This window comes from Globicephala melas, chromosome 2 (assembly GCF_963455315.2).
Source record: "Globicephala melas chromosome 2, mGloMel1.2, whole genome shotgun sequence".
NCBI lineage: Eukaryota > Metazoa > Chordata > Mammalia > Artiodactyla > Delphinidae > Globicephala > Globicephala melas.
Genome location: NC_083315.2, coordinates 129,939,753 through 130,083,931, shown reverse-complemented (window position 1 = coordinate 130,083,931; position 144,179 = coordinate 129,939,753). Strand labels below are relative to the sequence as shown.

The window sequence follows — 144,179 nt, the reverse complement described above, 5'->3', positions numbered from 1 at the left end:
ATCCCCTCCCATCTTCCTCTTCACTTAACTCCTGGTAGTCTTTTAGAACTCAGCTCACCTCTCTCCTGCTGGGGCAATCCTGACACCTACACCCACACCTCTCCCCATCCACACACGTGCATGTCTTCCTAGGCTGGAGGACACGCCTCTCATGCTGTCTCACACCACTTTACTTTCCTGCCCCCTGACTCCTGGATCATGATTCTTTTAAGGACTAGAGTTGACTGTTATTAATGTCTATATGCCCATAGTAGGTACTTCATGTTTGTTGAATGCATGTCTCCAATGGTTTTAGGCTTTTGTTAAAAACTTGCATGCGCACTGGACTTCCTGTAGGGGACCTGGATAAAGCTAGGACCAAGATAGAGGCATGTTCCTCTTCTCTCCCCATTCATCTGCTACAAGAGCTGGAGACTTGGGAGAAAAGTCTGTTTCTCTTCCAGCATCTCTGCACTTCCCTCCTCCCCATGGAATGAAGACAAAACTCACCACCCCTGCCTTTAACATGTTCAACTCACCGCAGATTCCCTGAGTAGGACCTGAGTTACTCAAGTTTTGCTGTTACACACTTTTTTAATTTAACTTTCTGAATAGGTAATACGTCCTCATGAGTCAAAACCAAAACGTATAAAAAGTTATATAGTGTAATGTCTCCCCTCATCCAACCAATGTTTCCATTAACCCCATTCCTACCCTCCATATGTAACCACTCTTCTTAATTTCTTACATATACTTAGTTCCAGAATTGTTTAGTGCAAATACAAGCAAATTTCAAATATACATTCTTATATTTCTCACTTCTTTACCAAAGCATGCCATACTTTTTTGAACTGTGTTTTGTTTTGTTTTTTACTTAACAGGTTTTGGAAACCTTTCCTTACCTGTTCATAACTTGTTTCCTCATTCTTTTGTACAACTGAACAATATTCCAGTATGTGAATGCATCATAATTTACTTAACTAAACCTTTATTGATAGACGTTTGAGTTGCTTCTGGTCTTTTTTTGTAACACCTATAATGATGCACATTACAAATTTTTTTAATTTATTTTTTTGTATTGAAGTATAGTTGATTTACAATCCTGTATTTGTTTCAGGTGTACAGCAAAGTGATTTGGTTATACATATATCTATATCTATATCTATACTCTTTTTCATTTTTTTCCATTATAGTTTATTATAAGATAATGAATATAGTTCCCTGTGCTATACGGTAAATCCTTGTTTATCTATTTTATTTATAGTAGTATGCACCTGTTAATCCCATACTCTCAATTTATCCCTCCCCTGCTTTCCCTTTGGTAAACATGAGTTTGTTTTCTACGATAATGATGCACATCTAATCTAGACATGATGCTATACTATTCAATGTATAATTCTTTTAACATTTTGACTTTATACTTTATTTCAAGAAACTTTTCATCTGTGGGCCCATCAATACATGACATTTGCTAAAGAATACATTAAGGTTAAACCACAAATCAATGACCTGAAAAAGTTATTTAACTTTATGAGTTCATTTCTGGGCATTTATCCATAAGAATGTTGGACAACATAGCAGAGTATGAGTTCATTTTAATGGAGCAGGCAGCACATGTGTAAGCTTTGCAGTTTCTGCCAAGGTCATTTGGACAAAGGAGCATTCTGGGATTCCCCTTGGGAAAAATCTTAATCATTCTTGTACTTTTGATGATCAGTAATATTTTAATATTACTTGGGATGCTACTGTGTTGTATTCAGCAGAAGTTACAAAAAGAGGAAGGACTCAGTGTGTCCGTCCAGAGCACCATAAGTCTTTGTAGGAAGGCATAATGCATGAGTGTCAAACCATGCTCATTCCAAAGGCTGAGGTCAGTTGTGGGTTCCCTGTCTACTGCCCAGTACAGAATAGACATGTGTGGGATTCTGTATGTTTATCCTGTACATACCTGCTCCTGTACAGACTGGTGTCCCACTTGGCCACAGGGCATTCCATCCAGTGGCTCCCTCCTATGTGGCTGGTTGGCAGGGTTGATTAATGAGGCGAGCCCTCAGGCATGGCACATGCTACATCTGCTGGAGGGCAGTGATGGGCTGGAAAGGGCCAATTGAGTATTACTAGAACTTACCAAAGGCTTGTAGGAGCTCGTTTCCTCAAAGAGAAGGACCGTGGGTCTTATGAAGCTACTCAGCCTAAACAATGTCTGAGCTTTAGACCCAACCTCAATACGAGACGCATCTCCCTTCAAGAAGGCTGGACCTCCAGGCCCTCTGAGACAGAACCAACTGAGGACACTCAGTGGGGCCACACCACCCTCTGCCAAATCTTGCTTTGGGGCCTAGAGACCTAAACTCATCTAAAGCAGTGCTCCACCTCCTTTATCTCTGTACGTGTATATTTTATACTTTCCAAAGGGAAGGTCTTTTTCTGATTTAAGAAAATGAAACAAAAGAAAATGATGAAAGTAAAATCAGAGGTCTAAATTAGAGAGAACGACTGCTGAAAAATATAGCTTTAAAGCCTTTTTATGAATAGTTTTCACAAACCTTGGCTTTATTTTGACTGTGAGCCTTCCTAACTCTTTTGAGCCTCTGGTAAATGGTATTATATCTCTTTTATAGGTTTCTGGAACTCTCTCCCAGTAACTCATTCCGCCTATTCCCATCTCACCAGTCATCAGGTTGGAAACCCTAAATTGGATGAACTAGTCTATTCCATTTCTGATATTTATTAGGTAAGAATTTTTAATTATATTATGGTTTCCATGTGTGTTTATTTCCTGCCACAAGTCCTCAGTGAGCACTTATGAGTTCCCCTTCCAGTCACCTGGGGATGCATCAGTGAGCAAAACCAGTGAAATCATGTCTCTACCAATTTCTCCACGGAAGGGTGGGGTGGTAGATAAATGGTTTTTTATGATCAATAGTTGAATGCAAGTCAGTTTAATAAACTGGTTTCCAGTGCTTCTCAAGTTAAAATATGGTCCTGAAAGGTGAGCCCTTCTGTTAACTGCTTTCCCTTTTCTTCTTCCTCCTCCTTCAATTTTCCTAGACATCTCCTTGACCTTCCCCCAACACACACACACACACACACACACACAAATACACACACACACCTGTCTTTGTAAACTTCCTGACTGAACCCTCATGCAATTGATTAATTAAAATTTTGTATTGTGACAATATTTGTATGTTTCAGTTATCTATTACTGTGTAACAAACAGCCCCATGATGAAGAGGCTTAACATAACAGCCATTTTATTTGCTCAGGAATCTGTGGATCAGGAATTGGACTGGATTCAGCTGGTGGTCCTGCTTCATATAACTTTGGCTGGGCTCACTCATGGGACTGTGTTCAGCTGGGAGTTTGGTTGGTGCTGGAGTGTTCAAGGTGTCTTCAGGCCTCTCTCCACTGGTCTCCAGCAGAGCAAGGAAACTTCTTACATGGCAGCTGACTTCCAAGATGGAAGACCAGCCTTGGGAATTACATATCACTTCTGTCACATTTCATTGGTCAAAATAGCTCACAGAGCCAGCACAGATTCAAAGACAGAGGAAACATACACCACTTCTTATTGGGGGAATGGCAAGGTCACGATGCAGAAGAGCATGTGGGAGGGGTGATATCATTGCAGCAATCTTTGGAACCATGAACTACTGTACAGACCTGTTTTATGTTAGCTCTTAATCCACTATAAACCATAGTTGTGGGCAGTAGTAACGAATCTAGTATTAGTTTATTTGTTTTCTCTCTGTGTCTGTCTGCTTTTTACTAATCAGTACCTCAGCTCTAAAGGAGGTTTTGAACTATAATCCTGAGTTTCATGAGTGTCCATCAGTATTTTCAGTTCCAAGGCACAGGAAGTGATTCTGGCTAGCTTTAGCAGAAGGGAATTTTTGTTGGTTTACCAGTTAGTTCATAGAAGATAGGAAGGTTGGAGAACTAGACTCAGAACATGGACAGAACCTAAGGAAGACTGGGTGGAAGGCATATCCACAGTGACTCCATCATGACATTCTGGGCGGGGCACCACTGCTGGCACTGCACACACTGCACAGTGGACACGGCTGCCATGGGGCTCTTACTGCCACCATGCCTGTGCCAAAGGCTTTGATTCTTTCTCTTATGGCTCCAAGTCCTAAGAACAATCAATTGCCCAGTCTATTTGCTCCCTCATTGACCAGGAAGTGGGGAGAGGGTCCTTTACACTTCAGAGGTTGGGGCTGAGGGTCAATAAATTGTCCTGATCTGACCTCAACCCCTATTCACTCTGCTGTAGCCTCAATGCAAAACACCAAGCATCCTACTGCCTCAGGGCATTTGTACATGCTATTTTCACATCTAAAGTGCTCTTTCCCAAATGTCTGCATGACTCTCTCTCACCTTATTCAAATCTTTATACAAACATCATTTTCTCATAAGGCCTTCCAATAGCTATTCTATCTAAAATTGTAAGGCTTTACCCCACACTTCCTATCCCTTATCCCTGCTTTTTTTTTTACTTTTTAGGTCTTAACTTTATCTAACATAGTGTCTGTATATATTTTCTTTCCCCCTAGGATATAAGCTCCACGGGGGCAAGAATTTTAGTCTGCTTTGTTCAATATTGTGTCCCCAGCATCTAGAACAGAGGCTGGAAAGTAGTAAGTGTTCAATAAATATGTCTTCCTTAAAATGAATGTAGAGCCAGTATCTACTCGATCCCTTTGAAATCCCTTTGGAACACATTTGTTGTAAGGTTGACAATGATTCTTCTTCGAGTTTAATCCGCTTACCAGTATATCTGCCTAGAAAAATTTTCTCATTTTACTTTGTTATACAAGACAAAATGAAATTTTTTGATAGGTTAAAAATTGTTTAATTTATTGTTTCTTTTCCTTCATCCAGGCTTATCCCTCTGCCTAGAAGGAAATTAAACAAGTCAGACAAGGATCATTTATTATAAAACCATACCTTCTGCTTTGTTCTCTTCTCAGCATTTCTAAATTGATATTTGGCTGATTTATTGCACTACTTTTCAGGGTATTGCCGCAAGCTTAATAGTTGTCAAGGTCATCCCTTTCATCCCTCATTCAGAAAGACATGAAGTTGGCCTTTTTCCAGTTTTCAGGAATGTATTAGTCCTCAGGAGCCGCTGCAAGCAAAGCAGCACCACTGTGACCTTAACTAATTCATGATGCGTCCCAGGAGGCAAACCATCAGGCCCTTCCCAGAGACTCAAATACATTGATAGTGTCCATAGTCATCAGTGAGTCAAAAGCGTGTACTGAGTATCTACTGAGTGCAAAGCTGTGCTAGCTCTTCATCAGTGGAGGAGTTCATCAAGCCCTGCCTTCTGCACGCTCGGCAAACAGGAAGCAGAAGGGAGAGGATCCAGCCAGCTTTAACAAGCGCTTCATGACATTTCACATTTGTGTCACTGGCAGGGGGCCCAATTTCAGTGGCCCTGTATCCAATGAGAGGGTATTTCCCTCTTTGTATAATAATTGATGAACTCTCGTTCATTCATTCATTCACCGAACACATTCAAATAAATGACATATTTCAGTAAGTAGGATGGTCTCTAGATCCACAAGAAGAAATCACTTTAAACAGATGAGTTTTGGTGTTAGAAATGTTAATTTTTAAAAACTACAGAAAATTACAACCGCTACAACAAAACCCATATTCCTACCACCCAGAATTAGTAACCATTACTATTTTGTCTTATTTTGTTTCCAGCCTTAAAAAAAAAAAAGTCATACAGTGCATGACAGAAATTAGAATAATATCAAAGGGCTTACAGTAAAAAGTAAGTCACCTGCCCCCAGACCTCTGACCTTCACTTCCGAGGCAACCTCTATTACAGGTTTCTTGTATTCCCTTACAAAGATATTCTATGCACGTATAAGCCTATATGTAAATGTATTCTCCCTTTTTCGTATTCTCTCTTTTGTTTACAAATGGAAGCTCATAACAGTTAACAACACTCTGTATCTTAATTTTTTTCAATTAATATATCTTGGAGACTGTTGAAACAGGAGAGTTTTAAGTCTAACATGAGAAAGTACTTTTTAGCTGCCATGATGATAAAATTCTGGAATGAGTCACTAAAACTGATAATATTAGTTTCAGCTCTCTCAAGCCACTTCCGGCACCACTCTGGTTGACGTTCCTGAGAAGCTGACTCTGAAACAGAGATTAATGTGCAGGAATTTCACTGGGAAGTGCTCTTGGAATCAACACCTATGGAAGAGAAAGGAAGAGGGAAAAAAGCAGAAATGAACAGAGAGAAAGTTTGGGCTGCAATGCAGTCTCAGCTAAGGCCTCATGTCCCCTTGGGGGGCTGAAGCTGGAATGACCTTTCCAAGTTGTCCTCATTCAGGAAGGAGTCCAGGCCTTTATAACTCACATCAATCATTCATGGAATTCAGATGGCCCTGGGGAGGGTGTGGCCATGGTTTACATGGTCTCCCCAGCTAAGACAATTTCCAGGGACGGTGGACAGCTAAGGGCTATCTGCCAGTGGCACTCCCAAATTAGGGAGGAATAATTTCTTCATCCCTGAAAGGGCATCTGGGGAAAGCATCATAATATCTACTATTAAAAAAAAAGAAGTTCTTCTTTCTTTCTTTTTTTTTTAAATTAATTAATTTATTTATTTTTGGCTGTGTTGGGTCTTTGTTTCTGTGCAAGGGCTTTCTCTAGTTGCGGCAAGCGGGGGCCACTCTTCATCGCGGTGCGTGGGTCTCTCACTATCGCGGCCTCTCTTGTTGGGAGCACAGGCTCCAGACGCGCAGGCTCAGTAGTTGTGGCTCACGGGCCCAGTTGCTCCGCGGCATGTGGGATCTTCCCAGACCAGGGCTCGAACCTGAGTGCCCCGCATTGGCAGGCAGACTCTCAACTACTGCGCCACCAGGGAAGCCCAGAAGTTCTTATTTCTAAGACTATATGCCACAGTATTTAGGAGTGAAATTTCATAATATGTATAGTTAACTTTCAAATGGTTCCAGAAAATATATCTGTGGGAGTGTGAGAAAGAGAAAGAGATAAAGCAAACTTACAAGGTGCTAACAATTAGTGAATCTAAGCAAAAGATATATGCGTATTCATAGTACTGTTCTTGCAATTTTTCTATGGCATAGGGGACATAGTATAAGAGCTTGTACCTGGAACCCAAATGCTAGAACTAGGTGACATGACTTGTTAAAGGCAGATTTTATAACTATCTAAGGTAATTATGCTAGAGTTTCATGGTGACATGACTGGGGAGTACAAAAAACTTGGTGAGCGCCCCCTCAGGTCTTCTCCCAACTTTCAGACCTCATTCTGGTTAGGAAGAATTTTCCACCAACACAGACATGCCTTTAGTAAAAGGATAGTGGGGAAATTTGAGAAGACTGGCTCTCTGCACGTCATTGTAAAGAAAAATACCCGAAACTTAACAAGTAAAGCAGAAAGTACTGTGCGCCCTTTCAGTATTCTACTAGAGCGTTATCTCTAATGAGACTGCCTAACAAGGCTGATTGTGTAGGAAATGTAATTTTGTTTGGTTGACCATTTACTGTTGATCAGAGCCTAGGCTCTGTAAAGTTAAATATTAACATAGAAAATTGATAATGATTTTTGCCCAGTCAATAAGATAACCTCAAAGATGATGGTTTTACTGCCCTTAGGACATCTACCAGTTTTGTATCTAATTTTGCCATCTTATTCCAGCATTCTTTTTTTCACCAATCCTATATATCAGCTTCCTAGATCCCCTCTGGATCAATTTCACCATTGTACTGTTTCCTTCATTAATAAGTTAAATAAATTTTTGACATAGGCTTATTATACATTTATATAAAATTCATGTTTTTGAAGATTATACTGTGACTTCCCACAGACTGCCATCTCCTAGTATCCTTTGTAAAAAATGCATTCCTTTTGCTTATCGCCATAAATTCTCTTATTAGAATTTATAGATCAGAATGCTCTTTTACACCAAGGCTTCAACCCTGTCCTCCATGGGATGACTCTGAGGGAGTTTTCTGTGCCTTACCACTGACAGCGTTCTCCTTGAGACATGTAGTTTAGTCCTCTCCCCCAAGTACTTTAGGGGACCTAAAACTCCACTAGGCCTGCCAAAAAAAAAAAAAAAAATCTAGGCAGTCAATAAAATCAGCTGCACAACTATATTACATGAAAAGAAAATATCTAAAACTACAATACAAACAGCAACATTAGCATGAGTTATATGAGAGAAAAAGTTGCCGTGCAGGTGTAGGAACTGGCCAGGCTGTGCTGTTCTTTACATCCGTCATCCACTCTGCCTGAGCTGAGCTTTGTTCTCATTGCCCAGTGCCCCTGCCATGCCAGTTGTTAAATATTTTGAATGTCACCCTTGAATTAATACAGCTGTAATAAGGTTATTGTTATTTTTGTCATCACTTAAAAGCATAGTTGTTAGAGTTTAGAGGTGTTACTTCCTTTAAAAAATAAGAATGAACTTCTATGAAGTGCCTACAATAGTCAAATTCATAGAGACAGAAAGCAAAACAGTTACTAGGGACTGGGGTTGGGGGGATGGCAAGTTAATGCTTAATAGTACAGAGTTTCACCTTGGGAAAATGAAAAAGTTCTGGAGACAGATGTGGTGATAGTTGCACAACAATGTGTATGTACTTAATGCTACTAAACTGTATGCTGGAAATTGGCTAAAATGGTAAATTTTATCTTATGTATATTTTACTACCAAGAAGTCACTACTAAAAAGAGTTAATTTTGGGCTTCCCTGGTGGCGCAGTGGTTGAGAGTCCACCTGCCGATGCAGGGGACACGGGTTCGTGCCCCGGTCCGGGAAGATCCCACATGCCGTGGAGCGGCTGGGCCCGTGAGCCATGGCCGCTAAGCCTGCACGTCCGGAGCCTGTGCTCCGCAACGGGAGAGGCCACAACAGTGAGAGGCCCACGTACCGCAAAAAAACAAGAGAGTTAATTTTAAAAAAGAATGAGACTACAAGTAGAAAATAAGTTCATATAGATAAGGATAGAAAAAAATGATAGTTGTTCATAAAACAAATGGTTAGAGGTATTAATTTCATTGAAGAGACTGAAGGAATAGCTTGCCTACTGGGAAATTGTTGGTATACTTATACCATATTTGAAAATTTTATCTTCTCACAGAGAGGAAATAATCTCCATGAGAACAAGATGAAATTTAAAAATTTGGGTTGATTACTGGAAACACTCCCTGTCTAGGAGATAAATATTGAATTATGAAATGGTCTCCTCAGGGAAATTGTGAAAGTCATCATCCAAAATATTAAAAATTAAATCAGATAAAACATTAGATAGGCCTAATGTAGGAAATGATCCTCTTCTGGTTTTGGGGAGACAGACTGGAAGACTTGTTGGGGCTTTTCTATTATTTATTTGAAAGGTTCTGCCAAGAAGCAAACCCCACGTGCTCAGTTTCAGGCATAAGCTCTGAAATTGCTATTCAGAGTTCCTGAAAAAAACAAGTATTTTCATAGAGATTGGAGGTAGGGTTTGAGTCCTTTTTTGAGTGTATTAGTCTAGAGACCTAGGCGTGCCCAGATCCTGCACTGCCAAGCATCCTTCATGCTCAGTTGGTTCGACCACATGAAAACAAAGAGCAAAGTGAAGTTCTCCTTCATTAATATCTGAGCAAGCACTTCATACTCCCACAGAGAGGGAGGGAGTCTCTGGCTGGATTGGAGAATGTAGCTTCTGCTTAAGGTCTAGGTGAGGTCTCATTTCTTTCTCCCAAATAGGAGGAACCTGAGTCTCTGGAAGCCATATAGAATGGAAGAGAGGAGACACGGAGCCTGCCCCGGGAGGAGGATACCTACCATGCAAAAGATGCTGGATATAGGTTCCAACTTTAACATACAGTAAACTTGCCTGTTAACAAAACTGCCCCAACTCATAATCTAAACAGAGGTGGGCAAAGACCTAAAGCTGTGGGGAGAAGGGGGATGTGTCCTTTCCCATTTTCTCGCACACAAAGGTAAATTATTTATGAAGGCTGATTCTCAGGAATGCAAAATTATTTAATATGTATTCATATGTTCACCTCCTGTAGAAGTGTGAAAACCAATGGAAGCCTTCAATGAAAAGCCTTTATAGGCTTTGAGGATGGATGCCTGGCAATATTGTGATTTGAAATTTAAAGTCTTATTACAGAAGGAGTCGTTTCTATAGTTAGAATAGGAGGACAAATGTTTTGGTTGGAAAGGAAATACTTTAAAAGATAAACTTGGACCAAACTAAGGGAGAGTCATAGTATTATGTGGAGAATGTCATTGTCCTAAATATGAAATGAAAAATATTGAATTTTATGAAAGGAGAGAGAAGGAGACTAGAAAGAATGTAAAAGAAAAATATGTTGAAATGTAGGTGACAGAAAACCTGAGAATTTCTCAGCTAGCCCTTCAGCAAGTTATGAATGAAAGGGTACTATCCATTCATTGTCATTCATTCGACAGACATTTACTGGGTGTCTATTTTTGTGCCCGGTACTGGCAGGTGTTGAGGATAAAACAGGGTGGGATAGACACTGTTCCTTCAAGGTGGGGATGCATACGTTAACCAAAGAATCACACAAATATCTAAGTATAAACTGTGGAAAGTGCTATGATGCAAAAGAAGAGGGCTTAAAAAGAGCATGTGGCAGAGTGAACTGATTTAGTTTGGGAGTAAAGGAAAGCTTCCCTCACATGGGGTATCTGCACTGTGTATCCTAGTTTGCATTTCCCCAAAAGCAGACCCTAAGACAAAGATTTGGGCACAGGTAACTTATTTAAGAATTGATTCTGGAAAGCTCTGTGAATGAGTAAGGAAAGGAAGGAAAACCATTAATGAGCAAGTTGCCACTATGAGTAACCAGGGTTCAGTTCTCCAGGGGACCCTCTGCGAGACTTTGTGGAACATCCTTAAGAACGTCTCATGAAGGGGTATGAGACTGGGATAGTTATCCACCCACTCCCGTTCCTCATTCGTTAAGGGTCACTCCAGGGGTGTTCAATTCTCAGCGCTCGCAGCCACCCCCTTAAGCAGAGGGACGTAGGAAGCTTATACAGACACTACAAGCCAGTGGTTCTCAAATCATCCGAATCACCTCGAGGACTGAATAAAACACAAATTGCAGGGCCGCACCGCAGAGCTTCTGATTCAGTAGGTGTGGGGTGGGGCTGGAGAATGTGCATTTCTGACAGATTCCCAGGCGATGCTGACGCTGCTTGTTCAGGGATGACACGTTGAGAACCACTGCTCCAGACCAGCTATGGGGCAGAACATCAGGAGTATCCGCCACATACTAAGAACTAAGGGATCCTAGGCGCTAAGCAGACAAAGGGTGAGAGGGAAGCTAGGGTTGTTCAGGTAGAGAAACCCCTCTACAAAGACCCTGAGGCTGGAGGGAGTCGGTGTGGCTAGACCACTGGAAGGTAGTGCCAAAAGGGAGAGAGCAGAACAAGATGAGGCTGGCAAAGTGTGCGGGGGTCAGATGAGTCAGGGCCTGGGGCGTGGGAAGGATTTTGTTCTTCTTCCTAAGAGAAAGTCAAAGGCTTCGAGTGGTTTTAAACAGGGGAGTGAGCCCATCAGATTTGCATTCTGGCTACAGCGCTGAGAACATGAGAAGGAGCAAAGGCGGGTGTGAGGACCCCTGTAAGCTCCTATTGCAAATCCAGATGGGACACGATGGTGGCTTGGATTAATGCGGTGGCAGTGAAGATGGAGAGAGGTAGATGCATCTAATAAATACGTAGGAGAAAAAAGTCCACAGAACTTGGTGATGGATTAAGAAGAGGAAAGAGAAAAGGAATGAAACGGTCACTTGTAGAGACGTGGATGGACCTAGAGACTGTCGTACAGAGTGAAGTAAGTCAGAAAGAGAAAAACAAATATTGTCTATTAATGCATATATGTGGAATCTAGAAAGATGGTACAGATGAAGTTATTTGCAAAGCAGAAATAGAGACACAGGCTTAGAGAACAAACGTATGGACCCCAAGGGGGGAGGTCGGGGGTGGGATGAATTGGGATACTGGGTTGACATATATACACTACTGATACTATGTATAAAATAGATAACTAATGAGAACCTACTGTATAGCTCAGGGAACTCTACTCAATGCTCTGGGGTGACCTAAATGGGAAGGAAATCCAAAAAAAGAGGGGATATACATATACGTATAGCTGATTCACTTTGCTGTGCAGTAGAAACTAACACAACACTGTAAAGCAACTATACTCCAATAAAAATTAATTTTAAAAATTAAAAAAAAAGAAGAGGAAAGAGGTGAAGAAGGCATAAAAGATGTCTCCAAAGTGTCTGGTCTATACAGTTGAATTGATGAATCTCACTGGCAAGAGAAGACCCAGGTTTCACTTGTGTGCATGTTCAGTTTGAGGTCCATGTGGCACATCCAAGTAGAGATCTGGAATGAGCAATTAGGTATAGAACACTGGTGCTCAGAGAGCACTCTGGGCTGGTGATTTAATTTGGGAGTTATTAACATGGAGCTGGTGTTTGAAGCCGTGGGCCAGGGTGAGACCCCAGAAAGAGATCCTTGCATGAGAAGAGAAAGGGGTTCAGAAAGAACCTCAAGGGCTCCAACAAATCATGAACACGATGAGGAACATAAGCCGGCCAAGGGGTCTGAGAAGAAGCAAGGAAGGGCCAGGAAAACATGGTGTGACAGGAGGCAAGGGAAGTGTTGCAGGCAGAGGTGATTGCCAGTGTTAAGAGTGGCCAGGAGGGCTTCCCTGGTGGCACGGTGGTTAAGAATCCGCCTGCCAATGCAGGGGACATGGGTTTGAGCCCTGGTCCAGGAAGATCCCACATGCTGTGGAGCAACTAACCCGTGCGCCACAACCACTGAGCCTGAGCTCTAGAGCCAGCGAGCCACAACTACTGAGCCTGCGTGCCACAACTACTGAAGCCCACGCGCCTAGAGCCTGTGCTCCACAAGAGAAGCCACTGCAATGAGAAGCCTGCGCACTGCAACGAAGACCCAATGCAGCCAAAATAAATAAATAAATAAGATAAAATAAATAAATTTATTAAAAAGAAAAAAAAGAGTGGCCAAGAAATCAAGTAAGATGAGGGTTAAAAATGCCTTTGAGGGCTTCCCTGGTGGTGCAGTGGTTGGGAGTCTACCTGCCAGTGCATGGGACACGGGTTCGAGCCCTGGTCTGGGAGGATCCCACATGCCGCAGAGCAACTGGGCCCGTGAGCCACAACTGCTGAGCCTGCACGTCTGGAACCTGTGCTCCGCAACAAGAGAGGCCGCAATAGTGAGAGGCCCGCGCACCGCGATGAAGAGTGGCCCCCACTCGCCGCAACTAGAGAAAGCCCTTGCACAGAAACGAAGACCCAACACAGCCATAAATAAATAAATAAATAAACAAATAAATTAATTAATTTTTAAAAACTGCCTTTGAGTTTAATGACCTGGAGATAATTGTGCCCCCAACATGAGCCACTTCAGTGGAGGTAGAAACTAGGATGAAATGGGTTCCATAGTAAGAGAGTAGTAAGGAAAGGGAGACAGTGAGTATATAGACAATGTTCAACATGCTTTTGAGAAGTTTTGCTCTCTATGAAGGGGAGGAGAGCAACTAGGGAGACTGTGAGGTCCAGGAAGGCTTCCTGACCTGTTCTCCACCGGCCTTTCAAATGTTGGGAAAGACTTGAGTGTATTAAAATGCTGATGAGAAGTCTCCGGTTTAAGGAGAGAGTTTGAAGACCCTGGAGAGGCATAATTGAGAATTGATGAATTAAGAATAGGAGGAAGTGGGATGCGGGACACAGGTGGATTAGCTTTTGATAAGAACATGGATGTCTCTTCTGCCTAATGGCAACAAAAGAGGAGAGGGCACCTTGTGCTGCTGCAGGCAGGATGGAAGATTTGTAATGTAAGTCAAGGCAGTTCTACCCTGATGGCTTCAACATTCACTCTGAGATAGGAGATGAAGACGTGGGAGAGTGAGGAGGGAGGCTGGGACGGAAGGGGCCAGTGCTGACTATTCAAGGACAGTGGAGAAGATTGGAGAATGACTTTTTTTAAACACTGGAGAAAAGAATTATTGCTTGAATTCAAACTGATTTTCTCAAGTGGACTCTCCTTGTGTGAGGATGAGGACAGCATCTATCTACATTGATTCACTTGTTTATAGCTCAAAGACCAGAGGCACCATGCTACTGAATATGCATGTGTCTCCAAGAAACCCATCAGTATTTACATGTGATGTTTACACTTTTGGTTCTAATGGTCTTCTAGAGTGTACGTTTCTTGGAGGCTTGGATCTGAGATGTACATCTGGGATCGTCTGGTTCACTACATTTCACTCTTTCATTGGTTCCACAACCTTTTATTGAGCACTTGCCATGTGCCAGGCACTGTGCTAGGTGCTGGGGGGCTATGGCTGTGCACAAGGCCGAGGAGGGCAGGTGGCCACAGGGACCTCCATTCCCACGGACTACAACACGAATGGTGCCCACGTGCATTGCGATGCAGTTGGAAGTTTCCTCCCTTCAAGGAGGTTACATTCTAATGGCAGAGGGGAAGGCTGGGTGGGAAGGAGACAAATAAGCAAACAAACAAGATAATTTCAAATTTTTGATAAATTTTACTGAAGAGAAAAAGCAGATGAGGAATTAGAAAGTAACTGGGCAGTAGAGGGCGGGGGCAAAGGCTACTTTAATTGTGTGGCCAGGGAAAGCTTTTCTGAGTTGATGACATTGAGGCTGAGAAAGACAGAGTCATGGAAAGAGCCAGGGAAAAGCCTGGGGGCAGGGGAGTGGCAAACACTAAGACAGGAGAGCCAGGAGGCCTGACTGACTGGAAACAGTGAGTGGGAGGTCAGCAAGGTAGGTTGGTCTTGGTCTGGTGAAGCCTTTTAAGACACCGTAAGGAGTTTCGATTTTATTCTAAGCACAATGGAAAGTTGTTGATATTTCTAAGAGAAGAGTAGGGGCTTCCCTGGTGGCACAGTGGTTAAGAACCCGCCTGCCAATGCAGGGCACGCGAGTTCGAGCCCTGGTCCAGGAAGATCCCACGTGCCGCAGAGCAACTAAGCCCATGCGCCACAACTACTGAGCCTGCGCTCCAGAGCCTGCGAGCCACAACTACTGAAGCCTGGGTGCCTAGAGCCGGTGCTCCGCAACAAGAGAAGGCACCACAATGAGAAGCCCGCGCACTGCAAAGAAGAGTAGCCCCCACTCGCCACAACTAGAGAAAGCCCGCGCACAGCAATAAAGACCCAATGCAGCCAAAAATAAATAAATTAAATTTAAAGAAAAAAGAGTAAATGTTGTGATTTACATATATAAAGGATCACTGTAGGTACTGTGTAGGAAATGGACTGGAGAGGGGAAGAGCAGAGAGACAATTTATGCCGCTATTGAATAAATAATCCAAGTGAGAAGACAGTGGCCAGGACCAGACGGGTGATGGTGGAGATGTAAAGAAGTGGGTGAATTGGGGATATACTGTAGAGACAGACTTAGCATGAACTGAGTCACTGGAGGAGGGGTGGTGAAGGAATGTGGGAAAACAAGGCTGACTTCCAGATTTTTAGGCTGAGCCAGTGGATGCATGATGGTGTCATTTACTGAGATGGAAAACACTGGAGTGGGAATAGATATTGTAGGAAAGTCAGACTCATGTTGCACAGGTTAGTTTGAAATATCTATTACACGTGGATCTCCAGGTCTGGAGCTCCAAGGACAGGTCTGGGCTAGAGACTTGGAATCATCAGCATAGAGACAGTATTTAAAGTCTCGAGGCAGAGGGAGGTAGGCTAGAGAGAGAATGCATATAGAGAAGAAAAGAGGTCCCAAGCTGGGTCCCCTACCTACCATGCTGAATTTAGAGATTGGCTAGGGGCAAAGGATCCAGCAAGGGAGACGGAAAAAAGAAGACAGAGAGGTAGAAGAAAGAGTCCAAGAGGAGCGAGCATTTAGAAAGAGCAGACAGCATCAAATGCTGCTGAGATGGGCTTCCCTGGTGGCGCAGTGGTTGAGAGTCTGCCTGCCGATGCAGGGGACACGGGTTCGTGCCCCGATCCGGGAAGATCCCACATGCCGCGGAGCGGCTGGGCCCGTGAGCCATGGCCGCTGAGCCTGCGCATCTGGAGCCTGTGCTCCGCAATGGGAGAGGCCACAACAGTGAGAGGCCCGCGTACCACAAAAAAAAAAAAAAAAAAAAAAAAAAATGCTGCTGAGAGGTCGAGTGAGAAGAGCATGGAAAAAGCACTGTGAGTTTTGCAACAGAGAGGCCATTAGTTTCAGTGGAGTGGTGGAAACAGAGACCAATTTGGGGGTGAGTTAAAAAGTAATTTAGACTTGAAGAAGTAGAGATGTTGCATATAGGTATTTCATTTGAGTGGTTTTAAGTTCAAAGAGACCATAGCAGTAACGGGTAGTGCAGGGACGTATGTCATCAAGAAAGACATTTTTCTTTCTTTCTTTAAATGGGAGATGGTAGAGTCTGTTTATATGGTGATGGCAATGATCTAGAAAGCAAGGGGAAAATTATATGAAGCGGGAAAAACTGCTGATGCAGGAATAGGTGGATATCTCCAAGAGCGCTGTCCTAAAGAAAGGATGGGATCCCAAAATGAAGAGTTTATCTTTTAATAGATGCATTTTTTCCATTTGCTCATTAAGTTCACATTGAAATTTATGTTGAATTTGGTTCAAGGGAGAGAAAAGATTTGCAGTGACACCTCCCAGGCCAAGGGAGAGAAAAGATTTGCAGTGACACCTCCCGGGCACCAGGTGGTGATGTTCAGCTGAGGTCAATCCTCTGTCACCTGAGTACCTGCCTAGGAGCAAGCTGATAAAAGGCACTTTTGTCCTTCCAGGTGGAACTGAGTTGGCCTTAGGGCAACTGGAATTGTAGGTGACTTTCTGGTTTGGCTCTTTTAGTGGAATTGCAACTACTGGTTTGGGAAGAATACAGGGTTTATGCATTTGAAGAGGACATTGTGATACAAAGCACAAAGGATAGGGAGCCTTTCTCAGAATGAGGGCTGGGAGTAAGCAGTTTACCAGCCAGGAAAAACAGGGAGGAACTTGCTAGACTGTAAATAACACTGAAAATCTGGGAGGAGTCTAGTGTGTTCATTAACAAGGAAACACTAATCTAGTGGGAGTTTCTGCTGTGTTGCAGGAATTGACTGCATGAAGGCAGCTCTGGGGGTTGGCCTCGTTGGCCTGTGGCCTTCCAGTGATTTACAAGGGATGGCTGTACTGTCTCCAGGCCAGCTGATCCCCAGCAGCACCTATGGGCCAGGCAAGTTGGCATCTGTTCTGTTAACATTGGTTTTCCCTTGTGAGCCTCTGAATCTCTGTCCTCGTTGTACTGAAATAATCTCTTAATCACATCCTTCCTTTCTTACATCCTGGCCCTAATCTGACCTCCTGGGAGGGTGTCCATCCGAGCAGCACAATAACTCAGCCAGCCCCACCCTCTTATTGCCTAATATAAACATTATTTATTTAAATATGTTTATGCGCTGATTTGTTGTATCCTGTGGTGTGTTTCCACACTTATAAGATGGTTCCAGCCTTCCAATAACCCAATTCTATCCTTGCAACCTGGGGTGTATTTCTTCTGTCCTGGCAAGGGCTGCTCCTATTCCCCCTGAATCTTTGGCATGATCCCAGATAATCCTGGAGGGAATCCCGGTTTCAGTGTTAAGCAACAATTTCCCCCTTATATCTTCCATAGTCTTTACGAATGCTTAGGTCTCCTTTGTTTCAAAAAAGCGTCTTTGCTCCTGTGGCACCTCCAAATCACCATCCTATTTCTTGCTTTCCTTTCATTGATAAACTTCCCTTTTCTTTAGCTCTTTGAACTCTGTCTTTTGTCGGTCAGCTATAAAGTGCTCTCTGCAAGGTGAACAATGATTTTCACCAGCCTCGTGTTCTTAAGCACTTCTATTCTCCTGGACTTCTCGGCATCGTTTGATACTACTGACCACCTTTCCTTCTTGAAATGGTTTCTTTCTTTGTTTTGGCTTGTCTGACACTGTACTTACCTGATTGTTTTCCCACCTCTGATCCTTTCTTTTCTGTTGCCTTAGATGCCTCTTCTTCCAGCTTCTGCCTTTGGGGAGCAGTTCCCCAAGGGTCAGTCTCATTTGGGGGGTTGAGCCATCCATGAAGGCTCACCTCTTTGTTAATGATTTTTCTCTGTGTGATCTGATCCTCTCACAAGATTGCCAGGCTTATTTATCTAAATGTTTCCACTGCGATATACAGCTTTCACCCCAAGTTCAATATTTCTTTTTTTAAAAGCCTCATCTTTCCCTTGGTCCCTGAAATCAGCTCCTCCCAATTTCCCTTTCCCAGTTCAGTAACTCCACTGTTTTTCCTGGTCACCCAAACGTGAAAACTTTGAAGGATTTATGACCTTCTGTTTTCAGACCTCGGTTTTAATTCCACTTCTTCCACGTACCAACTGTGTGGTTTAGAACAAGTTATACAACCAGATAATCACTCTGCCTATCAGTTAACTCACATTAAATAAAGATAATAATAAAAACTCAAGGTTGTTGTGAGGAACAAGTAAAGTGCCCTGCATAGTACTTAGAACGTCAAAAATGCACAAAAGCTTTTGATAATAGTAATTTTTTTGAAATTTCCTCCATCTCCCACCCCCTATTACTTACCTCATCAGCCAAAGGCTTTTTCTTACATCTAAGTTATGAACACATTCCAAGCCTACCTTCTGAATTCTAGTCCCTTGCTCTTCCAATCCATCATGCATATTTTCTTGGATTAATCTTATTTGAACATTGCTTTCGTGATGCTATTACTATATGCCAACTTTTTAATGGCTCCCCATTTTCTATCTCAGACTCTAAATTTCTGTCCTCCCTCGTCAGCCTCACTCCATGCTCACTCTTCCTCAGAGCATCTCCTTGACGTTTCTTCCTTTCTTCTCCCTGGCTGGTGATCATGCCATGCTCACTTCTGCCTCCTGATTTCACATATCACTCCCCTGGAAAGGCCAAACTCCATCTACTTCATATCTGCTTAGATTTATCTTCTTCATAAAACGTTCCATGACTGCACTGATGACTTTCTTTCAGAGGCTAGGTTATCACAGTCTTCAAAGTGGGTCTGTACTTCACAATTTAGTCCTTAGAGTAACAGAGTTTTTCTCCCTTCTGATTTTTTAATGAATCGCTAAAAAAATACCTCTATATGAATATTAATAATAGTCAAAAGATGGAAATAACCCAAATGTCTTTCATTCATCTCTTGAAATACACTTGGGTGTTTCCACCTTTTGGCTATTATTAATATTTGCATATAAGTATTTGTGTGGACATATGTTTCCAATTCTCCTGGGTGTATACCGAGGAGTAGGATTGCTAGGTTACATGGTAACTCTATGTTTAGTGTTCTAAGGAGCTGCCAAATTGTTTCTTGAAGACAGCTGACCATTTTGCATTCCCATCAGCAATGTATGAGGGTTGTAATTTCTCTACATCCCAGCCAATATTTGTTACTGTCATCTTTTTTTTTTATCATATCATTTTAGTGGGTGTGAAGTGTTAGTTCATTGCAGTTTTGATTTGCATTTCCCTGACGCCTAATGACGTTGAGCATCTTATTATGTGCTTATTGGCCTCTTGCACATCTTCTTTGGAGAACTGCCTATTCAGATCATTTGCCCATTTTTAATCAGCTTGTTTTTCTTCTTGTTGTTGAGTTGTAATAGCTCTTTATATAGTCTAGATATAAGTCCCTTAAAAGATAAATGAATTGCAAATATTTTTTCCTATTCTGTGGGTCTTTTCACAATTTTTTTTTTTTCCACACTACTTGACTTATGGGATCTTAGTTCCCCGACCAGGGAATCAAACCTGGGGCCCCCTGAAGTGGAAGTGTGGAGTCCTAATCACTGGACTGCTAGGGAATTCCCTCCTTCTTTTCACATTTTTGATGCTGTCCTTTGAAATACAGGCATTTTTGACTTTGATAAAATCCAACTTAGTTTTTCTTTCATCATTTTGGCTTTGATGTCCTATCTAAGAAGCCATTGTTTAATCCAAGGTCACAAAGATTTACTTCTATGTTTTCTTCTAAGAATTTTATAGTTTAGATCTTACATTTAGGTCTACAATCCGTTTTGAGTTGATTTTTGTATATGGTGTAAGGCAGCGGTGTAATTTAACTCTTTTTGCATATGGACATCGTTTCTGGTGTTTTAAATATGTCTCCTGTATTAGATAGATGTTCCTTAAGCACTTGTGGCGTGTGCTATATACATCGACACGTGTGTCTCAGTGCCCTGCACTGTGCTACACACACAGTGAGCTGCCTTGTTTGTGTGAATCGTTCATATTTTTGTCAGAGGCAGAACATTTCACAAGATGACGTGGTGCTCAAAAATTGTTTTCTAAGTATCACCCAGCATGGTTTTCTATGAAAAGCTTTCTATAATCTAGACCAGTAAATGCAAGCAGTGCGTTTCTTTCCCCTTGAAGCAGAGATTTCATTGTTATCTGAGAGGCTTTCTTTAGATCTGTGTCAAAACAGCCCCACTCCGAAGCAAGTCTTCCTTGCTGCTCAGTTTGCCAGGCCTTTTCTTGTTGTTTACCGTGAGTATCCACTTCTATCAGAAAAGTGGCTCCTGCAACCTTCCTTCCCATTCTTAGTTCACACTCCATGCTCCTTGATTTCTACCCCCTTAGTAGCCTTACCAGTGGGCTCCATTTTTGGTAATCCCTGAGACAAACAGGAATCCTGCTCACCTGGTATTTGACAGGAATAATTCATTACATTTCATCTTGCTGGCCTCATATGGCATTTTTACGTGCATTTTAAACTACCCTTACACATTCACACTCACACAAACCTTCCCTTATGTTCTCCTCTCCCCCAACCTCTCTTTCTTTCAAACTCAGTGGTTATATTTTGTATTAACCTTTTAAGAATATAAAGCACAGTTTAAGTAGGCTCAGAGAAAAAGCTGAAGTCAACCTGTGGATAACCAAGCCGGAGGGAGGGCTGCATTAGACGGCCGATCTGTGAGGTATCATTTGGTCTAAACCTAAGCCCAGTGCTTGGTACCTTATTTGGATATTGCTGCTTTCAATGCTTGAGCTGTTCTTCCAAACACTGGAGTTCTCGGCTACTTTTCAGTATGATGTAAGTACCAGAAGTATTGCATTGTCTTAGAGGTTCTAGTGGGGGATTTCAGATAAGATTCCACATCTGAACATACTGGGAAATGTTAGGTGGAAGTAAACATCTAAGAAATGCACTTGAAGGTCTCACTCGATAATCTAGAAAAAAATCCCCAGTTTCAGAGATTCATGTCTGACTCTTCTTTAATCTTCAAAGCAATCAACAGCTTGAAATACTCAAAAAAGAAGGCCTAAAGGGACCAGCTGCACCCATCTCAGCCTAACTATTCCTCCAGTGGTTCCTTCAGAGGGTCACTGCCTTCCTGTGCTTTATACTGCTCAAACACAAACTGCTGACTTTCTAAAGCTAGTAAAGTCTCTTATAAAGATATAATCAAGCTGTTTCCAATGCTAAGAAATGGGGCTGGTAATTTGCAATATTAACATCTCCCCTTCCAGCTCCCCGTCCCTTATATAGGGATCATTCACAGAAGTGGGCAGCAGTCAGAGTAGTGGGCACTGTGGTGGGAGGTTGTTCAGAAAGTAACTCACTGGAGAGTGAGAAAACAAGAACTAGAATGTGGGTTTCTGAGACACGACAGTTGGCTTCCACAAAAGGGAATATTCAGACAGGACATGGATATTTTTGGTTCTATAAAGGCATGTTTGAGAAGCCATAGTCATTCAGAGCTTACTGGAGTACTTGCGAAGGTTGTTAAGGTACAGTTCTTAGCTCATTCCTGGCTCTATTTGAAATTTCTAACCCTCCACTTCCCACCTGTTTTCCTGTTGTTTGGTGCCTTTTATAATGTATGCTATCTCACAGTTTATGCATCTTATACGTTGCCATAAGTCTTTAGAGGATAAGGTGTGGAAATAAACCACATAGATTTAAAAGCCAGGATTTCCCCCAAAATGAAATCTCTCCCTGGGGCAGACCTAGTGTTTCCTTGACATTTGTGTTGATTTGGTACCAGCACGTTTTCCGTTTTCTTTGTGCCAAGCTATTTGTGAATCTGTGGGCAACGCAAAGAATTTGAAGTCCCTGCTCTCAAAGTACTCGTTTTATTTGGGAATATTAAAAAACACAAAAGGAAGCCTCTGAAAGTCCTGTCCAGGTGTCCAGCAGCTGCTCTATCAGTTGTGTCTATCATTGTGAAGGTAATGGCATGCCCAGAGAAATCGAGATGCTGGATGCAATTAAAGCCGGCAACAGACAAGTCCTGAATGCAAAGCTTTGGAGCTTTCGGAAAATAAAGAATAGAGGGGAAAAAAAAAAAAAATCTCCTGATCTCAACACCCAGAGAGCTTCTTAACATTTTGGTGTATTTCCTTTCAGTATTTTTTCTCTAAATATTTAGGACTAGATACGCTTGTTATTTTACAGCTGCATGTACAGTTCTGTACAGTTTTTTTTTTTTTTTACCATAACAAGCTATTCTCTATTTTATTAAAAACATTTTCCTATATATTTCCAACACCATAATTTACAAAATCATTCCCTCCTCTCAGGAAGTTCATACTGCTTCCAAGTGCACTATTTAGACCCTTCATGAGTAGAAATGATTGGAGAGTGGAGAGACTGCAGACTCGAGGCATCAATTTCTCCATGATGACTAGCTGAAAATACTGTAGTGGTTTTCCCTATTTTTGGTGCCAAACCTCTGGCATCTGACTAAATTTCGCTGCATTTCTTTCACTCCTTTATGGGTCCCACCCCTTACTTGAGGCCTCTAACCTCGTTTCCCAATTGTGTTGCTGAACACAGGGTTATTTGCGGGGTGGGGGGTGGGGGTGGTGAGGTCCGTCTTTTTGACACAGTTCAAGACGACTTTGAGACTTTTAAAACTGGGGTCTTTTGTGGGATCTGGGATATCTTATCTGCATCTTCCTGACCTAAATTCGTCGAGCCATGCATTTGCCAGCGAGGCAATTTCCCCGGCTAGCTGTTTCTGACCGGAGCCCTCTCCACAGAGTACGCCAGTAAAAGGGGGAAGTGGAAGTAAAGTGGGAAGCTGGAGGACCGTTCTCCATCACTGGTCAGTCTCCACAGGTAACATTCTTTAGTTCTTCCCGTACCTGCTGGCACCGGTCCAGAGCTATTAAAATTCCTTCAAGGTGTGGCTCAGGGTGCGGTTGAGGATGTATATCCATCTAAATGCCTTAGTAGGCTGTTAGTGCTAAATTGCACATAAAAATACACAAATACGTACAAAGAGTTGAAAAGGCTGGAAAAAACAGTTTCCGAGTAAAACTCACTGCCCTGATTTTTTTTCCCTCTAACAAGCGCATCGTAAGACCTAAATGACTCACTTCTGGTTGGAGCTTCCGAATGGGTTAAGAGCGCAAGCAAACTCTTGGGAGTCCAGTAGGAGTTGCTGATTGTGCCGGACATTGCTTGCAAAGCAATTTTTGTGGTTCACCTCCCTCCGGGTTTTCTCATTCTTTTGTTGGAGGTTCACGGAGCTGGCCTGGGCATTTACTTTTTAAAGTTTTTACGTTCCCAACCTTCTGTCTCCAGCTCCCAGAGTGCGGCCCCTCTCACCGCCCTGAGACTTTTGGGCTCACTCCAGGCACGGGAAGGGGGCGGGGGACTTTGTTCCCTGCAAACGACATTGCCCTGGGAATTTCCTGTGGCCGTTTCTCACGGACGAGCCCCCTCCGCCGGCTGGAGGCGCCGACACCCACCGTCGCGGGCCCTCGCTGAGCCAGAGAAGCGAGCGCGGAACGCAGCGCCCGGCGCCCAGCAGCGCCCCGGTGCGAGGCAGCTGCGCTCCCGTGGCTCCCCCTCCTCAGGTCCCGCCGCCGAGAGCCCGGATGTTGGATTCAATCCCTACGCCGGGTCCTTCATTTCCATAAAAGGGCAGCGGCACGGCGGGGCAGAGATTACTGCCGCCGAGGGCGCCCCCGCCTCCCCCGCACTGCTCGCTCCCCCGCCGCGCGCCGCCCCGCCCCCAGCCCGGGAGTCCGCGCGGCCTCGGCCCCGAGTGCGGCCGCAGGGGACGCGGGGGGAGGGGCGAGGCGGCTAGACCCGCTGCGTGCGCCTTAGCGGGGCGAGGGGGAGGGAGCCGGACTCGGACTGAGGGGGCGGGGAGAGAGGGGTGGAGCGCGGAGGGAGAGGCGAGGGGCCGCGACGACCGGACTCCATTAGTCGCTCCGGCCGGGACGCAGCGTTTCGCCTGCAGAGGAGGGTACCCGCAGCCACAGCCGCCGCCGCCGCCGGGCGAGCCTTCGCCCCGCGCCTGTTGCCGCGGGAGCCCCGGGCCGGGAGCGCGAGAAGCGCGCGGTGAGGGGCCGGGCCCGGAGGGGACCGAGGGGTAGCGTGGGCGGGGAGGAGGACTGTGGAGCCCGCAGGCGGCGTCTCCCGAGCCTGGGTGCGGCCAGCAGGCGGGCAGGTGAAGCCCGCCGCGGTCCGCTAGGCGAGGGCCGCTAGGCTGGGGCCGCGCGGGGCGGGCGGCGCCGTGTCCGCCGAGGGCCGCCGCCGGGCGGGAGCGCGGGGCAGCCGCTGGGAAGGGGCGCAGGATCCTGCCTGCAGCTGGTCTCGCCGCGTCTCTCCCGAACTTGGGTTCATGCGGAAACCCTCGCGTTCTCCACCTTCTCTCACCTCGCGGCCGACTCTGCGAGTTCAGTGGGATTTGCCTGCCTTTGGGGGAGTGACGCTGACGAGAGCCATTTCCTCCGTGCTTGCAGGAAGGAGCCATGGCTCTAGACGGGATAAGGATGCCAGATGGCTGCTATGCGGATGGGACGTGGGAATTGAGCGTTCATGTGACGGACCTGAACCGCGATGTCACCCTAAGAGTGACCGGGGAGGTGCACATTGGAGGGGTGATGCTCAAGTTGGTGGAAAAACTCGGTGAGTAGCATCCCGGCCGCGTCAAAGTAACGACTACCCAGGCTGGGCGCGGGGTTGGGGGGGTGACTTAAGGCGGGAGGACGGGTGGATTTTGGAAATCTTGCTTGGCATCCCGCAAATACTTTTAAAAAATGTAAGCTCTCTCAGTATTTAAGCAAATAGACCTTTTTCCCTTTGAATCTTGTTTTGTATTGTTACTCTGAAATTTTCATAATTTGGTGATTCCAGCCTCCCGATTAATACGCTCAACTGCGTAGTAAACGGAGAAGATTCCTTAATTTTTTACACTTAGCGATTTCACATTAAAAGAAATGAAAGAGTGCGCAAGTGAATGTTGAGAGGGTTATATTACAGGGTTTGTGGTTATCAATTACTTATCTTCAGTGTACCTGGTCGTTGGTGACGTTTGGTATTGAGGATGATGCAAAATCTATTTAAGAATAAATTCTACTGGAAATTGTTCAACTTCTGGCGCTGATGTGAAGGTCTTGTAGCTGTACTACTACGTGATGGAGTATATCAAAATGTTGCAGTCATCCACTCTTATAAGGGGTAGGGCAGTGTTTGACTACCTATAGTAGTCCGTGCTTTAAGTTATTTCCCGCGTTCGATTTTATATGAATAACAAGCTGGTGAAAGAATTTTGTATTAAAAAGCAGACATTATTGAACTTGAGATTGACATATTTGCTTAGGTACAAATATATTGATTTTAAAATGTTGATTGATTTAAAACTGACTCAGTCTTAAATAATAGGGTATCCAACAATGTGAAGTGTAAGAAAATTTTTCAGTACACATTTGTGATGGATGAAACCATTTTCAGCTGGAAGAATCAACTAAAATGATTCAATAGATGCTTTTATTACAAGAGAAAGCTTGAAGGACTGTTCCTGAGCTCTAATGTGCCATTTGTTTGTAATACAGGTTCTGAAAAGTGGAAATGCATGGCATTATCTTTTTAGGCTTTGTGTGTGTGTGTCTTTAAAACACAGCATTCCTTCTTCTGGCCATTCTGGAAAAGTAGAGAAGTGGTTATTTATCAGGAAATGTATTTCTTACCAAGGGATTAGTGTATACCTGCCACATAAACTTACCAAAATAGTGCTCCAGTGTAATTTGCAGTGTAAGACAGCATTCATTTAGATGGGTCTTCTTTGGATTCCTGCAGGAAGTTTAATTATTGAAGGACCATAAAGAAGCTCCTTGCAGGGTAGCCTCCTCCTTAGGACTGTGCATTGTTTGATTCTCTGAGACAAAACGCAGGACAGAGGGCCCCCCCCCCCCGTGGCCCTTTGAAAATGAGATTTTGCTGTGTGTTTATCCACTTAACTGTTCGTTAGCATTGTTCTTATCTGATTAATCAATCACTGTGCAGAATATTTCTGAACCTTTTTTGTTCAGCACTAGTGAGGGGTTACGTTTTAGGAAGAAAATTTCAAATATAATTGTATTTCCTTTGTTTTCAAAGGAAGCAAGCATTTTCTTCAGATATTGCTTTATATATGATAAATGGACCTTATTAATACTCCAGTTTCAATAAGAGATATTCCTTATTGTGAAAAAGGACCTGTTGAAGGTGACTGAGATAACTTGTAGTTCTTGAAAGCCAGCCTTTATCTAATGAATAAATAATGACTTCTATATTTATATTGCATTGATTAGAGCTGTTTATTACAGAATCACAGGCATAAATAGAAATACAGAGAAGAAACTATTTTTAGACAGAACTGATGTTAATTTGCAGTGATTATAATTTAATCTTTTAATGTTGATGCATTTTAAATATTTTATGCAGTGAAAAGAAGCCCAACAAAGTAGGAGATGTTGTGTACGTGAAAGCCTTACATCTTTCTTGAACTGAGCCAATACTGATCCTCTTAGGTTTTGACTTTCAAATAGAAAGTGTTTTTCAGCTTAATTCTGACTCTCCTGTTTGGGAAAAAGTAAGGCTAAATGATTTTTTGCTCCTGGTTTTAGGATTAGATACTTTGGATGGCAAGCTATTTTGTTACCTATTGGCAAATAAATAGAGGAGAAATTCAGGACAGCATTTAAAATTTACAAACCAGTCTAATCAGGTTAGAAAAGAACTTTATAATGCTTCAGAGTTGCCTAAAACTGGAATGGCCTGCCTTCTGAAGCCCTAAGTTGTGTTCCTGAAGGTATTAAAGGGCAGACTGGATGGTTACTTGTCAACGAAGTAGATCAGAGCAGCTTGCCGAGTGTAGATAAGAGGTGGAGGTCATGGTAGGGATGAGACAGGGTGTCATGTTGGAGGGGATTGCAGAGCAGGGATGGACAGTTAGCAGACCAGGGTGCTCTGGTCTCAGAACACTTACGGTGCCGCAGAACAGCCTTCACCTACGTTTTCAAACTCCGGATGCGTGTTTGATACCCTTCTTATTCTCATCAGAGTGTGTATGAATACCAAAGCATTATGTTTTAAGGCTGTCTTCCATATAATCAGCGATAGCAATTATTTCTCTGGGATGGATAGAGTCCATGATGACTCCTTTCCTCAACATTGTGTTAAAATTTTGTGTGTATGTGCACATGTGAAATTTTCTGGGAAGAGGCTTTTTAGCTTTCATTAGATTCACAAAGAGGTCTGTGATCAAGAAAAGAGTTATGATACAACACTAAGGTTTGGCCCTTGAAGGTCAGCCTTATTTTGAAGGTACAGTGTTCATCCCAGACTTAGGCACTTTAATTAAGCAAGCTGTAAAAGTAAGTAATGGTTCCTTAGAATGTCGACAACATCTTTGTATTTAGTTAGAATTTTATAAAGAACTTGTGTGCTTCTTCAGCTAAGGTCATTCAACCATGATTCTTAGATTTATGACTTTCATTCAAAGATCTGAACGATCCCTTTTAAATTTTAGTACACAACACATTTGTCATTCTGCACTAACCTTTTACAAGAAAATAAAGAGTGTATACCATGAAAAGGTGGGCTTTAGGGAATTATATCCTGATGTCACAGAAACTTTTTGCATCTATGACTTTAGGTTGCTACTAGACAAATAATTTCGACCTCATTCTGAAAACGAAAAGTTACTTCACTTTATTTTTTTAAAAATCCAGATTAGAAGCTTTAAATAGAATTTTTAAAATTTATTGTACTTTTTGTTAAAAAGTTTTGAAAGCTTATAGTTGTTTTTTTTTGGGGGGGGGGGCCGCACCAGGCGGGATGTGGGATCTAGTTCCCTGACCAGGGATGGAACCTGAGCCCCCTACAGTGGAAGCACGGCATCTTAACCACTGGATCTCCAGGGAAGTCCCTAGTTTTTTTCTTTTTTAAGAAAAGAGTTAAAATATAAGACATCAGGGTTAAGGATTATAAAAATAAGACATCAGAGGATAAAATTATAAAATAATTGTATTCAAAAACAAATGTTATAAGGAAGAGGCCCAGGTTTATGGGATTCCCTGACGTTCCTCTGGAGATCATTGAGAATTATTAAAACTGTTCTACTCCATAGGATTCAGAGGTTAGTACGTGTTGAGGATTCAAGATGCCAGAGAGACGCTTTGTTTCACTGCATTTTAGTATCACTTTATAAAAATTGTCTTTTTAGAATTGTGTACAATTAGATCTTTAATTTTCTAGAAAAATTTATGGTAGTTAGAGAGTAAGGAATTTATTATAACATGGAACTTAGTGAATGGAAATCTCCAGCCAACAGCTCTATGAGGTTGGAGGGAGGAATAGGCTGTGTGATTTCTAAGTTTCTTCTAACTCTGATTCTATGGGTAGGAAGAATGTAGAAGTTGGGTTAAATCAGATTAAATGATAATCCAGAGGAAAAAATGTAAATTGGCAAACTCAGGAGCACCTAAAAAAATATATGGAGTTGACTTAGAAAATTTGAGGAATATGTTTCTGGATGTAGCCTTTGGAAAGAAGTCATCCTTGCTTTAAAGTGTGTCATGTTCTTGCTATAATAATAAAATAGAGTACATTTGCGTTGGAGTTGCATGTTAGGATTGAGTTAAACTGTGAATTTAGCACACGTGATGACCGCCCCCCCCCAAAAAAAAGATTTTGGTTCAGATGACCTTAAAAATCCCTTAAAGTCATCATGAAGTATGGTTTCCATACATTCATTTCATAGGAGTGTAAAATAGCTAGTTTTTCCTTCATAAACTCCAAAGATAAATTTCTTTAGTTGAGCCCCAGATGAAGCAATTGGCTTGCATTAGGGGCTTTGTTACACAAAAATGCTTTGAATACTAGGATCAGAGCTTGGCAAGATGCACACAGGGAGAGACACATATGTTACTGGACAGCTCCCTTATACTCCTGCTTAGTGCTCCTTGGGGAAGGTATGCTTATTTCGTGGAATGGGGCTGTGCTGTTGAAATCCTCAGTTTTTCCCCCTGAGAGCTTATGGTTGAATTCATGGAAGTAAAATGTCTACATGATGCAGCCTCACTGCATTTGTAGTGAAATATATTAAGATAAAAATAAATTTGAAAATCTTTTGGAGTGGGGTGGGAGAAACACCTAATGGTGAAATCATATATATTAGAGTGAGGAAAATTTTAGTTAAATATGTACTGTCTTATAAGTGTTTAGAGTACTGTTAATGATCCACAGGAGCTGGACATTGAATTTTATGTTTCTCAGCACATCTTAAGCTCCTTAAAATAAAGGGCAGTTTGTAAATTTTACTGAAATTCTCATAGCACCTAATAAAGTATAAGCTATTCCTTGGATACATTATGTGTGGTTTGCTCCCGTGTTTTATACACAGTTTTTAAAAGATCAACAAATACTGTTTGATTCCAACTAGAGTTAACTTATTTATAGAGGCACTAGGAAGGATATATCTTTTTTATTCAGTTTCTTAGAAAAGATCTTGTCGGAAACGTCTGTTAGCTATTGAAGAAAATTGAAAGAAAATTTAAAGTTTTGCTTTTTACCTTCAACTAATTATTTTTTGAAATTTCAAACTTATAAGTTCAAGAATAATAACTGTGAACACTATAATCTTCATCTAGACCATCAGTTAACATTTTGTCATTTGATTTCTCTGTACACGTAAACACATACACATTTTTTGGGAACCATTTGAGGTATTTGCACACATCATAACCCTTCATCCCTAAGTACTTAAAATATGTATCACCTAAGAACAAGGACTTCTCTTAGGTATTACATTACAGTTATCAAATTCAGGAAATGTAACATTGATTCAGTACTAACATGTCTAACATGTTCAATACTAATTGTCTGACATGTGTCCGTATTTCAGATTTGCCAGTTGTTCCAGTATTGGCCTTTGTCTTTTCCATCCAGGATTTCATTCTACATTTAACTATCACTAAATTGACCTCTTTACTTAGTTTCTTTTAATATACACAATGGCTACCAAGTTTGGAACCATAGGAGAATATGTAATATGTGGCTTATTAATATTACATTAAGATACGTGTAAAGCAATTGTACCTGTTTTCAGACTTCATAGCCACCCTATGGAACAGTTTCTTAGCTTTTTTTTTTTTTCCGGTACACGGGCCTTTCACTGTTGTGGCCTCTCCTGTTGTGGCGCACAGGCTCCAGACGCGCAAGCTCAGCGGCCATGGCTCACGGGCCCAGCCGCTCCGCGGCATGTGGGATCTTCCCGGACCGGGGCACGAACCCGCATCCCCTGCAAAGCCAGGCGGACTCTCAACCACTACGCCACCAGGGAAGCCCTAGAATGATATGTTTATAGGTTCTTTTTCATACACTTTTATCTTTAAAGTTCAGTTTTCTTCTTAGCTTTCTATCGGATAAGGTATAGATAATAGTTTTAGACATCATTGGGTATAGATTTCCCATAGTGTTGGTTGTCTTTAGACTGTAGTAAATGTTAATGCATCCATAGAATAATAAACAATATTCTGGCTCTGCCACGTATTGGTTTGTGTGATCACTGGACAGCTAATCCAGTCTGCTGAGTGGGTTTTGACATCTGTAAAATGCAAATTTAAGAAAACTTTCTTACAGGTCTTGGTGGGAAAAGAGATACTACATGTGAAAATGCATTACATGGACTCTTTGTGCTATACAAATGAGAGTGGCATTGAAAGTCCCTGAATACCCTGAACTGGGGATGGGGATCAGGGAGGGACTCCTTTTGAAAGGAGTTAAGATATAATCTAGACTGTTTAATAGGTTCTAGCTTTAATCGTGGAGAACTGTACTCCTCAGAAGGAGCCTAGTTTGGGACTGCTTTGTGCTCTCACCCCCTAAACAACAAGGAAAATAGCTATCATTCCGCTCTTTCGCTCACTTCCAAACACACCTGCCCCTGTAATGTAGCAAAGAGCTATTTAACTACTGTTTTCATGAGATTTCTGAAATGGAATGGACCAACAAGTGGACGATGGTATTCCAGAGATTTGAAAAATTTATAACCACGAAGGCCTCAGTAGTATGTTTTTTATTCACTTATAACAAAGGAATGATACAAAATTGTGCCTTGGCATATGAAAACATTAAGCCCATTTAGAAACTAATGAAAGTGGTTTAAGAAAAAAGCTAACATAGTCAGTTTTTTTTTTTTTGCGGTACGCGGGCCTCTCACTGTTGTGGCTTCTCCCGTTGCGGAGCACAGGCTGTGGACGCGCAGGCTCAGTGGCCATGGCTCATGGGCCCAGCCGCTCCGCGGCATGTGGTATCTTCCTGGACCGGGGCACAAACCCGTGTCCCCTGCATCGGCAGGCGGACTCTCAACCACTGCGCCGCCAGGGAAGCCCCATATTCAGTATTTTTATTTAAATAATTATATTACTGAAATAAAAATTAATAATGCTGATGCCACTGTACATTACAAAATGGTATATGCCCAGTGTGAGGTAAACAAATATTCTAAAAGAATATTATAAAATAATTTTTTAAATGAGATGTGACATTCTACACTTGGGTTTGTGGTTACAAATTCATATCCAGTATAATTCATTTGTAACAAATTTTTGCATAATTATTGCATTTTTTGCTTGTTAATTTTTTCTTAATGTCAAGCTTACGAGGTATAATTTATGTATAGTAAAATTCATACTTTTTAGTATAATGTGCTGAGTTTTTTTTTTTTTTTTTAATGTGCTGAGTTTTGACAAACCCATGCAGTCATGTAAAACAATCACAATCAAGATATAGAACTTTCCCAACACTACAAAAAATGTCTTTGTGTTCCTTTATAATCAGCCCATCCCCTCAACCCCAGCTTCTAAAAACCACTGAATGCCTTTTCTAGAATGTCATATAAATGGAACCACGTAGCTTTGAGGGTGGTTTCTTTTGCTTAGTATAATACATTTTATTTTATTTAAAAAATATTTTTAGCATAATACATTTTAGATTTGTGTGTATCAGTAGTTTTTTGTTGTTGTTGTTGAGTTGTAGTTCATTGTATGGATGTGTACCACAGTTTATCCATCTACCACTTGTTTCCAGTGTCTCCAGTCTACCAGTGTTGTTTCCAGTTTGGGGAGATTATGAATTGGGCTGTTGTAAACATTTCCATGAATGTGTATTTTCATTTCTCTTGGATAACTACCAAGGAGAGGGATTGGTGGGTAGTATCCTAAGTATATGCTTAAATTTATTTTTTGAATTTTATTTTATTTTATTTTTTATGCAGCAGGTTCTCATTAGTTATCTATTTTATGCATGTTAGTGTATACATGTCAATCCCAATCTCCCAGTTCATCCCACCACCCCCACCCCCACCATCCCCCATGCTTAAATTTTTTAGGAAACTGCCCAGTTTTTCCAAAGTGACCACATCATTTTACATGCCTATCAGCATGGTATAAGAATTGAAAAAAAATTTTTTGAGAGTTCCAGTTGCTCTCAGTCCTCCCTTAGCACTTGGTATTGTCAGGTGTTTTTGTTTTTATTTTTGTTTAGTCAGTCTAATAAAGTATGTAGTGGTATCTCATTATGATTTTAATTCACATTTCCCTAATGACTAACGATGGGAAGCTTTTCACATGCTTATATGTCAACTGTATATCTTAGTGAACAGCCTTCATATCTTTTGCCTATTTTTTTAAATTGTGGTGTTTGTTTTCTTACTGAGTTTTAAGAGTTCTTTATTCTAGATACAAGTACTTTATCAGATATGTGTTTTGCAGTATTTCCTCCCAGTCTATGGCTTGTCTTTTTATTTTCTTAACCGTATCTTTCAAAGAGCAAAATTTAGAGGAAGTTCATTTTATCAAGATTTTTCTTTTCTGGATTGAACTTTTAAAAAATTGTCTCATGCAAGGAAATTGGCCTAGGCAAGGTCTCAAAGACTTTGTCCTGGAAGTTGTATAGCTTCTGTCTATTTGTATGTTAATAAGGAGGAATATGTGAGGTAAAGTAGTGATAATGTATTAGAAAGGAAATAATTGCATCATATCAATTTAAAATAATGTAATTACAACTTTAATTTGGTAGAATCTGAGGTGTAAAATAATAGTCCAATGAAAACTGATTTACCATCGATCTACTAGAAAAGTTAGATTTTTTAGAACTTTAGTCATAAAAATAGATCTATAGTAAAGCATCATTGAATAATAAACGTTTCAGGGTTTAATGTTATAGAAAGAATTAAGTCTGGATTCCAATCCTGACCATCCCACTTAATAGCTGTGTGATTTAAAAAATTTTTTAAGTCAGGGTTTTCACGTTAAGGATCTCAGTTTCCTTATTTGTACAATATAGATAAACACAGAATACGCCTTCATTTATGTTTGTTCCCTTACCTTTGTAATGTTATTAGAATTCTTTGAAAATTTTTCAAATATGATCTCTCTCTAAACTAGAAGATAAGCTAAAACAGTACTGTTGTGTGTAAAGGGTCATTATTCGAATCCTGGTCTACCTTCCTTCATTGAGAATACTACACTATTTATTCATAGTGACTCAGAGTTACGTGGGAAAATGTCTTGAAAATTTATTTTCTGATATTTTCTCTCAGTTTCAATAATTTTGCTTCTAAGTGAATCAGTGTTAAGAGAAGAAGATAAGCAATAAATCATTGAAATGTGGAGTTTACATTTCAGTTTCCTTTCCTTTCACGATTCAGTTTTCAGACTCGATTATCTACTATTTAGTTGTATAAGGACCATCCAGTTTCAGTGTATCCTTGGGCAACCCTTATACAGTTTTCAAGGTTATGGAGCCGATAACCTTCGGCCCAGAGGAGGTGACATTTGCTTTGGAATCGGTAGTGAATCTTTTCTGAGATATTTACCTATCTTATATTATGCTGTAACTAAAAACTACATTAAGTATTTTAAAGATCAATTGTGATGTTAAAGCATCAGTGTGTTGATGGTTTTGATATCTTTTCTTAATGGAACGCTCAAGGTTATGAATAAAACACCAATCAAGTGCCAGCATTATTTATTGTAGATGAAGATGTCTGTTGGATAAGTGCCTCCAGGCTTATTGTTCCTTAATGCAGCTCCTGAATTTCATAACCTTTGAAATTAAAAATAACTTGAAGAAAGCAAACAATTGCTGTATCATTTTAAGGTTTTATGCAAGGTGTTGATGAAATCTGTTGCTGTGATAGAATGCCCTTGTTGTGGACCACAGACTGTGGGAGGGCCTCCTGACTGTGTCACAGTCCTGACATTACCATATTCTAGCTGTGCAGCTCTGTGACCTACCTGTCTGTGCCTCTGCTTGCTCATCTGTAAAATGGGAATAATAATAGTATCTTTATCCTAGGATTAGTATAAGGATTCAGTTAGTTAATATATATGAAGTGTTTTAGAATAGCCTTTGTCAGTGTAGCTATGTTGATGATGAAATGTAGCTGTGTAAAATGTTCCCTTTTACTGAGCTAGAGAAATAGTATTTTATAAAAGATTGAGAAAGTGTCATTTATAAAGGTAAGCCAAATAGTACTGATTTATCCTCTACCATATTAGGAATGCATTTTAACTTTATTATGCTAACTTGCATCACTATGGGTAATATTTTTAAAAAGTATAACATGTTTTAGAAGCAGTAGATTTTATGCTTCAATATGTACAAAATTATAGATAAACTATGCTTAAATGGAGGGTATTTCCAATACATTTAATGTTCTTGTTTAGGCAAGTGCCTTCTTTAAAAGGTGAACTTCGTTAGTGTTTAAGAACTTAAGTCTAAGACATGCCACTTCGAGTTATATATGACCTTGGCATGTTATTTTAACCTCTCCTGATTATTAGTCTCATTTAACCTTAACCTTAGTTTACTTCCCTGTTTCTTGGAGTTACTCAGTTAACCAACTGAGTATGGTGTTAAAAGTATTAACAGGGCTTCCCTGGTGGCGCAGTGGTTGCGAGTCCCCCTGTCGATGCAGGGGTCATGGGTTCGTGCCCCGGTCCGGGAAGATCCCACATGCCGCGGAGCGGCTGGGCCCGTGAGCCATGGCCGCTGAGCCTGCGCGTCCGGAGCCTGTGCTCCGCAACGGGAGAGGCCACAACAGTGAGAGGCCCGCGTACCACAAAAAAAAAAAAAAAAAAGTATTAACAGAATCCCTGGTAATAAGTAGACTGCCTATATTAAGAGCTCAAAAAAATGTTATCCTCAGTTGTCCTTCAAATACTATGTAAACCTAAAACATAAATTTGAACTGTGGATTGAAGTAGGCTAATTCATTTTCATTGTATTTATGTAGTACTTAACCAGAAACCTCTTCTTATTTTCTTGCTGTTGGAAGTTTTGTTTAATGGTTCTGAACTCTGAATATATTCCCCGAAGCCACACTGCCTTGGGTTTAAATACTGGCTTCACTCCCTATAAGCTTTGTGACCTTGTGTCAAGTTATTTAGCATTGCTGTGACTTAGTTTCCTTACAAGTAAAATGGAGATAATGGTATACTTACCTCATAGGGTTGTTGTGAGGATTAAATGAATACCTATGTGTAAAGCACACAGTGGCACATAGTAAGTTCTGTTAGAGTAACTGGTGTTATTTTATTGAGGGTCCTAATGGACCTCTGGGATATCTCACTATTAAATATCTCACCTTATGAGTTTGGGGAATAAATGCCTTAAAGAACTTAGACTAGGAAGGAGGGGCTTTAGAGCAAGAGGAGACATTCGCATATAAATATTCCTACCTAAAGTCTGTACACTCATATTCTGTTTTCAATAGGTTAGAGAGGTTTATAACATGAGACTTTTGTGGGGATTAAAGAGGTACGTGAACTTGACCTCATCAGTAGTAGCAGCAAGCAAAACATTTATGGAGGGCCAACCATTATATTAGGTAATGGGACATAGTCCCCACTCAAAACGTGAGCAGCTTTCTAGTACCAAAATGGAAGCGGAAGATTGCTTTGAGTTGACAGTCTGGTTGTGAAGTGCCAAATAAGTGGTACAGGAAGGTGGTGGAGATTTAGAAGCATGAACAGAGACTGGCTTTATTTAAAGAGGGCCAGCGTGAAAAGTTAGGAAGAAAGGCATTCTGGATTGAGGATTGCGGTGTTTATGGTGTTCTGGAGACTAGCTTAGAGAAGTAGATAATAATTATAGAGAGGAAAGATATAGTTAAGTAAGTGAGGAAATGATATTCTGTTCTATTATTCCTTCACGCACCCACTTAATGTTTTAAATGAGAACCTGCTGAATGCTAGATGCCATACTATGAATGAGAGAGACAAGAAGTGAACAAAATTAGCTTATTCCTTACACTCATTCAACTTGTAGTCTTAGGGGCAAGACAGTCTTTAAATAAGTAATTGCTATAATGTGATGAGTGTTAGGATAATTGAAATAGTTCTGAGAGTATGTACTGGGGAATCTGACCTAGTCAATGGGGAAGGGTTTCTGGAGGAAATTACTTTTAAAACGAGGGCTGACGGTGGAGTAGGAATTAGCCAGAAGAGTGACAAAGGATCTTAGCATGGGGGCATGGGATAAAAGAACAACAGGTTGGGAGAAGATGAGAAGTCCCAGCATGAGAGCATGGGAACAAGGGAAGGCTGCCATTTGAGGAACTGAAAGAAGTCTAATGATGATGGAGGAATGGTCCTGGGGAACCCGTGACTTGACAGGCTTAAGAAATAAGCAAGTGCTTGAAGTGCGTTGTAAACCAGGTTTAAAACACTTGTACTAAGAGCTGTGAGGTACCAATAATAGATTTTAAATTGGAAGAGACATTAGATCTTTACAAATTTGGAGTTCATCATGTACATATGTGTCAGTAACATAAGATACAAGCAGTAGTAAGCCTCTTGGATTCCAAGAAATAACTTTTCAGTAGTCTGCACTCCAGTCCTGTATTAGAATTAGTTTCTGAGATAAATTTTAAATGTCAAAGCCAATAAAATATTCTTAAGTTACTTCTTTTTTGAACTATAGAAGAGCTAGTGCCTTTGACCAACTTTAAAAGACAAATCCAGTTATATTACCTCTGTGAGTCAAATACTAACTGATACATTCAGCCTTGATGTTAACTCTCTTAGAATTTGTTACATGTTGACATTGCATGGACTCTGAGTCCAGTCTTCTAGGAACTAAGTCAAGTTGAACCAAATTAGTAGTAAGCCGTTGGATTGGATAGAAAGTTACCCACCCTCTGGAAATGAATAATTGACATGACTTCTGTTTGTGCGCACTCTGTAATTGCATGCATGTATGTCATCTGGTAAAGCTCCTCAACTACTTTGAGTTAGTATATTTTATAATAGGAAATAATTGATATTGAAATTGATAAACATTATTTTGGGTTTGTGAGTAACTTCAGAAGGCCATTTGTAAACTTAGTTGATTTTGTTTTGTTTTGATGAGTGAATTCCTAATTTTCAATCAAGTTAGCTATGTCAAAGAAACATCAGTGAGTCACTTTTTAATCAGGAGTTTAGTTTCTAAATGTTTTTGAAAACTGGGTGATGCATCTGCTTTAGCCAGTCATTGAAGTCTTAATGTAAACCAATAGTTTTCTTAAGCTAAAATTGAATGGGGTACTTTAATTGAAATAATTTGGCAACTTGAATGATATGTAAAGTTTGAAGCAGTTTACTGCTTATGCTAACAGATGAAAAACATTTTTTTTAAGAAAAGGACATATCATATTTTTGGAAACCATCAGTATTTTGCACAGTTTCAGTATGCACATGTTTCAGTTATCATGGTTTAGTTAACACCAGTTATCCAACAACGTGGTTCACATTTTAGTTACCACCATACTTTGAGTAACTGCATAAAGTACCAACTTTGCTTCTAGCTCTTCAGTCTACAGTTCACTGTGTCAGTAACATGTGAATCATGATCGGTGACCAGTCATATCACATATTTCAGTCTGTCCATGATTGGTTACTGTATATTTGTGTTCATGCATAAGCCAGCATATGTAGTTGTGTTGCTTCTTTTTCTCCCACTGATAAACTCATGAGATTTTTTTTAAATGGATAACTGAAAGAGGGAATTGGCCAACAAAGATAAATGTGCAGCAGAAAAATCCAAAAAGTGGTGATGCCAGAACTGAAATTTGAATCAAGACTAAATGGAGTTATAGAAGAAACAGCTCACCGTGGGAATGCGGGTGCTGTTGCCATCTGAGAGACTCTAGATACACAGCCAGAGGAATTTAGTGAAGGCAGACTTATTGACATAAATGAGATTAAGTGGTATGACAAAAAAGACAAAGATGTCTCAGAGGAAGCGACACCAGCAAAAAACTGCATATTAAAAGAACTCTCGGAGATATAGCATGGCATTGAAAGTACGCAGGATAAAATGTTGGAAATTGATCCAGACCTAGAAAGGAGTATGATAATTTTCCAGGGCATAGACAAGTAGTATTTAAACTATTCTTGGGGACTTCCCTGGTGGTCCAGTGGGTAAGACTCCACGCTCCCAATGCAGGGGGCCCGGGTTCGATCCCTGGTCGGGGAACTAGATCCTACATGCATGCCTCAACTAAGAGTCCACATGCCGCAACTAAGAAGTCTGCATGCTGCAACTAAAGATCCCTCATGCAGCAAGACCTGGTGCAGCGAAAATAAATAAATGAATAAAACTACTCTTGGTAAGTTTTTACAAAGAAGTGTAACACTTCTCAATATTTCTAATGTTTTAAATTACAGTACAGTAAATACCAGTTTTATTATTTTTTCATTTGCCTGTATACACTTAAGAGTTTACACGTTGCCTGCATATTACAAATATTTATTGGTTTAATTCCATGTGCCAGGCCCTGGGCTCTGCCTTTTAAAAAATTTATTTATTTTACTTATTTATTTTCGGCTATGTTGGGTCTTCATTGCTGCACGCGGGCTTTCTCTAGTTGCGGCGAACGGGGCCTACTCTTCCTTGCGGTGCACGTGTTTCTCATTGCGGTGGCTTCTCTTGTTGTGGAGCATGGGCTCTAGGCACACATGGGCTTCAGTAGTTGTGGCATGAGGGCTCAGTAGTTGTGGCTTGCGAGCTCTAGAGTGCAGGCTCAGTAGTTGTGGCGCACGGGCTTAGTTGCTCTGCGGCATGTGGGATCTTCCTGGACCAGGGATCGAACCCGTGTCTCCTGCATTGGCAGGTGGATTCTTAACCACTGCACCACCAGGAAAGTCCCTGGGCTCTGCCTTTGAGGTACAAGATAAATAAGATCAAAGACCCATAATCTAGTGGAAGAAGGTAGTTACATAAAATCAATTATAATGAAGTGTGGTATATATTCAGAGTGCTAAGATGTACGTAACGGCTTTAACAGGAGGGTCAATGAAGGCTTGGAGATGGTAATATTTGGTTTTTGTGTAGGATTTTGTCAGCTTGATGAGGGGAGGAAGAGAAAGGTATCCAATCAAGGACGCACAAAACATCAAGTTGTTTCACAAACTGGACCAGAGCCTGAGCTGTACCTGGGGATAGCCAAGCAGTGTGGGGCACAGATGGTTAAGGTTTGTGTAACCTGCTAAGAGGTGATAAAACACTTCAGCAACAGAAGGACCTGTAAAGTTACGTAGAGAAGTAAAATGATCAAATTTGCATTTTAAAAGATAACTCAGATAGTTTTGTAAAAAATGGGATCATAGTAGTTCAGACAAGAGATGCTGAGGACTTAAGCTAAAGCAGTGTAATAAAAAGAAAGGAAGGGACAAATTTAACAGCTGTTTGAGAGGTAAATTCCATAGTACTTGGATAGAAAGATAAACCGAGGAAGAAACTAGACCTTGGAGAGAGATATTCAATTTTAAAGATATTCAATTTTAAAGATTAGGTTAATATAATTACTATTTATATGATCTTGGTGTAGTCTCCCTTAATTTGTTGAATGGACGGGGTGAGTGGGGGACAGTTACTGAATTATGGAATATTTACATGCTTCATTGCTAGTGTTTCCTTTTTTCATTTTATTGATTAACAAAAGTATATGTCAGCTGAGTTAGCTCTGGGACTTTTTTTAAAGCAGTCTGTTTCTGCTTTTCATAGCTGTGGAAAATCAGGAATATACTTCTTTCTAGTATACTAATAATCCTATTATAGTAACTTTGTTTCAGTCATAGATAGCCTTGTAGTAATGTAGTATAGAATACACTGCTGAGAATCTGTTGGGGATTATTCCTCTAGAATGAAGCGTAGTCTGGAAGGGAGGGTTACTCTTCTACAATAAGATTAAAAATAATTGAGGAATTTACTTCTGGTCTCTGTAGAACAGTCTTAAGAGAGGAATGACTTGGAAGTTATTACAATTATTTTTAGATGATAGAGTATTCATTTTATAATATAATTCTAGTTTCTAATGTAAAATCAAAAGTGGTTAATTACATTATTTTTCTAAATTGTGTCTTTACAGTTGATACCTGTTTGTGTTCTTCACTTATTTTGAACTCAGTTTAATTTTGCATAGTACTATACTCATTCTTCAAATAGTAAAATAGCTACTAACCATAACCTTTTTGAGTTTTATTGTCTGTAGCTGCCATTGTTAAATCAGTTAAACACATGCATAATATAAATATTCCTTCACACTTGGTGTTTTGAGAGTGAACTGATGAGTCACTTTGTAGCATTGGCCGGTTCTAGGATGGACCTCTTGAAACCAACCCTCACTTGAATCACAGTTTCCATGGTCTAGTCCTTAATTATCTGGTGTAATCCATATCTTTCTTAGGATATATCTTGAATTGACTAGCTTCTTGGTGTATGGAGGGGACTGGGGTCCATTATATATAAATAAATTGACATTCCAAAGTATGGATAGTATTGGAACAGAGAAATGGAGTGGTTTGAGTGACTATTTCCCTGTAGCTCTTTGAGACCCTAATGAACTAGCAGTCTTATAGGAAATAGGTATTTAGGAGTGAGGAAGAGGACAGATTGGACATCTGTAGGGAGGTAAAGAAATTATTAAATAAAGTGGAAATACCAGGTCTCTGTGTGCCTGGGAGACAGAGTTTGTTAACCTTGGGCAGAGCTGAGTGAACATAAATTTAGTCTGTGAGCCCATTTTCTCATGCTGACTCTTCAGTTGAGATATCAGTTAGATACCTATTAGAACTGGATTCTGATCTTTCTGCCACTGTCCGCGTCCCTCACTTGGACTGTAAGTGACTCTTTGATGGGAATTCTTACGAAACTAGTTATGTATTCCCATGGCCTAGTTTAGTGTCTGGCATATGGTAGGTCCTTGGAAAATGTTTATTGATTCATTTATTGGTTGTGTACCTGAAGAGCAACACTTCGTCCATTTTGCCTATTTCCTTTTTTGAAGGTCTGAGTGATTAAAAACAAGAACACGAGGGCACATCCTAAAAACAAGGGAGCAGTATCCTCAGCTGCCTCACCTCTGAAATTAAAAGGAGTTTGGGAGGAGAGAGACCTAAAAGAGTGAGAGTGAGGCATTCTTAAGAACAAAAGATGATGTGATCGAAAAGCGAAATTAATATTTAATGTCCTTTACATTTCAATAAACATTAGGGATAACATTATAGAGATAATTTTTTAAACTTATTTAAGCATTAATTTTACTTGTAGACCTTGTCTTTACACATTATTGGCAATAACATTTCATTAGAAACATCAGAATAGTTCCTATGTTTCAGGAATTAGAGAGGAAAGCAGAAGGTAAAGCTCTTCTGTTTTTAGGAGCTTTAGTAGAGGAAAGAAACCTTGGCTTAAGACAACAAATTGTAGCTGGGAAAGAGGAAGGAGGCCAGTTAATTCCTGGAGTTTATGGAAGGATGACGAGGGAGTAGCCAAGTGCCCTACTTTAGCAGGAAGCCCTTGTCTCCCTCACAACTTAACAGCAACATTGTCTTTCTTCCTCTCCATCCAATCCACAGTCTTCAGGTGCAACTTAGCAGTTTTCCTTACATCTCTAGTTGAACATCAGCCATATATTCGGCAAAAGCCTTATGATATCAGTTTAGTGTAATATTGCTAGTAGTATACTTTGGGCTATTTTAGATTTGAGTAACAGTCTGATTTGGAACCTATTTATAATGTTTCTTTGTGGCAAATCTAAATTCTAAGACTTAAAGGAACTTTGGAACATAATCATTTCATATAGGAGGGATTGTCTTGAGCAAAAGAAGATGTGAGAGAGAAGAGGAAAAAAATCACTCCCCTGCTTAAAATCGATTTCTAGACCCACACCCAGAGTGGTTTGGGCTGAGTCCAGGCATTACTCTATTTGAAAAGTTGCTCAGATAATTCTAATGCCAAACAAGCTGGAAAACACTGCTCTAGTGGCTTCTCTCACACACATAATAAAAGCTAAACGACTTTATAATATGCAAGGCTTCTGCCGAGCTCTCTGATGCTTCACCTCCTCAATTCTAGTCATATTGGCCTTCTTCAAAGATGCTGGCACTTTGTTCTTCTCATCACTGTATCTCTAGCACTAGAATAGTGCCTTCTGGCACACAGTAAATGTTCAGTACATATTAGTGGAATTAATGAATATTTTATAGATGCTGTTTGTTCTTGTTCTGTAGTAGTGATTATCTTATAATTAATGCTGATTAGGTTGCTGGTATTTTGAGTCTTCAAGAATGCTACCAAAAATTATACTATTTGAACATATGTTACAGGCTCCCATAGTCCAGCCATTCCATCTTCTAACACTGACTACTTCTTTTGCTGTCAGAATGCCTGCTTTTCTCTGTTTTTGTCTCTTGGCATGTGCCCTATCAACACTTCAGATCTTTTCTGGTGTCCTGTTTCTGCTTTTATTTGGGGTAATTTTTCTTTCCTATATTGTTACTTACCTACTATTATCTGTGGGTAAAAAAGACTGATTTTACCAGTGTTGCCAGTCAGTAAAAGATTTTCTCTCTTTCTGTGGGTAAACAAACTATTCATAGGTTTCTAGTACACAGTCTTTGGATTATATGTCCTTCTTGTCAATGTTTATTCTTATTGGATGCAGGGGTGCCATTCCTTTGGTGTAAAAAACCAAGGTGGAATTGATGGGGAGGGTTAAATTTTTAAAGAGGAAGATCATGGGAAGTACCTGTTTCTGAGGTTAGCGTTTGAAGCCTAAGTGATGCAAAGTTGAGATTTTATTGCATCCGGGCCTACAAAGTCTTTCTGTAAAAAGTCCATGTAGTAAATATTTCAGCCTTGGTGAGTTAACTGCTTGAGTGTAGGGTGGCCAGCCCATGCGTGGCAGCTGGGGAAATGCTGGGAATTGAATGGCCCTAGGAGCAGCCCTCAACCAAGGAATTGGATAGATGCCCCAGCTTTCTCTTTCCTTAGGGGGATAATTCTAAGTCATGTTCTATGTAATTCCTCAGAGGATATCTCACAGGACTGAACTCCAGTTAGCCACAGAAGTTAATGAATCCTTAATAGACTTTTCTCCCTCTGTTTTGCTTTTCCTAATCCCCTCAGGTATGCTTCCTGGGGTCCCCCCACCCCCACCCCAAATAAGCTATTTGTGCCAAAGTTCTTATTTCAGGATTGTCTTTTGATGTAAGTCAAAGGGAACCCAAATGACTTAAGTCAGTATTTACAAAACTATTATTATTATTAGCGGTGTACAGCTTTTTCCTCTCTTCTCCCCCCACTGGGAATATATGTTGTAGCTTCCTTAATGGTTGATATTGGGAGCAGAAGTGAATGGATTGAGATATGGGGAAGATAGTATTAGATACCTACCTACAATTAATTCAGTTCAGCTCAGCCTTGCTCTGCTTGGTTACTATCATTCTTTACAAATTATCTTTTTCTGCCTTGGGTTCTTTATTCCTGAAGAAAAAAGTAAACCATCTGTAATGTGTGTGACATTTACCTCATAGTATATGAAAAGGTCCCAACCTTGGTTGTGTTCTTATGAGCTAGATCAGATTTGTTGTTTCTAAAAGTTAGTTGATAAATTCTGTGCTGGAAAATAGTTTAAGATGCAGGGTACTATATACATTGTGTCACAACTAAGTAAGTAGTTGTAAAATATGTATTTCTGCAGCCAAACTTCAAATAACATAATTGGGCTTTCCCAAAACAAATATTGAAATTTCAAAATGGCAATATAATCACAAGTAATTACAGTTCTCCCATTAAAGTACTTACTAATTAAAATATTTTTTTTAAATGGCTGGGGGAATTGAAAGTCTTTTTCCCACCTGTGATGTGTTTCTTCCATAATGAGGAGAAGTTAATTATATCAAGTAAATTTCACCGTTATAGAAAGTGTTTCTAGGCTCATAATCAGTGTGGTGGTTTGATTTTTTACTCTGAAGCTTTCTGGTAGACAGGTGCTAAAAAAGAAATTTCAGGTTAGTGTATACTTTTAAATTTATCTTCTTAAAATTGAACAATTCGTTTTAAAACTGTATTAAGATGAACTTTATATCAGAATCATGATAATGTTTTTCATTTTTATTTTCTTCCCCTGGAAAGCTTTGTTTGGCTAATACTGTTTTTTTAAAAAAATATCCTGTCCCCCTTTTTTGGTTCTTAGTTTATCATATAATTGATACAAAAAGTCTTTACTTTTATTGCTACTTTAAGAACTCGCTAAAGTTGGCTTTTATTTGCAAGTTTATTGTTATGATCGGCTATATCTGGGGGTAGCCAAATCTTGTGTAAATTATACTCTTTATTTGGTATAAATTTATTTTCATTTAATTTAATTGCATAAGGATGTTAAAGAGTATAACAGATATTAATGTTTTCTCTTGTACCGAAATATATTGGGGGAAAAAAGTTGGACAGTGAGACTTATAAGTTACTTTTCTCGGAATGTATTTGGGTGTGTGGTTGGGAGTGTAGTTTTTTTGTTTTTGTTTTCTCTTAATAAGTTATTAAGTGTTGCTCGTGGATGTTTTCTTTTCCAGTCTCTTCTTTACCTAGGATATTGGGTTTTGTTCACTTTGGTTCATCTTACTTTTCACCACTCATTAACCTCAGCATGCCTCTGCAGCCTCATATATCTCAGCCTTCTCACCTATTTTATCATCAGAATATCGTCCATTCCTCGAGGCTGGGCTCAGAATCCACCAACTCCCCCGTCATCATTAATCCTTCTGATTCTAGTCCCCAGGGTTCTCTTTGTTCTCGGAATGCCTACAGAGAGTACTTTCTTCCTCATTGTGTGTCCCCCTTAAGCATTACTAGGTTACCCTGTGTATTCTGCCTCAGCTCCCTTCTATACTAGTTTTCAAGGGCAGAATGTTTTCTCAGCTATTTAGTATTTCTTTTGTACCTATCACAAAACAGGCACTTAGTATTTAATTAGTTGATCATATTAAATACCCAGTTATTTAGTTTTCTGCTTATGATTTCTCTCAAGGTGATCTTGATGATTTTTAGAAGTGTTTTGTTTGTTTGTTTAATAGATGTAAAAAAAGATTGGTCTGACCACGCTCTGTGGTGGGAAAAGAAGAGAACTTGGCTCCTCAAGACACATTGGACCTTGGACAAGTATGGCGTTCAGGCAGATGCTAAGCTTCAGTTCACCCCCCAGCACAAGCTGCTCCGCCTGCAACTTCCCAACATGAAGTATGTGAAGGTGAAAGTGAATTTCTCTGACAGAGTCTTCAAAGCTGTTTCTGACATCTGTAAGACTTTTAGTAAGTATCAGATAAATTCATGAAATTATGAGTTGCATGATATGTATATGACTGATGACTGACATTGAGTTTATCTCAAGGAGTAGGGATTGGGGTGAGCTATCTGTGTTTGTGAAAATATTACTTTATTCTTCAAAGTTTTTATATTACTTTAAGGTAAAGAAATGTTGAGTTAAGGTAGAACAGGAGGTGTCTAGTATTTCCTTATTAGAAATATATATTATTATTTAATACCTCATTCTGATGACTTTATTTTTATGGGAAGGAAAAGAGAACAGGCAATTATTTGCAGAGTGATGTAGCTTTTGTAGTATTTCCTTCAACGTAAGTCAATATTCAATTTTAGTGATTCAGGCAGATTGTGTTCCTTCATTGAAGGCCTGACACAGCTCCTAAGGAAATGACCATGAGTGTTGTCATCCTTAACCAGTCTACAATTTGAAAACTCTTGTAGCAGTTCTGTTTATGTTTTCTGAAATGAGATGTAGATTACTTTTGGCTGACCCAATTCTGTCATATGACAGGAAATATTCAACCATCAGAGAAAATGTGAACCATTGTCATTACCATTAGTACATAACTCCATTGTACCATAGATTTGGGGGAGATACAGGACGTTACTGTATTGTTCCAATGACTCAAATTACAAGGTTTTTTTTTTTATGTTTAATGGAATTCCTAAGACAAAAATTAAAATACAGAAAAATATAAAGAATTATGTAACATTTACCTAAATCCTATTATCTAGAATTAATAGCTGATATTTTATCATTTTGCTAAACTATTTTTTAAGTCAAAATAATATAGGTAAAGTTCTTGATTCATATTCTCCTCTAATCTCCCTTCACAAAGCAACTACTGCATAAGGTTAATATGTATCTTTCCAGTACTTTTGAAAATATGTAAACATACATACATGTATCCACATCTGTGAGTGTGTATATCCCAAAACAAAATGTTCCTGCAGTTGCTGTGCAGGTATCTTCTTAATGCCGTTTTGCACGAGTGTGGAGGAATTTCTCTTTTGTGTTTGTGTAGAAGTAGAAAGTAGAATTGCTGTGTTTTAAGTGTACACATAATTCATTTCAGATACCGTCAGATTGCTTTCCCAAGTGGTTATACCAGTTTACATTCCAACCGTCAGTGTGTGAAAACCCATTGCCTCAAGTTGTCACTAACACTTGAACGTTGTCAGTTTTTAGTGTTTGCTTCTCTGAGTGAAAAAATACAGTATTTCATTTTAGTTTATAAAGATAACTATGTGTTTATGTCTTTACTGGCCATTTCAGTTTCTTTTTTGAATTGCCTGTTTATATCATTTATCAGTTTTTTTAATAAACTTTTTTTTACAGCAGTTTTAGGTTCACAGCAAAATTAAGCAGAAAGTACAGAGTGTTCCCATTTACCCTCATTCCCACACATACAACCTCCCCACTATCAAGACCCCACACCAGACTGGGACATTTGTTGTAATGATAAACCTTCATTGATACATCATTATCATCCAGACTCCATGGTTTACATTAGCGTTTACTCTTGGTGTCGTACAGTCTACAGCTTTGGACAAATGTATAATGACATATCCATCATTGTAATATCATACAGAATAGTTTCACTGCCCTGAAAATCTGTACTCTGCCTTTTCATCCCTCCCCTACCAACCCCTGGCAATTGTTAGTCTGTTTACTGTCTCCATAGTTTTGCCTTTTACAGAATGTCATACAATTGGAATCATACAATATGTAGCTTTTCAGATTGGTGTCTTTTGCTTAGTAATGTACATTTAAGTTTCCTTCATGTCTTTTCGTAGCTTGGTGACTCATTTTTTTAAGCGCTGAATAATATCCCATTGTCTGGATGTGCCACAGTTTATTTTCCACACCTAATGACAGATATCTTAGTTATTTCCAAGTTTTGCAATTATAAATAAAGCTGCTGTAAACATTCACGTACAGGTTTTTTTTTGTGAACATGTGTTTTTTACTCCTTTGGGTAAATACTAAGGAGTATGATTGTTGGATCATATGGTAAGAATATGCTTAGTTTTGTAGGAAACCGCTAAATTGTCTTCCAAAGTAGCTATACCATTTTGCATTCACATTCAGCAGTGAATGAGAATTCCTGTTGCTCTTGAATTCTCACCAGCATTTGGTGTTGTCAGTGTTCTGGATTGTGGCCATTTTTATAGATGTATAGTGGTATATCATTGTTTTAATTTTGCATTTCCGTGATGTGGAACATCTTTTCATACGCTCATTTGCCATCTGTATATCTTCTTTGGTGAGGTATCTGTTAAGGTCTGTGGCCTATTTTTCAGTCAAGTTTTTGTTTTTTTACTGTTGAGTTTTAATAGTTCTTTGTATATTTTGGGTAACAGTCCTTTATCAGATATGTCTTGCAAATATTTTATCCCAGTCAGTGGCTTATCTTTTCATTATCTTTGGCAGCTTCTTTCACAGAGCAGAAATTTTTAATTTTTTTTTTTTTTTTTGCGGTACATGGGCCTATCACTGTTGTGGCCTCTCCCGTTGCGGAGCACAGGCTCCAGACGCGCAGGCTCAGCGGCCATGGCTCACGGGCCCAGCGGCTCCGCGGCATGTGGGATCCTCCCGGACCGGGGCACGAACCCGCGTCCCCTGCATCGGCAGGCGGACTCTCAACCACTGTGGCACCAGGGAAGCCCAGAAATTTTTAATTTTTATAAAGTCTGGCTTATCAGTTATTTCTTTCATGGATCATGCCTTTGTTATCATATCTAAAAAGTCATCACCAAACCCAAGGTCATCTAGAGTTTTTTCTATGTTATCTTTTAAGGCTTTTACAGTTTACATTTAGGTCTGTGATCCATTTTGAGTTCATTTTTGTGAAGGGTGTGGTCTGGGTCTAGATTCATTTTTTTGCATGTGGATGTCCAGTTGTTATAGCACTGTTTATTGAAAAGTTATCTTTTCTCCATTGTGTTGCCTTTGCTGCTTTGTCAAAGACCAGTTGACTATATTTATATAGGTCACTTGCTGGGCTCTATATTCTTTTCCATTGATCTGTTTGCTGTTCTTTTGCCAATACCACCTTGTCTTGATTACTGGAGCTTTTTACAGTAAGGATTGAAGTCAGGTAGCATCAATCCTCCAAATTTGCTCTTCTCCTTCAATATTGTGTTGGGTATCCTGGGTCTCTTGCCTTTCCATATAAACTTTAGAATTAGTTTGTCAGTATCCATAAAATAACTTGCTGAGATTTTGTTTGGGATTGCATTGAATCTATAGATCAAGCTGAGAAGAACTGACATCTTGACAGATCAAGTCTTCCTGACCATGAACATGGAATGTCTCTCCCCTTATTTCTTTCTTTAATTTCTTTCATCACAGTTTTGTAGTTCTCCTTATATAGATCCTGTGCATATTTTGTCATATTTATATGTAAGTATTTTATTTTTTGGTGCTAATGTAAATAGTATTGTGTTTTACATTTCAAATTCCACATGCTCACTGCTGGAAAGCAATTTACTTTTTTTTTTGCGGTACGCGGGCCTCTCACTGTTGTGGCCTCTCCCATTGCGGAGCACAGGTTCCGGACGCGCAGGCTCAGCGGCCATGGCTCACGGGCCCAGCCGCCCCGCGGCATGTGGGATCTTCCCGGACTGGGGCATGAACCCGTGTCCCCTGCATTGACAGGAGGACTCTCAACCACTGTGCCACCAGGGAAGCCCGCAATTTACTTTTGTATATTAACCTTGTGTCCTTTACCTTGCTATAATTGTTTATTTGTTTCTGGAGTTTTTGTCACTTCTTTTAGATTTTCTGTAGAGGTGATCATGTTATCTGTGAACAAAGACAGATTTCTTCCTTCCCAATCTGTACACTTTTTATTTCCTTTTCTTGTCTTATTGCATAAGCTAGGGCTTCCAGTACAATATTGAAAAGCAGTGATATGAGAGGACATCCTTGCCTTGTTCCTGTTTTAGTGGGAAAGCTTCTAGTTTCTCATCATTACGTATGTTGTTAGCTGAAGGTTTTTTGTAGATACTCTTTATCAAGTTGAGGAAGTGTTCCCCAGCCACAGATTGAACTTGGACCGCAGCAGTGAAAGCGCTGAATCCTAACCACTAGACCACCAGGGAGATCATAACAAGCCACACAGCACAGCCAAAAAAAAAAAAAGTTGAGGAAGTGTTCCCCTCTATTTTAGTTTACTGTGTTTTATCATGAATAAGTGTTGGATTTTGTCATGCTTTTTTTTTTTTTAACGCCTATTGATATGGTCATGTGATTTTTCCTCTTCAGCCTTTTGATGTGATGGGTTATATTGATTTTTGGATGTTGAACCAGCCTTGCATACTTGACATAAATCCCACTTGGTCATGGTGTATAATTCTATTTATACATTGTTAGATTCGATTTGCTAATAGTTTATTAAAGATTTTTGCATTTATGTTCATTAGAGATATTGGTCTGTAGTTTTCTTTTCTTGCTATGGCTTTGTTTGATTTTAGTATTAGAGTAATGCTGGCTTCATAGAATGAATTAGGAAATATTTCCTCTGCTTCTATCTTCTGAAAGAGATTATAGAGAATTAGTATAATTTCTTCCTCAGATGTCAAGAAAAAAGCTCCTTGGCATGGGTTTTGGCAATGTCTTTCTGGATAGAACACCTAAAGCACAAGCAAAAATAAACAAGTAGAATTACATCAAACAAAAAAATTTTCTGCATGGCCAAAGAAATGACCAACAAAATGAAAAACAACCTGTGGAATGGGAAAAATTATCTGCAATCCATATATCTGATGAGTTAATACCCAAAATATATAAAGAGCTCATATAGCTTAATAGCAAAAAATCCCCAAATAATCCACTTTTAAAAATGGGCAAAGGACCTGAACGGACATTTTTCCAAACAAGTTATACACATGTTCAAAAGGTACATGGAAATGTGCTTAGCATCACTAATCATTAGGGAAATACAAATTGAAACCACAATGAGATATATCTCACACTTGTTAGAATGGTTATCAAAAAGACAAGTGATAAATGCTGGCAAGGATGTAGAGAAAAGGGAACCCCTGTGCACTGTTGGTGGGATTGTAAATTGATGTAGCCACTATGGAAAACTGTATGGAGGTTCCTCAAAAAACTAAAAGTAGGACTACCATATGATCCAGCAGTTCTACTTCTGGGAATATATCCAAAGGAAATGAAAGCACTGTGTCGGAGAGATAGCTGCACCTCCATGTTTATAGCAGCATTATTTATAATAGCCAAGACATGGAAACAGCCTAAGGGGAGGAATTGGATTAAGGTAGTCAAAAGGTACAAACTTCCAGTTACAAGATAAGTAAGTACTGGGGATGTGGTATATAGCACGATGACTAGAGTTAACACTACTGTATGGTTTATTTGGAAGTTGTTAAGAGAGTAGATCATAAGAGTTCTTACCATAAGGAAAATAAACTTTTTTTGGGTATCTGTATGAGATAATGGATGTTAACTAAATTTACTGTGGTAATATTATGTAAGTCAAGTCATTATGCTGTGCACCTTAAACTTACACAGTGTTGTATGTCAGTTATACCTCAGTAAAACTAGAAAAAATGTTTGGTAGAATTCACCAGTGAACCTGTCTGGCCCTAGTGCTTTCTGTTTTGGAAGATTATTAGTTATTGATTCAATTTCTTTAATAGGTATAGACTTATTCAGATTGTCTATTTCTTGTGTGAGTTTTGGCAGACTGCTAAGTTTTTTATTTGGTAAAAAGTATCTTGATTTTTTTTATAACATAACGCTTAAGAAGATGCTTCTGTGTAATGATTAAATGAGGTTTTTAGTTACATTTTCCTTTCCTTTTTGAAAGAAACACTGCTGGCAAAGCATGCTAAGTTCTTTTATGTAAGGTGGGTTCTGACATGCAGGCTTTACAAATGACGAGCCTTTTTAAGAGTAAATGGAAAGTTCATTTGTATCATTTTTTTAGATTCTGCATATAAATGGTATCATATGATATTTATCTTTCTCTGTCTGACTTCATTTCCTATGATAATCTCTAGGTCCATCTGTTACTGCTAATGGCATTATTTCATTCTTTTTTTATGGCTGAGTAATATTCCATTACATACACACACGTACACTCACACACCCCACATCTTCTTTATCCATTCATCTGTCAATGGACATTTAGGTTGCTTCCATTAGATTATTTATTTTATTTTTTTCCAGTGGTTTAGATGTAGGAATAGAAATTCACTATTTTTATTACCTTTCAAAACAAAATTGAATATGTTGAAGCCATAGGACTTTATAGACATTACCTTTTAAAGGAAACTTCATCCAGGACAGTTAATTTAGATACTTCAGAGAGGAGATGCTAGGAAGTTGGAAAAAAGATATCAGAGAATTCAGTGATTATGGGAAAACAATTAGGTTTCTAAGTGTAATATTGCTTTACAGTGATAATATCAAATTGGCATGCAACACAGTTGATAGACCATTTACTTTTTTTTTTTTTTTTGCGGTACTCGGGCCTCTCACTGTTGTGGCCACTCCCGTTGCGGAGCACAGGCTCCGGATGCGCAGGCTCAGCGGCCATGGCTCACGGGCCCAGCCGCTCCGTGGCATGTGGGATCTTCCCGGACTGGGGCACGAACCCGTGTCCCCTGCGTTGACAGGCGGACTCTCAACCACTGCGCCACCAGGGAAGCCCAGACCATTTACTTTTAATGTGATTATCAGTGTCGTTGAGTTTAAATCTGTCACCTTGGTATTTGCTTTTTATATGGTATTTATTTTAAGGTTTCTATGTGCTCTGTTTTTTTTCTTTCCCCTCTTTTCTTTTAAATTGAGGGGGGTTTGTTTGTTACAGTTACGTTTATTGTTACCTGTGACTTACTAGCTATTACCACTTTTGTCTTTTTAGTGGTTGTTCTGGGGTTACAGTGTATGACGTTAACTTTATTCACGTTCTGTGTTCAAATAGTATACCATTTCACACATAGTATAATAATCTTAAAACAGTATAGTTCCATTTCCCCTTTCCTGTTCTTTGTGCTATTGTCATATGTGTTACTTTCAAATATGCTAAAACTCAACGTTATTTTCCCCTAAAACAATAATTGTCTTTTTAAATATTAAAAAATAAGAAAAATGGTCTTTTATAGTTGCCCACGCATTTATCATTTTTCACTGCTCTTTGTAAGAAGACTTTCCATGTGATACCCTTTTTCTTCTATCTGAGGAACTTCATATGACCTTTTTATAGTGCAGGTCTGCTAGTGATAATTTTTTTTTTTTTTTTTTACCTTTTGTCTACAAAAATCTTGCCTTCATTTTTGAAAGATATTGCAGCTATGTGAAGAATTCTAGATTTTTTCTCTTTTCAGTAATTTTCAGATGTCTTTCTCTTGTCTTCTGGTTTGCATAATTTCAGAAAAGTCCGTTATGGCTCTTCTATTTTTTCCCCTCTGAATGTTTTCTCTGTTAACCTTTTAAGAATTTATCTTTATCCTGGTTTTCAGCATTTAATTCTGGTGTGTCCTGGCATAGTTTTCTTTAGGTCTGTTCTGTTCTAGGGTCATGGTGTTTCTTAGATTTGTGGGTTTACGGTTTTCGTCAGATTTGTGTAATTTTCAACCACTAGTTCTTCAAATAATTTTTGGTGTCCCTTCCCACAGCTATCCTTTGTTGGGCTTGTTTCATATATGTTAGAGCAACAGTTATTCTTCCATAGATCACTGATGCTCTCTTCCTTTTTTTGGTCTTTATTCTCTGTGTTTCATCTTGGATAGTGTCCATTGTTGTCTTGAAGTTCATTGGTCTTCTGCTGATCTGCTGTTAATCCCATCCAATGTTCATTTCAGATGTATTTTTCATCACTAGAAGTTTGATTTTGGACTTTTAAAAAATACATAAATCTTCAACTTTTTCTTCCTTATTTTTATCTTTTTCTCTCCTTTCTTAAACATATGGAGTGTATTTATAATAGATATTTTAATATCTTTGATTACTGATTCTATCATTGTAGTTATTTCTGCTTCTGCTACTTTTTCCCCCCTTTTACTCCTGGTAATGGGTTGCTTCTTTTATGGCTGGTAATTTCTGATTGAATGCTAGAGTCTGTTAATTTTTCATTGTTGGTGGCTGGATTTCGTTTTGTATTCCTTAAAGTAGCGTTGGATGGGACTTGCCTGGTGGCACAGTGGTTAAGAATCCACCTGCCAGTGCAGGGGAGACGGGTTTGAGCCCTGGTCCGGGAAGGACCCACATGCTGCGGAGCAGCTAAGCCTGTGCTCCACAACTACTGAGCCTGTGCTCTAGAGCCTGCGCGCCACAACTACTGAGCCCACTTGTCACAACTACTGAAGGCTGCGTACCTAGAGCCTGTGCTTCACAACAAGAGAAGCCACCACAGTGAGAAGCCCGCGCATCGCAGCGAAGAGTAGCTCCCGCTCGCCACAAATAGAGAAAGCCCGTGCACGGCAACGAAGACCCAACACAGCCAAAAATAAATAAATAAATTTAAAAAGTAGCATTGGCTTTTTTTCTGTCAAATTTTTCAGTCATATTACTTGGAATCAGTTGGATCCTTTTGACACTTGCTTTTACGCTCTGTTAGGGCAGGTCCAGAGCCACCATTAGTCCAGGGCTAATTTCCTTCTGGGGATTCTTCTCAATATCCTGTGTATTAGGAAGACTTTCCCCTCACAGATGCACAGATCAGTATTCACCCAGATCCCAGTGGATAACTACAGATCTCCAGATCTCTCTGTGGAGCTCTCTTCTCTCTGGTACTCTGACCCACAAATTTTAGCCATCTTGGCCTCCCTGGATTCCACCTCAGATCTCTCAACTCAGCGAGACCTGACTCTGTTTGTCCCCTCCCCACCCCGAACTACTTCTAGGCAGTAAGCTGGTACAGTCAAAGAGCTCATTCTGGTTTTTTTCTCTTCTCTCCTGTGCTCCTTGTCTAATACCTGAAAAAGTTTCTTTTCCTTTCTTATTGTTTAAATAAAGCAGGAGGGTAAATCAAATTCTTGTTACTCCGTCTTAGTTGAGACCATTCTTAACTCATCCTTGATTTTCTTCTAGCCATGTACCTTTTTTAGAAAGCCATCATTTGCTCATTGAAGCATTATTTATAATAACAAAACCATTTCTTTCACAGAAATTTCAAATTGAACATGTTCAAAACTGAGCTCATGGTATTCCTTTCCAAATCTCTGTGTTCTGCCCTTCCCACTCTGCCCCTCAGAAGTCTCCATAGCAGTAAAAGCACCATCCCAGATACATGTCAGAAACTGGGGAGTGGTCCTTAGCACCACTCTCTTCCTTATACACATTTCATCCATCACCCAGAAGTGTTAATTTTGCCTCCAAGATATATCTTGAATCTTTCCACATCTTTCCATCTCTACCATCCTTACTGCTCTCATAGGCCACACCACCACCATCTCTCTTCTGGAATGTTCCAGCAGCCTCCTAAGTGGTCTGCTTTATCCATCCTTGTTCCTTCCAATTCATTCTTTACACAATAAGCAGAAAGATTTTGAAATTATTTTTTAAATCAAAGCCATAGATAACAGAGTTAAAGCTAAAAAAGCATATAACATAAAATGACTTTTCTGTCCTATTTCTCCCCAACCCCAAGCACATTCCCTACCACTTTCTACTTTTTTACTGTTTCTTTTAGTTCCATAATTTAAATAAAGTGCTTATGCTGTTCTTTTTTTTTTTTTGCGGTACGGGGGCCTCTCACTGTTGTGGCCTCTCCCGTTGTGGAGCACAGGCTCTGGACGCGCAGGCTCAGCGGCCATGGCTCACAGGCCCAGCCGCTCCGTGGCATGTGGGATCTTCCCGGACCGGGGCATGAACCCGCGTCCCCTGCATCAGCAGGCGGACTCTCAACCACTGTGCCCAGGGAAGCTCTGTTATTTCTTGATTTATCCATTTTAGATACCTGCTCACTTCTTTTTTCTCAACTTTTTCTTTCTCACTTTATTATAACTATTATAATTTTTTATTAAATCAGTATCATTGTTTGCATTATTTTAACAAGGTGAGTATTTTTACTTGCTGAACCAAAGTGTATACTTTCACCTTTTCTATCTTATATGCCTTTTTGTTTATCATTTACTTAGTTTTGAAACTTCTCTGTTGTTGATTCTTCTACATTCTAGATTCTCTATAATTTTCATGATCAAATACATTATCTGATAATAATCTCCTCCCTCCCTCCTTTTTTTTCTTCCTAAACACACTGTGAAGTCCCTCCATCCTCCTGCTCCAATCTGGAGTAGGTGACTTCTAGGTCAAGTTGTACAGTTACAGCCCCAGAACTTCCCTCCACCATTGTCCAGGGAAAGTGTCTTCTCTCTCATACTTGATCCTTGCATTTTCCTCAGTGTTGATTTGCTCTTTTATTTTGATGGACTATATCCTCCATCATCAAAGGTAGATGGGATGTAAATTTTTGAGATGTCATATTTGAAATGTCTTTATTTTGTCCTTTGATAGGAATTGTTGGGTTGAAAATTAATTTCCCTCAGAATTGGGAATTCATTGTTCAGTTGTTTTAGCTTCCAGTATTGCTATTTATAGTCCTGATAGTGTTCTTAATTTTTATCCTTTCTTTGTAGACTGCTTTTTCTCTCTGGCATGTTTTAGGATTTTTTCCCTGCCATTTTGAAATTTCATAGTAATGTGCCCTAATTCCTCCCCTGTGTTTTTTTTCTTCTTTTTGTTGCTAGTAATTAGTCTGATATTAGTTCTTGGATTGATCCTCTTACCTGACTTTATATTTTGTCTGTTGCTTTTTTATTGTGGCTCTCAAATTTTATTTTTCAGTGTTTTATATTTCTATCTGGATCTTTATTACCCAGATATTCATGAATACATTTAAGAGTTGTAGACTTTATATAAGTTAAACCTTAACAAAATAGTTAAGTGGTGGCACAGTGGTTGAGAGTCCGCCTGCCGATGCAGGGGACACGGGTTCGTGCCCCGGTCCGGGAAGATCCCACATGCCGCGGAGCGTCTGGGCCTGTGAGCCATGGCTGCTGAGCCTGTGCGTCCGGAGCCTGTGCTCTGCAACGGGAGAGGCCACAACAGTGAGAGGCCCGCATACCACAAAAAAAAAAACAAAAAAACAAAAAACTTTTTAAAAATGGAAAGGACCCTTCCTCCCCCTTGTTAATATCCAAGAGCCCCTTCTTATCTCTTTTTTTTTAATTAAAAATAATAATTTTTTTAAATTTTTGGCCACGTTGGGTCTTTGTTGCTGTGTGTGCGAGCTTTAGTTGCGGCGAGTAGGGGCTACTCTTCATTGCAGTACGTGGGCTTCTCACTGTGGTGGCTTCTCTCGTTGCAGAGCACGGGCTGTAGGGTGCAAGCTCAGTAGTTGTGGCGCACAGGCTTAGTTGCTTTGCGGCATGTGGAATCCTCCCAGACCAGGGCTCGAACCCGTGTCCCCTGATTTGGCAGGTGGATTCTTAATCACTGCACCACCAGGGAAGTCCCTCTGGTTATTTTTTAACATCCTATCCATCTTTCACGGATGCCATTGTCTTATCTTTGAGATTTGTAATTAGGAGGTTTATGTTTTATTCTATTCTGTTCTTTGCATTATTTCTGTTTCCCTAAGTTGTTCTTTTCCATTTCATTTGCTCTCTTTCACATTGGAAGGTCTGTGAGTTTTCCATTGCTGCCATACACTTAGCAGCCTAAAACACACATTTATTATCTCACAGTTTCTGTGTGAAAAGTCTGGGCACAGCATGGCTCAGCTGGATCCTCTGCTTAGAATTTTATAAGGCCAAAATTAAGGTGTCAGCAGGGCTCTGTTCCTTCCTGAAGGCCCTGAGAAAGAATTCTGCATGGTAGAATTGGGTTCCCTGTGGCTCTAGGACTGACGCTCCCCTTGGCTTGTCTGCTAGCTTCCACAGGCCTTCTGAATTCTTTGACTTGTGGTCTCTTCGTTTGTCAAAGCCAGCAACAGCAAGTCCAGCTCTTCTTACTCCTCAAATCTATATGACCTCTCCTCTGCTTCCCTCTTCCGCCTTTCTCTTCTGTTAGGCAGGCTTCCTGTGATTGCACTGGACCCACTGAGAGAATTCAGGATAATCTCCCTAAAATCAGTTTATCAGTAACCTAAATTCCATTTGCAAAGTCTCTTCACAGCAGTCCCTAGATTAGCATATGATTGTATAACCAGGGACAGGAATTTTAAGGAGATATCTCTAGAATTCTGCCTACCACAGAGTCCTTTCTATAATGTCTGTCAGTCATTGATTGTCCATTCTAATTGTCCATTCATACATATACCTAATAGGAAACTCTAGTTGAACGGGGTTTAGCTTGTCACTCTTTTGCAGGGTATTTAGACATTGAGCACACTTTTTCAAATGTCAGTATCTAAAAGATCTCTTCCCTAGGGCTTTTCAGATTTTCCCGTAAGGAATCCTAAAGGGTGCGTATCTAAGGGGTAGGTGTAATCCGATGTGGGGCAGGATTCATTTTTCTTGTCTCTCTGTTTTCAGTACATGAACATGCTTGATGTTTGGCACAAGTGAGTCAGTGTGTTTCCCATTGGTACTTCCTGCAAACACCTTGATTTTCTATTTGTCCACTTTGCTAAATCATTTGCTTCTTTCCCATCAGGCTTTTGTCTCAGCATTCTTCTGATGTTGCTCATCTGATGTTTTTCTCCTATTATTTTTGTCCTTTTAGGTTCATGTTTTATTTCTTTACATTTTGGTATGATTTTTGGAAAGGAGTGAAAGTAAATGCACAAACTCAACATACATGTTTAACTGGAAACGCTCCAGAAAATTTTATTTTTAAACTAAAATGATTATTATTTTACCTGAGAACCCTTCTCTGCTCCTTAGTTTCCCACTTCCTCAGCCCCATAGTTTTGGAGATATATATATGTACTATATATAATTACATAATTATATAATTTATTTAGTCTGTCTTCCACTAGATTTGTATTCTACTTGATAACATTATGTTGATTTTGAACGTTAAATTTTATTGCTATGTAGTTTATCCTTTTGTTATAAATAGATCCTGGATCATTGCTTTGTGTAGTGACTCATAATGCTAGTATATCTTTATTATTGAACTATAATTTAGCACAAAGGAAAGATAGCACTGTATTTTGGTGTGCCTATTTTAAAGTTTTTATAACTCATAGTCCTCTAGGTGTGTTTTATTTTAGTATAAACCTTGTTTAATTACTTATGCTCCTCCCCAAGTCCAGTCTTACACATGTGATTCAGATTCCTAAATTCACTAGTTTAGTTTCTCCTTGATATAAGACACAGTAAATAATAAGTCCTAAATTCCTGTATCAATGAAATAGTATTTTATATGGATTTACTTCACTTTTTCTGTTATTGTTGTAATGAAGTGAAAACCACTTATTCACAGACTTCGTGTGTAGCCAATGGCTACGTTGCTCCAATTAGAGAAATAAGATGTAGTCCTTCTCCCTCCTCCCCTTTCCCTAAGCTACTAGTTCTCAAGGAAAAGTTGGAATCAAAATTACCGATAGCGCTTTCTTTAAAATAGAGATGTAATTGACATATAACATTATATTAGTTTCAGGTGTACAAAATAATGATTCAGTATTTGTATATATTGTGACATGATCACCACAGTAAGTTTCGTTAACATCCATCACTAGAACTTTCATAAAACAAGCTGTTGGAACCCCTGAGTCACTACGAGTATTATCTGGGGGTGTGGCGTAAGCATATATTTTTAATATAATTATTTTTACGTCACAGGCAATTCTCATGGGCACATACAAGTTAGGAGCTGCTTCATCTGCCTATGACTGACCAAAAAGCTAGTTAACAATACTGATTTTTCTAATAATAGTTGGCTTGTGAGCTGACAGGAAATGACCTAGGAACAAAAATCTCAAAGGATGAATCATATAGTGCAGTGTTTCTCAAGCAGAAAGGACATACCAGAAACATTTAGGAGGCTTTTTCCAATTATACATGCTTGCTTTCCCCTCGCCCGCTAAACTTGTTAATGGCAAATTGTGATAGAAGCGTGTCGTATCTCTCAGGCGTGATTAGTTTTATGTCCCTACATACTTTTTAGATTTTTCACCCTGTGCCAGTTTATGATTTACTTTGGGGAAATGAATGGGTGGAGAGAGAGATTACCACCCTGCCCACACTTAATACCGAAGCAGAGGGGACAAATGATTATTCAGAAGCTAGGAATTTTCTAAAGCCTTTATTTTCTCCCAACATGGCAGTGATAGCAAAGCTGAGGGTACACTGAGAATTGAAAGTACAACCCGTAAATCATTAGGTCCCTTAGCATGTTAAATCTTGTTTCTTTTAAAAGTAGTCTAGGAAGTGATGATTCACTTCTGCTAATTAGATAAATATGGCTCAAAAGACATGCTTGAAATATCTTCTGAGTTTCTGAATCTACATAATGATAGAAATTAGCGCTACTGATTCAAACCCCAAAAGTTACTTTTGAGGGTAAATGGGTTAACTTTGTTACCGACTTGTGCCCTTGGACTCTTTAATCAATAGAAATCAATAAAAGGCCAGACAAGGAATTCAGCAAGGCTTTACTGGGACTTGTGCTGCAGCACGAGAGAGCAGAAACAAGCAACAGTTTCCCTTGCTGGCTCTCTGAGGAGGGCGGGCTGGTCCCTTAAACGGGGTGAGGGTGGGGGCAGGTTGGTGGGCTGTGCTGGAGCGGTGGCTTAGATGGTCTGCCCACCCCTTGGTGCTGTGTGTAGGGATCATGCTCAGTACCCTAGTTTTGCTTCCCAACACCTCCAGAATGGCAGTTGGTTTGTGGCCTTTTTGTATCTTATTGTTCATAATTGCCCTAACTGCACATGCATGCAGCTATTTTTAGTCCCTTATAGTTTCTATGTATTCTGTTGCTTCAGCAGACATTTGTCCAGGTGCAAGCACTCTGCTAAAGGGTACCAGGTCCCAGCCTATCTCAACTTGAATATACAAGACTGAAGAAAATCTGTGATTTTTAATTTTGTAACTTTATTTATTTATTTATTCATGCATGCATGCATGCAGCGCTAGTCTTAGTTGCGGCATGAGGGATCTTTAGTTGCGACATGCAGACTCTTAGTTGTGGCATGCATGCAGGATCTAGTTCCCGGATCAGGGATCAAACCTGGGCCGCCTGCATTGGGAGCGGGGAGTCTTACCCACTGGACCACCAGGGAAGTCCCATAATTTTGTAACTTTAGCTAAAGAATATGCTGTCCTATTTTTAACTTGGAAAAGACATGCCAGGGAAGCTTTTAAGAAAGTGACAGAATTTAAGAATTTATTTTTATCGTGATTTCTGCTGTTTAGTACCTAAGACGTACTTAGCCCAAATTTATTAATTTATTAATAAGTAAGGAGCAGTTACGTTCATCTATTCTCTGCTAAAGTATTTGTTGAGGACAATTTTACTGCTGATTCCATTTTCATGTTTCAGAATAATATTCCCCCCAAAATTGCATGTAAAATACAGAACAAGGGACTTGCCTGGTGGTCCAGTGAGTAAGACTCTGTGGTCCCAATGCACGGGGCCCGGGTTCGATCCCTGGTCGGGGAACTAGATCCCACATGCATGCTGCAACTAAGAGTCCACATGCTGCAACTAAAGATCCCTCATGCTGAAACGAAGATCCCGTGTGCCACAACTAAGACCCGGTGCAGCCTAAATAAATAAATTAATATTAAAAAAATAAGACTCAACTTATAAAAAAAAAATATAGAGAACAAAACAAAAACCTAATGTGTACCAGAGTGTTCCTAATAGTAAAAATCAAATAACCAACAGAGAAACAAAAAATCCATATAGTTATTAAAAGATTTATTTGAATTTCTTTTTTAAACATGGTACAAGATATATATAAAATAAAATTAAAAAGAAAGTTCAGTGTGGTTTGCAGGGATTGCTACCATGTTAATCTTTATATGCAATTTAACTTTGATTTGAAGAAATCTAATAGAAAAATGAGTGAAGGAAGGAAATAATATAAATGGCTAAAAACCCATGAGGAAGTGTACAACATCAGTATTAATCAAAGAAATGTAAATTAAAACAAGGAGATAAACATACTGTTTTAAAAATAAAGCTTTAAAAAATAACACAAGTGCCCATCTTCCTCCATTTTTGCCTTAAAATTATTATAACCTTTGATCCAGTAATTCTGTTCCAATGAACTTCTAAAGAAATAAAATGTGGAAAAATATGTATATAGATAGATGTTTGTAGAACCATTATTTATAATGGGCACAGTATTAGAAGAATGGTTAAATTATATTAATACAATTTTATACATCTATTAAAATGATCACTGATTCACATAGTCATATTCCATTTTTCAAGAACAGATTTTACATGTCTTATACTTTTTCATAATTTCCAAATTTATACCATAATTGTATACTTTTTAAAATTAGGAAAAAACCATTAATACTTAATACTTACAAAGTACTTGTCAGGCCCTGTGCAAGAAACTTTACCCATATTAATCATTGAATTTTCACAAAAAACCTCCTGCGGTAGTATTAGTCTCATTTTACAGCTGAGGAAACTTGGATGCTGGCAGGCTAATAAGTAGCTTGCCCAAGTCATACAGCTCATAAATAGTGGAGCTGAGATCCAGGTAGTTTGGCCGTGTGCTTCTGCCTCAAATGCCTCATCAGCGCTGCAGCAGGTGTGGTCCACCCTAGTTTGAGTTCCCCTACTGATAAAAAGCTTCCTGAATTTGTAACGCTGGATTGAATCTAGTGAGTACTGTGGGTTCCTGAAGGTACAAACTACCCCCTGTCAAATTCTGATCCAGTGACTTAGCAGTCTGCATCATTACAAGTTATGCAGCGACTTGGATTTTGTTGTCTGTGACATATGGGGTAGTGCCACCAAACACTGTGAGATATGACCTAGTGCTTCTTTTTTTTGCTGCTTTTTTCTTTTATTGTTTTTCTTTGCTCTCCCTCTCCTTACCCTCTTTATTTTTTAATTAACTTTATTTTGGTATAATTGATGTACAATTAACTGCACCCATTTAAAGTGTACAGTTGGATGAGTTTTGACAGATGCTTACATCTCTGAAACTACCACAATCAGGATATAGAACATTTCCGTTAGCTCTCAAACTCTAGCCTAACAGTCATTGCTCTGCTCTGTCACTATAGATTTGTTATCATTTTCTGGGATATTGTGAATGGAATCATGCAGCATATACCCTTTTCTAATTGGCTTCTTCCACTAAGATAATGATTTTGAGATACATTCAGGTTATTGCATGTATTAAAGGTTTGTTTCTTTTCACTGATGAGTTGTGTTACGTTGTAAGAGTAGTATTCCACTGATATGAAAGGATCACATTTTGTTTATCCAGCTGGGTTATTTCCAGTTTTGGCTTTTGTGAGTAAAGCTTACAAATATGCTTTTCATTGTCTTAAGTAAACAACTAGGAGTGGAGTGTCTGAGTTGTATATGTTTAACTTTATAAGGAACTGCCTGTTTTCAAAAATTCTCATTTCACATTCCCAACAGCTGGTTATGAGAGTTCCAGTTCTTCCACATCCTCACCAACACTGGGTATTATCAGTTTTATTAATGTTGGCCACTCTGATGGGTGTATATGTGTGTTGTGGTTTTAATTTGCACTTCCCTGACCAGTAATGTTGAGCATCTTCGCATATGCTTCTTGTTTATTCTTATGTATTCTTTGGTGAAGTGCTTGTGCAACTCTTTAGCCCACTGGTCTGCTTATTATTGAGTTGTATGGGTTCTTTATGTATTTTGGATACAACTCCTTTGTCAGATATGCATATTTTGTGAATATTTTGTCGCAATACACAGCTTGCCTTTTGTTTTCTTAACAGTCTTTCAAGGAGCAGAGTGGTGGTGGGTGGTGGTGGTGTTGTTTTCTTGTAGTAAAGGGCAGTTTTTTTATGGGGGGGTGTGGGTGTCCTATCTGAGAAATCTTTGTCTACTTAAATTTTCTTTCAGGTCTGTGATACACTTAGAATTAATTTTTGCACATTGTGTTAGGTGAGGGCTAACGTTCTTTTAGAAAAATACATGAATCTCTTGTTTAGCACTGTTTATTAAAGAGATTTCCCTTTTCCCTTGAATTGCTGTGACGCCTTTGTCCAAAATAATTGACCGCCTGTATCTGGGTTTGTTTCTGGGTCCTCTCTTCTATTCCATTCATTTATACGTCTTATCATTTAGCCAGTAATTGCACTGTTTTAATTGCTGTAGTTTTATGATGTCTTAAAATCAGGTGGTATAAGTCTTCCAGCTTTATTTTAAATTGCTTTGACTCATAAAATTTATAAGGAAATGAGAACGATTCTACAATCAACTTGTTCAAAAGAATAAGCTGGAATTTTGATTAGAATTCCATTGAATCTTTAGCTAAGTTTTGGGGGAACTGACTTCTTAACCATTCTTGCAATTTATGAACATGGTATATAATATATAATATGTAATGTGATATTTATACTTATTTGGGTCATTTTAATTCTTTTTGTTACTTTCCTGTAACCATTTTGCTTCTCATCAGGTTCTTCACATGAAAATGAATAGAATAAACACAAAAACTTGTAGCCATTTGATATCAAGGTAGAAAAGTTTGAGTCGACTAAAATTTTGAGATTTGGTAATGATGGGAAAGTATTTTCTTTACATTTACTTCACATATCTTGTGTTAACTTATGGCATACAGAATGAATGAGGGCTACCATATAATATAAACCTTAATTTCTTACAGTTTTGTATTTAAAAATATGTAAATAAGAGTTCCAGTATTTTCTTTCTGTACCCTAGTAGATTATTATCTTTCTACTTTGAGGTAACTACATTTATTGGATAGTTATGAATTAAGAGTGCTTTGGTATATTGTCTTTAAAAGTGTCATACTCCAATCTTTTGCATAGCATTAGTATCTGGCAAAACACACACACACACACACATACACAGAAGGAAATTACAAATTCTTTTCTTGAATGGATTAACAGATTTACCAAGTGTAATGTGTTTAAATTTTCTGTTATGCTAGTAAAATAATGTTTTTTTATTTTAACAGATATCAGACACCCTGAAGAGCTTTCTCTATTGAAAAAACCCAGAGATCCAACAAAGAAAAAAAAGAAAAAGCTAGATGACCAGTCTGAAGATGAGGCACTTGAGTTAGAGGGGCCTCTTATCACTCCCGGATCTGGTAAGGCTTTGACTAAGCATGGGCTCAGTGTGAGAACCATGGACTGTATGCCTCTGTGTGTGTGTATGTGTTTAATTGAAGTATAGTTGATTTACAATATAGTGTTAGTTTCAGGTGTACAGCACAGTGATTCATTTATACACACATACACGTGTGTGTGTAAATCAGAAAAAGAATATGTATATTCTTTTCCAGATTCTTTTCCCTTATAGGTTATTAAAAAATATTGAGTATATACTGTGTATAGTATGTACTGTGCTATACAGTAGGTCTCCCTCTGTGTTTTTGATATTGGGATAAATGGACTGTGTAGGCCAGGAGAGTGGTCAAGTTAAAGAACACTCTCCCTCAGCATCTTTTCCCTCGATCTTGAAATCATCACCAGAGTCTGTTATGTGCAGATCGTCATGTCAGGTGGTAGCAGTCGCGTCAATAAAAAGAAAAGCTGGTTCTCTGCTCAGGGAGAGTCAAAAGGAGACAGTACCTTAACTGGCCTCAGTTCTTTGCTTTGTGGAAATTGGACAGTTTTTTTTTTTTTTAGCATTTAGTTCCATTTTTTGGGTATTTTGTGAAAACCACCAGTATTTAGTTAAGACATTATTGTTTTTATCAGGTTACTTAAAACTGTCTCTATGCTTTGCATATGCTGGTCTCTTAGTGCCTCTCTTTTCCCTTTAAGGTGTTGCTCCTTTAAGAAGCTTTCTCAGATTTCCTTCTATTACCTCCCCGACCTGAATTAGGTTATCCTTCTGTCATAAGTCACCAGACTTTTCTGTGTTTGGTATTATACTACATGTTCTCCCCTAATAATCGTGAGCCCCTGCATGAAGAGACTGTTTCTTACCTTTTTGTTACCAGGACCCAACTCAGCATATGGCACGCAATAGGAACGTAGGCAGTGTCTTTTGAGAAGCTAGATGACTAATTAATTAGATTACGTGGTTCTTTAGTCCCAGGAAATTAGTTTCCCATGTTTCCATTGGCCACACATTTACAAATCCATTTCTTAGGATAGATCCCAGCAGCAAATAAGTAAACTAATTTTACTATTCAGTTCATTCCTGGTTTTTTAAGTTCTGGGGTGATGATGATGGTAATGAAAGTACACAGTGAACATAGAGGTTATGTATGCCCAGACCTATTTCATACACTTTACTCGTGGAAACTCATTTAATTCTCACTACAACCCATTGAGGTGGATTATGTTATTACTCAAATATAAGGATGAAGATATTATGGCACAGTAAGTTTAGGAATGTCTAAGGTTACATACCTTGTAACTTTTATGTCACTACTCATGTACTGATTACATTTGGGAGATACCAAGAAATAAGACAATCCTTACTCTTAAGTAGTTTATAGGCTCGTTGAAAAGCACAATTACAGGTACTGTATTTAAGGAGGTAATACATCAATGTTAAATGAGTGTTGCAGAAAATAATGTTATAAGAATTCAGAAGACAAAGCAATTCCAAATAGGGTATATTCAGTTTTGGGATTGGGGAGGTAAGTTTGTGAATTAGCTAGGATTCCAGTGGCTAGGATTTTGATGGGAAGAACAGGCAATCCTGGTAGAAAGAATGATATTAACAAAGAACATCCTGGCAAAAGAAAAGTACAAGACGCGTAAATAAACCATTTGAGCCAATTCATGCGAGAGAGACCTCCAAGGAACTTCTGGATCACACTGGAGGGTATTTAATGTCAGGCTGAGGAGTATATAGGCTAGTGCATTGTAGAGTCATTGGTTTCTGAATATGTTACAAAATGAACAAATCGTTATTTTAGAAAGAATATCAGATTTAATTCCAGTAAAATGTGGAGGAGGGAATGAGGGGAAAGAGTAGTGGTAGAAGCCTACAGATTAGGAGGTGAAAGAGAATAAAAGAATGTGTCTGTCATTAGAATAAGGTAAAAAATCTGATTTAGACTTGACTATATAGATGAAGGTATCTGACAGTAGACACAATCCCTGCTTTAAGTTATTTTTTAGTTTAAATGGAAACTCATTTAATTCTTAAGACAAAGAACTACATAGAAAAGTATATTTAGGGGATGATTTTGGAGGGGTTGAAATCAGTCAGGATTGGTCTTAGAATTGCAAGTGAGAGCTTTTATATAGTGCTTTAAGAAAGTACAATTTGAAGACAAAAGATAATGAATTAAGACAAGGGAAAGCTCCAAATCTTTTAAGAGTAAGTAACTATGGGTTTCTTTTCTTTCTTGTTTTAAATTGAGGTGTTACACTTCCCTGGTCCGGGAAGATCCCGCATGCCGCGGAGCAACTAAGCTTGTACGCCACAACTACTGAGCCTGTGCTCTAGAGCCTGCAAGCCACAACTACTGAGCCTGTGTGCCACAACTACTGAAGCTCACGTGCCTAGAGCCCGTGCTCCGCAACAAGAGAAGCCACTGCAATGAGAAGCCCGCGCACGTTAACTAAGAGTAGCCCCCACTTGCTGCAACTAGAGAAAGCCTGCGTGCAGCAGTGAAGACCCAATGCAGCCAAAAAAAAAAAAAGTTAAATAAATTAAAAAAAAATTTGAGTTGATGTGAAATCCTAAGAAAGTACACAAAGATAGTGACATGTAGAGGACTGATTATCTGTAGAGAAGAAGTCCCATATACACATGAAAAGTAACGTGATTAATTTTTTTTAAAATTTATTTATTTAATTTATTTTATTTTTGACTGTGTTGGGTCTTTGTTGCTGCGTGTGAGCTTTCTCTAGTTGTGGCAAGTGCGGGCTACTCTTCGTTGCTGTGCGTAGGCTTCTCATTGCGGTGGCTTCCCTTGTTGCAGGGCACGGGCTCTAGGCGCACGGGCTTCAGTAATTGTGGCACGCGGGCTCAGTAGTTGTGGCTCTCGGGCTCTAGAGCACAGGCTAAGTAGCTGTGGCCCACGGGCTTAGTTGCTCCGCGACATGTGGGATCTTCCCGGACCAGGGCTTGAACCCATGTCCCCTGCATTGGCAGGTGGATTCTTAACCACTGTGCCACCAGGGAAGCCCCAACATGTGATTAATTTTTAAAACAAATATTAAATATCTAGTTTGCATGACTTTATGATTTATCAGTCATGTTAGTCAAGTATTGGAGCAAATACTGAGAAATATGATCACTTGCATGTTGTGCCCATAATAACTAGCAACAGGTCCATATGTCTCAGTTTATGATATCTTCGGGGTGTCAGATACTGTGCTCAGTGCTTCACAGATGTTCCTGTACTGCAGGGTGTGGTAAGGAGTAGGTGTAATTTTCATTTTATTGAGGAGGAAACAGGCTCAGTTTCCCTTAGTGCCCATGTGCTTCTTGAATTGTGAGCCATCTCAGTGTGAGCATGGTTAACAATTATATATATGTGTGTATATATTCAATAAGTGATGACTATTATTTATTACATACATTATCTTTCATTTTATCCTCACAGAACACCTATGATTCTGGTGGCATTATCCCCATTTTACTTACAAGGAAAGAACATTACAAGGGTTAAGTAATTTGCCCAAGGTCACAAAGCTAATTAGGGACATAGCTAGGATTCAAATCCAGGTTGCTCTGGCTCTAGCACTCATGTTTCTAACCATTATGTAACATCATCTCTCCAATTATAACATTTAAAGTAAATATTTTATGAATTCTAATACAAACATTTGATAAAATATTGGTGTGTAAATTATACCTCAACAAAGCTTTTTTTAAAAGTAATGTTTCAAGAGGTAAAGCGTCATGAGTGAATTAATGATTCTCAGACTTTAGTCAAACTCTTATACAGAATTATGATAAAATTCTCAGTTTTTAAATACCTCTCTTACAGACTGTACTCAAGTGATACACTCTTGAGTCCTTTGCCACTTCATAGCTGTAACTAGGTAAATATCTAATCTCCAAATAACTGTGAGGAGGGAACCATTTAAGTAGCCTGATCCCATGTCTGGGGGAAACAATTTTTCCAAGTAAGAATTAACTTTACTGTATAGTACTGACTTACAGACTACCAATTTCAGGATTTATTATGTAAATAGAAATAGGAAGTTACTTCATTAGAAACTTTCCTAAGAAATCTTAAAAGCAGCTAGACAAAGGAAAAGTCTGGGTCCTAAAGTAATAGAGAAAGTAATCAGTACTCAGTACTTAACTTGCTTGGCACTGTCAAGAAAATCACCATGCAGGATGCCATTTTTCCTAACTGGAATTTGCCATTTTAAACATAAAAAAATTTTTTTAAAAACAATTCTTTAATTGTAAAAGCAATGGGAGTTCCCTGGTGGCCTAGTGGTTAGGATTCTGGGCTTTAACTGCTGTGGCTTGGGTTCAATCCCTGGTTGGAGAATTGAGATCTTGCAAGCTGTGCGACATGGCCAAAAAAAAAATTATAAAAGTAATGCATGCTCATAGTAAAAATTCAAATATTACAGAATTATGTTTTTGTTTTTAATGATGAAAGTGGGACTGTGTTATACATGCATTTATAATTTGTGTTTTTTTTACTCAGTGATACATACTAATGGACTTTATATCATTTTTTTAAATAAATTTATTTATTGTATTATTTATTTATTATTTTTGGCTGTGTTGGGTCTTTGTTGTTGCGCGCGGGGGCTCTCTCTAGTTGCGGCAAACGGGGGCTACTCCTCGTTGCGGTGCACCAGCTTCTCACCGCGGTGGCTTCTCTCGTTGTGCAGCACGTGCTCTAGGCACGTGGGCTTCAGTAGTTGTGGCATGCGGGCTCAGTAGCTGTGGCTCACGGGCTCAGCAGTTGCGGCTCACGGGCTCCAGAGCGCAGGCTCAGTCGTTGTGGCACACGGGCCCAGCCGCTCCATGGCATGTGGGATCTTCCCGGACCAGGGGCCGAACCCATGTCCCCCGCATTGGCAGGCGGACCCTCAACCCCTGCACCACCAGGGAAGCCCCTATATCATTTTTTAATTACAAAAGTTATACATTAGTACAGCCTCATTATAAAAAATGAAAGTACCATAGTATAGGACATGTACTAAACCAAAGCTGAAAATTTGACTTCAGTTTATTCCCTTGGTACTCCCTATCAAAAAGTAGCCATTTCTTAATCACTGTGTATAACTATATTGTAAACAGTTGGAGTACAAGTTGCCAGTACCTTTTCTATATGTTTTATATCTACTTGCATGTCTAGTTTTGTTTTTATAACATTAATGAGAGACATATATATTATATATTTGTTCTGCAGTATGAGTTTTTTCATTGACCAGTATGTTTTGGTGATCTTTTTGTGTGTCAGAGTAGAGGTCTCCCTACTTCTTTGTATATAGTGTCAAATTTTTCCATGTAGAAGAACTACATTTAACTGTTTCTCTAGCTAACTAGTATCTAATTTTTCTGTCAAATATACTCCAGAAAGTTTCTCCAAGATTCAGACATACAGTTGACCCTTGAACAATGTGGGGTTGGGAGGTCAACCTTCTTCGAAATCGAAAATATGTGTATAACCTGTAGTTACCCCTCCATACCCGAAGTTCCACATCCACAGACTCAACCAACCACAGATCGTGTAGTACTGTAGTATTTAGGATTGAAAAAAATCCACATGTAAGTGGACGCACACAGTTCAAATGTGGTTGCACATTCTTCAAGGGTTGACTGTACTCCGAGGAAGAGTTATGAAGGCGACGGCTTTGCACTCCCATCAACAGTATATGAAAGTGCCCCTTTTCCGACATTCTGCCCAATACTGAATGTTGTAAATCTTTACAAAATGTTTGCCAGTGTGACAGGTATCTCAGAATTACTTTTTTATTTCCCTGGTAAACACTGAGTGTGAACAATAGTTGAATAATATTTCATATATTTATTAGCCATTCCTGTTTCTTAATTTTCAGTTATGGACTTTGTCCATTTTCTTTTATGTGTGTTTTTGTTTTAGTGATACTAATCTTTTGATGTGATAAGTATTTTCCCTATACTGGCATTCTGTATTTAAGTTTGTCTGTGCTCTTTTTTACTATACTAAAGTCTTACATTTTTATGTAGTCAAATCTGGCATTTATTTTGTAGTTCTCTGTTTTCACTGTTAATAAAATCTTCACAAATATTACAGAAAATTTTCTATATTTCCTTTTAATACCTTTATAATTATTTCATATTTATATATTTTATCTGTAATATCAATATTCATATTTTTAATTCACCTGTAATGTGTTTTCTAAGTATGGTATGAGCTAGATACCTTGATGGAAAAATTTCTTAAGTGTATTAAATACTTTAGTATTTTTTAGAAAAGGATATATGTGTATATAATCACTAAGTTATGAGGCAGATTCTACTCTATTAAAATATAGGGATACTCTCAGGAGCTATTAGGTTACATTGGGTTTTTAATATTTATAGTAGGCGTCCCAAGACTGTAGTGCTTATTGAAGTCTTTGTTTCTCATCCTTATAGTTTTTAAGTTATCATTGCATGTTGTTCAGCAAACTCATATTTTATTGCTAGTTCATCTTACCCTGTATTAGTTTTCTGCTTCAAATACGGCTTAAATTGGGCAATCACGAATACAGGCTGGTTGGGATTATCACTGAACTGGGACTTAAACACACATACCCTCTGACCCAGCAATGCCGCTAGAACTGGGGAATAGGTACAGAACTGTTTATTGGAAGGCACTGTTTGCAATAGCAGTGGTGACATCAATAATAAAACTCTAAAATGAATAAATGCACACCAACTGGGAATGGCTTAAATAAGTTACGGTACCTGGGAGGCAGTGTATTTAGCTGCAGTCAGACTGCTGATTTACAGTTTGGCTCTGCAACTTAATAGCTCTTGACATTGGACATGTATATTAACTTCTCCTTGCCTCAGTTTGCTCCTCTGAAATGACAATAATAGGTTTGTTGGGAACATTAAATGAGTTATTACTGTAGATTGCCTAACAAAAAAGAACAAACGGGAAAAATGAAGTGATCAGATACGACGTGTAGATTACACAAAGTATAGGTAAATAAGAGGGAAGGGAATTGATTGGGTGGCTGATTCTATTAAATGATGTGTAATGTAGGGGAATATATTTTCTGTTTTAGAAACTTCATAAAGAAGTTTATAAATCAATTCTAACTTTACTCAATTCTGAATAGTAATTATAGTTCATACCAGGAATGAATTTTCAGTCAGTATTCTGACATGTTTAGTAAAAGATTTGTTTGCTAGATCTTTGAAATAAACAATGAGAAGATTCTGCCTAGAAGGTAATGTTATTTTTCCACACCGTATTTACATGTATGCTCCCTATAGCAGAATTATTCTTTGCCCAGATGAGCTGGAGTAATGTTTTCAGCCCTTTTAATAAGTAACTCTTTCAGAAAATGCCCTTGTAGTTTAAGGTTCTTGCTTTTAAAGGTACAACTAAGTATCCAGTGTTCTTCCTTGAAGGCTGAAAAGGAGCATTCACAGCTTTCTTTGTTGCTTATTTAACAATGTTCACATTCTACAAGTTGTTTTAAGCATCCATTGGGAGAATACATTTAGGGGTATCAAATCAGATACTCAGAGGCTAGTAAGAGATTTTTTTTTTTTTTCCCCACTTTGTGTTCTCTTCCTAGACTCTATCTTGACAACTTCAAAAATCTCTAGCATTACCAGCACTTTTTCATAGGTAATTGTTTCTATCATTGTGTGTTTGGGGGTGGTATGTCATTAGAGATGAAAGGAGAGAAATTCCTAAGCATATTCCTAAATTAGTCAAGGAAAACAGCCATTCCATTAACATCATCCATTAACAGTGTGACACCCATTTACACATTTTCTTTTTAAAATTATGACTACAGGATAAAATATATTAACAGAGTTAGAACTTTGAAGGGGTGCTTTTACTTAATGTCATTCTGAATTTTTTTAAAGTCTTAATTTAATCTCCTTAACTTTTGTAGTCTAGATGACAGAGGATAGATCATCAGTGGACTAATTCAACAATTTTTTTTAATGTTGCCTCTACTACATACCTAGCCCTTTAACACTGAGAAAGCAGATTAAAAAGACAGTATCTCTACAGCTTCAGGGGTTTAATTGTAAAATGCACCTTGTTAGCCTCTTTCTAGGGCAATATTTATATATCCCTTTGCTCGAATACTTTATTTGTAAATCTGTTGGAGCCAGTTTAGCTATTCACTGAGAAAATTATTCCCTTAATTTATGTGAATTTATTCAGTTACATTGAGCCATCTTAAAACAGGGTACAGTGATTTCAAAGGGTGATAGATGTATACATGTTTGTCACTAACACATGACTAGAGCACAACCTTTTTTTTTTAATGACTTTTTAAAAAAATTATATTTATTTATTTATTTATTGGGCTGCATTGCTGCAAGGGCTCTCTAGCTGCGGTGAGCGGGGGCCACTCCTCATTGTGGTGCACGGGCTTCTCATTGCGGTGGCCTCTTGTTGTGGAGCACAGGCTCCAGGTGCGTGGGCTTCAGTAGTTGCAGCATGCGGGCTCCAGAGCGCAGGCTCAGTAGCTGTGGCACACGAGCCCAGTTGTTCTGCAGCATGTGGGATCTTCCCAAACCAGGACTCAAACCCGTGTCCCCTGCATTGGCAGGTGGACTCTTAACCACTGTGCCACCAGGGAAGCCCAACCTCATTGTTCTGAATTGGACAAAACTTGTTTTACTTAGATTATAGCTTCTAAGGTTCTTTACTCTTAAATACACTTGGAATATTTACTTCAGTTTATGATTCACAATTAGGAAAAAATCTGTATTTTCTTCTTCCCATTTTCTTTTCATTTTCATTCTTTGTTTCTGTCTTCTATTATTGCCTTTCTTTACCTTCTGAATTCCTTTCTTTCCTTTTCTATAGGCACTGATGTTCTTTACATTGGCCCTCTGAAAGGTGAGCCTTGGCACAATTAAAAAACAAAAGTGTTGGTCTATCTGCTTCAGCAATATCCTTAACTTATATTCTAACTCTCTTGAACTGATTTTTTCCCTAGAGTTTCCAACTTAGTTATATTTTTTGACCTTATTGTTATACATGTTCTTAATGTTATACAAGTAAAGTTAATTTCACTTGTTTTTAAGAGAGGTAAAATAATGTACTAAAGCTTTTCCTTCCAGAATGAAGCTTGTGTTTCTCAGTATGCTTTATATCATTATAGCATGTATTACTGAAAACTAAGATAACTATACTTCATAGTTACTACCTGTTTTTCATGTTATTTATTAGGAAGTATATATTCAAGCCCAGGACTTTATAGTAAAACAATGACCCCCACTTACGATGCTCATGATGGAAGCCCCTTGTCACCAACTTCTGCTTGGTTCGGTGACAGTGCTTTGTCAGAAGGCAACCCTGGTATACTTGCTGTCAGTCAGCCAATAACATCACCGGAAATCTTGGCCAAAATGTTCAAGCCTCAAGCCCTTCTTGACAAAGCAAAAATCAACCAAGGGTAAGTTTGTTTTGTTTTTTTTGCTGTTTACCAATTACTTTACAAGTTGTTTTTGTTTTGTTTTACTGAAGTTATAATTTACACTATTGTGTTAGTTTCAATTGTACGGCACAGCGGTTCACTTATATATATGTGTGTGTGTATATATATATACACACACACACATATACAGTGGTTCAGCTATATATACATACAGCATGTGTGTGTGTATAAATATGTGTGTGTGTACGTATATATGTATATATAGTCTTCTTCAGTTTCTCTTCCCTTATAGGTTATTACAAAATATTGAATATAGTTCCCTGTGCTATATAGTAGGTCCTTGCTGGTTATCTATTTTATAAATAGTAGTGTGTATATGTTGATCCCAGCCTCCTAATTTATCCTGCCCAACCAAGAGTAAGTTTTAAAGTATAGATACAATTTAAGAATTTCTTTATCCACATAGAGGTAGAATTAATTTTGTCTTGCTCTGTTCCACTATTGTTAATTTGTCCAGGTGGCTTGATTCCTCAAGATCTCTCATGGAACAGGATGTGAAGGAAAATGAGGCCTTGCTGCTCCGATTCAAGTATTACAGCTTTTTTGATTTGAATCCAAAGGTACCGAGGGTTTAGAGGGATATCTTTTCTTCCTTTTTGTTTGCTTTTTGGAAGTTGGTGGGGTAAGGAATTGTTTGGATATATATAGCAAGTCCTGAATAATATTAAAAACTCAAAGCTTTGGACAAAGACACCTGTATTTTAAAGTAGTCTGTTGTTTTAGTAAGTTGGAAGCATAACTAAACCCTTTTCTTTTTGTTAAAGAATTGAGCTTTTGGTTGATTTGTATTTTAAAGGAACTAGTTAGGTACTACGGAATTGGTAAAGTTAATGTGTTTTCTTTTAACATCTCTCTTCAACTGTACATAATTATATATCCCAGAAGATGTTGCTTCAAAAAAAAATTCTTTTTAAGTCTATATTTCTCTCAATTTAATAGCCAAACATTGTAATATGTTTTTACTATCAGATGGTTGGCATCATCTGTGCTACTGAAGTACTTTGCCTTTCTGATAAGATTCAAATTTGCTGTAAAGATCTGGAATGTTTTCCCCCAGAAAACACATGGCACAGAGATTTGAGTGTTTTGCTTTCATGTCATCCTTGCGGGTGAGGGGACCTCTCTTGTCTGCTTCTCATCCTTTTCATGTCTAGATTATAGCCTAGATTTTAATGTATGTATTTATCATTTTAAATTATGTGCTTAAATAATTCTTCATACAACAGTAAAATGTATATAGTAGAATTACAAAAAATCATTTTAATCTCTTTTTAGGCTATATCGTACCTAATTGTGGTAAAGCCAAAGCTGTTCTGGGAACATAGTTATATTTGCATGGGGTGGGAGGGGGCTATGTATTTTGTTACCATTCTAAGATAGTATTGTTACAGTATTACTATTGATTTTTATTAACGTAACTAAATGGATAATTCAGAAACATTTAAGTAAATCTTTTCTACAAATGTGTGTGTGTGCTTATGTGTGTTTGTGTATGCCCTCTATTTTGGATTCTTAAAATAATTACTGTTTCCAAGGACCTGCCACTTTGTCTGGGTATGCTTTTCCACAGTGAGCAAGATGTTCCGCGAAATAATTAACTTACTGTCTGATTATGACATGTTAGTGTGGTAAATTGCAACAACAATACTGAAAAACAGTCAGTTCTACCTTACTTTAATGTCTTCAAGTTAAATTCCTTTTATTAAGGTCTGTAATACCTAATGTTTTTTTCCCTGGAAAATAACATACAGAATCTGCTTCTCATACTGAATATGTAAAAATCTTATGGCATATTTTAATGCCATTTTTAATGAAAAATTAGATGTGGATATATTTAGGGATACGTAACCCTATAGGTAGTTTTTTCCCTTATTGTTAATGTAAAAGGTAATATATTACAAAAGAATTGTATCTCTTTTGCTGCAGTATGATGCAATCAGAATTAATCAGCTTTATGAGCAGGCCAAATGGGCTATTCTCTTGGAAGAAATTGAATGCACCGAAGAAGAAATGATGATGTTTGCAGCCTTGCAGGTAGTGGCAAGTATTGGTAAATGGAACTTTTCGGGGGAAAGGGTAGGGGATTATTTAAATGGTAAAGAGGCATAGTAATTCCAGTAGCATTCTGATAGGTAGTATTTTACTTTTTGCTATGTAGAAAGTGAACAGACACTTAGAAGGCAAAATATGTGTGAATTTAATTTAATTTTTGTCTTATGTAAGAGATTAGTGGTATACTTAATAGTTACTTTTCTGTATCCTGTAGGAGAAAAATATCCTTCCACCCCTAGATGTATATAAGCTTAAAACTGTCCAATTTTCCCCTGGAAATAAAATTTATATTAAGAATCAGATTTCTGAAATGAAGCTTTGCATAACTTGATAAATAACTGGGGATGGTAATATTTGTAAAATGGGCTATGGCAGAAATTAATACCTTTTAAGATGATAAAATTTTAAGAGACTAGTGAAACTAAACATAGGTAAGTTTTTAGAATGGTAATCCTTAAGAAGTAGGTAGCTAATGTTAAACTAGTATTTTTCCAAATGTGGTTCTTGCTTACCACCTGTTTCAGAATTACAGTAGGGCTTATTAAAAAATTAATTGCCCACTTCATTACTGCTGTTCCCACTGGTAAAGTAGTATTAAGGTGGCATCCACAAATCATTCTTGGAGACACTGAGGTCTGATTGACCACTAGATGAATTTTTCTAGATTAATAGTTTCAGATATCTGCGTGAGGCTTTGGCGAGTGTTCTCAGATTATGGTGGAATTCTATTTAAGTACTGGAAGCAAGGTTGACATTCAGTTATGAATATCTTTCACTATCACAATGATTTAATTTTTTCCTTAGAACACAAATAAAAATGCCCTCAATCTTCCAAATGTTTTTATGTACCCAGAAGAGTTTCTCAGTTAAGACTCAAAAAAGTTGTCCTTTAGAGAGGAAGAGCAGCTCATTTTTCCTTAGTTTTACACACTGAAAGAAGGGAATCAAAATGAAGCCCAGACAGGGAAAATTGGTAATGACAGATGAATTAGTTTAGTTATTTTCTAGAGACATGCTTAATCAGTTAAGACTCTCATATTGTGTTTGTGGGTGATTCAGACTACCTGAAGAATTCCTTTAATTAAATTCTGGAGCAATTTTGTCCAGAGTTATCTCACTTGGTTTTATATAGTGTTCTCTCTACATCTTTCTCACTTAGAGTATGGGCTCATAATTTTCTAGTGAAAGTTTTGCTAATGACAGAATAATAATACATGTAAAATGTATGTGGGGAAAACCACAGGTTTTCTTATATAGTATTTCTTATCTTTTTATTATAAAAATAATGCATTTTTTTAAAAAGCCAACAGATATATCCCAGCACATAGGTGTTCAAAACTATTTGTTGAATGAGTATACACACAGTCATACTGTCATAGAAATGGGATTATTCTTCAGCTTTGCCCAACTCCCACCCCAACCCAATAAACATTAGATATTCCATTTCGATTCAGTGAAAAACACCTCAGAACCATGGATTTTAATTCATGGAGACTGAATGCCCCAAAGCATAGCTTTCCTGGACCATTTTAGAATATAGATTCATTGAGACAATTTTGGACTACAAATCCCCTGAGTTGTTGGAAGCCTTCCAAGAGACTGACCCAAAGCCTCTTGGAAACCATCCAGTACAAGAAGGGGGAAACTCTGAAAGTATGGCAAGGAGATGCCTAGGGTTTTTTATTTTAGACATAGGTTACAATCTGAACTATTCTCTCCTTAGAGCTTCTGGTTCCTTGTGTAAAATAAGTCTACAATAGTAAAAAGAAACAAAATAATGCAAAGTAAGAAGCTGTGGATAAAAAAAATTAAATTAGGTAAGTTAGTAACACTGTTTTTCAAGTATTTAGGTCCAATCATGTATTGTAACATTTAACAGATACTCCATGCCCCTTTGAAATCAAAACTGGATTTTATGACCAGTCCCATTCACATCCAGGATTTCTCCAGTATAACTCAGAAGGACCTTTTGCATCAGAATCATCTAAGGTACTTAGTAAAAAATGCAGATTCCAGGCTGGACCCCATATTTGCTGAATCAGAATCTCTGGGGGTGAACAAACCTGAGCATCTATATTTTTAACCAGCTCTCCATATGCTTCTTAATATGCTCTGATATTTGCGGCCACTGCCTGGGCGCCTCACCCTGCCTTTTTCTTCATGATTTGTGAATATGAAAATTTCTACCACTGTAAGGATCTCATTTCAGCACAACTGAAGATATAGCCAGAGAGTAGTCATTACTAATTCACTACATCTTAAAATACAGAGGAATGTTGATATTTGGCCTCAGGATTAGTTCACTAAATGTTCCCATGAATAGATTGTATTCAGTGAATGAGTCCTTCAGAAATATGGATTGCTACTTAGTGCTTTGAAAGGTAACTGATTAAGTGATTTAAAAGTTCTGCTTAACTTTGTATAAAACCTCTCTAAAGTTTAGCATCAAAATCTAATCATTAATATTTGTTCTAAACCACTGACCTAAGTGTATTTAAAATCATGACTACTTCTATACCCAAAGATCTTTCTATCTACATATAGGAGGAGTTATCACTACTCATTATATATACACAAATATATATATATATATACACATATATATATATGGGAGTATTCACGTGTGTCGGTGGTATATGTATTCCCATATAAACATATTCTACCTTATTCTAATGTATGAATGAGAAGGTAAATGTCATCTCTCTCTGATCAGGTTTTCAGCATTGAATTGAGGATGGGGGAAAGTGGAACTTTAGTTTTCAACATAATAGTGATAACTAAATTTCCTCTGCTGGATAATAGTAGTAATATAAGGTAACCAATGTTAATGCATTTCTACAGAAGACTTTATGCATATTCTGTTCATTCATCCAATACTTGTTGGTTCTAGCCTGCGTTTTAGACGTGGAATACTGCAGTGGGGGAAAAAAGACACTTAAAAGTCTCTGCTCGTGGACTTCCCTGGTGGCGCAGTGGTTATGAATCCACCTGCCGGTGCAGGGGACACAGGTTTGAGCCCTAGTCCGGGAAGATCCCACATGCCACAGAGCAACTAAGCCTGTGCGCCACAACTACTGAGCCTGCGCTCTAGAGCCCGCGAGCCACAACTACTTAAGCCCGCGTGCCTAGAGCCCGTGCTCTGCAACAAGAAAAGCCACTGCAATGAGCAGCCTGTGCACCACAACGAAGAGTAGCCCCCGCTTGCCACAACTAGAGAAAGCCCGTGCACAGCAACGAAGACCCAGTGCGGCCAAAAATAAATAAATTTTTTTTTTTTAATAAATTTATTCTTTTTTAAAAAAAGTCTCTGCTCATGTAGAGTTCAGTGGGAGAGGTGTTAACCCTCTAAATCCTAGGGACACCCAAACTGAATTCATTTGTATTTGTCCAGGGACCCTACTTTTTTGAGTAAACATTTATTAGCAGGTTTAGGACACTGATTTCAGGTGCCATGCCCATTATTTTCCTATCCTTCTAATTCTTAGAGACGTTTAGCTTTTCAGATTAGGTGATGAAAGACATTCAGTATAGATACAGATAATATCTCATTTTAAAATTTATAGTTAGAACAATCATTTAAATAAAATATCACTTCTGGTTTCAGTATCATATCAATAAGCTGTCGATCATGACATCAGAGAATCATTTGAACAACAGTGACAAAGAAGTGGATGAAGTTGATGCTGCCCTTTCAGACCTGGAGATTACTTTGGAAGGGGGTAAAACATCAACAATTTTGGTAGGGTGAATCTTTTACCTACTGATTTAGTTTGAACTGATGTTTATACCTTTCTGTGGAATTAGGTTTTCATGAAGTGTTTGGGGGATACAGAGAAATATTTAGTGCTTTAGAAAATACAGACATCAATTTTCCAGAAACTTTCAGGGAAATTTTTAACATTAATATTGTTCTAGTGTCTAGTGCTTCCAACACAGTAAAGATAGATCTTGACAGTCTGCACATTCTCTTACAAGTAGTGGGAGAATATTTCTTCCGAGGAAAAATTAATCTCAAGTCATGGTAAAATCCATTTAGTGATCTCCAAATTTGCAATATGACAAAAAGAAGAGAAAAATAGATCTCAGGAAAATTTTTAAATGCTTAGGTGTTAGTTATTACAGAAGAAACACTATTTTATGGACTGTTACAGTTACTGCTTATGCAGCTATAAGCAGTTTTAGCTATATTAAAATCAACAGTATATTCTTGTGGGTTGTATAAATTTCTATTTTGATCAAATTTTTAATAGCTTTTTATGCCATTTGAAAATACCATTGTATTGTACTATGTGACCATATAATGTGATTGTACCTTTAAAATCTTTATAATCTGTATTTTATGTAACTTTCCTTGTTTACTGAATAAGCTGGTTCTTGATATCAGATACTAAACAGTAGAGTTTCAGATTTTGTTTTCATGAGAAAAAAATGATTTAATTCTTTTCCTAGGGGGACATCACTTCCATTCCTGAACTTGCTGACTATATTAAAGTTTTCAAGTAAGTACAAAAGGGGAGGAATTCCAAATATTAATGAATAAATGTCAGTTTTATAGCCACGTTCACATTTTTGAAATTTACTCTGGCAAATGAGGGAAAATAACCATCTTTACCAAATTAAAATTGCAGTACTTATTAAGTTGTTTTATCTGATAAACATTTTCCTTAAGGTGGGGGAGGAGATTGTGTAAACCTAGATGGATTGCATCATACAGATTCTGAAACATACAGTGGCATATCAGTATAAAGCATCCCGTCTGGGTGAAAGCAGTACATGATGAACTGCTGTTGTCAGTGGCTGTTTCTTTGTTTAGAGCCCCAGAATCTATTGAATTCTATTCATTTGGTGATGGGACATTTTATAACAAGGTTCCAGTGTATCTTATCTAGACTTTTAAACTGTCGATCTAGTCATACTCCACAGAATCAAGAGCGCTAGGCATTAAGGCAGAAAGAGGAAAGGAGGTGATGTGGAATATAAGATATAAAGCCATTTTGGAATAAACCATTTACTGTAGGTGAACATATAACAGCTCCACATATGTAACATTTCTGAGCTAATGGCACAATTTCAAATGCTGCTCCCTACCCTACTTTGTTCTCCCTTTACACACCTTTTTTACCTACCTGCACTTTTCCTCATGCTTCCTGTTCGACATTGGAGTGACAAGTTAAAGTCACCACTGAATACATGCCTGAGAGATAAGTCACCACTGAATACATGCCTGAGAGATAAGCACTTCCCTCACTTTAGTCTTGCCAGGTAAACTTGCTTGTTTAGAGAGGCTCCAAAGGCAGCCCTATGGACATCATGAACTTGCAGGTAATTACAGGACCTAGGAACCTTCCAATCATTGACATTTACTTCACCTTTATTTTCCTATGCTTCCCATGTGACCTGCTAGTGATAGGGACAGCTACAACTGACAGAAATACTGGAATGTTTGCCTTACTGTCTTCCTCTGCCCACTCACTGTAAGATCTTCCTGAGTAGATTGAGAAAGGAGGGGCAAATCCAGTAAGAGCAACATTGAATATAACACACTGGCCAAAAGGGAACTGAATTCAGCATATGTAAAACTTGGTCTCAGACTTTTAACATTGTGAAACTTTGCTGCTAAAACATAGCATTGATAAAGTTATTTCCAAAGTGTTTTTTTTTTCCTTCTAATTCTGTTTGACACATAGGCCAAAAAAGCTGACTCTAAAAGGTTACAAGCAGTACTGGTGCACCTTTAAAGACACATCTATTTCTTGCTATAAGAGCAAAGAAGAATCCAGTGGCACACCAGCTCATCAGATGAACCTAAGAGGTAAGGAAAGCCTTGGAATGACCAATATTGATGGTGGAATATCTGTTAGCTAATATTCAATAAACTTTGTTTTGCTGGGGGATAAAGTTGTTTAGTTTTTTAGTTTCTTAGCTGCTTTAGGTACTTTTTTGTTTAGTATTCAATCTCACATGAATGTTTTGTTGTAATCTCTGTGCAGTCCTCACTTGAAGTGTGTGATTGTACTTTTATCCCAAGTAAATGTATGATGTCTCTTTTCTGTTCTTCAGTATTAGGACGTTTAGGTTTTCCTCATTCTGCAGGAGCTGCCCACTTAATTTTCAGGGTCTGCCTCATTCTCATCTGTGCTGTAGTCACATCTCCTCCCAGTTTTTGCTGGGGTCTCCCTTCCTCATCAGCATCCTCCTGACCTTCACTGCTAACAAGCTGGTCCAGCTCAGGCCCCCAGTCTCTTGGTTTTCTGGCTCACCAGTGGGTTAGCCACCTGCAGGGTTTAGCTGAGTTCTTCCCCTTTCCCAACACCTCTTCCCTGCACATTTTCGTCGTCATCAACACTGCTCTCGTCCTGGCCCCTGGGGCAGCCCCAGGATACCCCTCTGAGGCTCCTCCTAGCTGACAACCTGAATCTCATTGGTTTCCTCTTATTTCTTCAGATCCAAAGCTGTCTCAGAACAGGGGCTGGTACTTGAGGCACACATTGCTGGACCTGTTTCTGCGGTCCTGTGGCAGCTGTGGTGGGCTTGCTTCCTGTGGCCCAGACTGAGCCTGGCCAAGGGTCAGAGCTGCTGGTTTTGGTCTTTTTTTTTTTCTGTTCAGGTCTGTGGAGTTACAGCTTCATTTGGTTTTAGTGAGTTCTGTTGGTCCTTCACACTGCTCCATCACCACTCTCATCTGTTGGATGCAGTGGTTCAGGTGGTAGGAGAGTTCCCTCTCCAGGTTGGTCTCGTTCTTCTGTGGCTGGAGGACATCCTGCTGCCTCTTTCTGTGATTCTCTGCAGCCTTCATCTGGTCTTGCAGATTGTTCATGAGCCTCTCACTCGCGGTGACGTTACTTAAAACTGCCAGCTCACTTCCAGTGTAGATACCACTTCCTCCAGGAAGTCTGCTCTCCACAGGCTCCCCAGCACTTGCTGCCCTGGGCACCCAGCATGCTTGGTGGGGGACGCGGCAGGTTGGCTCCTCGCTGCTCCACACTCCTTCTACTGTGCCTTCCCTTACAGCAAAGCTGCAAGACTAAATTACATCTTCCAGACTCATTTCCAGTGGGATTTAGATTCCAGCCAGATGCATTCTTGTGAGACTTGAATTCCTGAGTTAAGGGGTTGGAGAGGCAGTTAAGAAAGGCGTTAGGTGCTTCCGGGCTCTGGAGTTACATCTGTAGATCTGTATTCTTAATTTTTCTTAGTAAATTGTGCATTAGTATATTTTTAGTATATTTCAACACGATGTCCAAATCTCTCCCCTATCTCTATTCTGCCCAGTAGTCATCCGAACTATTGCTGTGTAGTTACACACATTTTAATAAATAGAAGGACCTCTGCCCTGGGTAGATGATTGCTGTGCCCATGTGTTGAAATTCTGTAATTTTCCTAAAACTTTTAGTTAGACTCACTGTCTTTTTCTCTAAGTCACGAGTTTAACTTTTGAGTCTTTACCATTATTTTTTACTCTCAAAATCTATTGCAGCTGTCCTCTTGCTTCCCTTTGTAGCTGCTCAGGACCAGCTGCAATTGTCCACTCTTGATTTAGAGACTTAATCTGTTTTCTGGCCCCTGTCTTCTCTGTCCCTATTACATCCTTAGTCTTCTCCTTCTATAACTGAGAAGTTAAGTCCCGGTATGGAGAACAGCCTACAGGGTGTCCTAATCCCACTTCTCCCAAGTCCTCCCAAGGAGCACTTTTCTAGCACATCACACTGGTGAAGGTAACACTAGACTAAGAATCAAACGGCCTAGATTCTGCTCTGCCAGTAAACTAAATCAAATGGCCTAGATTCTGTTCTGCTCTGCGATTTTGGAAAAGTAGCCTATCTGGACCTTAGTATCTTCCTCTGAGTAATAAGAGTGTTGAACTGGATGCTCTCTAAGGCCCCTAAGATATCTAAAATGCACAGTTCTAAAAAGTGCAGTTCAGCAGATGCTGATTGATCTCCTGCCATGAACTGTGCCAGGTACTAGAGACAGGGGCAAGAACAGATTACAGTCGCATCCTTCAAGATGTTTTAGAGCATGTCAGGAGATAAACAGCTACAATTCGGGCAGTAAATAGTACTTTAAAAAGTAAGCAAGAGATTAGAGGAGCAAAGAGGTAAGGGTGCTGTACCAGTTAGTCTTCAGTGACATTGGAGAGAATTAGGAGAGACTTCATGGGGGAAATAATGTCACAGTTACGATCCAAAAGAGAAAATTGTGATCTGTGGAAGGAAGGAGGAGAGTTGGTAAAAGAGACTGGTGTGCAGATGCGGGGAGAGAAGCATCCGCTGTCACAGGGCGGGTTGTGCTTCTGGAATATGGAGTTTAAGCGGGGAGGATGAACCCTTCCTTATTAGCTGTCGAGTCCATTCCTGCTAACTATGAGAGGTAATAGCAGAAGAAATTGGCAGGAATTGGAGGATAAAATTGTTAAGTTTTTTAAACTGGCAGCAATGAAGTGACACTGAAAGATTATTATGAAAATGATGGGATCTATCATACTTATGTTGGCTACAGTGTAGAGGAGTAATTTTAGAGCAGTGATAGTGATCCAAATTACGTTTATCAATATGGGTGGAGAAAAGGGCGCAACTTCATCAGATTCTGAGGAAGTTCGATCAACAGACTGGGTGATTGACCTGGGAGAGGCTCGGGGAGGGACTTGATTCTGGCTTGTGTAGCTGGGTGGATAGGGTGGTATTGAGATTGAGAATATAGAAGAGATGAGTTTGGGGAGGAAGATGAGCTTAATTTAATTGGGTTATTTTAAATTTGAGGTGCCGGTGGGATATCTGTTTGGAGCACGGGCGAGATCCATGCTGCAGATAGCAATGTGGTAGCAGTTAGTATTAATGGTAGATGTAGCCATTGGAATAGTTGTCTACAATATGAAAAGGCTAAGAGCAGAACCTTGCAGGACACCCATGTTTAAGGGACAGGGCAGATTAGAGGAGGAGGAACTTGCAAGGGAAATAAACCACAAAAAATAATATATAGGAAGACCATGGAAATGAGGCATGATGGAAGTTAAGGTAAAAGGTGTTTCGAAAAGGACAGTGTAGTGAATAGTGTCAGATGCTACAGAAAAGTAAGATTAAGCCTCCATAGGATTTAGCTACATGGAGGTGGTTAGTAACCTTGATTAAGAACAGATTCAGCAGATTTCAATGGGCTTTTAAGTATGGGAGCCAAAGTACAGTCATTGAGAGGTAAATAGGAAACAAAGATAGCTTTTTGATGAACCTTATCTGTGACAGAGCAGGAGGAAAGAGGGCAGTAATAGAAGAGAGAGGTATAAGGTAGAGGAGAGAGGCGTTTTATGGTTTAAGATGAGAGACTCAAGGAAGTTAAATGCTGATGGAAATGTCACAGTAGAAGGAAAGGAAGGGAGGTGGGAGGAGAAGATCTCTGTGATGGAGCAAGGCTCCTGAGGGGTGGTAGAAAATTCAGCCCACTCGGACGTAAGAGCCTTGGGAGGAGAGACACCTCTTCCACTGTGTGGAAGCAAGGGCAGCCAGGTTTATCTGCTTTGGTGGCAGGAAGTTGGGGCACCTCACTTTTGATGGCTTTCATCTTCTTGGGAAAGTAACATGTGAGGTTGTCCCCTGAGAGTGAGTGGCATAGGAGGCCTGAGAAGATGTGAAATAAACATTGTTGAGAATGTCTGCTAACACAGAAGGCTTGCCAGTGTCAAGGGGCAGGCTAAGGTTGGGAATTTACGAATTTCTGGTGAAACTTATCTGCTCAGTTTTGTGATTTTTTTTCTTCTCCCCCTTTTCCCTCATAGAGTGCTCAGCAGCCAGAGCAGAGGCAAGTAAGTGGTAGATGGCTGGGTTGAGCTAGGGTTAAGGGTTTGCTGAGTGTGTGTAATGGAAAGACAGTGAGTCTGGGGAGTTGGAGGTGACAGCTGGTGCAGCGGGGTCCAGGCTGGACTGCAGAGAAGGAAGAGGTGGAAACATGATGGGGAGAAAGTGATGGGGTCACAGGATTGGGTCTCTCAATGGAAGATTGTGATCAGAGAGGGCTGTTTGCATTTACTGCTTCAGAGAACTAGTAATTGGGTTACAGTGAGGTCCAGCATGTTACCGTGGAAGCAGGTAGCCTGTGCTTGGAGGAGGCGTGGGGTGAATACTGTCTGAAATGTGGCTACTGAGTGCCTCTGTGCTTACACTAGTGCCTGAGTTACCACTCGCTTGGTCTCTCCTTTTTTAGTTTTTTTTGGCATTTTACTTTAAAAAGAGGTCTAATTATTATGGGCTTGCGTACTTTAAATCTACTTGCATGATTAATGAAATTTGTGGCAAAGATTGTGTATCTTCAGACATCTCTTTGTTTTAACTTTGCAGGTTAAACATATTGCCACACAACTTCCTAATTGTTTCTAATGACTGTATAGGAGTTAATGTGGTAGCTATTTATGTGGAGTAAATATTCTAAAAAGAAAGCAAAGAGGGGAGAAGTCCATCAAATTAATGATTGAAGTTAATTCTGGAGAGGAGAGGATCTCTCCTTTATCTGACATGTTGTGTTTCTTTTATATGATACTTAAAACATTTATGTGATGGGAAAAAAAATGACAATTTAAACATATGTTCTTTTTGTGTGATAGATACATAGAGGTTTATTATCTTGTTCCTTGTACTCTCTGTGCCGGGAGAAGTTGCTCCAGTACAAGGAGAAAGGCAACATCAGGCCCTGCTAACAGTTTACATTCTTCCTCATAGAGCCTACTGGATGGTCTTAACACGTATTGAGGGTGACATGACCTAAGTACTAACACTTGGAATACTCTTTAGGGAGCTTTGACATCTTCATTATCTTATTGATCCTACAGCATCCCTGTGAGGTCGAGTTTAAGGTCAGGATATTTGGCATAAATAAATTGGACATGATTATGAAGTGGTTGAGAAGAGTCTGGAACCCAAATCTGTCTGCTTGCAGAGCTCTTCTTCACTATATTATACTGGTTACTAATTTATGCTGACCATTGTCCCGTTATCTAACTGGGTATATACATTCAATAAATCTGTGTTCTCTTCTGTAAAGCCACCAGCTCATGGTTAACAGAGTTGATTACATGGATTTTTATAATCCATAAATGTATGTATTCCTGAAAACTTGCCAGTAGAGTGAAATTCTGCATGCCACTTATTTTCATACTGACTTCCCATGTATATAAGTTTATGTTACCTTCTATACCAGATGGACTTCTAATATATTGTGCTTACAGTTAATTTCTCATATGTACAAAGAAATGCTTAAGAAACTATTTTTGTTCAGATGATCACCCTCTGAATCGAACTACTTGTTAAGTATTCCAACACCCTGAAGTTTTGGAAGGAGGCCTGTGCCCAGGAGCATTCAGTTGAATCAGGAGATCCTGTGCCTCCCTTCCCCTGTGCCATTAAGCTTCTTGCTTCCACACAGGAATAGGAGAGGAGAGCAGTTGAGTTAGGGAGCAGTGGGGTCCTAAGGAGGCCCTTATGATAGGACTCTAGCTCAAACTGGGTAATCCACCCGAAACATGCCTTTTTTTAAAAGCATCATAAAAGTCATTTATTCTGACCCAAACACAATTAAGTTAGGATTTAATTATAGAAAGATATTTAAAAATCCCTGTACATTTAGAAACCTAGGGAAAAAATCCCAAATAACTTAAGATTCAAAGAACTGAATGATACTAAAACAATACATATAAAACTTGTGGGATGGAGTGCAAGTGTTTTTGGTAAAATATCCTTTTAATAGGACTCTTTGCTTCTCTTCTCAATCAAGGGCCACAAACTCTGTGCAGTTAAATCTCTTGTATATTATATAGATCTGATTCTTTGCTCCACCCCCGGACAAAATTACTGAGCATAAAGAATTTATTCCCTGATTTATAGATTCCACGACAGCAAATTCAACATGTTAAGATGGCATAAAATGAGGGCTACCTATATTGGCTTGGGATTTCTTAAGAGTAAATTTGATCATTTTAATAATTTTTTTACTACAGGGTGTGAAGTTACCCCAGATGTGAACATTTCAGGCCAAAAATTTAACATTAAACTCCTCATTCCAGTTGCAGAGGGCATGAATGAAATCTGGCTTCGTTGTGACAATGTAAGTTTTCTGATTAAAAGTAAAACTCAGTGTTCTTTGCTTCCTTACGTAGTGAGTTGACCATTCATTCTTATATTTTATACTCAAAGGACCCCATCATGGGATAGATTTCAAACCTCAGTATTTCTTTTCAACAGGAAAAACAGTATGCACACTGGATGGCAGCCTGCAGGTTGGCCTCCAAAGGCAAGACCATGGCGGACAGTTCCTATAACTTAGAAGTTCAAAATATTCTTTCCTTTCTGAAGATGCAGCATTTAAATCCAGATCCTCAGTTAATACCAGAGCAGATCACAACCGATATAAATCCTGAATGTTTGGTGTCCCCTCGCTATCTAAAAAAGTACAAGAACAAGCAGGTACTTGATTCATTTTACTTCATCTGCTATTTTCTGCTGATTTGTTTTATTAACTTTCTACATATACTTTAGCTTCCCCCTCTTAAACCCAACTTTTTCATTTTAATTGGTAGTCTTAATTTCGTATCAGGTGGTTAAAACATAAAATAAGAAATAAATAGCTTTCAGTCAGTTTAAATTGGTCGTTTAAGAAAAGCCTTATTATTTTAATATGAAAGATAATGAGGTGGAATATTGGGAGCATATTCTAAACAGCCTGAGGAAATCACTCTGCTAACAGGATGTTCTTTCAGGAAATTGAATATGGTCTTACTGCATTGTGTTCCTTAATTCATGCAGCTTTATTCCTTATATAAAGTAAGTCTGATATAAAGCACAGCCAGCATTTCCCAACCAAATCTGTGATGACTCTTCTTGCTGTCAAAATTGACTTTTTCAGCTTTGGAAATAAACTTTACGAGGGTAGATAGAGTCCACGTTGAACATCGTCTTTTCTTAACATTAACAGGCAAAACCTAGGCAACATTTGCGTAATGTGACAAAGTTTGGTAAATTTTCATTGAAACTTACTGCTTTTGTTCCGTCTGTCTAGAATTCCTTTACTGGAAATCAATACCATAAGAGGATTGCTATTTAGGAAAAAGGTTCTTTGGTACAACGTAAAAGGTTCTTTGCCAGGGGAGTTTCACTTGGGATAGCCCCCAGTATTCTCTACACCCAGCATCATGCCATAAAAGGAAAAGGTTCCAGTTTAGGAGGGGAGTGAAGAAGAACTTTGAAATAAATACTTCATTTTTATCTAGTTTCATTTTTATTTTTGTTAAGGAGTAATTTTAAAACATTACTGGAAAGGCCCAGTGATGTATCCAGAACACTTACTAATTCTTAACTTTAAATACAGTCTTTATCACATGGATCTGAAATCACTTAGCTAGAAATGTTCAGAAGTTTTAATCACCAAGTATTCATCTTTAAGTTGCAGAGGTTGTGTAAACTGCATGGAAATGGTCTGTCCCACGGTCATATGAAGTGGGAGTAGTGAGGAATGGAGGAAATGCAGCCCTGGGGAGCTTTGTGGAATGTAGATTGTAAGTTAAAAAGGGAAAGTGAATCGAGTTCTAATTTCATTTTTTATTCTTAGTTAATTCATTTAAAAATTATTTATAAAGAGACTTGTTTCTAAAAGTGGATTCATTTGCCTTCAAAGTCAATGAATAGTTTCAGATCTTTAGCAATCTCATTTCACTATCAGGTATTAGGAAAAAAAGATCTTAAAGTATAATTGTGAAGACTGCCAAATGTTGGTTTAGTTGTCAGACAGGTATTGTTTTCTCAGAAGCCTTTAAAATGATAGTTTTTGCTTTAAAAAGGTACTTTTCTGTTGGTGAGTTCTTGAATAGATGTCAGCTGAAAATTCTCTTGAGAACAGAGAATGTGTGACTGTCTTTAACTGGCAGGATGGCAGTATGTGTGTGGTCTGAGATTAAGGATCTTTCTAGCCCTGTCTTCCACATTGGCATCTTATCAAATGCACATTCTTTTTGAGTTCTCCTTGGAGGTTGAGTCATATTATTGCCCTGACACCTAGTAAGTGCTGATAAGCAGGAGTTTAGTTTAGTTTAGTTGTGTCAGGTGTGTACTAGTCGTTGGACATATTGCTCAGTAATTGTTTGTTAAACTGTATGATCCAGTGGCACTCCGGGCTCAGGTAGGTCTAAGACGTGCAGGCCATGGGGTCATTCAGCCCTACCAGGGCACAAAGTCTTTGGGTCCATCAATATAGCCTTTGTTATAGTTAATCTACTTTAATTCCTAAAAACTATATATTAATTAAATTTGCTATGGATATTTTTTACATAGATGTCTCCCAAACTGGATTTTAACATGTTAAAGGAAAGAATTGTTCTACGTTTTATCCATGTTAATCCAAATTGAAATGGACCAATATGTTTATAGCCACCACTCCTACTGTAGTGTATGGCATATTTTTATTTTCCCTTCCAGGAAAAAGGATGCAAAAAACAGATGGTAATTGAGGGATTTGCTTTTCTTGTGTAAATAAGAAAACAGTATGGTCACTGCACTTATTTTATGCCTTCAACTTATTTCTGAAAAGCGGTGCATGGACATATTATCTGACTCAATATGAGACAACATTAAAGGCTTTTGAATATTAATTTTTATTTTGCTACTAAAATCATTAGCTTTTACCCTAACCAGTAAGAACTGGTACATGAAGGGGGAAAGGTTATTTGCTCTTAATTTTCTCCCTACAAATTTCTACCCTTAATTTTAGTAACACTTAACAATCTAAAATAATGGGAAGTGTTTCTCAGTATTCTAAATGGAAAGTAATCGCTGCTTTCTCATTTTCATTTTCATGCTTGCATTTACTTTGCTTGGTTTCCATCTAAAGTAATTTTTTGCATGGTTTTTGGCTGGAATTTTGGTTTGCAGGTTACCGCAACTTTTTCTTTGCTTCATTGCCATTTTTTCTGATTGCCTTTTTTTCTTTCTGCTTCCTTTTTCTTTTCCTCGCATTGCCATCTACAGCCAGGCTATATAAGAGATTTGGTAAGTTCTCCATATTTACAAAAAAAAGAAAGAAAGAAAAAGAAAAGAAATAACTAAAAATATTTAAAGCCCTAGCTACAATCTCCCCTCATGGATTAATTTCCTTCTACTCTTTGAGGGAATAGTCATCCCAAAGTGAGTATAATTTAAATTAAAAAATTAACCTAATGATTCCTTTAGAAAAATTTTAAAGGTATTACAGTGATTTCAAGTACTTTAAAGCTGCTAAAAATATATATTATTCCTGCTAGAAACTTGTATGCCAGGTACTCATTCTGATCATATTATCTTGGTGCTGAATTTAAAACCCCTCATGTATATGAGGATTAGAAAATATCGTTTTATAATGCAGTATCATATGTATGTGTACTTGAATATGTCTCAAGAATGGCAGTTATGCAGTCCTAATAGTTCACTGTTTCTTGACATATGGAAACTAAAATTAAGAAAAAATATATATTGAGGTTTATTTTGGAAAGTCATTATTTTACTAAAATTCCCAAATGTAGCTTCAGATATTTTCTAATTCCAACTCTTGCAATACATAATTTTGGGTGGGGCACATAATTCAATGTTTTAATCTTTTTTGCCTTGATTCTACCATGAAAGAATAATATCTAATGGTAAAGATGATGTTTAATCATGTTTAGATAACAGCAAGAATCTTGGAGGCCCATCAGAATGTAGCTCAGATGAGTCTAATTGAAGCCAAGATGAGATTTATTCAAGCTTGGCAGTCATTACCAGAATTCGGCATCACACACTTTATTGCAAGGTCAGTGGTTCTACTAAGCACCTATGTGTAAACCATAATCTGTGCCTTTTTACTTAATCTACTTCATATAATTAGAAATTGAACATTTAAAGCTACCTCCTGAGACCCATTAACCTGTTACACAGTAAAATTTAAAGAATGTTGGAATGTATTTTCTATACTTATAATTGTTTCATCAAAAATTCAAAATGATTGCATTTCTGTTTTGTGCAAGAATAGCACTTTTTTTAGAATTAAAACACACGTGTCTTGAAGAAAAACAGACCAACATGTCCCCCTCCCACCCCCAACATGTTTTAAAACATTTATTTATGTTTTTAATGCTGTAGATTCCAAGGGGGCAAAAAAGAAGAACTTATTGGAATTGCATACAACAGACTGATTAGGATGGACGCCAGCACAGGAGATGCAATTAAAACCTGGCGTTTCAGCAACATGAAACAGTGGAATGTAAACTGGGAAATAAAAATGGTAAGCTGTAACTATGCTACTTGAATGCGTATGTAGTCCGTCTGCTAAAAATGAATGAATTAAGAAGAAAAAGGCCGATAAATTCTATTCATTTCCTACTTAAACTTGCCTATTTCATAACTAGCCTAGATATTAAATTCTAAGAACATAATTATATGTTACACTATTGCCTCATCTTTAAGGTTATCTTTCTATAATGGATAAATAGATAAATATTTCTCTTTAGATAAGTAGCAGCTACTCTTTATTGAATGCCTGTGCCAGGCATGCTACTAGATGTTTTATATTTGTACCATATTCTAAACCTCACCTCAGCCCTGTAAGGTTGATGGATTATCCCCACTTGACAAATGAGGACGCTAGAATTTAGAGGACTGAGGGCCGTCACTGTCCATGACCACACACTTAGTAACAGAATCAGGATTCAAACTGGGATACTTAGGGCTCTAAAGCCTGGCACATCATGCTGCCCCTAGCCTTGGAGTACATGATTATCATTTAAAATAAACAGGATGTTTTTACTAGTAAGTCATCTGTTTTAGGGTCGCTGGGTTTGTTGTATCGATTTCAGTTACTTCATAGAGCCTTGTATTTCTGAAATATTCAAACATGAAACCTAAAGGTTAAATATCTAAAGCAGATATTAAACACAGGAAGTAGGTTTTCTCCCAGGACTTCAAGAGAGACATTCTCATTAATTGAATCACCAGAGACCATTTGGGAACCTAATGACCTAAGCCCCCTTGCATTCAGTCTTCCTTTTCAGAACAAGAAAACTAAAAAGGAGGAGGGGAGAGGCTAGTAAACTTTAGTTATGCTTTTGGACTTAAAGGCATTATTAGTTTAGGATTAAAAAAATATTTGAGGACCAGCAAGTATTTTGTGATAAGGACAGACCTTAAGCGCAGTAGCTTCACTTGGACCCAACCATCTGGAGTTTTGCAGGGACTGATCGTTCTCTGTCTTTGTTCTAGGTCACTGTAGAGTTTGCAGATGAAGTACGATTGTCCTTCATTTGTACTGAAGTAGATTGCAAAGTGGTTCATGAATTCATTGGTGGCTACATATTTCTCTCAACACGTGCAAAAGACCAAAATGAGAGTTTAGATGAAGAGATGTTCTACAAACTTACCAGTGGTTGGGTGTGAACAGAAACGCTGTGTAATGAAGCTCCATGGCCATAACAGTTATTTAAGTTTAAAAGCTGTTGTTTGTTATATGCTGCTTAATAAAGTAAGCTTGAAATTTATTATTTTATCATGAAAACATCTTTGCCTTACCAGACCAGTTAATCTGTGCACTAACAAGCACGACTATTAATCGCTGTCATGATACAATGTATGGACTTGAATATGGCACACGTTCCTTAGGGCCATGAATTGAAAACTGAAGTAGTGGGCAAGTCAGAAACAAAACATCACTGATTCAAGCTAGCCAAACTGTATGTAAGAAACTCAAGCCATCTACTTTAAAGCTATCCAGGGCTTAAACTATATGAAGTCTATTTATCATGTTTAATGCATGTGTTTTAATGTATGTTTAATTTGACCTCGTATTTTTCAAACAGCCTATACTTCTGGTCGCCATTTGTCGTCTGTCTGCTCCCAACCCCCCCCCCCCAAATAAATCAGGCCTGCAGAAGGTGCCTGATATTTAATACTGTCGTTGTTTGATCTTGAAGGAAATAGCTGTTAGTCGTCATGCCTGGTTTGTTTTTGTCCTTGAATAAGCATGTATGTATATTGTCTTGTGTTTTTATTTTTACACCATATTGTATTACAACAACACTTTTAGTATTCACCAGCATATTCACTGTCTGCCTAAAATATGCAACCTTTGCATTACAATATGAAGTAAAGGTCTATGAAGTATGCATTTTGTGTAACTAATGTACAAACACAAATTTTATAAGATTGTACAGTTTTTTAAAAAACTACTCACAACTAGCAAATGGCTTGGATGTTGCATCTTTGCAATTAATTAAATGCTCTTTAAAATATAATTAATGTGCAGTTTTAATATCTGCTAAATTAAGGATGACTTCATTATAGTCATGATTTGCCACAGTGTCCTTAACTCGAATGCCTGGACTGGCTGTGTTCTAGTCTGTTGCGCTGTTACAATCCGCATTGGTGCTAGTCAGAAAATTCCTAGCTCACGTAGCCCAAAAGGGTGCCAGGGAGGGGGTAGATTACCAGTATTGTTCAATAATCCATGGTTTAAAGACTGTATAAATGCATTTTATTTTAAATAAAAGCAAAATCTTTTATTTAATGTTTCTTTTGTACTTCTTGTTTTTACTGTTTACATGGCATTAACTTTGTAGAAGTGATCTTTTGCCTTTTGGAAGTGCTCTACCTGCATCTTGTGAGAACAGCTTGCTTAGTATTCTGTAGTGTCACCAGACAGACATACTTAATCTCTAAGATGGAGTCTTCCACTTAAATAGAAACCCCTCATTTTTCCTACTACTTAGGAATGAACTATAAAATATTTATATGTTAGACATGTAGCTATAAACAGAAATATGACAGATGAACTGCACTGTTGACTTGGGCAGAACTGGTTTTAAACAACAAAATGACTCAGTTTCAAAAACTACAATTTTTATGAATTTACTCCGTATTGTTCCTGCTATCGCATCATCATTCAGACTCAGAACTTCAGTTCTGGACTTTTCTCCTTTACCCCGTGCAGTTAATCAGGCCAAGCCCTGTTGATATTTCCCTCATGCGGCCCAGTGTCTTTCATTTGTCATTGCTCTCACCATCCCCTGAATTCAGGTCTTTGGTCTGTGTCACATTCTCCATGGCTTTTCTTTGTACTCTAAGGCCAGGTCATAACATAAATTTAAGAGCTCCTTCCCATTAAAAAAAAAAAAAGTAATAATATGTTCCCTTAAGTACAGATCACCAACTTGTACAGTCTCTTGCTAAAAGCCCTAAAATACATTTAGTCTATGGCGTGCCCGAGTCGTTGATGGTCCCACGGCCTCCCCACAAGGGAGCGAGGAGCCTCTGTGCTGACTTCCCTGCCTCTGGTTGCCCCACTGCCCTCCCAGTGATATCAAGATTAATTTAGCCCCAGCAGAGCAACAGGTTATGCTCTAATAACTCTTGGTTGCTTACAGCATAAAAGCTAAAAGTCCCCAGTTAAGTGCTCAGAGGTCTTCTGTGGCCTGTTTCCCAGGTCACATTTTTTCACCCTTATCTCCCAACAGTCTTCTGCATACTTCACTCAAACTGGGCGGCTGCAGACACACTTTGCACTTGCCCATCTCCATGTCATTCCCCAAACCTGGGATGTCTTCATCCCCAAACCTTCTAGTCTCCACCTGTCCAAATCTCAGCATTCTGTAGCATTTTAGAAAGAGCTCAAGTGTTCTTTCTTCCATGAATACTTCCAAGTTTCCTTGTAGCCAAAAATTTTCTGTTAACTCTGAACTGCCGTTGAATTTGGTCCTTTTTGGAACTTAAGAGCAATCATCTTTATTGAGTATATCCTATTGCCCCTAATAAATGATTACTTCCTTGAGGACTGGATCTGAGCCTCATGGTTTCTACCTAGGATCAGTTAACATACATTTGTTTATTGAATATAGTGATGGCCATCTTGGAAATCAAGGAATTATTACATCTTAGAATTTTTCAGCCTCAGCATAGTTTAGTACGGAGGAAACAAACATTTTTGGCACACCAACTGTGCACTAAGAGGCATGCTAAGTGCTTTCACATGCGTTATCTAAAGATTCGTGCAATTCAACCTCATTTTATAGGTGAAGCTCAGAGAGGCCAAGTGACCTGTTTGAAGTCACACAGCTATAACTGACAAGTGCCAAGGCAGAGCTAGAAGTGGAACCCTGGTTTCCATCTCCCTGTCCAGTGGTATTAAAAACAAAGCCTTCATGAATCCTGGGGAACCCTATTGGTGGTGATCTCTCTACAGAGATGATACCAGTCCATGAAAAGAACACTGGCAGGGCCTGTAGCAACATAGTTTCTGGTTTCTGCTCAGTGACTCAGCTTTAAGTGGACGTGAGGGCTCCGGGGATGGGAGACTAAGCTCCCTTCTGACTCTTCAGTCAGGAGGTTAGAGACCAGCTGGAAGCCCCTGATGTAGTTAAGTCAGTAATCTTCACTTTGTACAAATTATTTTTTACAAAACCTTGAACTTCAAGTCAGGTACCTAGAGACGTGAACTTATTTTTCCCCGGTATTACTGAGGTATAATTGACAAAACTGTAAGATATTTAAAGTGTACATTGTGATTTGCTGTAGGTACACACTATGAAAGGATTCCCACCACCTAGCTAATTAACACATCTATAACCCCAGAGACGTGAACTTTGTAGAAGGAAAGCCACTTGGCAGTTCTTGACTTTCTCTTACACAGGACAAAAGGCAACACTGTAGCAGATAGTGCGTATTTCATTTTGTATTCCATAGTTGTTTTTTAATGTTAAAAGTCTTATTAAGGTGCTTTAGTTATCAGTGATGTAGTGGGATCAGACCAACCTAGATTCCTGACCCTTAATTTATGTAGGAAAAACCACACAGAGTTAACTGTACCTACACTGAATGTACTAGTTTCTTAGTAAAATGTTAGGTTGTTTTAAACTCAAAACTTTTTTGATTCTCTGGAATGCATCCTTATCCTATACCTTTCATAATTCTTTCTACCCCCTATAATTAAGTTTGACAAGGGCTGCTGCTGTTCTTAGACCATCAATCAAAACATGGTAATGTCTTCACCACTTTGATAATCCAGAAAATAAGAACAGGGCTTTCTGAAATCCATCCCTTTGTGACAGAGTATCATCACTGATACTTCCTGAATGCCTCTCCTCCACACATGACCCTGCACAGCTGCCGTCTATGCTCTGCTTTACTCTAAAAATGCAGACACTGATTCCAAAAAATCCTGCCACCCCCTCCCAAAACATTTTTGTGGCTACTGTAGCCATTCCCTCTTTTTGCAGCTATACAGTTGCAAAGAAAGGCAGAGGTGAGCTGACTTGCTATCTGGGTGTAGACCTAATAGACATGTACAGTACGAAGTTGATCCAGTTCTCATTCTGCTGATAAAGCTCCTGTCATCTCTACACAGTACTATGCAGGAAGAAGGTGTTTACTGAAAGCTCTTCAACAAATTAACTGTGTCTTCATCTGTGTAGACTGCTTTGGTTTGGCAGCTCAAGAATGGGGGAGGTGACAGAGAGAGTGACAGGAAATGGGAAATTGTCAATCTGGGTAAGAGGAATGAAACTCCGAGTGGACGGCGGAGCCATCCAGAACAGGAAACAGGGTAGCAAAGAAGCCTTATCTGGTGACCTTATTTCCCGCTGTGCTGACTCCTCTCTTGCTTTCTCTGCTTTATTTAATAAACAATACAAAGTTTCCCAGGCTGAATGTGTACATTAAAATTCTCTATTTATTCCCTTACTGAACAGTTACCAGAGTGTGCACACACACGCGTGCACGCTCACACACACACACACACACACACACACACACACACACACACACACACACACACACACACACACACACCCCTAGTTGAGTTTCCCTTTTGATATCTGGGCCTGGGCCTGCATACTACTAAAAATTATAAGCACTTAAAATAATTTGAGACCACTATTTCCTGAGCTCTAGTTATAGTCTCATGTGGCTTCATTGGCCAAGCACTATCTATATTACTGCTCAGGGAAGTAGTCCAAGTTCAATGTTAATTAAATTTGTGATAAAAACAGCACGACCAACCAGACAGGTTTAACATATCTGTATTAATATGGTTTGTAGATATTGGACAATTTTTTAAAAGACACCTTCTGAGCATAAATTCTCATCTCAAATCTAAATTTCATGAACTTCATTTTTATGACCAAGTAACATTCAAGTAAACACATTTACTCTGATATTTACTGTTCAGAACATCTAAACCTTGTTTCTGTCTTCCTTGTCTAACTGCAAATTCAGTTAGCTCTTAGAAGGAAGATTTAGGAAACAGCATTTCTTCTATTCCAGGAGCACAAGGGGCCAAGAATAGCTAAGATGCTCCTAGAGAACAACAGGTGAGGCCTTACCAGACAGCAAGAAGTCGTTTAACACTAGACGGAAAGTGTGGTGTTGGCACAGAGATAAATAGGATAATCGAAGATCCCAAACACACCCCAGAAGCAAACACGCCCACGTAAGGAAACTTGATTTCCAAAAGCCAGCCTTGCAGATCAGCATGAAACACAAGGACTGCCCACCAAACGGTGCTGGTGTTTATCTTTATGGAAGGAATTTAGACCACTAACCTCATCTGTGAATGTAGTAGTCCAAGTCAACTCCAGATGGATTAAATACTTAAATAGGGAAAGAAGAAAACTTTTAAAAGATAACGTAAGAGAGCATTTATGACAGTGGGGAAAGAGCCTGTGTATTAATAAGACAAAAAGTACAAACCAGTTCCGTCCAAATGAGAACTATAAAGATATTATAAAGTGTAAAAAGGCAAATCAAACTGGGAGAGAGATTTGCAACACATAATTGACAGAGCATTACCATCTGGTACACATGCTCACTGATGAAGCCAAAAGAAAAATGGACAGAAGACTGGAACGGGTACTTCACAAAAGAGGAAGGCTGAATGGCCAGTGAATCTACAAAAAACTGTACAACTCTGCCAGGATTCTAGAAAATGGAGGAAGAAACAAATTTTAAATACAACTAAAATACAGCTTCACACATGCCACATTGGAAAAATGTTTAAAGTCTGACAATATCAAGTATTGGCCAGGATGTGTAATCACTGGAATACTTGGTGGTGGGAATATAAACTGGAACAGAGCCCTGCACAAACACTTTGATATCAAATGGTAAAATTAAAGATGTATCCTATAGGCCAGCAGTTCCACTCCTGGGTATGTATAGAACCTGGAGAAATTCTTGCACGTGCAATCCAGAAGACACAAACGTGAATATGCACAGCAGAACTACTTATAATAGCAAAAAACCAGAAATCAAGTGTCCATCACGGTAGAACGGATCAAATATAATAGTCATAAAATGCAATCAAAATAGTGAATAAATTCCAATACAGAACAACATAGATGAATCTCAACCTAACAATGAATCAACAATCTAGCTTGCAGAACACATAGTATGATTCAAGTTTTAAAATGTACAAGATTTTTTTAACATAAAAAACGGAAGTAAGCGAGTCTTGCTTTTGACAGCTGCCACTCTATTCTTCTGATAGACTTTCCTGGATCTGGACTGGATCAGCCCATGGGTCTGGCCCATCCTGCCAAGTGAATCACTAATTGGCTGACTGTTGGGCTGCCCTGGTTTACGAATGGAGCTAATGAGCCCAGGGTCAGGGGTTCATTCCCCTTGCGGTCCAGTTGGTTTTGCTCTGTTTCATGCTCACGGGCGGCACCACTATTCTGTGAACAGGCAGGCTTAGTCACATGAAGGACTGGATAAGAAAAGATCTATCAGCTCAATCAGAAAATCAACTTAAAGCTCAAGGCTCGGGGCTTCCCTGGTGGCGCAGTGGTTAAGAATCCGCCTGCCAGTGCACAGGACATGGGTTTGAGCCCTGGTCCGGGAAGATCCCACATGCCGCGGGACAACTAAGCCTGTGCGCCACAACTACTGAGCCCGCACACCTAGAGTCTGTGCTCCGCAACAAGAGAAACCACCGCAATGAAGAGTAGCCCCTGCTCAGCACAACTAGAGAAAGTCCGCATGCAGCAATGAAGACCCAACACAGACAAAAATAAATTAAATAAATAAATTTTTAAAAAAAAGCTCAAGGCTCTGGTCAATATACAAATCACAGCATTGTTACTTATAAGCCTTTGTGAGGATGTCAACTCAGATCTTATTAAACCATCCAGGTCATAGCAGAGGAGTCAGGGAACTTATTTGACACCTTCCCTTGCTGCCCACCTTAGTATTAAAGTGTGTCCTTCAGATCCAGCCTTCTACAGATGCTGACTTTATAAGAGGAATTCTGAACAAAATGTTGACTCTCAAGAAATTAGGCTTTCATGATTTGAAAGTGCTTTATAAATATATGAACAGAAAGTCAACAGGATAGGAACGATAGATAAAAGCCACTGCTTACAGAGCAGGGCAATCTTGAAAAGAGCTGGAATCTATTTTGATTTGTTTGTTTTAAAAATGTCCCCGTTCATACAGAAAGTACCAGAATAAGGAGTGATGCAAGTAAGTAAAACTGTCAGAAGGTTAAAAATAATGGATTAGTAAGACTAGCTCAGCATGGCTTCAGTGAGAATGGAAAAAGACACATAGAATCATGGACTAAACAAGATACATATCAAGTGTTCTTACAAGGGTATATTTTGAAAAGCCATCATTTGTACCAGGGGGTGATGATACCAGTTGTTCTGTACAGAAGATGGGCAAAAAGAAGCTTCAAAAGTAGCTTTAACAGGGAAGAAACTTACTTAACAAGAGCAAAGAACAGACAGCAAATAGACTGTTTTGAGGTCATCTTTGTCACTCGGGTTTGACTTTTATTTCTAAATGTTATACTCAAGAAATAACTTTGTATAATCAGCCTATATGTCTTTACAGAAGGTCTGGAAATGCTTCAGTTTCAAAAGAGGCCTGGATGTCTTGTCCTAAATAGGTTATGCTTCTTTCTGATTGGGTTTTAGTCTCATTTCAGTGCTCCAAGTACTTGCCATATGGCAGTAGTTTAGAAACTTCCTTTTGCTTTCTCATAAATTTTGTTGAAAGCAGCCACATAATGAAGAGTAAATGCCTTCTACTTATCCTTAGCAGGAAGCCAGAACTGAGTTCCTTGCAACGCCCTAGCCAGACCTGGCTGTACTGTAGATGGAAGCCTATACTGTGACCTTGACTCCTTTCACATGCCCAGAATTCCTCCTATGAAGATCTTTAAAGAGGGGAACTGAACAGATGTTTCCTTTCATCTTCACTGGTTAAGACAAATCTGTGGAATGTAGAAATTCTAGAGGGTTTTTGTCTTTTGATTTTTGTTTTTTAGGCAGACAAAATGAATTTAAAATATTTCCTCTAGTCCCAAGAACTGTTTGAGATCAAATTATGTTGATTTCTAAGCAAAAATGATTCTTAAACCTATGAGATTTGATTATAAACCTTGCCCTTGATTTATATTCTGAGAAACTGCACTAAGAAGCTGTGCTCCATAAAAGCCTGGGGCACAGTCTTTTGCAATCTGTTAGGCAACTATTTAAAGGGGGGTTGCTGGTGGTGTAATACCTAATTGAGTTCTGTCTCTAAGTAAGAGGTCACAAATCACTGGAGGCCCGTCAGCTCATTTTGTTCCAACACATCTATAAATTCAGATGAGTTCCTCAGTGACGCAGGTAAAGCTGCCTGGTTGACTATTCTTTGGAGAAAGGGAGAAGCTTTTCTTGGTCATCTGAAAACCAAAGTAGGTGCCGGAAGCTAAAGTTGGAGAAGGAGAAGGCAAGGAGCTGTTCATCTTTTTAAAAAAATCGAAAATTTTGAACACTCAGGAGGAAGAGAGGACTATATTAAGTGATGTAGGACCCAGAGATGAAAAGACTCTAGTAATCGTGGAAGACAGTACAGGAGAAGTTTGGTACATGTCACAAGGCTGTTTATGACTAACTGCCAAGCCAGTGATGGAGGTAATAAGCGCTCACGAGGCAGAGAAGGCCGCGGGCCAGAGCAGCCCAGGAGCACTGCCTGACCGCGGGAACACCGGAGCGGCGAGGCCCGGAAGGACACGGAGAGAAGTGTGTGTGTGTGTGTGTGTGTGTGTGTGTGTGTATGTGTGTGTGTGTGTGTGTGAGTGAGTGAGTGAGTGTTGGGGGGTGTCTGAAGGCAGAAGAGTGAGAAGCAAGGGTCCAGGTTACTGAGAAAATCCCGATCCTGACATGAGGAAATGGTAGGTGCTCAATAAATATTTGTGAAAACCTAAAAGAGGGATTAAAACAAACAATAACTGATTAAAATACTCAGAGAAATCGTGTGGAGTAATGTGATATGTGTTTGAGTTATTCAAACGAAGCTAAATTTAGCCAATTATTTCAGAAGTACAGCTGGGGAAACCAGAATGTGAGGGAGACAAGCCCTTCAAAATCATCCTGAAGAAACGTGGAAAATAATACACACACGTAAAGCCACAGCTATAACCTTAATTAGTATAAATGCCTCTATTTTTAAAAAGCGGAGGAAAAAAGATGAAAAAGCAACAACAAAAGAGGTTTTATAAAAATGCAAGATAAAGGGGGATAGCACACTGAAGCTTGCAAAACAAGATGTCCTGGAGAAGACTCCTGGGAAGGCCAAATTCCATTTGAAAAGACGCTCCTTCCATTTCAGGATAAGGAGGGAGATGGCGGAAACAGATCAGAGGGTGTGAGCATCCTCAGGGGCCGAGGGAAGGAGGGAATCACAGGCCGGCGCCCAGAGCCCAAGCGTGGGAACCTCTCTGCTACACGTGAGGGTGTGTGGAGAACTTTGACCCTGAGCAGATGGGCTGAAATCTGCTTTTCTACAACGAAATATGTGTGGTACTCAGAGAAACTAATGTGACGTGGAAAGAGTGTCACCACAAATCAGTCTTCAAAGCCAGCTCTGTCTGGCAAATTCCGTTTAGGTCCTTTAAAGAAAAATGACACCAAAACCCAACAGTATGTAAAGCAAGAAAAAGAGACCAACAGAGCCCTTCTCATCCGACAGGACGCGCACCCATGAGTCTCGGAGACACCTTCCCTGACAACCCTTCCTGTGTCCCTATGAGATCGTCCTTATTTACTGAGTGTGTCCCAGCCTTAGAGCCAAGGGCCGTGCTCGGCCTCGCCTCCCCAGCGCCTGACGGCCGGGATGAACAAGGTGCTCAGAATGTTTTCCCTGAATGAATGAGGTTACGAATTCCAGCTATAAAGGAAAAGATTTCCTATAACAATGTGAAGGCTTGGAGTTAGAAGCTGCTAACAAAAGACGCTGAATCAAGTGTTCTCCAGGTCTGAGAGTGAATACGGTTATATGCTTGGTTTTTTATCAGCCAGCTGGGGATTATTTATTTTGCTATTTTTAGGTCCCAACATCTTAGCCTTCTCTCCCTACCACTAGCTGTTCTGAAGTTACAAAACGGCCAATTTAAATACTGGCCCAAGCAAAACATCCCAGAGACAGGTGCTACCAAAAGAAAAGAAAAAAAAAGTTCAAATTCAAACAAATAAGAAAAAAAGATTTTGGGATTGTCTACGTCATCGTTTCATGTTAGGAATTTGAAGACAACCTCATGGAGATAAAGTTTAGGTGTTAATTTCCAAGTTCACTGCAAGGGCAGGAGCGCTTTTCTAATTTCTTCTCAGCCAAACCTTCCCCAGTGGGATCCCATCATATCGATTCCTCAAATATCAGAAACAGTCACACTCAAATTACACAGAAAAGGATTTTTTCAAAGCCAGGTAAAAATAAATTTTTAAAGTGATCTCTGCCACATCTTCCCTCCGCTAACCGTAATAGCTAACATTTATTGAGCAAGGACTTAGCAAAGCACTTTACACATGTTTCGTCTCATTTAAACCTCACAAAGCCCTATGACAGACCTGAACTATGGAGAAATCAAGTTTTCTCAAAGCCATGGAGCTAGTAAATGGTTCCAAAGCTTGTAATCTTCAACCACTGTCCTCCCCCATTAATATGGATAATTGAACAGTGCCCAGAAAAGTATGGCAACCAGAGCAACCCAAGATCCATCCATCAATTCACTTTTTAATTTCATACACACTTTCAGGACTTTTTATTATGGAAAATTTCAAACACATATAAAGAGAACCGTATAATGAACCTCCACGTATCCATCACACACATTTAACAATTACCAATATCCTGACATTCTTTTTTTTTTTTTGCGGTACGCGGGCCTCTCACTGTTGTGGCCTCTCCCGTTGCGGAGCACAGGCTCCGGACGCGCAGGCTCAGCGGCCATGGCTCACGGGCCCAGCCGCTCCGCGGCATGTGGGATCTTCCCGGACCGGGGCACGAACCCGTGTCCCCTGCATCGGCAGGCGGACTCTCAACCACTGCACCACCAGGGAAGCCCTATCCTGACATTCTTGCATCACCTTTATGTCTTCCTACTCCTCACTCAGTTATTATGTTTTTGCAGCTTTTTTGAGGTAAAAATTACATCCACCGACATGCACAAATCTCAGCTGTACAACTTGACAAATGGATACACACCTGTAATCCACCCTCCTCATTCGATTCAGAACATTCCGTCTCCCCAGAAAGTGCCTCTATGTCTTCCCAGTTCCTCCCCACCCTCAGAGGCAACCACTGCTTTGTTGCTGTTGTTTTTCCCACCTTAGTTTGCCTCTTCTAGAATTTCCATAAATGGAATCACACAGCACGTCCTCTTGTGTCTGGCTTCCTTTGCTCCGTGTGTTTCTGAGATTTATCCAATGTTGTTGGATGCATCAGTAGTTCATTCTTTGTATGAATACATCACAATTTGTCTATCCGTTCTCCTACTGAGGCACATGTGGGATGTTTCCATTCTCGAGCTATTATGAATAAAGCTCCTGTGAACATTCTTGTACCAGCCTTTTTGTGAACATGTGTTTCATTTCTCTCTGGGAGTGGAATTTCCAAGTCAAAGCGTAGTGTATGTTTGATTTTTATCTGAAACTGCTAAACCTTTTCCCAAAGTGGATATACTCTTCTATATTTCTACTAGCATTGCACAGGAGTTGCTTACAGCCTCATCAACATTTGATGTTGTCAGTCTTCTTAATTTTAGCCATTTTAATGGGTGTGTAGTCCTAGTTCATTGTGGTTTGAATTTGCATTTCTCTGATGACTAATTATGTTGAGCATCTTTCCATGTGTTTGCTGACCATTCATGTATCTTCCTTTGTGAAGTGTGGGTTTAAGATTTCTGTCCATCTTTTAAAACGTGGGCTTTCGCTTCATGACAGGAAGGACTGAAATGTCTCACAGATGCCTGATCCTTCCCTGATGTCCTCACGGCCACCAGGTGGGGCGTAGATGGACACCCCTGGTCTTTGCGTGTGTGTGTGTGTGTGTGTGTGTGTGTGTGTCCCAGGAGGCTAACCATGCAGGCTGGTCCTGCTCCTTCCTTCCTCTTCCCCCTATTTCCCATCTCCCTGCATTCCCCCATGTCTCCCTTCTACCCTCTGGTGTTTGGGGTGCCTTCTCTAGGCTTCCTTTTCAAGCGGAAACTGAGAGAGGGATTGGAGTGAGTGAGTCTGAGATTTCAGCAGTATTTGCAACGGTTCACAATTCAATAAATGTTGATGAGGTTAAAAGAAGAAGTGGGTTGTCTTTATTATTGAATTGTGGAGTTCCTTATATCTTCTGGATACAACTCCTTTATTAGATATACATTTGCCACTGTCTTCTTCCAGGCCATGGATTGCTTATTTTCTTAATAGTGTTTCTAATAAACAAATACTTAATTTGGAAGAAATCTGATTTATAAATTTTTTCTTTCATGGTTATTGCTTTCTGAGTCCTGTCTGAATAGTTGCCTACCCCCACTTCATGAATGCTTTCTCTTATGTTCTCTTTCTAGCGCTTTATAGTTTTAGCTTTTATATTTATGTCTAGGATCCATCTTAAGTTTTGTATATGCTGTGAGGTACTGGTTGAGGTTCATTTTTATACATGCGGTTGTCCAGTTATTCCTGCACCATTTGTTGAAAACACTATTGTTTCCTGGATTGAATTACCTTGACCCTTTGACAAAAATCAGCTGACCACATAAGTGAGGATCTATTTCTGGGCTTTCTGTTATGTCCTTACTCCATACTTTCCTCTTTATTTCCTAGCTTTATTCTTCTTAAAGACTGTTTTGACAAGTCTAGGTCCTTTGCATTTCCATATAGATTTTACAATTATCTTGTTAATTTCTAACACATTAAAAAGCCTACTGAGATTACATTGAATCTTTACACTACTTTGGAGAGAACTAACATTTTAACAATATTGAGTCTTCCAATCAATTAATATGGTATCTCTTTCCATTTATTAGAATCTTTTTTTTTTTTTTGGCAAGACTGAATCTCTATTTACCTGACAGAAACAAAGCTATTTTTTTTAAAGCAGCTTAATTGAGACATAAATGATACACAAAAAACCCTGTACATATTTAATGTTGCAATTTGATGAGTTTGGACATATGCATACACCCATGATACCACACTGGAATCTTTATTTTTATTTTTTTATTTTTAAAAATATTTATTTACCTATTTATTTATTTTTGGCTGTGTTGGGTCTTTGTTGTTGTGTGTGGGCTTTGTCTAGTTGTGACAAGCGAGGGCTACTCTTCAATGCAGTGCGTGGGCTTCTCATTGCAGTGGCTTCTCTTGTTGCGGAGCACGGGCTCCAGGCACATGGGCTTCAGTAGTTGTGGCACATGGGCTCAGTAGTTGTGGCTCGTGGGCTCTAGAGCACAGTCTCAGTAGTTGTGGCACACGGGCTTAGTTGCTCCGCGGCATGTGGGATCTTCCCAGACCAGGGCTCGAACCCGTGTCCCCTGCATTGGCAGGCGGGTTCTTAACCACTGTGCCACCAGGGAAGTCCCCACACTGGAATCGTTAAAAGAAAAAATTGTTATCAGAAAAATCTTATTCCAAGGTTAAAGGTGCTTTCTATTCTATTCTACCCTATTCAAAAGCTTTCTAGGGGCTTCCCTGGTGGCGCAGTGGTTAAGAGTCCGCCTGCCGATGCAGGGGACACAGGTTCGTGCCCCGGTCCTGGAAGATCCCACATGCCGCGGAGCAGCTGGGCCCGTGAGCCATGGCCGCTGAGCCTGCACGTCCAGAGCCTGTGCTCCGCAACAGGAGAGGCCACAACAGTGAGAGGCTCGCGTACTGCAAAAACAAAACAAAACAAAACAACTTTCTAGCGATTTTAGTCAGAGATTACCTCAAATAATAGTAATAATTCCAAATAGGAAAAAAATGTGTTCCCCAAAATGTAAATAAAGGAAATATATAAGAGCTAATCAAGCAAGATATCTACTACTGTGTTAAAATATATTTTTGTTTGTTTGGCATATATACATATTTGCAGCTAAGGGGATGGTCACATAGTCTACCTGAAAGTAGGGGAAATTAGTCACACAATTTGAGGGCCTGAACTGTTGGACAACATAAGTGGAAAAAAAAAAAAAGAAAGTAGATGCTGATGGAAAGATAATGGAAAGTGGAAGCCCCAGCTTCCTAATGATAGCATAAGATAGCCTCTCTTGTTAACTTAACGGTCAAGTGTGATTTGTTAAAGAGAAAAAGCATTGGCTGGAGTGCTTTGTGATATCCTGCACTCTAGTGTCACAAGTCAGCTCTCTTGTAACAGTACAAAGATCAAGAAGTGAGAGATAAGTAGTTCTGTAATAGAAAAGGGAAAACCCTTAGCTCCCTGCTAAGGGTGTGACCTTTGTGATACTTTTCTATGGGACTAACTCCCAGCAATGGTCAAGTCTTATGTGGCCAAATTAATTAGATCAATGAGGCATTAGTGAAATTTTGAATGTGATCTAGATACATCTTTCCCTTTGTGAATAAAAGATGCTTTAAAGATAACAGAACCAAATTGTAAAACTACTTTTCTCTACTGTGTAGCAGGGATGATTTTGACTAGAAACAGGGGCTTACAGGACAAACTGTGGATCTTTAATAATTTACAAATCATCCTAATTCTCGAAACGTACGAATGGAACTTTTAAAATACCCAGTGGGCTTCCCTGGTGGTGCAGTGGTTGAGAATCTGCCTGCCGATGCAGGGGACACGGGTTCGAGCCCTGGTCTGGGAAGATCCCACATGCTGCGGAGCAACTAGGCCCGTGAGCCACAACTACTGAGTTTGCGCGTCTGAAGCCTGTGCTCCGCAACGAGAGAGGCCGCGACAGTGAGAGGCCTGCGCACCGCGATGAAGAATGGCCCCCCGCTCGCTGCAACTGGAAAAGCTCTCGCACAGAAACGAAGACCCAACACAGCCAAAAATAAATAAATAAATAAATTTATTTTTTAAAATTAATTAATTAATTAAATAAAATACCCAGTACTCACCAGAGGTACACCAGCATCAACAATATAGTCTACATTTTAAATATCTGTTATGTAAATATGTGCAATCAACTCAAATTAGAATCATTACAAAATGAGGACAAATTCCCGAGAGAGGGGTGTGTGTGTGTGTGTGTGTTTTGGAGGTGGAGGCGAGGGTCACAGACACATTAGCTGTCTGAGAGCTCCCACTCCCCCAGTAAGATGTTCTTCAGCACTGCGCTCTTTTCATTTTTCCCTTAAAAGTAGGATTAGACAGACAATACCTAAAAGAAATGTCTCCAGGCCTAGAGAAATATGGGCTACTGCCTTAAAATAACGATGAAGGAGCCGGGCCTTGGCTCTGCACATCTCTGGGTTACTCATGCTCACTCCCACAGCCCCTCCCTGGCACAGCTGTGGAGTATGCAGAATTTATCTTTAGATTCTCCTACTTCCCTGTCTGGGCCATGGTCCTCTCTGTGGGTCCATCCACAGTGCTCGATGCCTCATTTGTCTGGGGTAGCACCACACCTGGGCCTGCCCTTCTTGAAATGTTGCCTTGTCCTTAAAATAGTGTTTCTCCCTCTCCTACTTCTCCCCAACCCTCTAATCAAGTTAAAGTGAAAATTGCCTTCTTCTCAGTAATCAACTGGGAGGCAAGTAATGTAAATGAATTCACACTTGCATGTGAGTGACTAAGACTCTTTATTCCTCCCATGTGCACGGGCATTCCAGAAGTTTGTTAATACGTTCCTTAGGAGGAGAGCTCAATCTGTAGGGTACCCAACAGAGAAAATGTGGAGCAGTCCGGATTCCCCAAACCATCCAAGTACCATCAGACTGGCAGAGTTTTGTCATCCCTAATTGAGGTAAAGTCACTACCCGCATTGACTCTCGAGCAAAGGGCTGGTAAAAAAATGTGGCAGATGGATAGATTTTGAAAACCTATCAAAAAGTGAAATGTAAATCTAGAAGATGAAATGTAATTCTAACAGTTTCCTCTTCTCAATGTAAAATAAAAGTGAATGATCAACGAGGGTGCCAAGACCATTCAATGGGGAAAAGACAGTCTTTTCAATAAATGGTGCTTGCAATCTGAATAACCACATGCAAAAGAATGAAACTGGACCCACGCCTTACACCATCCATAAAAATTAACTCTAAATGGGTCAAAGACCTAAATGTGAGAGCTAAAAACTATAAAACTCTTAGAAGAAAACATAGGAGAAAAGCTTCATGACACTGGATTTGGCAATGAATTCTTAGGTATGACACCAAAACACAGACCACAAAAGACAAATAAATAAATTGGACCTTGTCAAAATTCAAAACTTGTCTGTATCAAAGGACGCTATTAACAGAGTGAAAAGGTAGTCTATAGAATGGGAGAAAATATTTACAAATCATATATCTGATAAGCCATTAATATCCAGAAAATATAAGGAACTCTTAACAACTCAACAACAAAAAAACAAATGACCCAATTTAAAAATAGGCAAAGGTTTGAATACACATTTCTCCAAAGAAGATATACAAATGGCCACAGTCACATGAAAAGATGCTTCATATCATCAATTATGAGGGAAATGCAAATCAAAACCACAATGAAATACCACTTCATACCCGTTAGGAAGGCTACTATAAAAGAAAACAGAAGATAAATGTTGGCGAGGATATGGAGAATTTGGAATTCTTGTGCATTGCTGGTGGGAATGTAAATGGTATAGCCGCTGTGGAAAACAGTATGATGGTTCCTCAAAAAATTAAAAATGGAATTACCAAATGGTCTAGTATACACCCCAAAGAATTGAAAGCAGGGACTCAAACAGATATGTGTACACCCATGCTCATAACAGCATTATTCACAGTAGCCAAAAGTTGGAAGCAACCCAAGTGTCCATTGACAGATAAATGGATAAACAAAATGTGGTATATACATACAATGGAATATTATTCAGCCTTAAAAAGGAAGGAAATTCTGACGTATGCTACAACATGGAGGAAACTTGAAGACATTATGCTAAGTGAAATAAGAAATAAGCTAGTCACAAAAGGACAAATATTGTATGATTTCACTTACATGAGGTACCTAGAGGCACTCACAGAGGACAGAAACTCATAGACACAAAAAGTAGAACAATGTTTGCCCAGGACTAAGGGGAGGGAGGGGATGGGGAATTAGTGTTTAATGGGGATAGAGTTTCAGTTTGGGATAATGGAAAACTTCTGGAAATGGATAGCGATGAATGTGAACATACTTTAATGCCACTGACTTGTACACTCAAAAAGGGTTAAAATGGTAAATTTTATTCTATGTCTATTTTACCCCAACTTTAAAAAACTGAATAAACTGTACTTGACAAGGTCAAGTTTATAATCTAAAATTGTGTTTCCAGGGCTTCCCTTGTGGCGCAGTAGCTAAGAATCCGCCTGCCAATGCAGGGGACATGGGTTCCAGTCCTGGTCTGGGAAGATCCCACATGCTGCGGAGCAGCTAAGCCCACGAGCCACAACTACTGAGCCTCAGCTCTAGAGCCCAGAAGTCACAACTACTGAGACTGTGTACCACAATTACTGAAGCCCACGTGCCTAGAGCCCATGCTCCGCAACAAGAGAAGCCACTGCAATGAGAAGCCCATGCACCTCCACAAAGAGTAGCCCCGCTCGCCACAACTAGAGAAAGCCCGCGCGCAGCAACGAAGACCCAACACAGCCAAAAATAAATAAAAATAAATAAATAAATAAATAAATAAATGTGTTTCCAATATTTTTAATACATAAAACTAATAAAAGGTGATCTGATTCTTCCATTTTGACTCTGGAACATAGCACAATAAAAACTTCCAAGTCTCCCTGGACCCAGTTTAACAGTAGATTGCTTGGCTGGACTGGGTGGGGATGGAGCACAGGGGGCAGCGGCCTGGAAGCTCTGTCTGGCCCTGAGAACCATCGGCCCAACTGGTGACCCTGCTGGCCCAGAAGGGAAGTCCTGGGCAGAGCAAGCCAAGGACTTGCTCTGTGTGTATTACCAGCCAAGCACAAGTCTGAGAAGGGCCTTTCCCCTCTCAGGTCAACTGCACCAGAGCCCCTCCTCCCCTCTCTGCAGTAGAAACCCTGATCAGTACACATCACAAACATACTCTCCTTGACCAAACTTGGGTCAGACCCTGGTCTACCAGGCCTCGACCTCGGCCCTCATCCTTGCTGGGATCAAGTTCCTCATCCCTCACATTTGACGTACGTGTCCTTGACCTGCCTTCAGCAAGAATCCTGTTAAGTAGGTTTAGCAAATCTCCCTACCCTTGATCCTCTTAGTAGTTTTCCATCCACTGACCCCGCTCCCTCTGCTGTTTGGCTGTAATCCCCGGCTGTCTATTGTGCTTGGAGTTGAGCCTCTTGTCTCTCCCCTACTGCAATGCTCTGACTTACAAGAGTCCTGGAAAAGTTTTCCTTACTGATTTAACAAGTATCAGAATAATTTTTTCTTTAACACATATCAGCAGGAATCTTGGAAGTTTAAAAACATTTTAGCATTTCAAAAGCAATAATCCCATGGGGGTCACAGTTACTGGCAAAGTAACCAATAATTTATTCAATCATCTAATTGTGTTCTGGTAAATAAAACACAACAGTGGTTGAGCCCAGAGGTTCATAATCTTCTAAAAGCGAGGAAAATTTAATGCTCACATCTGAGCTCTCTTGGGAGAATGGAAAAAAATTATTCATGGTGATTTAAAAAGCAGTGCCTAGGGCTTGAAATACTGTTGCAGGCACTCCAAAGTCTGGACCCATTTACTACGTCCACCAGTCCACCTCAGCCCTTACTGCTCCTGTGAAATGGGCATCAGTTACCCCCTTTCCCTCCCACTCTGTAGGATCCTTAGACCCAGGCCTTGGTTTCTCAGGGCGGTGGCATTAGGCAGAGTCGGCAGTGTCGTCTGGGAAACAGCTGACGCTGTAGGCAACACGGGATGCTGGTGCGACACAAGCCAGTCTGCTTAGAGAGAAAACGCCCAGGACGCTGGAGCGTGTCTGTCTGCATGACTCACTGGAGGAGCGCTCTCTCTGGGAGGGGGTAGGGAGCAGCCTCCCTGTATTCCATTTAGGTACATTAAGGGGTGGAAAACCACTTGAAGAAGCTAGAAGGCAAAGGCCAGAACTCATCCCTGGGCACAGGACTGCTTCTGCATTGAGCCAAATGGGTACAGACCCATTCAGAGCAAAACAATTTATTCCCTTTACATGATGAGAAAGCAGTGTCTTTGTCCTTTGTCAAGGTGTCCCAGGGAAGTGTGGGTGGCTCTCACAAACAGAAAATAACTACCTTTCATTTGCATCACACCTAACCTCCTGTGTGGTAAATAATGGAAAATGTTGTAGAAATGCGTCTGGAAACCTTTGCTTCATCAGAGATGCTTTATACTTAGTATGGGAAGATCTTCCTTAGGCCCAAGGCCATTCTGGTTTCCAGAGCAAGGGGTGTTGACTAAATTAGGTAACGGAGCCATCTGTCTTAAACTTTATTACTAACTTCCTGACCTTGGTTATAGGTCCCACAATTAGTTGGTCTCTAAATGAGAATGGTATTCGGTTTTTTTTAATGGCCATCATCTTATTTATGAAGTTCTATAAATAAAACAAACAAAAAAGCTTTCTTCACAAAAGTAATATCTACTCGGGGGGGATTTCTGACTGATAGTCAGCTAGCTGTTAACCACCTAAAACATGCATGACCCTCTCCACTCTGCCCCGCTCCCCCTCATCAAATTCTAATTTAATATTTTTCCTGTTTAAAAACAATAGTTTTCACTTGTCATAAGAATATATCTTTAAATTCTCTATTTTAAAATATCTAACAATTCAGAAGTTTACTCACTTGTGTTTCTACTCTACTAAACAATGACATTTCTCTAAAGTATGACAAGGACCGTCTCTATACTCATCTGCGGCAAAAACCATGCCAAGATAGCGAGTCAGCCAGAATGAGGATGTTACATGATGTACTGTATGGCTTCCAGTTTTGGAGCAGAGGGTAGCATGACAGATTTTAACTATATGACATTGCATAAAAATGTATCTCAAAACCAAGAACTCTTTTTTCTCAGTCATCTCACAATTAACTGTTTAATGTTATCTGTCTTTATACATCTAATGGGTTTTTCCCATCGAATAATATTTTCAGATGAATAGTAATTTAATCAAATGTTCCCCTCTGTTTAAAAAGAAAGAAAGAAAGAAGCCAGAGCTTGTTATGGGCTAAATCTAGCTTAATTATATTAGTTTGTTTATAAAATATATTAAATAAAGCGGAAGGGAGCATATTTTGGAAAAGCCTATTCCCGGTGACTTCAATGTTTTCTCATTAATTTTTTTTTTTAATCTCAAGCCCTTAGTTTTCTCTTATGAATTAATTAACTGAAAACCAGATCTGGTTCTAATTTCCAAACCCAGATCTAATTGAGAATAAGCTTTTAGTCATAGGACTTCAGGCACAAAGTCTGCCTTACCCACTGACTGCGCCCAGGGCAGAGGAAAACCTAGGTTAGGAAAGTGTAATAGAGAGCGATGGGACGTCAAGTGATTTAGTCAGGCATTACTAGGGTATGTGTTTCATATCCAGAATTCTGTGTGATCCTTATGAACTCCTAAGAGGAAAATTACATCTTAAATTCATTTATCTCTGACTCTGAGTTTTGCTAAAACTAGCATTAGCTAAACAATCAATTTCCCTGGAAATTTTGCATCAAAATTGATGGCTCCTATGTCATACGAGACAAAGAAAGGCTGTGGAAATGTTCCAGATTAGAGACTTGATCCTATAGTAAAGAAAAAAAATGCTTTAAGCTTTTGCACAGCAAAGGAAACCATAAACAAAACAAAAAGACAACCCACAGAATGGGAGAAAATATTTGCAAACAATGCAACTGGCAAGGGCTTAATTTCCAAAACATACAAACAGCTCATACAACTCAATATCAAACAAACAAAAAAACAACCCAATCAAAAATGGGCAGAAGAACTAAATAGACATTCTCCAAAGAAGACATACAGATGGCCAACAGGAACATGAAAAGATGCTCAACTTTGCTAATTATTAGAGAAATGCAAGTCAAAACTACAATGAGGTACCACCTCACACCAGTCAGAATGGCCATCATTAAAAAGTCTACAAATAATAAATGCTGCAGAGGGTGTGGAGAAAAGGGAACCCTCCTACACTGTTAGTGGGAATGTAAATTGGTGCAGCCACTATGGAAAACAGTATGGAGGTTCCTTAAAAAACTAGAGTTACGATATGATCTAGCAATCCCACCCCTGGGCATATATCTGGACGAAACTCTTATTTGAAAAGATACATGCACCTCAATGTTCACAGCAGTGCTATTTACAATAGCCAAGACATGGAAGCAATCTAAGTGTCCTTCGACGGATGAATGGATAAAGAAGATGCAGTGTGTGTGTGTGTGTGTGTGTGTGTGTGTGTGTGTGTGTGTGTGTGTGTGTAATGGAATATTACTCAGCCATAAAAAAGAATGAAATAATGCCATTTGCAGCAACATGGACGGACCTAGAGATTATCATACTACATGAAGTTAAGTCAGATAGAGGAAGACAACTATCATACGATATCACTTATATGTGGAGTCTAAAACATGATACAAATGCACCTATTTACAACATGAAAACAGACTCATGGACGTAGAAAGCAAACTTACGGATACCAAAGCAGAACGTTGGAGGAGAGGAGGGATAAATGAGGAGTTTGGGATTGGCAGATGCAAGCTACTCTATATAAAACAGATAAACAACAAGATCCTACTGTATAGCACAGGGAATTATATTCAATATCTTGTAATACTCTATAATGGGAAAGAATTTTAAAATGCTTTAAAGGACAATGTCAGACCAATGGATACAACTGGAATACAGATAATGGAATAGATATAAGTATTATATCAGTAATAAATTTCTCTTAGTTGATAACTATACTTAGTAAGAGTGTCCCTCTTCTTAGGAAACACACACTGAAGCATTTAGAAGTAAAGAGTTATGTTATATATAACTTACACTCAAATGTGTGCATGCACGTGCATACGGGGAAAGACAGTGTATGCACAGTGATAAAGTAAATGGGTAAACTAGATGAAGTCAGGGAGAGTATATGTGAGTTTTCTTTGCACTATTCCTACTCTTGCAACACTTCTGTAAATTTGGAATTATTTCCAAATAAAAAGTTAAAAAACATCAATGAGGCATGAGGGTAGCATGATTTGGGGACAGGGACAATGTTGAGTGGCTCAGTTTTTAAGGCTCCTTCAAGACGTATCACTTTTGTAAACTGAGAGCCAGAAGGTACTTTCTTCAGAGAATTACTATAAAAATGATACAGCCCACTGAAATCTCTTATAATTGTATCTATTGTTTAATGTAGGTTTTTAATTCTTCTGTCAGTCAGGGCTCTCCAGAGAAGCGGAACCACTAGGAGAGAATGAGATTTTAAGGAATTGGCTCATGTGACTGCAGGGGCTGGCAAGTCTGAAGTCGAAATTCAGGGGAGAGTGGATATTGCATCTGGAGTGTGATCCATAGGGCAGTGGGCTGGAAATTCAGGCAGGGTTTCTACGCTGCAGTCTTGAGGAGAATGCGCTCTATTTCAGGGAGCTTCAGTCTTTGCCCTTAAGGCCTTCAACTAATTAGATGAGGCCCATTCACACTGTGGAGAGCAATCTGCTTTACTCAATGTCCACTGATTTAAGAGTTAATCACGTCTAAAAAAAATTTCTTCACAGAAACATCTTGACCAGTGTTTGACCAAACAACTGGCCACCACAGCCTAGCCAAGTTGACATGAAATTAACCATCACAGTTCTGGAAACAGAGAGTTCAGTGATCAGCATAGGTTAAACTCCTGTAGGAAAATGGAGACAAAGCATAGAGTGGACCCTGTCTTCAAGAAGAGTAAACTGTAGGGACAAACCTGTACTAAGTACCCCAGAAATCACTGTAGAATAATTTAAAAATGATAGAATGAAAGGCTCCATGCCAAGGTACAGAGCACAGGGATTCAAAGCAGGTGAGAAGGGCCTGGAAAGGGGCAGGGCTCAGAGTCAAAGGAGGCTGGATTTAAGGGTGAGAAGTTTTTGACTGGGGATGGGAAGGGAGGTTCTTTCAGATGAACTCAATTAACTCTTTTCTCTTCCCAGTCTTTTTACTTTGGTGACGTGTTTCAACAAAGGAACAAAACAAGCCTTCAGTAGGTAGCATTATGTGATATGGCTTATGCCCTACTCAATGAGCATCCCCAGTTAATAAATCCAGCAGATTTACAACTGAGCTTTCATCCTCTGAAGGGCTATAGAATTCAAAGTTTGGTTTACAGTTTTCTAATTGTCTTAATTATTTAAAGATGTGGGAAACTTCTGCTTGCCTTTAATATGAAAGCCACAGAATTCAATTTTGAAAATTCAGTGTTTTTTAGCCCATAAAAGTTTTCAGACCTTTGAAACTTTATTATGGATCTATGATTTTATGACTTCGCCATGGTTTTCCTAATAGAAAATCCAAGCATAATTTTAAAAGAGAATCTAATCACTATATCTAATTACTAAAAGTTTTATTTCAGTTACCTTAAATATGACTTTTAAAAATAATGACTCTTGGACAGGAAGCTGCCATTTAGAACAGCTGGAGTTGAAAGAAGCTTATGTCATTAAAGAAACCCTTTTTAAAATTTCAGCTTAATAAGCCATGTTAACTTTCCAGAATACCTTCGTAAACGCAGTCGTTAAATATCAGGAAAAATTTCAGAGTGGCCTTTGACTCCTTTTTCTGTTGTTATTAACACAAATAGCTCTTCCACAACAGAAACAAAATTTTTTGACTCTATAGGAGACATCAAACCCTCATTAAAATTCCTAGAAATGGAGAACCTGCCCACACTGAATCAGGAAAAAATAGAAAATATGAACGGACCAATCACAAGCACTGAATTTGAAACTGTGATTAAAAATCTTCCAACAAACAAAAGCCCAGGACCAGATGGCTTCACAGGTGAATTCTATCAAACATTTAGAGAAGAGCTAACACCTAGCCTTCTCAAACTCTTCCAAAATATAGCAGAGGGAGGAACACTCCCAAACTCATTCTACAAGGCCACCATCACCCTGATACCAAAACCAGACAAGGATGTCACAAAGAAAGAAAACTACAGGCCAATATCACTGATGAACATAGATGCAAAAATCCTCAACAAAATACTAGCAAACAGAATCCAACAGCACATTAAAAGGATCAAAAAAAAAAAAAAGGATCATACACCATGTTCAAGTGGGGTTTATTCCAGGAATGCAAGGATTCTTCAATATATGCAAATCAATCAACGTGATACACCATATTAACAAATTGAAGGAGAAAAACCATATGATCATCTCAATAGATGCAGAGAAAGCTTTTGACAAAATTCAACATCCATTTATGATAAAAACCCTGCAGAAAGTAGGCAGAGAGGGAACTTTCCTCAACATAATAAAGGCCATATAGACAAACCCACAGCCAACATCGTCCTCAATGGTGAAAAACTGAAAGCATTTCCACTAAGATCAGGAACAAGACAAGGTTGCCCACTCTCACCACTCTTATTCAGCATAGTTTTGGAAGTTTTAGCCACAGCAATCAGAGAAGAAAAGGAAATAAAAGGAATCCAAATCGGAAAAGAAGAAGTAAAGCTGTCACTCTTTGCAGATGACATGATACTATACATAGAGAATCCTAAAGATGCTACCAGAAAACTACTAGAGCTAATCAATGAATTTGGTAAAGTAGCAGGATACAAAATTAATGCACAGAAATCTCTGGCATTCCTATACACTAATGATGAAAAATCTGAAAGTGAAATCAAGAAAACACTCCCATTACCATTGCAACAAAAAGAATAAAATATCTAGGAATAAATCTACCTAAGGAGACAAAAGACCTGTATGCAGAAAATTATAAGACAGTGATGAAAGAAATTAAAAATGATACAAATAGATGGAGAGATATACCATGTTCTAGGATTGGAAGAATCAACATTGTGAAAATGACTCTACTACCCAAAGCAATCTACAGATTCAATGCAATCCCTATCAAACTACCACTGGCATTTTTCACAGAACTAGAACAAAAAATTTCACAATTTGTATGGAAACACAAAAGACCCCGAATAGCCAAAGCAATCTTGAGAACGAAAAACGGAGCTGGAGGAATCAGGCTCCCTGACTTCAGACTATACTACAAAGCTACAGTAGTCAAGACAGTGTGGTACTGGCACAAAACCAGAAAGATAGATCAATGGAAAAGGATAGAAAGCCCAGAGATAAACCCACGCACATATGATCACCTTATCTTTGATAAAGGAGGCAGCAGGAATGTACAGTGGAGAAAGGACAGCCTCTTCAATAAGTGGTGCTGGGAAAACTGGACAGCTACATGTAAAAGTATGAGATTAGATCACTCCCTAACACCATACACAAAAATAAGCTCAAAATGGATTAAAGACCTAAATGTAAGGCCAGAAACTATGAAACTCTTAGAGGAAAACATAGGCAGAACACTCTATGACATAAATCACAGCAAGATCCTTTTTGACCCACCTCCTAGAGAAATGGAAATAAAAACAAAAATAAACAAATGGGACCTAATGAAACTTAAAAGCTTTTGCACAGCAAAGGAAACCATAAACAAGACCAAAAGACAACCCTCAGAATGGGAGAAAATAGTTGCAAATGAAGCAACTGACAAAGGATTAATCTCCAAAATTTATAAGCAGCACATGCAGCTCAATAACAAAAAAAACAAACAACCCAATCCAAAAATGGGCAGAAGACCTAAATAGACATTTCTCCAAAGAAGATATACAGACTGCCAATAAACACATGAAAGAATGCTCAACATCGTTAATCAGTAGAGAAATGCAAATCAAAACTACAATGAGATATCATCTCACACCAGTCAGAATGGCCAACATCAAAAAATCTAGAAACAATAAATGCTGGAGAGGGTGTGGAGAAAAGGGAACACTCTTGCACTGCTGGTGGGAATGTGAATTGATACAGCCACTATGGAGAACAGTATGGAGGTTCCTTAAAAAACTAGAAATAGAACTACCATATGACCCAGCAATCCCACTACTGGGAATATACCCTGAGAAAACCATAATTCAAAAAGACTCATGTACCAAAATGCTCATTGCAGCTCTATTTACAATAGCCCAGAGATGGATACAACCTAAGTGTCCATCATTGGATGAATGGATAAAGAAGATGTGGCACATATATACCATGGAATATTGAATATTTTACCCAGCCATTAAAAGAAATGAAATTGAGCTATTTGTAATGAGGTGGATGGACCTAGAGTCTGTCATACAGAGTGAAGTAAGTCAGAAAGAGAAAGACAAATACCGTATGCTAACACATATATATGGAATTTAAGAAAAAAAAAATGTCATGAAGAACCTAGGGGTAAGACAGGAATAAAGCACAGATCTACTAGACAATGGACTTGAGGATATGGGCGGGAAAGGGTAAGCTGTGACAAAGCGAGAGAGAGGCATGGACATATATACACTACCAAACGTAAAATAGATAGCTAGTGGGAAGCAGCCGCATAGCACAGGGAGATCAGCTCGGTGTTTTGTGACCACCTAGAGAGGTGGGATAGGGAGGGTGGGAGGGAGGGAGACGCAAGAGATATGGGAACATATGTATATGTATAACTGATTCACTTTGTTATAAAGCAGAAGCTAAGACACCATTGTAAAGCAATTATACTCCAATAAAGATGTTAAAAAAAAAAACCCGCATTAAAATCTGCAGCTACTTATTAAGTCAATGGACTCATGGAGGAGTCTTCTTATATTACTTTGCATGTGCAAAGAAAGTCAAGCCTTGCCCTACCCAGTGCCTTGCACAAATTATTAATAAGTATTTAGTCATCCAATAATCATTTATTACGTGCCTACTAGGTGCTAAAGTTTACATAAGCGTTTGTTGAACTGAAATGAGGTAAGCAGATCCGCTGAGACCAGGTGAGCATACGAAGCTCTGCGGGAACCCTCAGGGATGCCTCAGAGGGTGGAGTGGAAAGATCCCCATGACGGGGTGCTCTTCCAAGGGGTCGGCCTAGAAGTCACAGTGGCCAGGTTTCACAGACGCAGAAAGTGGCACCTGTCAGATACTGAGGCTGCATTTGCCACTGTAAAATACTCTCTTTTCCAAAATTCTCTCTCCCTAAGTTTTCTGATGCCATTTTCCCTGGTTCTCTTTTCTCTGGCTCCTGTCTCTGCCCACTCCCTGTCGAGGTTAGGCCAGGCCTCCTTGTAGAGACTCTCCTCCTCTCATTCCACACATTCTCCCATGGTGCAGTCACCCTGCCATCACTGCAGCATCCTCTCGAGGCGGGCTGATGACTTCCAGGTCCCCATCTCAGCTCAGACCTCTCCTCAGCAACTCCAGTCCAGTGGTGCTGGGACCCCACCTCTCAGGTATTTCTCTCTCTCTCTCTCTCTTTTTTAATTTTATTGAAGTATGGTTGATTTACATAGCCACGGTTTTTTAAATTTATTTAGTTTTTGGCCACACCGTGCAGCATGCGGAGATTTTAGCTCTCCAACCAGGGATTGTACCTGTGCCCCCTGCACTGGGAGTGCAGAGTCTTAAACACTGGACCACCAGGGAAGTCCCTCAGGTATCTCTTAAGTGTCTCAAATGCACCATGGCCAAGGCAGAGCTCATCACGACCCTCCCCTACTCTTCTACCAGCTGCCAACATCCCCTTCCCACCCACCCACCCACCTACCATGGCACCAGATCTACCCAGTGACTCTTCTCGCCCTCTCACAGCCCAGCACTCCAAATACCTAGTCAGCCATGTAAGGGTCCTTCAAGTCTACCCACTAAATACTTCTTGAACCTGTCTAATCCTTTCTATCCCATGCCTTAGTTCAGGACCTCACATTCCCTGTCTGGATTACTTCCATTACCTGACACTGTTCTTCCTAATTCTGGTTCGAGTCCCTTACAACCAAGCCTCTAAGCCAAAGGATCTTTCCAACATGCAACTGCTTTCAGTGGTTCCCTTAACTATCAAGATTAAGTCCTAAAAAAATAGAGAGGGAGAGCGTATGTGTATGTCTGTGTGTGTGTAAGTGTAATATAAGCACTGGCTCTCCAGAGACAGACCCCACCTACTTTTCAAGGCAGAATAGTACAGCTGAGGTGAATAGAGTCTGGAGTTTGAATGCCTGAGTTCAAATTTCAAATTCATAATTTATGAGTTATGTGACCTTGGAAAAGTTACTTAATATGTGATGCCTCAGTGTCTGTATTAGTTAGCTAGTGCTGCGTAACAAATGACCTCAAGACTTAGTAGCTTAAAACAACAAACACTTATTATCCCAGAGGCTTTGCGGCGGCGGGGGGGGGGGGCGGGGGGAGGGGGGCGGGGTCAGGAGTTTGGGAGCAGCTGAGCTAGGCAGTTCTGGCTCAGGCTTTCTCATAAGGTTGTGGTCAAGGCTGGGGCTGCAGTCATTTGAAGACTTGACTGAGGCTAGATCTTCTTTTCAAAACAGCTCCCTCACATGGCAGACGGCAGGAGGCTCTTGGCCGGAGGGCTCTGTTTCTTGCCATGTGGGCCTCTCTGTAAGGCTGCTTAAGTGGCCTCATCATATGGCAGCTGGCTTCCTCCAGAGTGAATGAGAAAGCAAGAAGGAGGCCATAATGCCTTTTATGACCTAGTTTCAGAAGCCACCAATCATCACTTCTGCTATATTTTATTAGTTGGAAGCAGGTCATTAGCCAGCCCATACCCAAGGGGAGAGGAATTAGGGTATACTTACAGGGAAGCCTATCAAAGAATTTGTGGACATGTTTTAATACCATCACAATGTCCTCTTCTGCAAAATGGAGATAATAACAGTAACTTCATCGAGTTACATGAGGATTAAATGAGCTAAGACATGTCAGGGTTTAGAATGGTGCACGGCACATGGTAAGAACTCAGTAAGTACTAACTACCGCTATCTTTCCCAGGTCTATATGCCACCACCCACTCCCTCATCAACTCCCCTCACAAATCCTGTCTCCCAGCCTTTCTGAGCTGTTTGAATAAGTTAGCAAACACCTTCATGCCCTGGCCCTCCGCTCTGCCTTACTGGAAGACTCCCCTATTCCATATTTTTCCTCCAACCCTTAGTGGGTCCTTCTCCAAGCACCTCCCCAGAACCTCGCAGGCAGGGCAAGGTGCACGCGGCAAGCCCCCCAGGGCTCCCTCGGCCAAGCGCACACCCCATACACCTGCCTCCTCCTGCTCTAGCTCGTGATGGCGGGTGTGTGTTCCTCAGGTAGCTGTTCCCTCAGTAGGTGTTCCCTGACATTCCCAGCGGGATCAGGAGCTCCTTCCCAGGAGACCTCTTGGAACTTCAAACCTATTTCTGTTTGTGTATCGTCACGTTGTCATTGTCTTTGTCATCCACTCACACTGACAGGGACACTGTCTTATCTTTGTAGCTTCAGGCACAAGCATAGTGCCCAGAACACAGTGGGTGAATAAGAGATAATTTGTTGAACCAATGGATAGGTGTCTAAAGCTTCAGAGAATATTTTTAATGTACAGGAGGAAGAAGAATCACAGAAAAAGCAACAAAATGGGTCAAGCGCATCGTAAATCTCACAGGCAACCTCTGACCAAACAAGGTCACACTATACTGTTCACCTGGGATGCTCACAATTCTGTTTTCTCAGAATCTACTTTTGTCTTCATCACTAATTAACATAAGCTAAGTTTAAAAGTACAAATTTATGTTATAAGCTTATATAACATCACTATGTTTATAAACTATAAATAACTCTAAGAACTCTGACAGAAAATAAAGCTGTTCATTGTTTACAATTTACAACGCCAAGGCATAAAAATTTCCCCTATGTTCAATACATTTTCGCAATCTCTTGTTTAAACGTTTTATTTCATTATCAATGCCTTTAAAGGTAGTTAAAACAAAGCATCCAGAAGTAAGTGTAAGAAGTTTGCCTATAAACACATTGATGGCCAAAAACGGAATATGACTCAGATCAAATAAATACTTCTAAAAACAGGCACAAAGTAAGTCTTAACCTGAAATCTGTTTTTCAACAGCAACTCACACACAAACAGGCAACCTGAGAGAAGACTCTGTGACTTAGCATTAAAGCATGGTACACTTGATAACCGAGGGACGAAGAGCGAGAAATGTGAAATGTGAAGATGCTGAGGTACTTGTTTGTGGGGTTAGAAGTAGATGCCCTTGGCCTCCTGTCAAAGGATATATACACTGAAATATCTTTCTTAACGTCTCACGGAAGCCTCACCAAAGTTTTAGTCTGAACTTGACCTACTGTATTCTATGAATGTTCCTGTTCTTCTAAGATTAGATTTCTTTCCATTTTTTGAAAGCTGTGTTTTTAAAGCATTTGTGGTAGCTTTCAAGAGCCAAAGTTAAGCTATTTAATAATGTTGGACTAACAGGCAGTAGAGTATTTCTGAATGAAGCACCCTGTCTGGTGTCCCCTCAAATCATGCCAGCTATGTATTCTGTCCACTTTAAGGCAGGCCCTGGATAGAGAGAATTAGGGAATCGTTACACGTGAAGAGTTTCTGCTAACACATCCCTGTAAAAATAAAGGAACATTCGTGCATATGCTGCTGTACCCTTCCAGATGTATTCATGGCTGCAGCTTTTACATGATTTTAGGAGTTCAGTAGCAGCTCCTACGCCACCAGCTCCAATGCTGAAGTACTTCCTTCTCTGGATAACTAAGAAAACAGAAGCAGTGGCCTCTAAACTATGGGATCTGGAAGCAAACTTGAAAGACAAGGACCCAGGAGGCTCCTGCTGTAGATACTGTTATGAAGGTGAAACAGAAGGGGAGAGGGCAGGGCACAACCTTTAAAAGAATGAATAGCTGTTGAGAATACAACATAAACTGGTTAGAACCAATTAGGTCCAAGACAGCGGAAGATTCGACTTGCAGTAGACCCTGAGCCTCATTATACGCACATTGTAATACATTAGCATATGCTAAATGACACATCCACAGGTGCCAGGATAGTTCCAAGAGGCTGACCATAAAAGGCCAAAAAGTGGGCAGTGGCCCAATTCCTGGAAATCCCCCTCCCTTCCCCCGAAATAGCTGGAATAATCTTCCCACTCATTAGCCTATGAAATTACCCAGCCCATAAAAACTAACCACCCCGTATTTCAGGGCCTTTTGCCTTCTGAGATGGCCCACACTTTGTCTATGGAGTGTGTCTCTCCCTCAAAAAACTTACTTCTTACCTATCACCATGCCTCTCGCTGAATGCCTTCTGCGCTGAGACTTCAGCAAGTCCTGAGGCCAGGTGTGCAATCAATGAAAAGACAGTGGGTTCAAGTCTGTCTGAGTTTTGGCTGGGTTTGAGTCCCAACCAGTGGGTTCAAGTCCCAATCTGAGCTGTGTGGGTGGTTTCAAAGGGACACTGTGACCAGAAAAGCATTTCAGAATCAGAAGGAATCTTAAACCTATGGGAGACTTGTGACCCAGATTTTTCACTGCAAGCACAATTTCAAATCTTCTGCTCCTCTGTCAGATCATGAGTCATAGGTCATCTGGGCCACCACCTTAATTTTATAGGCAAAGAAACTGAGGATAAATAATTTGCCAAAGAGCACACAAGTAATTAGTGCCAGATGGAAATGCTCGACTGTTCATTCCTCACTGTCCTTCTAAGCAATCCCCAGGACGAAACTCAAGGCCTCTTGCAATTTAGTTCTAGCCTTTCTTCACTATATAACACTGAATATGTTTTTTATGAGTTGCATCATTACGAGACAATCTGAATTTAAAAAGGAAAGTTCAGATGAGCCAACCTTTCCTCCTATGACAAGAATGAAGGGTTTTAAGTTGGGGATTGGGAATTTACCAAGCTTAAGTTTCAATTAAACTGAGAACCTTTCAGTAATCGGTTCAAGTATGAACTAAGGAACAGCTAGCAAAATATCTAAACGTGTGAACTTTATATTAGTTAGAAAACTTAACATGCATTTTAAGGCACAAAAATAGATCCCCAAAATTGAGTCAGTAAAAACCACAGAATAAAATGAAGAAGGGAGAAGGCAAATCTTGAAGAAGAAACGTGGACACCATATATTGAGGGAGGTTTGTTTAGACGTGGTGATTGTTTACCACTGTCCAAAATGAACTTCAGACTTTGGGGTTTAGAATTCTGTCACTCTTAATCAAAGAGATAAAAGGGAAAGCGAGTCAGACGCAGTAATTCTGGCTCTGGGAAATAATGCAGTAGGGTTTCCTCCCTCTGACAATAAGTACAAGGGGACAAAATAGGAAGGCAGAAAAGCTGCCGGCCTCAGACGATCCACAGAGTGACCGGTTTCAAAATCATTTTAAATGCTACTTCTTTCTTTGAAAAAATAACATTTTTTCTGTCTATAAGCATACTTCTTATACTTCTGTAGAAAGTATACTTTGTAGAAAACTTGAAGAACAGAGAGAAAAGAAAAAGAAGCAAAGCACTCATTCTTCTCCAGGCACATCCAGGTAACCTCTATTAATGCTTGCCTATGTTTTTCATTATTTTTCTCCAAATGCAGTAATATTTTATATGAGATAACCCATGTTTATAGATTTTTAGCCTCTTTAATTCAGTAAAGTACTATGAACATTTTCTTTTGTCATTTAAAATTATTTTGCAAGTAGTTTGTAAATGGCTGCCTTATATCATAAGCCAACCCTAACTTACATAATGATTTTCTTATTTATATATACTACAAATAATGCTGTTATCAATATCTTTGTATGTAAATCCTTGTCCACATTCCTGATTATTCCTACAGAGAGGAGCCTAGAATCTGAACTACTAGGTCAGTTTGAACAATTTAAGTTTCTTTTTAACATTTGTCAAATTAACTTCCAGAAAAGTTGTACCGATTTACACTCCCTCTGCCAGCGATGAGGTGCCTGTCTTACCACTGCCTTCGTATCTCTGAGGATGAGCGTTACAAACTTTTGAGGCACTACTCTGCTCTTCAGTTTTGATTTGATTGTTAGTGGGTTGTAATATATTTTCACATAATTACTAGCAATCTATATTCCTCTTTGGGTCCTTCAACCATTGAGAGTTCTTCTTTGGTAAAGTAATTTAGACATATATATATATATAAAATGATATCTCATTATCTTTCCTTACAATGTATTTTCACATTAATTGGGCAACTTATTTTCTTTTAGAACTTCCTAAAGAAAACTTCATGAATCAATAAAGTGAAATAAACTCTTAAACCTGTCACAACAGTATACATAATACTGTATGAAATAATTATGGAATGACTAATTTTTCCTCAAATAAATCATATGTTAAACATTTTGCAAAAAAAGAGGCTTTAGTCCTGGCTCTGCCTCAAACCAGAATTTTTATCTTAAACAGGCCAAATTTCAATGAGTCTCATGTGTTCATCTGTAAAACAAGATGCATAATCTTTGAGAATCTTTCCATTTCTAAAGTAGGCAGTCTTGTGCCTAACATAAAACAATACACAGCACCACCTAGAGGTAAAAATAAATACTTTTATACATTTTCCCTAGGTTAACAAGCAATCTTTAGTCTTCAGCAAAATATCAAGTTGATAAATTTTATATTAGCAAAAGTTGCCTGAGTAAATGTATTAGAATTTTAATAGTCTCTATAATACAGGATCAAACTTTTAAAATGAATCTGTCACAGAATCTGCAAGAGTTCTTAGCTCCTGTGTAAATCTAGCTCATTTTTCCCTACCATCACTTATTTTATTTTATTTTTGGCTGTGTTCGGTCTTTGTGGCTGCGCGCGGGCCTTCTCTAGTTGTGGCGAGTGGGGGTTACTCTTCGTTGCGGTGCGTCGGCGTCTCATTGTGGTGCGTCGGCTTCTCATTGTGGTGGCTTCTCTTGTTGAGGAGCACGGGCAGGCACGCAGGCTTCAGTAGTTGTGGCAGGCGAGCTCAGTAGTTGTGGCTCGTGGGCTCTAGAGCACAGGTTCAGTAGTTGTGGTGCACGGGCTTAGCTGCTTCGTGGCATGTAGGATCTTCCCACCAGAGCTCGAACCTGTGTCCCCTGCATTGGCAGGCGGATGCTTAACCACTGCACCACCAGGGAAGCCCTCCTACCATCACTTTTTAAGGGGATCAACCTTGAGAAAATTGGCATTGCTTGAGAAAATCCATGACGCTATCTGAAGTCTGACTCTAAGGACCATGTCTGACTCTAAGGATGTCACGATAACTTAATGCGATGTACTGTAGTGTACAATAGATATTTGGTATACTGGAGGTATTCTCTACACTTTGAAGCTTTGTGGACTTGATGAAAACCATGGTCAAAAAACAATTTCTCAGGACTTCCTTGGTGGTCCAGTGGTTAAGAATCCGCCTTCCAATGCAGGCGACGCAGGTTCCATCCCTGGTAGGGGAACTAAGATCCCACATGCCATGGGCCAACTAAGCCCGTGCGCCACAACTACTGAGCCCGCGTGCCACAACTAGAGAGCCTGCGTGCCGCAACTACTGAGCCTACATACTCTGGAGCCTGCACACCACAACTACAGAGAAGCCCGCATACCACAACAAAGAGCCCGCATGCCGCAACAAAAGATCCCACATGCTGCAACAAAGATCCTGCATGCCACAACTAAGACCTGATGCAGCCAAATGAATGAATGAATGAATGAATGAATGAATAAAAACACAATTTCTCCATGATTAAAACACAATGTCACTCCCTGGCTTCAACTTCAGAGAAAATAATGCCTGGGTTGAAAACGCAGGTAGCATCAAAAAATTCTAGTGGTGGTGCCCTGAATCTACTTGGACTTGAGGAAAATTTTAATCTATGGAAAGATAAGTCTATGGATGTCCAATCGCTGTTAACATCTAGAATATTACAACACTTTGCTTCCACGCTGATATTAAGAACAACTTCTGTAACCCCCTCTGGAACTGCACTGTTTTCATTTCTACTTTCTAAATTGTTCTGAGTGTGTTCTTCAGCTTCATCATGCTTAACCTTCCAACTAAGCTGTAAGCTCGCCATGTGAAGTTGCATCTTCTGATGGCCTTGGGGCCAAGCCCCCCACCTCCCAGGCCTATCATAATGGGAACGTTTCTGTGGAATAAGTGACAAGTACATTGCTAGTGGCTATGCAGACACAATTCCTCTGGCAAACGTGAATGTACAAGGTAAAAGGGAGCTTGGGCAAATAAAGGTTAAGTAACTGTTGTGACAACGTTCAGAAAGAGTGTTGCCTAAGACCTGAGTTTACCCTTGACTGATGTAACTTAGACTTAAAAGAAAAACAACAAAATCCTTTCTGAAATTGCCTTAAATTTGTATGATCTCCAATTTCTAACTCATATTTCGGGGAATAGATTCCCTTTGGGGAAATGCATAATCATGCATTGTTCTTAACAGGGAAGAGAAAAAGGGACTCCACGCTTTTCCCAACTTTTTATTCTGAAAGTTTTCAAACATCCAGAAAAGTTGCAAGAATAGTATGATAAGCACCCATACACCTACCACCTACCTTTAACCACTGTTAACGTTCTTCTTTATGCAACTATATCTATTTCTGAAACTCTGAAACTGAGTTACAGATATCATGACACTTCACCCCCAAATACTTCAAGCATCATTTAACAACAAGGATATTCTCCTTCATAACCCCAGTGTCACTGTCACACTCAAGAAAATCGACAAGAATGCCCTAATATCTAATATCCAGTTGAAATCCAAATGTCCGTAATTGTCCCAAGGACGTCCTTTATAGCTGTTTAAAAAAACAATCAAGGACTACAAATTACATGTAGTTTATGTTGTTTTTGAAGCATTCATTTATTGGGTGCTTACTCTGTCCCAGGTTACACAGATCTTCCTATTTAATTTTCACAAGAAATTTTTTTTTTGTTTTTTGCGGTACGCGGGCCTCTCACTGTTGTGGCATCTCCCGTTGCGGAGCACAGGCTCCGGACGCGCAGGCTCAGCGGCCATGGCTCACGGGCCCAGCCGCTCCGCGGCACGTGAGATCTTCCCAGACCGGGGCACGAACCCGTGTCCCCTGCATCGTCAGGCGGACTCTCAACCACTGCGCCACCAGGGAAGCCCTCACAAGAAAATTTGAGATAGTTTTTTGTTATGTCAAATGGTGATAAAGTCCTTACCTCTGAATATTCTGATGTATTTTAGTTATTCACCATTATATTCAGAGAATTTCGCACAGAGCCTCGAACATACCAGGTACTAATATACAGCTGTGGAATAAATGAAACATGGTGTACTTGTCCATTCTGATGGAAAAACTATAAAGAAAACGTGATGGTAAAGTACCTAATCTGTTGTGACGATACACCTAGGTAGAGGCAGCCCTTCATCCACACTCCCCTGCTTTTCCAGGCACTTTGGTGGAAATATTTGAGCAGTCCACCATTAGCTGCCTCAAGCGACCTGCTACAGGATAACAATTACAATTCATGCCAATCTTGCATCTATTCAACAGATCCGTATCTTTTGTTTTAATAGTAAAAATGGTTTTTAATTTAGCATCAAGGAGGAGAAGAGTTTCCCATTTGTTTTGTCAGACTATAGGGTATATCAAATTTGGACACTAATTAAAAGGAAGCCAATAGCAAATATAAGTTTAGCATTCAGGCAATTTCTTTTTTTTTGAGTCACAGGATTTTGAGAACCTAGATTCACATAAACATAGAGATATAAATAGCAAACAATTTTTAATCTTTGTGAGTTATGGCAGGCTAATCCCTGACAAGATATACACAGACCATCGCAAAAGAGGTGATAGAATGCAACACTGCCGCCTAATTTTGGTAACATTTTGATAAGTATTACCTGGCAAGAAGGTAAGACATTTATGTCATTTATTGGGCTAAAATATTCTCTGATACTTTGTCAGCCTCTTTTAGAATCTAAGAGACGTATCTGTCAGAGAACTGTTTAGAAAAGAAAGATGACTAAAGATGATGATTTTTACCATGAATACTATAATTTCTATGACATCTGAGTGAAGAAACTGAAATAACTCATAGTTTCCATGATAAATGTTAATTACAGCAATCTTGTACAGAAATGTATAATTCTGCCTTCCGGTTGTTAGCTGAATCTACTAAATAAAGCCAACTTTGTAAGATGAACAATGGAGTCGTTCATCTTATTTGTTTACTTTAAATTTATTTATTTATTTATTTTTGGCTGCATCGGGTCTTCGTTGCTGCACACGGGCTTCCTCTGGTTGCGGCGAATGGGGGCTACTCTTCATTGAGGTGCGCGGGCTTCTCATTGTGGTGGCTTCTCTTGTGGAGCACGGGCTCTAGGCGCACGGGCTTCAGTAGTTGTGGCATGTGGGATCAGGAGTTGTGGCTCACAGGCTTAGCTGCTCTGTGCCATGTCGGATCTTCCTGGACCAGGGCTCGAACCCATGTCCCCTGCATTGGCAGGCAGATTCTTAACTACTGAGCCACCAGGGAAGTCCCCATTCATCTTATTTAGATTTTAACAGTTTGATGTGATATCTTTTTGGTTCTCTATGAAGGGAAATAACTTAAACCTGTTCAAAGAAATTCCTGCCAGTACTTTCCCCTGAGCCAGCATATATCTATCCAAAAGAGCAATTTTTCATGCATTAAAAGGCTAGTATTAGTAAAAGTGTATGCAAAATTTACTTTTGTTTTTAAACCACCCCACTTCACAGACTGAGAAAGTAAAAAGGCACATTCTCTGGGGTAAGGTATCTTCAGGAAGGATGCAGGCGGGTAGGTGTGTTCAGAGTGTGCAGAGGTTTTGGCGGCAGCCTTGTCCACTCCTGCAGGGTTTTTTTTTTTTTTTTTGCTGTCATAAATTTGGCCTCAATTATGCAAATGTATGTAAGTTTTTGCCCAGTGAATGCTATGCTCTTTAAAACACTGATCTTTGTTGAAGATTTCATCACCGGCAATCAAGCAGTTTTCAAATCAACATGTCTTCATATCCTCAGAAATATGTGAAGTATAGAGAACAAAGACCAGTGGGCCCAAATTTCATTAATAATCATGTAGAAGACCCTTAGCATCTTTTAGTAAAGCACTGAACCCAACAAAAAAATAACTACTTCCCTTTTAATAAACTAGAATAGTTTACATAAATGTCATGAGAACAGAGGCTTCATTTGCTTGGATTGTTACTACACCCACGGTGCTAGCATACGGTAGGCATTCAATAAATATTTACTCAATGGATATGTTGAATGTTTTAACCCTTCAGGCAGCTATGAGGCTCTGAAAAGACAGTGGGCCCTGGCAGACCACTGAGTCTAAGCAGTGCCTGGAGGTGGGTGTTTTCTGCTCCACTTAGCTATAACCTGAGCCATTTCTAGAAGTCAGGTCGAAACAATATATCGGAACTGAACCCAACAGGACCTTAATGCACAAGCAGAGTGACAATGCAGGTGGTTTACACTCGGCCCACACACAGTACCACATTCCTGGTCTTCTCTCAACCCTCAACTATAGGCCTGTGGGCAGCTCCCTATGAGCTGAGCTGAGGCTTGGTAACCCCAGACCTACTAGATGGAGGGATGTGCCTTACCATATATTAAGAATTATTTTCAAGCCTTAGTAACTTATACTGTCTTCTGGTATAAGAATAGATAAATAGACCAACTGAGCAAAACATGTATCTCAGAAATAGGCTTATATTTATATGACTATTTGATATATGACAGAAGTGACATTACAAATCAATGTGAAAAGGATGCAATCATCAATGAATGGTATTGAGACAACAGGATATCGATATTGGAATAAATTTAGATCTGCACCTCACAGCTCAACAAAAATTAATCCTAGGTTAATTAAGGACCTAACTATGAAAGAAATCATTTTAAGACTCTTAGAAAGATAACTGCTACAACACAGGTGAAATTTGAAAATATCTGAAATAAGCCAATCCCAAAGGAAAAATGCCATATTATTCCACTCATATGAGGTACCTAGAGTAGTCAAATTCACAGAGACAGGAAGTAGACGTAATAGGAGCTGGTGGAGAGGAAAGGGCAGTTACTTCAATGGGTACAGAGTTGCAATTCTGCAAGATGATAAAAATTCTGGAGATAGATGGTGGTGATGGTTGCACACCAATCTGAAGGTACGTAAAGCCACTGAACCATGCATGTAAAAATGGTGAAAATGGTAAAATTTATGTTATGTATATTTTACCACAATTTTAAAAACTCAGAAGAAAATGTAGACAATGTCTTCCATTTCAATATGGCATACTCATTTATACAGACAGTCCCTCCCACAGATAAATAAAAATGCTTAATAAACATTTAAAATACTCTTTAAAACACCACCTGATGATTCCTGACACCTCAAGCTACAGTTTTAAAGTGGTCCTGGATTGGGAGAACTCTAAGAACCTGGTAGAAGTGGGTACAACACTCTTTGAGGGAATTCACCCTCATCCAAGGCCTCACAGAATCACCACAAATAATTCTCAGGGAAATGAGCAGCTTACAGTAAGAAAAATAACCAAGCACACAAGAAACGAAGACTCATGAGTAAGAAACAACAGATAGCAGAAGAGAACTCATGAAGATTGTTATTAACCAAAGGAGTTGTCTATATGGTCTGGGATGCGAAAGGAAGTGGCAAATTTCTTGGTAAATACTGTACAGATATAAAATAATAATAATGGCTTATGGAGTAAAGAAAAGAGAGAATTAAAATACACAATCACAATAACATAAATAAGGAGGACAATAAATGAAGTTAAAAGTGTTCTAAAGTTCTTATGTTATACCAAAGGCAGAAGTATTGCTTTTTAGGACTTTAGTAAGTTAATAACGCATGTTGAAATTTCTAGTCACCACTGAAGAAGAGAAACAGTATAGTATACCTTCCAAATAAAGGGAAAAACATGGAGGGATTCAATCAACCCAAAAGAATTCAATAAAGAAGAGAAAAATAAATAAATTGTACAAATAGAAATCACAAAATGAAATGACAGATTTAAACCTAAATATATGAGAAATGATACTTAATGATAATGGACTAAATGCTCCAGTGAAAAGGTTAGATCATCAGACTAAGTAAAATAAAAAACCCAATGATACACTCTGTAAGTCATCCAAAACATAAGGCAGATAGAAAAGTTTAAAGTAAAAAGATGTTAAAATATATACATTGTGCAAATACCAACCAAAAGATAGCTAGTATGGCATATTAATATGAGACAAAATAAACTTTAAGGCAAGAAGCCTTAATAGAGATAAAGAGGTTAAAATTTTCACAAAACTCCAGTCTGAGATGGCTTACTATTAAATATTAAAGAAATAAGTAACTACAAAATGTTTCAGGGCTAGTGTAACATATAAGTGAGAACCTATAGAAACAGTAAGAGACAGGACAATTATAGGACAATCTCATTCATAAACACAAATGTAAAAATCTTTAGCAAAATAATAGCAAAGCAAATCAAGCAAAGTATAAAAAGGAAAATCTAACATGACCAAGTTGGTTTTATTTCAGAAGTACAAAGTTGGTTTCACATTAGAATAAAAACCAAACAATGAAACAAACAAACAATGTAATTTACTATGTTAACAGATTAAAGTGAAAAATCATACAAATATCTCAATAGATGCAGAGAAAAGCATTTAATAAATTCAACAATTGTGACTTTTAAAAATCTTAGCTAAGTAGAAATCGAAAGGAACAACTATTTGACACTGCATGGTAGCTCTTAAACAGTGAAGTAGAGCAAGAAAAAAATATATATAAGGATTAGAATTAAAAAACCAAAACTATCATTATTCATTATTTGAAAATGATATCTAAGTAATTCAAAATAATACTTCAATTAATTATTGTATAGGAAAGTCAATATACAAAGTTACTGGGTAGAAAAATCAATATGCAAAATTTATTTTTTTCCTTTATACTTCCAACTCGTAGGTTAAAAAAAACATACCATTTGCAATAGCATAAAAGTATGAAGGCTAGAGAATAAATCAAACTCTAAATATTAGATTCTATGCAGAGAATTTATGGAGAAAATTTTAAAAGTTTATTTAAAATCTCAAGAAGACCTGAATAAATATACAGGAATCGGAAGATTTAGCATCACAAAGATGCTAAGCTCCACTACTGATCACAAAGTAAGTGGCACAGGACTTGCTCTTCCACAGCAAACAACCAGAAACCTGGACAAAAGATATGAGACAACTGTTTGCAAATGACAGGGAAAGACTGATATCTGAGAGAAGGCAAATAAAATGCTCCAGCTTCCTACCTACAGCACAGCAAAGGAAAACTCAAACAAAGCACAGTGGTCTCACTAAACTGTGAAGATAGAGACTGGATTTTTGGGAGGGGAGGGAGCTGGAATTTGTGGGACAAAGTATCAGAGAGGAGGGAGCTATACAGAGAAAGAACTTCCAAAATCTGCACAGGGGTCTTCTTGAGTCTTTGGCTGAATACCAATCTGCACAAGCACAGAATGAAACTCCACAAGGTTGGGCAAAGAACTACTACCAGAGGCTGTAAACGGAACATTTCTCAGCACACAGAAGATTAGATGATGTTCACATTCTAGCCAACCAGAGTAGAGAGACCTCACTGAGCCATAGGGCAATCAACAGAAACCCTGGAGGGGGTCACGGCTTAGTATTAAAGCTAAACTAGCCCTTGAATAAAGGCTATTCTAGGCACACTCCAACAAAGCTTAAAATATTATCAGGTTGATCAGGTTGATCCACAACTAACCTAAAGATTAGCCTGTGCACCAGAACAAACTTCAAAACTCTTTGAAAAAAGACAACAAAAGGCAAACATTCAACAGCATTCAACAGCATAACATTTATAATCTATGACATCAAACAGAAAATCACTAGACATAGCAAAAAGCAACAAGTTCTGAACCAGAAAAAGACCTGAAAATAATATATATAAAATATTATATATGTAACTTTCATATACACATAATATATACATGCATGTATTGTATACACACACACATTTTTTTGTTCCAGCCCTTTTCACTTTGACTTAACTTCAGTGCTAATACCATCAGATTTCCTGATAATGCGAAAGTGATCATTTCATGCACATAAAATTTAGTTCCCTCCATGTTTACAATCAAACAAAAACAACATAAATATTAGTGAGTATGGAAAAGGACAATCCACTAATTTTGCTTATTTATGTGTGTTAAGTAAGCCCTTTAAGACTAGTTAAAAAAAAAAACAAAACTTTTTTCTCCCTATGTTTTCTTTGGCTTTACCTATTCCCAGTACATTGTCCTTATCCCAGGGGTATGCAACTAGTGGTGTGCTGGAACTGGCTCTCACCAGCTCCTGAGAGCCAACTGTTAAATATTCAGGAATTTCGCAATCCAATTGCTAAACTGTTGGAAGCTTGAAATCAGCTATTTCATTGGCAGCGTTAAACTCCCCAAATTGACAAACCGTACAAATCAGGGCTTTATTTCATCATGCTGATCTGCTGGTACACTACTGTGTGTTTTTCAGTTTAAGAAGTATCCCCTAGGGAGTTCCATGGTGGCATAGTGGTTGGATTCCAGGCTTTCACTGCTGTGGCCGCAAGCCGTGCGGCGCTGCCAAAAAAAAAGTACTGTATCCCCTAGAGAGTGAGCAAACTATGGCCTGCAGGTCAAATCTGGCCAATCGCCTGTTTTTGTAAATAAAGTTTTATTGGAACCCAGCCATATCCATTTGCTTACATACTGTCAATGGCTACTTTTGTGCTACAACAGCGGAGTTGAGTAGTCACGACAGAGACCACAAAGCCTAAAATATTTACTATCTGGCTCTTTACCACAAAAGAGGGTAAACAAAAGCTATAAGGAGCAGAGGTAATAGTCGGATATGGCAAATAATAATAAATTATAGTTTGAACAGAATTCATCAAAAGCTGCCATCTTGGGGCTTCCCTGGTGGCGCAGTGGTTGAGAGTCCGCCTGCCGATGCAGGGGAGACGGGTTCATGCCCCGGTCCGGGAAGATCCCACGTACCGCGGAGAGGCTGGGCCCGTGAGCCATGGCCGCTGAGCCTGCGCGTCCGGAGCCTGTGCTCCGCAACGGGAGAGGCCACAACAGTGAGAGGCCCGCGTACCGCAAAAACAAACAAACAAACAAACAAAAACCCTGCCATCTTGGAAAAGTTCTTTTTACACATTCTGATATACAAAATACCTAAAATCTATAGCCATTCTTTTTAATAGTCTCAGATGTCTAACAGTAGTATACATTTGGTAGACTAATCCCAGAAAATACCATCATCAAATATAACTCTTTCATTTTTGGTTTACCTAAGCAGCTTTGTACAGATATGTAATATTCTCTAATAATGTATATCCAACGATGGTGCCATTCTCTGGTTTTCTTATCTCAAAGATCCTATCAAGCACGGTCATACACAGTTTTTCTTGTCTTTATAATTTGAATCAACATTTGTATAAGAAGAGACTTGGCATAAAAATCGAAACTCCCGCTGTCTTTTGAAAAATCAAAATATCTGAAAACGTCAGGGCTACTTTCCTGTGACAAGGCACAGCTACCCACTTTGGAGGAGACATAATTTCCAAAGTGCCCATCACTCCCTATTAATTTCTGACACCTAAAACCTTCCAGTTCACTCATTTATATTTCTTGTCTCTGCACCACCCTCTCCCATCCCCAAGGCAGCTGATTTCACCTGTTCTTCCTCTCTACTTCCCAGTTTCTTCTGCAAGTTCTTTTCCTTCATCCATCTCTTAAACATTAGTGTTTCCTAGGGTCTCGTTTTTGGCTCTCTTCTCACCTTTTGTAACTCTCACTGGACAACCACATCTATATCCGCCATCTGGACTTGAACTACCAGGCCCAGTGATAAGGTTAAAGCGCGTGGACAGCAACCTTACACTGGTAGGGATCACCAAGAATTTTCAGTCTTTTTTCTCTAGTCCTGACCTCCTCTCTGAACCCTTGTTCCACCTATCTATCTACAGACATCTCGCAGCAACTAAGACAACATGCCCAACACTAAACTATTAGCTCATTTCCCAAACCAGTTCCTCATTATTTCCTCGTATTGTTTAATCACACCGTAAACCACTCAGTTATCCAAGCCAGACTCTTGGGATTCACGTATGACTCTTTGCTCATGTTCATACCCATATCCAATTTTTACTAAGCCCTAGCAATTCTATTCCATTAATATGTCTAAATATTGTTCAATATGTCTTGTTCATTCCTCTTTGAATTATTTAGTTCAGATACTCCTTACCTTCATATAGAGCTATAACAATAACTTCTTAATTTGTCTCCAGGCTTCTTGTTTTGACCCCCTCCAATTCATTCTCCACATGGCTGGCAATGTACACTTTCTAACAGTGCAAATCTGATCATGGTGCCTCTGCTTAAGCTCCTCCAGTGGTTCCCCATCACTTACGGCATCGAGTCTAAGCTCCTCTGGATGAAATATCTAACTTCTAACAATCTTTACAGCTTCATTGCCCACCACTCCCCCACATGTGTCTTGCCCTTCATATATCCTGCACAATTTGCAGTTACGAAATGAGTCATGGTCTTTTTCACCCCCATCTTTGCATATAATGGGTTTTTTGGTTTTTTTTTTTTTGCTGCCTGGGATGGATTTTTTTCATTCTTCCATCTGCTTTTCAAAGCCCTGCATAAACTCCAAACTCAGTTCAAATGTCACATCCTCCAGGAAGATTCCTGTCATCTTCAGAGTTAAGTGTCTCCTATTCCCACCTCTTCTAGTGAACTTTCCACATTGTTCTAATGATTATTTATTTTAGTCGAGGAGACAAGCCTATGGAACTGTTCTTTCATCCGTGATGAGGAGTAACTATGCCAGCTTCACTCTCTCAACTGGTACATAGTTCAAGATTTCTTAAACTAGGGTCCCCAAATTCCCGATTGTTTTTAAAACAATTTTTATAACAATTGTTTTTAAAACAATTTTTATTGTTTTACCACTTATAAATTATTTTTCATCAGAATTCACAATTCAAAGGTATTTTTATACAAAAAGCCTTTTTAGCTTATTAAGTCAATATTTCTCTGCTGACATATTCTTAGAGATTTACAAGGAGTATTTATGGGAGGGCTGTTCTTTTCTCAAGTTTGAAAAACACTGTTCTGAATAATTGGCTGAGGTATTTATAACCACGTCTGTTTTTCTCTACAAAAATCTAAGTGATCAGTGCAGAATAAAACCCACACTAACCTCATCGTCACTACCTTATTTACGGTGTACTACTCACAACCACCTTTGGAGTACATTCGAAGTCAGCATTAACAAAATTGACACGTGAATGAAGTATGTCTTATAGGTTAATACTTAATTTAGAAATTCGAGATGTTTAGGAACAGAAGGAAGTAGATATGTTTAAGAAATCTGATTATCAGCATTCTAATCTAAATTAACCCTATCAACCACAAAATAGGATGCAGTAGTGCAAATGAGAATTACATATCACTGTATTAAAAGAAAATCTGGGCGAGTGGGGAAAGACTGGAGATATCCTTCGGAGAGAGAGCGAAGCATTAGTTACAAATATACTTTTAACCATTTGAGTGCAAGCTCCACACAGGGTGGGAGTCTTACCACCCCTGTTACCTGCACTGAGGGCTTCTTAGGTGGCCACTGTTGAAGTGGAAGCATATTTCCCTCCTCCTCTATCCTTGGTAGCCAACGATTTCAAATTCAAACCGCTGAATTCAAACCATTCAGCTGACAAGGGGCTGGGAGTAGGTGGTGAGTGCAGCACAGGCCAGGTGTTGCACCAAACGAAGGAGCTAGCTAACTCACTCACCAACCCGGCCCCGCTACCACACAGGAGAAGTGGGCTCAGCTGTCCCTTTGGAGTGTCCCCATGTGGATAATGCCTCAACCAACAAAAATTTTCCCTTTGCCTCCCTCCACCTTGTTTTTTGTTCTTATTTTTTTCTCGAACTCCCCGCTTCCTTCCTTTACCTCAAAACATACAGGCCCTATCTCCTCTGTGACCTTTAAAATCCTAGACTATTCCCCTCCTCCAATCCAATTTTCTCTTGCTCAGTAAAGACACAAGGGGTCATTCCTTCAGTAGATATTTCCTGAGTGCATGGGTACCCGACACTGTGACCAAGAGAGGCTTACTCCCTTTATAAGGGTGGGGTTTGACCCACAGAGTCGACCGACAAATTAAACAATTATAAATTAGTACCATGAAGGAAATAAATAATAATGGGAAGTGGGGTACCAATTGGATGGCCAAGGTAAATTTCTCTGAGGGGGCTGGGAGCTGAAAGATGAGAAGGAGCTAGATTTTGCAATGGATGCTGGAGGAGAATGTTCCGGGCAGAAGGAACGACTTGTTTGAAGGCAAGAAAGATCTTCACCTGTGAGACAAACTGAGAAGTAAGGTTTGGCTGGAGCACAGTGAGAGAAAGGAACAACACGCAGGACGAGGGTGAATTAGAGAGGAAGGGACCAGCTCACCTCAGGTCTTATAGGCCAAGATACCGAGTCTGACTTTCAAGAGCCATGGGACCCCATCAGAGGGGTTTTGTTGGAGGGGAACTGCCGGATCTAATTTGTTTTGAGAGGATCACTCTTGCAGCTGTGGAGAACAGATTCGAAGGGGGCAAAAATGATATCTGATAGAACAGCTAGGCACATTTATTGCCTTTTAACATTAATGTGCATACAAATCACCTGGAGATCTTGTTAAAGTGCTATTTCTGGCATGGGGGGAGGGGGAGGGCATCTGAGATCCTGCATTTCCATAAAGCTCCTAGCTCCGAGGCTGTTGCTGTTGGTCTATGAGCCACACTTTAAGTAGTAAGTTAAGTAACTGGGAGACCCTGCAGTATCCAGGTGAGAGATGACAGTGATTAGGGACTGGATCACGGCAATAAAAATGGAGAAAAGTAGGTGTACCCAAAACAAAAGTAGGTGATGTTTCTGGATTGAAAAAAAGAAACATCAAGATGGGTTGTAACCTTCTCCTTCCACCTTTTTTTTTAAAATGAGAATTCTCACATTGGGAGGATGGACTTTAGGTCAAAAGCTCTCACTAGGACTATGTAGAAGACTCATCCAAATGCTAGAGAAACTTCTGGATTTTACTATGCCAAAAGAGCATTTCTTCTTCATAAATGTGCATTATAACATCTTCTCCTATTCACATTTATTGGGATTGCCATTCCCAATCACTCTTCCTACTTCCTAGGATTCCCTACCCCTCTACAGCAGAAAGAATGAAATTACTAATACCCAGAACACTAGTTCTCACAGTGTGATCCCCAAACAGCAGCAGCAGCATCACATGGAATTTGGTGGGAATGAAGATTTTTGGACTCCACCTTACACGTACTGAATCAGAAAATCTGAGAATGGATTCCAGAAGTCTGTGCTTTAACAAACCCTCCAGGTGATTCTGATGCTAATTCAAGTTTAAGAACCACTGAATTAGAAAATTAGAAAACATTAGTGTATATGTTAGTGGACATTAACATCATGGATTCAGGATGTTTCTGAGTGAATCTTTTGGAAAGATAAGACAAAGAAGAAAGAACAACTTTAACCAAACAAATTAGATAACCTGGAAAAAACAAAAACAGGCCATCCGAGCCTCTTAGATTATGTGTATGGGCAGCTTTCACTATTACCGTTTGCCCTTTCTGTGTGTTACCATGACGACAAGAAGAAAATTAGGAGAGAAAAAGAAAGCCTTGTCTTCTTCCCTTTAAAATAAATTGTTTAATAATTTTCAGCTTAAGCAGGTATTTGGTATTTGCTCTTTGTGCCTCTCCTTTCTTTTAGCCACAATTATGAATTAGGGGTATGAGGAAGGAGGAATATGAGAATCATCTAAGAAGCCTTCTCAAAATATGTATCCCCCTTCCCTCTCCCTTCCCCAACTGAGATGCTGATGTAGGAGTGTGGTTGGACTAACACATATATCCTGAGGAATCTTCCTTGTGATTCCAATCTACTTCCATCCTCGACTCGCTCCACAACCCCCACCAGCTCTCTTAGCCTCTTCTCAATGCAGGAGGAAGTATCAGGACCACCAAATCTGTCTTCTACCTTCCTGTACTTACTCATATGCACCAACTACAGCTTCCACCATGCTGTGAGGTATGGTCTCAGCCCTGAAGGCTGTAATAGTCTAGGTAAAAGAAACAACCAGTGAAAAGCATGAGACTAAATGCAATCAAGTGCTATATTGTGTGATGGAGACTTCAGGACTATGAAATTTGGAGAACAAGAGCTAGGCTACCCGTTCACTTTCACAACGTTATCTTCTCATCTTGGAACACTGGGGGCCAGATGGTCTGAGCTGCCAAAAGGACAAACATATAGCCACATTCCACTCATACATATAAACAACAGAAGGGAAGAGTACTTTATGAAACGCACCTGAAAATTACAGATGCATTAGGGCCAAAGCAACCTGAGAGAAGACAAGAAAGTCTTTTAAGAGCCGTTGAGCTTATGTGTATTTCATGTTTCTCCTTTCCTTTCTTGTTGCCCGATCCTTAAGCATTTTGCTTCTTGTTTATTTTTTCAGTGGTGGATAAGTAGGACAGGGGAAATAGGAAATAAACCTTACTATACTGTATCTTGTACTCTTTAATAATAAAAGGTATAGGGACGAGAACATTTCAAAGTGTTAGCTAAGCTTTGCGTACGGATATAGATATGAATTCCAAGACATACTGTTAAGTAAAAACCAAAAAACAAAACCCAAGGTGAGAATAGTGTGTATTTATGTCATTTCTGTTAAAAGGGTGAAAAAGACTATTTATATTTATGTATAAATGCTTTGGTAAAGATACACAAGAAACTGGTAACATCAGTTGCTCCTGAAAAGCGGAATTGAGTGACGGGTGGACAGGGTTAAAAGGAGAGTCTTCACTGGATACCCTTTTGTTATTTCTTGAATTTTGAACCATGTGTTTGTATGACCTATTTTTAAAAAACAAATAACCTTTTTTAAGAAAATTGGCAAAGAGGAGGTTTAGGAATCTCAATCCTTTCTTCTAAGAGGTTTCATGGCATAATAGAAAGAGCGTTGTTTTGGGAGTTTAAAAAAAAAAACAAACAGATCTGGTTCCCAAACCTGGTCTGCTACTTACTAGTTTTGTGACCTTGGCCAAGTTCCTTAAGTTAGCTGAATCTCAGTTTGTGCATTAATAAAATCAGTATAACAAAAGTTACTTTGTGAGGATCAGACATTATATAAAACTGCCTTGTGCTTACTAAATGGTAGCTATTATTCTGTGGATTTCAATTATCCCTGCTATTCATTTCTACCAATTATGTGTTGGATGTGGATTAAAGGGAACCTGAGGTATGAAGGAGGTCTAAGAGAGTCTTAGTTTACAGATCTCAATTAACTACCTTTGGGAGAAAACTGATCGTTCTTTTAAAAATTGTATTCAGGTGCTTTTTGGGTCTTTGGATATAAAGTCCAAGGGCTTTTTAAGGCTTCTTAAGGACTATTCCAAGAGATCAAGCAAGCAGTGGCATTGAATAATGGCCAACTCCATAAGGCAATTTCACATTGGTTCTCCCTCCTTCCTTGCTTCACTCTTTTTCTTGGACCGGCTTGCCCTAATAAAGTGATAGCACATAAGCCTTTTGCCTCAGGCTAGGTATACTTGCTGGGGAAACCCAAGCTAAGACTGGAGCCTGCCTAATACTACTGAAGAGAGTCTGGGACTGTGCAGCAGGTACTGTTGGTGCCTTGCCCATATGCCTTCAGGCCTCAACATTAATAGGGCTTGCTTTCCTGACTGCCAGTATTTGCATCTCCTGCACTGCTAGAGGGCTTTCTTTGCCACCCTCAACAAATATTTTCTGCCATTCTGTGAGGTGTCTTTAAATTTCTTGATGGTATAGTTTGCCCTATAAAGGTTTAGATTTTGATGAAGTCCAATGTATCTTTTTTTTTTTTTTTTGGCTGCACGGCACGGCATGGGGGATCTTAGTTCCCCACCCAGCTATCAAACCTGCGCTCCTTCCACTGGAAGCACGGAGT

General features: G+C 39.4%; 1 protein-coding gene and 1 long non-coding RNA gene across 5 annotated transcripts in view; both read left to right on the top strand.

Annotated features, from left to right (window-relative positions):
• Positions 1–4,703, top strand: part of LOC132596771 (uncharacterized) — an 8,287-nt gene extending 3,584 nt beyond the window's left edge. The window contains exons 2-3 of the long non-coding RNA XR_009562774.1: positions 2,601–2,713; positions 3,249–4,703. This is a non-coding gene — a long non-coding RNA (uncharacterized lncRNA). The remainder of the gene's footprint in view (positions 1–2,600; positions 2,714–3,248) is intronic.
• Positions 4,704–24,208: 19,505 nt separating this feature from the next.
• Positions 24,209–95,242, top strand: FERMT2 (FERM domain containing kindlin 2). 4 transcript variants are annotated; one of them, XM_060294818.1, is made up of 17 exons: positions 24,209–24,402; positions 24,807–24,972; positions 45,735–45,968; positions 65,058–65,192; positions 74,025–74,057; positions 74,391–74,616; positions 75,116–75,218; positions 76,585–76,692; positions 80,315–80,449; positions 81,160–81,209; positions 82,398–82,522; positions 88,691–88,797; positions 88,935–89,156; positions 91,710–91,730; positions 92,381–92,505; positions 92,835–92,976; positions 93,951–95,242. In XM_060294818.1, the coding sequence occupies exons 2-17, from the start codon at positions 24,816–24,818 to the stop codon at positions 94,122–94,124; spliced, it is 2,097 nt and encodes a 698-aa protein (XP_060150801.1). In that variant the 5' UTR covers positions 24,209–24,402; positions 24,807–24,815; the 3' UTR covers positions 94,125–95,242. The 4 variants fall into 4 exon arrangements, with proteins under 4 accessions (XP_060150801.1, XP_060150803.1, XP_060150802.1 ...); XM_060294820.2 differs by lacking the exon at positions 74,025–74,057 and having other exon boundaries at positions 24,210–24,402; XM_060294819.1 differs by lacking the exon at positions 91,710–91,730 and having other exon boundaries at positions 24,210–24,402.
• The last annotated feature ends 48,937 nt before the right edge of the window (positions 95,243–144,179 follow it).

Coding starts and splice junctions, on each gene's coding strand:
- FERMT2 (XM_060294818.1), top strand. CDS start 24,816: ATGGCTCTAGACGGGATAAGGATGCCAGATGGCTGCTATGCGGATGGG. Junction 24,973..45,734: donor CAAGTTGGTGGAAAAACTCG/GTGAGTAGCATC, acceptor TTTGTTTAATAG/ATGTAAAAAAAGATTGGTCT. Junction 89,157..91,709: donor AAAAGTACAAGAACAAGCAG/GTACTTGATTCA, acceptor TGCCATCTACAG/CCAGGCTATATAAGAGATTT.